At 42.5% G+C, this 144,179-nt stretch overlaps 8 protein-coding genes across 11 annotated transcripts; 6 read left to right on the top strand and 2 right to left on the bottom strand.

Annotated features, from left to right (window-relative positions):
• Positions 1-11,497: 11,497 nt before the first annotated feature.
• Positions 11,498-16,619, top strand: LOC134333754 (ALK and LTK ligand 2a-like). The gene is made up of 5 exons (XM_063015896.1): positions 11,498-11,756; positions 13,185-13,235; positions 14,810-14,890; positions 14,996-15,070; positions 16,020-16,619. The coding sequence occupies exons 1-4, from the start codon at positions 11,498-11,500 to the stop codon at positions 15,058-15,060; spliced, it is 456 nt and encodes a 151-aa protein (XP_062871966.1). The 3' UTR covers positions 15,061-15,070; positions 16,020-16,619.
• A 1,391-nt stretch (positions 16,620-18,010) lies between these two features.
• acp1 (acid phosphatase 1) lies at positions 18,011-26,945 on the bottom strand. Of its 2 annotated transcripts, none has more exons than XM_063015070.1 (6): positions 26,892-26,945; positions 25,120-25,193; positions 24,583-24,696; positions 22,029-22,090; positions 18,620-18,725; positions 18,011-18,356 (listed from the first exon to the last, which is right to left on the bottom strand). In XM_063015070.1, the coding sequence occupies exons 1-6, from the start codon at positions 26,932-26,934 to the stop codon at positions 18,279-18,281; spliced, it is 477 nt and encodes a 158-aa protein (XP_062871140.1). In that variant the 5' UTR covers positions 26,935-26,945; the 3' UTR covers positions 18,011-18,278. The 2 variants fall into 2 exon arrangements, with proteins under 2 accessions (XP_062871140.1, XP_062871141.1); XM_063015071.1 differs by lacking the exon at positions 24,583-24,696 and adding an exon at positions 24,756-24,869.
• An 8,700-nt stretch (positions 26,946-35,645) lies between these two features.
• fam110c (family with sequence similarity 110 member C) lies at positions 35,646-38,916 on the top strand. Its single transcript, XM_063015986.1, has 4 exons — positions 35,646-35,800; positions 36,272-36,480; positions 36,622-36,918; positions 38,587-38,916. The coding sequence occupies exons 1-4, from the start codon at positions 35,646-35,648 to the stop codon at positions 38,790-38,792; spliced, it is 867 nt and encodes a 288-aa protein (XP_062872056.1). The 3' UTR covers positions 38,793-38,916.
• Positions 38,917-41,950: 3,034 nt separating this feature from the next.
• On the top strand, positions 41,951-55,805 carry fbxo25 (F-box protein 25). The gene is made up of 10 exons (XM_063015330.1): positions 41,951-42,044; positions 43,579-43,697; positions 45,992-46,095; positions 47,679-47,728; positions 47,831-47,923; positions 48,021-48,114; positions 49,030-49,214; positions 49,844-50,026; positions 51,510-51,653; positions 53,099-55,805. The coding sequence occupies exons 2-10, from the start codon at positions 43,582-43,584 to the stop codon at positions 53,186-53,188; spliced, it is 1,059 nt and encodes a 352-aa protein (XP_062871400.1). The 5' UTR covers positions 41,951-42,044; positions 43,579-43,581; the 3' UTR covers positions 53,189-55,805.
• Positions 55,806-60,118: 4,313 nt separating this feature from the next.
• On the bottom strand, positions 60,119-72,346 carry si:ch211-225h24.2 (uncharacterized protein LOC564539 homolog). The gene is made up of 4 exons (XM_063015785.1): positions 72,204-72,346; positions 64,096-64,143; positions 61,656-61,768; positions 60,119-60,562 (listed from the first exon to the last, which is right to left on the bottom strand). The coding sequence occupies exons 1-4, from the start codon at positions 72,291-72,293 to the stop codon at positions 60,142-60,144; spliced, it is 672 nt and encodes a 223-aa protein (XP_062871855.1). The 5' UTR covers positions 72,294-72,346; the 3' UTR covers positions 60,119-60,141.
• A 13,075-nt stretch (positions 72,347-85,421) lies between these two features.
• Positions 85,422-101,521, top strand: cmtr1 (cap methyltransferase 1). Of its 3 annotated transcripts, none has more exons than XM_063014964.1 (25): positions 85,422-85,459; positions 86,972-87,076; positions 87,955-88,085; positions 88,388-88,533; positions 88,650-88,808; positions 89,710-89,802; positions 89,950-90,021; positions 91,026-91,120; positions 91,223-91,295; positions 91,389-91,587; positions 92,718-92,836; positions 92,952-93,048; positions 93,141-93,273; positions 93,661-93,840; positions 94,064-94,120; positions 94,213-94,270; positions 96,232-96,300; positions 96,421-96,552; positions 96,656-96,781; positions 97,538-97,629; positions 97,804-97,872; positions 98,661-98,708; positions 98,796-98,908; positions 98,998-99,106; positions 100,727-101,521. In XM_063014964.1, the coding sequence occupies exons 3-25, from the start codon at positions 87,971-87,973 to the stop codon at positions 100,869-100,871; spliced, it is 2,499 nt and encodes an 832-aa protein (XP_062871034.1). In that variant the 5' UTR covers positions 85,422-85,459; positions 86,972-87,076; positions 87,955-87,970; the 3' UTR covers positions 100,872-101,521. The 3 variants fall into 3 exon arrangements, with proteins under 3 accessions (XP_062871034.1, XP_062871033.1, XP_062871035.1); XM_063014963.1 differs by lacking the exon at positions 85,422-85,459 and adding an exon at positions 85,896-86,282; XM_063014965.1 differs by lacking the exons at positions 85,422-85,459; positions 86,972-87,076 and adding an exon at positions 85,896-86,282.
• A 3,567-nt stretch (positions 101,522-105,088) lies between these two features.
• cpne9 (copine family member IX) lies at positions 105,089-120,023 on the top strand. Its single transcript, XM_063014966.1, has 21 exons — positions 105,089-105,165; positions 106,067-106,107; positions 107,111-107,157; positions 108,014-108,117; positions 109,149-109,188; positions 109,640-109,642; positions 110,338-110,414; positions 111,888-111,951; positions 113,047-113,150; positions 113,388-113,492; positions 114,375-114,416; positions 114,546-114,621; positions 114,757-114,810; positions 114,904-114,965; positions 115,545-115,591; positions 117,044-117,225; positions 117,348-117,475; positions 117,789-117,891; positions 118,719-118,776; positions 118,868-118,941; positions 119,749-120,023. The coding sequence occupies exons 1-21, from the start codon at positions 105,089-105,091 to the stop codon at positions 119,929-119,931; spliced, it is 1,671 nt and encodes a 556-aa protein (XP_062871036.1). The 3' UTR covers positions 119,932-120,023.
• Positions 120,024-124,002: 3,979 nt separating this feature from the next.
• ankrd52a (ankyrin repeat domain 52a) lies at positions 124,003-142,574 on the top strand. The gene is made up of 28 exons (XM_063015137.1): positions 124,003-124,165; positions 125,614-125,697; positions 125,870-125,948; positions 126,087-126,157; positions 126,306-126,506; positions 128,095-128,182; positions 128,278-128,420; positions 128,815-129,027; positions 129,111-129,189; positions 129,283-129,397; positions 130,422-130,504; positions 131,270-131,387; positions 131,510-131,578; positions 131,669-131,809; positions 131,943-131,993; positions 133,260-133,371; positions 133,462-133,533; positions 134,433-134,634; positions 135,540-135,627; positions 135,772-135,889; positions 135,981-136,200; positions 137,452-137,539; positions 137,692-137,778; positions 137,865-138,010; positions 138,098-138,180; positions 138,364-138,446; positions 139,397-139,488; positions 139,772-142,574. The coding sequence occupies exons 1-28, from the start codon at positions 124,139-124,141 to the stop codon at positions 140,020-140,022; spliced, it is 3,204 nt and encodes a 1,067-aa protein (XP_062871207.1). The 5' UTR covers positions 124,003-124,138; the 3' UTR covers positions 140,023-142,574.
• The last annotated feature ends 1,605 nt before the right edge of the window (positions 142,575-144,179 follow it).

Consider the following 144,179-nt stretch of genomic DNA (forward strand, 5'->3'; position numbering starts at 1 on the left):
AACAGCTTACTGTAAGTAGGGTGTGGAAGATGAATTCTGTGGAAGAATTAGACGGAGACATGGCGAGGCCAGAACAGAATTATCTTTTCCTGATTGATATTAATGGACGAGCCGGCAGGGACTGCGGATGAATCCGCTCATGGGCTTTAATACTGACACGGACCGGGCGCCTGTGTACACAAGGCCTGTATACGTGTACACCCTGTCAGATTTATGATTCTGACATAAATAAAAGCAAACTGAACGACTTTTATTACAAGCAGGATATCGCTGACATGTTTACTGTGAGTTTTACAGTTGATCTAGTTACTGGCCTAACACAGTGATTTTTTTTAAAACATGGTATGTTAGCATAGCATGTGTCTTTGGCCCTACTTTGAAGGCCAGAGGGTTTGGAAAAGAACATGTGGGAAGGAGACGCCACTCCACTCTGTGCACACGCAATAAAGTGTGTAACCAATTTGAATTCACGTATAATAGAAAAAATACATTTTATTTTAAAAAGTATGATTGTAAAGTAGCGTGGATCAATTTGCAGAACGTAACTTCTTAGAAAAACACTTTGAACAGGGCGCCAGTCAACCACAGCCTTACTCATTCACACCTACTGACAATTTAGAGCCTCCAGTTCACCTTCTGCATGGTGGGAACCTAACCGGACAGGCAAGGAGTGCAGAAAAATCCATACAGTAAGATCCAAACCCGGGAGCTTGGACACTATGTTCCACACATCACCCTCTCTATCCATGCCACACTGAATATGTATTTTGAACAACGCTCGATCCTGCCCGTACACACTCACGTACGTCACGCTCTTCTTGTATTTCTTCTGTTTTTGGTTTGTGTTGTTCTTTGCAGAAAGCTGATCAGCGTTTGTTTATTTCTGACGTAAATCTAAACGTGCATGAATCCGGAACAGTCGATTGAACGAGTTGCTTCAGCTGGATTCCCATAAATTCAATAAATAAAATCCCTAGCGAGGTCTGAGTGAAGACAATGCAAAGTGCTGACCATCGAATACCTTAGTACTTTTATATTGTTCAATCCTAAATCAGGAAAAGATGGGACGGTATGAAAAATGCTTTTCAAACTTTTTTTTAATGCCTCGAAGGCCTGAAATTCAGGAATGAAAGAATTATAACAAACGAAACAAAAGAATGAAATATTAAAAGTATGTATAAATATTAAAAGACGCACAGAGAGTCACGCTATGCTCTATGTGTTTCTCCGTCAAACCAGGACCACCACAGAGCAGGTATTATTTAACTTAAAGTCTTTTGTACTCAGGGTTCATGTTTCTGGCCCTGGTTTATTCATTTTTAACAATAAGCCCTGCAGGACATATGAACATTTTAGCTGTTTATCCTTTAAAACAAATCTGTTTCAGGTTATCATCTGATTATCCCTCCTGTTAGACATTAATACTGCAATAAAATCATCGTGCAACAATGGTCATCCATCCCCAGGTGGGCAGGTCCTTTCTGTGTGGAGTTTGCATGTTCTCCCCGTGTCGGCGTGGGTTTCCTCCCACAGTCCAAAGACGTGCAAGTGAGGTGAACTGGAGATATAAAACTGTCCATGACAGTTGTTTGATATTAAACTTGTGAACTGATGAATCTTAAAACATGACGTTAAAATCCTAATAAACAAACAAACAAACAGCAGCGATGGTCGGCTTGTCTGACAGGTCACAATCTGACTGAGGAATCACATTTGACTGAAATGTCAGGGATTATTTTCTTGCTCCGAGCCCTCACAGCACACGGTCATGACTCTGCGCCAGTGCATGTCAAATCACCAGCGCCATTCAGGTGACTGTCATATACATAACCAGCATATCCCTCATGATCCTGCTTCAGGCCTGTACCTGGTGTCATACCCCAGTACAGAGAAACATAAAGCAAACAGGTCAAACTGGTACCAGAATGCAGAGACAAACAGCAAAACATCCTAAAATCCCAAAACAGGACTGCACAAATAAACACTGCAGACTTAATGCACTGAGGTAAAAAATGGTGCAAAATACACTTTGATCCACCTGTGATCTCAGTTCAATATATGAAAATGTGAAACTAATGTCTAATTTACTGATCCAAACACGAGGGAAAATAAAAGATCTGGCAACGGTTTACAGCACCGCGTCAGCTCATGATTTACACCTGAGTTTGAGTTTGGAAGTGTGTGTGCGCACAACTGGCTCTCTCCAACACTTTAATAAAACTAATATTTAATAACAATCACTTCAGAGCATTCTTACTCTTTAATATCTCGGAGGAAAAGATTACTTTGTAGTTCTACAATTACTGACTGTAGTCCATCTGTTTCTCTGCATGCTTTCATGCTGTTCTTCAATGGTCAGGACCCCCACAGGACCACCACAGAACAGGTATTATTTAGGTGGTGGATCATTCTCAGCAGTGTGTGTTGTGCTGGTATGAGTGGATCAGACACAGCAGCGCTGCTGAAGTTTTTAAACACCTCACTGTCACTGCTGGACTGAGAATAGTCCACCAACCAAAAATATCCAGCCAACAGCTCCCCGTGTGCAGCGTCCTGTGCCCACTGATGAAGGTCTAGAAGATGAGCGACTCAAACAGCAGCAATAGATGAGCGATCGTCTCTGACTTTACATCTACAAGGTGGACCAACTAGGTAGGAGTGTCTAATAGAGTGGACAGTGAGTGGACACGGTATTTAAAAACTCCAGCAGTACTGCTGTGTCTGATCCACTCATAAGCACAACACACACACATACACACACCCATTTACCTATAGGGCAATTCAGTGTCTCCAATTAACCTGACTGCATGTTTTTTGGACTGTGGGAGGAAACTCCACACAGACCGGCCCCGTCTGGGGATCGAACCCAGGACCTTCTTGCCGTGAGGTGACAGTGCTACCCACCGAGCCACCGTGCCGCCCCAAATTAGGAAATAAAAAAGAAAATACAGATAAAAATAAGAACAGAAAAACACAAAGAGGAGCAGAGAGAAGAGACAAACAGAATGGAAGAGGAAACACAAACCAAGAAAAAGAGAAACAGAGAAATGGGACAGAATTGTGGTGAGAAACACTTGGAAGAATAGAAAAAAAATACAAAGAAAAACAGCAAACAGTGAAACGTGGTAAGTATAGAAATCTGGCAAAGAACTGAATAGAAAAACATCGAGGGGAAAGTAAGAAGTCATGGGAAGAAACAGAAATAAATACAAAAAGAGAAATGCAGAAATAAAATAATTAAAGAAAGAGAAATGCACAAAGTAAACAAAGACATAAACTGAGAAATATAGAAAGAATACGAAGGGGAAACGCCAAACAGAACAAACAATGCTGAGAGAAAATAGAAAGAAAAAACGAGAGAAACTGAGACGGTGCAGAAAGAAAAACTGAAGTAATAAAGATCCAGAGAGAAGCTGATGGAGAAGAAACGGAACCCCTTTTCCACAGCTGGATTCAGCTAACAACAACAGCTCTGTGAGTGCATGTAAACACCCACTTCATATCAACTGTTTTCTTTCTGCTGGGGGACGTGTTTAACCTGTAGCCCCCGAAGACTCCTCTTTACACAGGAATATAAGTGCTTCCACCCTGATATTTTGCAATCTGGGAGGACAAACTTGTTTTTTTAATCGGTCGTGGTACATCAGCAGCGTCAGGCGAGAGATGAATGGATGAGGATTTAGTCTTCAGATTGAGAACTGAAGGATCTGGTTGGTGCTGAATAAACACACTCGTGTTGAGACGTTTCCACAAGCTTCTACGTTCAGCTATTACAAACAAACCCAACGTCAGAAATCAATCAAACACAAGAGCTCAGACCACAGAACAGGGAGACGTGATATCAGCTGAAGTATGTGGACACATGATCACAAGTACGTTCCAAAATCATAGGCTTAATATGGCTTTTTTCTCCCCATCACTTTTGTGGCTATATTTTGTGCCTCCACTCTTCTGTCAAGGCCTTTTATGCTTTACAATAATGTAGACTTATGCTAAACTCATTGTGTGTGTGTGTGTGTGTGTGTGTGTGTGTGTGTGCGTGCGTGCGTGCGTGCGTGCGTACGTGTGTGTGTGTGTATTTGAACAAGGTTTTGAAGGATACAATCTGTCACAAGCAGCAGTATAACACTACTACCACTTCTACTTTTATTATTATTATTATTATTATTATTTGTATTGTTTTTTTAATGTTATAATTATTATTATTATTACTTTTAATATTATTATTACTATTATTATTGTTGTTATAATTATTAATATTATTGTTGGTATTATTTGTATTATTAGTATTATCACTATTATTATTATTATAATCATCATTATTTGTGTTAGTTGTATTATTATTATTGTTATTTTTATTATTGTTATTATTATTATTACTGTTTTGTTATTATTATTATTATTTTTATTATTATTACTGTTTTGCTATTATTATTATTATTATTATTATTATTATTATTGTTATTATTATTGTTGTTGTTATTATTATTATTATTACTGTTCTTATTATTATTATTATTATTATTATTATTGTTATTATTATTGTTATTATTATTACTATTTTGTTATTATTATTGTTATTATTATTACTATTTTGTTATTATTATTGTTATTATTATTATTATTATTACTGTTCTTCTTCTTATTATTATTATTATTATTGTTATTATTATTATTATTATTATTATTGTTATTATTATTGTTGTTATTATTATTACTATTTTGTTATTATTATTTACATTTACATTTTCAGTATTTAGCAGATGCCTTTATCCAAAGCAACTTACAGTACTGTTACAGTATACAGTCTAAGCAACTGAGGGTTAAGGGCCTTCCTCAAGGGCCCAACAGCAGCAACCTGGTAGTGGTGGGGCTTGAACCAGCAACCTACTGATTACTAGTCCAGTATCTTAACCACTAGGCTATGGCTTGCCCTATTATTATTATTGTTCTTCTTATTATTATTATTTTTATTATTTTTATTATTACTGTTTTGTTATTATTGTTCTTATTATTATTATTATTATTATTTTTATATATTATTATTATTACTGTTTTGTTATTATTATTATTTTTATTTTTATTATTATTAATTCTTATTCTTATTAATTCTTATTCTTATTCTTCTTGTTTTTCTTCTTCTTATTATTATTATTATTGTTATTATTATTATTATTATTATTATTATTATTATTATATGATTTTAAGAAGCCAGGACAGAGTCTGCACGTTTTTGGTAGGTGAAAGGAAACCCACAAAGACACAAGAAGACCACGATACACTCAGGTCATCTGGTTTACATGACCCTTGTGCTGTCTGACACATCTGTATCTGTGTGACCTTTAATTCTATTCTCCAGAAAAGCTTCAATATAAAGACCTGATTTATTTTTAGATGGACTGTCAGAGACTTGATGAAGTTTCAGAATGTAAATCTGTTGAATTTATCACTGCAGTCTAAACATTTTTAAATGATCCCTGAACTGTCCTGACACGCCACAGAACTTCTCTCCTGTTCTGTTCACCTGGGAGTCGCTCCCACAGACCAACTAAAGTTTACAGAAGCACAGTCAAGGAATGAGAGTAATCTGTAAGCAAATATCGATTTCACAACAGAATCTATTATAAAGGTTCACAGAAGGATTAGGGGAGGTTTAATGGGTGCCTGATGATCTGATAGTGGATTTAGGTTTGTGTTTGCATGTCTGTGTGAGGTGCATGTTGGGTTTTGTCCTGCACATTTTCAGCTCCCTGTATTCACTCATCAGACAGAAGCAGCTATGATCTCTATTGAGATATAAAAAAATCATTTGTTCATTTGAATTTTATGAGCCAATGAAGATTCCTGAAAGCAGAGCTCAAATAAACAGCGGTAACAACAGGCTGTGTTCCAAACCACACACTACTGTTTTAAATAGTTTGTCTAAATAGCTCACTACCAATATTATGCATTATTGGGACGCAGCAAGAATAAGCTCCTATATGGCAAAAAATATGACTAAGATGTCAGTTTAGTGTGAATTAGTGTCTAACGAGTGTGTAGGACACATTAAATACAGTAAATTAGTTATACATTGTTATGAATAGTAATATTTTATATAATAAAATCTGTTTAGCTGCTTTAGCATTATGCAAAATGATTGGACAGGAGGGGGCGGCATGGTGATACAGTGGGTAGCGTTTGATTCCCTGACCAGGGTCCTTTCTGTGTAAAGTTTGCATGTTCTCCCTGTGTGCACATGGGTTTCCTTTGGGTACTCTGGTTTTCTTCCCACAAGTCCAAAGACTTGCAGTCAGGACAATTGGAGGTACTAAAAATTGTCGTGTGTGTGTGTGTGTGTGTGTGTGTGTGTGTGTGTGTGTGTGCGCGTGTCTCCTGTGATGGACTGGCAGTGAATCAGACCCACCACAACCCTGACCAGGATAAGATGGTGGTAAAACATACAATAAATGAATGAATAAAGGAATTAATTGTACAAGAGGTACAATTGAATGATGGGTGTAATGCAAGTAATTGCTAATCTAATATATGACCATATATGACCACTATATGGCCAAAAGTGTATGGACACCTGATGAGCTTGTTGAATATCACATTTTAAAGCCATAAACAGTCAAAAAAGTTGCAATCTCTCCCTCTCACTACCACACGTATAACAGTAAAGGCTTGTCACAAGATCTTGGAGTGTGTCCATGGGAATTTAAGCACATTCGGTCAAAAGAGCATTTGATGTTGGACGAGAAGGCCTGGCTCAAATCATCAGGGCAGAGAGAGGTCATTAAAGCAAAGTCAGATCACGACGTGCTCTGAGAACAAATAATAATACGTTTCAGGATGCTATAAAATACCCGTTACAAGTTTATGAGAGGTGATGCGGATTATGCTGATAAGTGAGCACACATCTCAGTTAAGGCTGGAAAACATTATTATAGAGGGAGAGATTAATGTGAAGTCTAATCAACAAAAAGGATAAATTTATAGCACGTCTACAATACTTTGGAGAGAAGTGAGAGCAGGCGTGAGAGACAAATTTCTAAATAAGAAATAATAAATAATAAACTTTTCCTTGTGTAAATATTAAAATAGATAATTAATTGAATTTATTTACAAAGAAGCCAAAGGAATAGATCCACGACCAAATCAAACCTAAACGCCCTGATAACCGGACTAAAGCTCTCTCAGTTCTGACCCATTACGAGAAGAACCAGATCATTGGAGATAACAGCTGTGCTTGGAAGAGTCAAAGGTAAAAGAGGAAGAGGACGACCAGCAAGAAGATGGAGAGATACAGTTACAGAAACCATGATTGAGCCATCAAGAACAGAAGACACAGTTTTCTGGAGAAACACTAATCCATGTGGTCACCAGGACGTGGAATCGACTTGAGGTCACTTAATGTATAAAAATTATATATAAAAATAATAATAGTAAAAATAGACATATTGAAAAATAATAATAATAATAATATTAATAACAACAGAAATATTGAAATATAATATTAATAATAAATAATTCTTTTTTACTGTGTACACTTATAGATGTGGGCAGTGGTAGCTCACCGGTTAAGGTACTGGACTAGTAATCATAAGGTTGCTGGTTCAAGCCCCACCATTGCCAAATTGCCACTGTTGGGCCCCTTAGCAGGGACCTAAACCCTTAACTGTGACTAGGCAGTCATAGCCTAGTGATTAAGGTACTGGACTAATCATAAGGTTGCTGGTTCAAGCCCCACTAATGCAAATTGCACTGTTGGGCCCCTGAGCAAGGCCCTCAACCCTCAACTGCTTGAATTGTATTCAGTGATAACTGTAAGTTGTTTTGGATAAAAGCATCTGCTAAATGCCGCAAAGGTAATGATAATAAAATTATAATAATAATGTTGATGATAATAATGATGATAAAAAGATAATAATAGCAATAATAGTAATAATAACTTTAAGCAGAGTAAATAATAATATAATAATAATAATTATAGAAATGTTGATGATAATAATAACAATAATAATAATAATAATAATTTACTTTCACAACACACTATTTTACCACACTACACTATTTTATTAGTCACTGGTGTTCCTATAAGACATTTAAGCTACAGTTTTAAAAAACATGTAACGTGTTCTAAATACTGTATTATTTATTTTATTAGTAGTCATGATGCAGTTATATGGGGGGATTAATTCTATAAAAAAACTTTATGGATTTTAGGTTAAATATGTGACACTTTAAGAGGTTGAAAGAGATGGAAAAAATTTTATTAATCAAGCAAAACCTCGAGCACTACTCGACTCTGTAGGCAGGAATCATGTTGTCATTATCACTCACCCTCAGTCTATCAAGTGATTTTAAGAAGGTGGTGATGGGGGGCAGATCAGAATTCATCAGTACTCGTCTCTCCCGCTCTTCTGTGAGCCTCTCTGACCTCATCATTAATTACATCACTAATTAATTACATCAGCTACACCAGCCACATCACTTCCAGGCACTGGTGATGGGGATGTAACGGGATACCTAAGTGAGGAGGATGGCTGGCCTGAGGCCGGTGCTGTGGAACTGGACGGTCGGAGAGTAGACAGTCTGGTGCAGGACACTTCCTAGTAAACTGCATTTACTATAACAGCGACAGGAACACACACACACACACACACACACACACACACACACACACACACACTGCATGGCATGGTACAGACGGGAACGTGAACGTGTTTCTGTTGAATTTACACGCGCGCTTATAATAACACCGCAGCGCGCATGGGACGCACCAGAACTCCTCCGGTGCGCATCACAGACACAGCAGCTCGGAACAAGTTACTCCGCACTCACCGAGTACCTGACCGGACTTTATCTAGACTGTCTGTGTAAATCAGCTCCAACACCAAGTCGTCAACTTTTCGGCGCACAAAACCAACCTCAGCTACAGACTGAACCAGCGCACTTTCTGCACACATACCAAACATAACCATCACCACTGCTGAAATGCTGGAAGGAAAACTCTCTGCGCAACCAGACAAGACCATCTAACCATCCCTCACGGATACAAGCCAAACACAGTCACCGAGAACTCACCGACCAACCAGTGAGGACCATCACCAACCACCTCTATCCATATCCAGGCGAGAGGAGATCCAGCTCACAGAGCTGTGAGCATCAACGCTGAAACACCTTCGGAGCAACTTTGTGCGCATTCGACCAGCTTACTTACCAGGATCATTTCCAGTCATCTCCAACCTTTTTCAGCCACCTTTAACTTTCTCCAGCACTGAAGAACCAATCTGTGCCAAGTTTCTGCGCACACACCTAACACGGTAAGTTTATAGAAATTGTAGATAGTGCATTACTTTTTACATTTTATCAAAACACCTAGAAAGTTTGCATTCGCATTTTACACTATTAATGTAACACCAGTAAGTTAATTCATCTCTGGGAATTTTGCTCTTCCTACTGGGAAGCATGGCTGAGAAGTTTCGGAATTAGTTTCTTTCAACAAGTCGTTATGAGGTGCAGCACATGAATTCATAACCTTTATACATGTTTCATTTTCATAACTGGTCATTTGTGGAGGGAAATATTATTCAGTTCATCGAGGCACAAACAAAACTAGGGGCATTTTTAAATAAAACAGCGTTTTTGGAGAACCAGGGGTCACATGTGGACAACTGAGGGACCTAAGAGTAATACGTGCTGATATTTTTTTATATATATTATATATATTTAATTATGCTATGTTTAGTCACTAAATACACTAAAGGGCAGGTGTAGCCTAGTGGTTAAGGTACTGAACTAGTAATGGAAAGGTTGCTGGTTGAAGCCCCACCACTGCCAGGTTGCCACTGTTGAGCCCTTGAGCAAGGCCCTTAACCTTCAATTGCTTAAAATATATACTGTTACAGTACTGTAAGTCGCCTTGGATAAAAGCATCTGCTAAATGACAAAAATGTAAATGTAAAGACAGGCTATTGCATAACAAACCATTAAGGATTATAAAATGTAAGTATAAAGAATTAAGAACTCGAACTGTTTAACAAAATCTTCATTCTTATCCTTACCCTAGGTCGTTTCCTTTCAAAATCCAGATTTACAGATTTATCTGTCTGTTTATTATTCATCTTTAAGTTTAAAGTGTTAAATCATATTAAAAAAAAACAACAAGTTATCAAGGGTTAAAATTGTTCCACTAAAGATTTTTTGTTTTGATTTTTAATAATCACAAATCAGATACAAATAAACTCCTCTTTCAGATAAGGAGGTGTAAACAAAAACAGTTGATCTAACACCAGTATGTGACACGTGTAGAGAAAATAGATACATGGATGTCTATTCAATTTTATCTTAGATCTATTTTAAAAGGCGGGTAGAACAGAGTGTTTGAGATGAAGATAGATAAATAGACAGACAGACAGAACTTTATTAATCCCGAGGGTAATGGTTAAAGAATCAGCTCCAAGTTGTGCAATGTGGAAACAGACCTCATGCACGTGTTCTCACACCCAAGTTCTCATCATCAACATTATAAATCACCTTCCTGATCTCTAAGCTGAAGCTTCTCTATGACAGTTCACTTTGCAGTTGGTGCCGTTTTCTATTTATCTGATTAGAAAACATACAATTTCAGATGATACAAATGTTAAGATCAAATAAAAACTTCAAGAGGTTAAGAAACCAGAAAATATTTTCCTGTGAGGAAATAATGTGAGGAATGTTTCTGGATTTTAAACAGCTAAAATAAAGTTATATAAATATAAAATATTCTATAATATAATCTGCAGTACCAATCCAGTTGTTTCCATTTACCCAGTCGTAATTCGCCTCTACTTCTGACCGAGGAGAGCCGTGACTAACACACACCTCCTCCAACACACATCCAGTAGCCCACCGCTTCTTTTTACCTGTACAATGCAGGTTCATATTATGATCCGTATCGCGCACGGAGAGTTAGGCACTGCTCTCGATTATCCCCGGTCTCTGTGCGCAGGGGCCATCGAACAGCCTGCAGCAGTTATGAGGAATCCTCTCCGGCATTCTCACCCTCGGACGAGACAATCACGAGACATACGTGTAGTGCTATTAAGAAATCACATATTTGGGTCAGTAGGAGGTTTCCCGGCTTTACAGGCCAGTTTGTAAAGATTAAAATATGAATTCAGAAGTGTCCGGTCAGATATAGGGAAATTGTTTAGATGATACATCATCACATGTTGATGCCACAGCGTCTGGAACTATTTTATGGATGAATTTTAATTCAGCATGTATTATGGCATCATTGTGGTGCAGCTGTGGGAATTTTCTGTAGCCACTACATGCAGAAGGTGAATTGGCTTCTTTAAATCGCTGCTAGGTGCGAGTGACTGAATGGCGAGGGGCTTTTACGCATCCTGGAATGATTTGATCCATTTATTTGTTTATAATTCCAATCTTCTGATCTCTCTCTCAGCACGGAGCTATTCTCACTTGGACCTGAGCACCGGTTTGGTCCCTCTGTCCAGTTCCCTCAGCGATGCGTGCACTCCGGATTGTGTTGGTGATCATGGGCCTCGTGTTGCTAACATGCCCCGCTGCTCGTGGTGTTACCAACATGAGCACCAAGACCGACACGGACATGGACGCTGGCGACTCGTGGAACCATAAAAGCCTGTTCGCTCAGCTGATGGAGATGATAAAGCTTTCTAAGGACGACAATGAGCTTAACCAGTCCATCACAGAGAAAGAAAGCAAGAAACATCGACTCAGAACTGAGAGAGGAGAGCAGATACGAGGTGAGACTGGATTTATCTTATGATACACTGTATGGCCAAAAGTATTTAGACACCTGACCATGAGCTTGTTGGACATACCATTTCAGAAATGACAATGGTATTAAATCAGAGTGAATTTTATGTGATCTTTTTGGGAATAACATGCTGTTGACTGGGGCTGAGGTCAGGGCTCTATGCAGGACACTGGAGCTTTTCTTTATAAGCTTGCTTTGTGCACAGAGGCACAGTCATGCTGGAGCAGGAAAGAGCCTTCCCTAAGCTGATGCTGCAAATTTAGAATCATATAATTTCCTTTCCCTTATATAATTAATTTATTACACCTGAGTGAGTGCAACTGCTTTGATTGAAACACGTGTCTCCCTAATAGTAGTAATAATAATAATAATAATAATGATAGTAATAATAATGATAATAATAATAATAAAATGATTAATAATACTACTACTACTACTAATAATAATAATAATAAATACATCATAATAAGGTTAATAGTAAAATAGTAAAAAAAAATATGTTAATAATAATGTTAATAATAATAATAATAATAAATACATCATAATAAGGAAAATAGTAAGAAAATATAAAATAATATTATATAAAAATAATAATAATAATAGAAGTAATAATATAGAAAATACAAATATAAAATATAATAAAATATTAGTATTAGTATCAGTGTTACCAGTAATATTATTATTATTATTATTATTATTATTAAATTATAAAACATTAAATATAATAATAAATACAAAAATAATAATATTAATAATAAAACATAATAATTTTAATAAAAGGATTAATACTACTACTACTACTACTACTAATAAATAGAAATATTAAATACAATAATAAATATAACATAATAATGTTAATAATAAAAACAATATTATAAAATAATATATTAATAATAATAATAAAATTAATTAAAAAAAATATATAATAATACAAATATAAAATATAATAATAAATACAAAATATTAATAACGACAACAACAACAACAACAACAACAACAACAACAATAATAATAATAATAATAATAATAGTAAAATGATGTGCCACCAAAACTGTTTTGTTGTTATTGAGTTTGTTTTGGGTAAAAAAGACTTTCACTGATAGTTATCATTAACCTTGTAGTTTCATTACAATACAACTGACATTTTAGCTGACTGATTTGTTTTAAGTACGTAAAAGCGATTTATTTTGTTCTGCTGATTTCTGTAATCGTGGACGTTTGACGTGTAGAATAATCACATGCTTAACTTAAATTATAAAGAATAAAAACTAGCTGTTCTCTAGCCTTAAGCTACGTTTTTGCCCGGGAATGCTAGGTACAGAGCGGTGAACTGAACTTCAGGGTCACTGCTCCCTGGTGGAGGTCAGCGGATTTAGTATTTGACCTTTGACCGACTCTTTGTGTGTCGTTACAGAAATCTTTCCCAGGGACCTCAGGAAGAAGAAGATTTTAGAACACTTGACAGGTGAGTGGAGAGATGATGTGGTCTGGACAGGGAGAGGAAAGGCTGATGAGTGAACTAATGACATGAGGAACAGGATTAGAAAAAGAAACAATAGAAATACGGCCTGGTTCTGACCTTTGACATTCTTTCTGGTAATAAGGTATTAGTGTAAAGTCACGGTCACTCTAGATCATCGCAGTTTGATTCTTCTAGCAAAAAGGCATGAGCAAAAGTGATAGGGATTAGAAATCTGCAGTATTTTTGAAAAATTAGCGGTGATTTCTCAAGCTATGATTAAGGCATTTTACAGAAAACCCACAATTAAGTATTAAGATAATTAAGTACTGAGCCACCGTGGGCAGCATCCTGTGACCACTGATGAAGGTCTAGAAGATGACCGACTCAAACAGCAGCAATAGATGAGCGATCGTCTCTGACTTTACATCTACAAGGTGGACCAAGTAGGTAGGAGTGTCTAATAGAGTGGACAGTGAGTGGACACGGTATTTAAAAACTCCAGCAGCGCTGCTGTGTCTGATCCACTCATACCAGCACAACACACACTAACACACCACCACCATGTCAGTGTCACTGCAGTGCTGAGAATCATCCACCACCTAAATAATACCTGCTCTGTGGGGGTCCTGTGGGGGTCCTGACCACTGAAGAACAGGGTGAAAGCAAGTAAAAAAGTATGTAGAGAAACAGATGGACTATAGTCAGTAATTGTGGAACTACAGCAGAAGTGCTTCTATATGGTATAACAATGTATATTAGGCAATGTATATTATTGGTCATATTGTCTATAAATATAACCATAACCAATATAATGTATGTATATATTTATAACTATATGTACAGTATCTTTTGGCCTGTGTGTTACTGTGTGGCACTCAATCAGTTAACAGCACCACCATGGCCACCCAGTATTTAAACAAGCATGCCACTGGTATTTGGGATTTTAATAATTCAGCTTTATTTTCATAAAGCAGAAATACTGGACGTTGGTAATTAAATGGCCCGCGTGTCCCGTTAATACAGTAGAAAATAAATCAGTGATAGTGATAATAAATCTATCAGTATTTTATCTAGCTTATCTAATACTGATACTCAGGACTCCGGTTCAAATGCAAATTCAAAACTTTTCAAATACATCAGGCACATTACTGGACGGGGTTGCCAGGTTTCCTTTTATCCTGCTGTGTTTTTTAAATTAGGTTGATGTTTTTTTTTTCCCTCAGATTAAATTGTGGAATGTTTTAATACATTCCATTTGTAATTTATTAATCACACACTGTAAGAAATATTAAGAAAAATACAGGGATTTTAAAGCAGCTTAGTGATTGATCTGTTTTTAGGCAGGTTTTGTCTTGTATATCTGGCAACCTTGATTGTTGTGGAATGCACAGGCTTTGAAGTCTGACGTCTGGCTCAGTCTATCAGTCGTAATGCATTTGCAGAATTAGTTACTGCATTAAGTTGAATGAATTCTTTATTGAATGAAGAATGTAGACATTAATATTTATTTCCGTTTTACACGGAAGAAAGTATAAAGTATTAAAATGACCAGGTTTTTGTTATCTGTTGACCTGCAGGTCCGTTATACTTCAGTCCCAAGTGCAGGAAGCACGTGTACAGGCTCTACCACAACACCAGGGACTGCACCATTCCTGCATGTAAGTACATCACACTGCACACACCCACTGATATAAAGACATGAAGAAAAGCTCAGTTTAAAAAAACTCCAATTAATTATTAAATAATTTGTTTTTTTTTTACAGATTATAAAAGATGTGCGCGGCTTCTCGTGCGACTGGCTGGGACTCCGACGTGCCTGGAGAGCTAACTTTAACCAGGTAACACTTAAACCATTAATATAATCAAATTCAAAAGGTTTTAGTAAGGTCACAGGTCACCACAAGCAGCCAGAACAGTTTCAATGTCTGATATATGGACAAAAGTATTGGGACAGCCCTTCTGCAGTTGTAATAAATCAGTTCTTTAAAGGAAATGATATGCTTCCAACTTGCAGCAACAGTTTAGGGAAGGTTGTTTCCTGTTCCAGCATGGCTGTACCACTGTGCACAAATCAAGCTTCATAAAGACACTCCAGTGTCCTGACCTCAACCCCACTCAACAGCTCTGGAATGAACCAGAACCAGTGCCCAGCCACAAAATACTCTTTTGGTTATGAATGGGCACAAATTCCCACAGACATGTTTCAAAGTCTGGTGAGAAGCCTTCTCAAAAGATCGGCTGTTGTTATAACTGAAAGGATCACACAGAGGTCACTATTATAATACAGTTTGTTTTTGTCCAAATACTTTTGGCCCTGTAGTGAACCCTGGTATTGGTTCTGGAATCTGGAATCTCTAGAACTGTACTAGAAGAACAAGAACCAGTTCAGTGGCGCCCAGGTGAAACTCGGCGTTGCCACCGGGGTATAATTGGCAGTGCCTGCAGCAGATGCGTTTCTGCTAGGGTGGGATGTGTGGTGTTTCCTCCCACAGTCCAAAAAACATTCAGTCAGGTTAATTGGAGACAATGAATTCCCCTATAGGTGAATGTGTGTGTGTTGTGCTGGTATGAGTGGATCAGACACAGCAGCGCTGCTGGAGTTTTTAAATACCATGTCCACTCACTGTCCACTCTATTAAACACTCCCACCTAGTCGGTCCACCTTGTAGATGTAAAGTCAGAGACGATCGCTCATCTATTGCTGCTGTTTGAGTCGGTCATCTTCTAGACCTTCATCAGTGGACACACCTTACGTTGATGATTTAACATTTTATTTTCTCCATCCAGCAGGTTCAGGCCAAACCAGAGCGACATGGAGGAAAGAAAAAAGTCAAGTGCCTTGTGGACGAGAGCAGGAATCCGACCAAACCCTCATCATTCCATCCTATCAGCCGAACACGTCCAGAACGTGACTCTTCTTCTCCAGAGGAGAGATGGGCGGTCATAATGCGGACGAGACGAAGTGACGGAGAAAAACAAACCAACCCGTGTGGGAACTCAAGGGATGTACACAAACGCAGAGACAGAACTGAAACGGAAAGGGAACGCCTTGAATACGACAGAATACGAGAGCCTCGGAGAGTCCGTGCTTCACACCGTGGCAAAACGAGAGCTTCCTGCTTCACGTGTCGAATTATTTACGTTTTATTTTGCTTTGCTGTTTACCAGCAGGGGTCTGAAACAGCCAGACGTTTGCAGACGAAGTAACTGTGAGTGAAATAACACATAATACTTCATATATTTTCATGTACGTGATGTTGGCGGGTGCAAACCAGAGGTCAGCGTGTCAATACTGTAAAAACAACAACAACAAAAATATATGTACGATACCGTTCGAGAGAAGTAAATATTAATGTATATACGTATTTAAAGAAATTATATTTAAATAAAATATATGATTGTTACACCCAGTGAATCTGAATCTTTCATGTCTAGACGACAAATGAATATCCAACCTCATAAAAATATAGACTGGGCGGCACAGTGGGTGGCACAGTGGGTAGCACTGTCGCCTCACAGCAAGAAGGTCCTGGGTTCGATTCCTAGTTGAAGCTGTCCGGGTCCTTTCTGTGTGGAGTTTGCATGTTTTCCCCATGTTTGCGTGGGTTTCCTCCCACACAGACACAAGGAGAACATGCAAACTCCACACAGAAAGGACCCGGACCGTCCCGCCTGGGAATCGAACCCAGTTCCTGGGTTAGAGAGGTTGTATCCATCCCGAGATGCTTTTGCTTCAGCTCAGACCAGTCTGGTCATTCTAATCTCATACCTCGCTAAACTGAAAGACGTTTTCGCTTGTAAAACTGCCGCTCACTGGATGTTTCTTCCCCGACCATTCAGTATAAAACCCAGAGACTGCTAATATATAACTGAACTTGAGAGACTGTTAAAATGTAACTGTTTATGACAAGGGACACTATGTTAAAATGTATATATTCACTAGGTCATATTATATATATATATATATATATATATATATAGATGGAGAGAGAGAGAGAGAGAGAGAGAGAGAGAGAGAAAACAGTGTATATATACCGGTTTCACCGGTTTCATCAGTTAACAAGTATTAAACACAGTCTTGGACAATTTTGTATCTCCAGTTCACCTCACTTGCACGTCTTTGCACTGTGGGAGGAAACCGGAGCTCCCAGAGTAAACCCACGCAGAAAGGACCCGGGCCGCCCCACCTGGTGATCGAACCCAGGACCTTATTGCTATAAGGCGACAGTGCTACCCACCGAGCCACCCAATATTTAATATAGTGTCTAAATACACTAAATTAGGGTATACAGTATATAGGGCAGCGGTATCTCAGCTTTTAGGGTACAGGACTATTAATGAGAAGGTCGCCGGTTCAAACCACACATGTGCCAGATGTGCCACTGTCGTAAACAATTAGGTTTTTAAGCTTTAAACATGTTTCTTTATGCTTATGAATAAAGACGTGTGTGAATCTGAAATGGATTTACGGACTGCAAGCACAGTCAACAAAACAAAACGTAATTGAAGACTCGTTTCCTCTGAACGTAAGAGGGAAAAGGCACCGGGGATAACAGGAGAGCAATTAGGACTTGCTTTCCCATCTTCCTCTTTTCCACTGCAGATCTGATTTACACCAGTTCCCGCTTATCCTCCTTCCGACTAAATGACAGCAGCTCGGCCGCAGCCGCCTTCACCAGAAACGGGAACGATTATTGTTAATTATTTATAGCGGCGAATATAAAAAACAGTCTGAAAGTGAGAGGACGGGCAGGACGGAGAGAAAGAGTCTGACAGGCTTCAGATCTGGTTGTTTATTACTAGCTGCACATTGATTTACAGTTTAGAGCAGTGTAACGTAAAGGAAAGCGCTGGATATATTTATATTTATGTCCTAGTTTTGGTTTCTTGTTTTTTAATCTCCTCCAGCTCTGGAGAGGTAAATAATAATCGATTTTTAGAATAAACAATTATATCTTACAATTAGGACCTAGTTATTACACAGCAGACGTCTGTGCACGTGACGGGTTAAAACAGCCGGACGGGGCTCGTACGAGCAAGTGACGGTTAAGAATTTCTCTCCAGGAAAACTTTGCAGCATCGTACGCACTGCTCATACACCGTCTCGAAGTCCCTCTCGCTTCCCTGCAACAGAAAACAAACAATAAGAAAAATAGAAACGATTTTATGCACGGCTTAAAGACACGACCTGCATTCCGAACCCCACGTGTGGGAGCTGATCCAAGCATCTGATCCAAGTTTGTTTGTTTTCACGAACCGTTCAATCCTGATCGGGGTCACGCTGGGTACAGCGCCCCCCAGAATTAGAAATTATATTATTCAGACTGCTTGTGTGTCGAGTGTTAATCATCGTTCGTCAGTCATGAAGAGGGAAGATTTAAACTTACATAATACGGGTCTTGAATGATCAGCTGTTTTTCTGGATCGTACGAGCCGAGCAGCTCAATCTTCGCTTTGCAGTTCTTCACTCCATTTGCCTTCCTGTTCAGATCTCTGCAAGACGCACAAAACCAAAACATTATTTAACATTTGCATTTAAACTTGAAGTCACGTACAAGTCTCGGTTTTCCTAACCTGGATACAATCCAGCGGTTGTAGCAGAGCGCCGGTGGTGTGGATGTGCTAGTCTTTAGTTTCCTATGAGAGAACGCCGGCATTCCTGCGCCGCTGTTTTGTATTTTTTATATTTATTTATATATATTTTCTATTATACATTTACTTGTGCAACATTAAATGAACCACATTTGCAAAGTCGAACACAAATTAAAGACAGAAAATACTGAGTGCTACTACAGTACTGTGGGAAAAGTGTTTAATACATAATGTATTCTTAAATAATACACAATGATTTCAGATGAATAAAACAATATTTTATTCAGGATTTTACGGGATTAATAACAGGTAAAATCGGTGCTTATTTGACATGTAGAAGGAAAAAAAACAATGATTCAATGATTCACTAAGCTCTTGGAGGAAACCCACACAGGAATTGGAAAATGTAAAACTCGCTAGGACCCAAATGGCTGTGAGACACTCACTGTATCAGCTGTGCACTTATATATAAGGATATGGTTCTCTTTATCAAATGATTAGGGTGCTTTCTTCATCTGCCCCTTGTGGAGAAGTTCAAGTGATGGATCTGTTTATCTCACATCAAAGATCATGGGTACAAGCAGGGGAAATGTGGTTCCTATGCAGGGTTACTGGGTTTACTCTCCATGACAAAGTAAGCAATCTGGGGGAAACTTGGAGGAGCCAGTTAAGGGTCGACTCCCACCAGAGCTGGTCCAGGCACATCCCTCCAAACAGAGACCCCAGGGCAGAGCCAGGAAATCTCACAAGGAATGACCAGTGATTCCCTAAAAAGAGCTGGAATCTGTGGCTAGGAATGAAGGACCCTCAGAAGGAAGGCAGACAATCATTTCATCCATTCTTAGTACTCACTAACTATAAAGCTCACATTTCTGAGCCAGAACAGGTTCCTCGGTACCACTGTAGAACACAAAGATTATCACATTCCTTTCAATAATAATTCACACTGAGCCTAATTACAGACGTCTGCTGGCGGCCCCCTGCAACACACCCAGAGCCCATCAGACGAGACGAATAGTGGGAGGACGTTAGGTTCGCGTCCCCAATGAATCTCATCGTCCTGACATCACCATGAGCATAAAAAGAGGAAAGAGAAGAGCTCCGAGCCGAGCGGCAGAAACGGACTGAAGGAGGAAAGTCACATCTAGACAAGAATCTGAGGAACTCGATAAGCTGCTTATAGAGCAGCGGATCTACTGGGAACATGTGATTTAGACATTCTCCATCCCAAACCCCTTATATTCCACTCTGATCTGCCTCTTATGAAAGTGTGCACGGTCAGTGCTCGATCCCACAGTTAGGAGCCGCTTCCATCGCCAAGTGACCCGTACTGTACCCAAGTACCCATGCTGAATTTGCTTAGCGGGCTGTATAAGTGAAGCGAGAACATTGCAGAGCGTTGACAGGTTGAATACAAACGTCACTCAGCGATGAAGGATTGGAGCGGCTTATTTAATACTAAACCGCAATACATTTTTCAACCAGACCTCAAGTCTAGTGGTCGAAATGAAATGTTTTCCAAACAGTTATCATCACATATTCACTCATTAATGTTTTCTGATTTATTTATGCACTTTCTCCCGATTTGTAGCTTAGTAAATTAGTCTTCCGCTGCCGGGGATCCCAATCGCGTCCGAGGAGGGTATATTCGCCTGCCCCACGCCCCCTCTGACGCACATGCAGTCACTCGACCCCTTCTTATTCGCCCATACTTCGGTGGACTTGCATACGAGGCACCTTGGTCTGCTACCCAGGGTCATTGGACAGCGCTTGAAGACCTCGCCCACTTATTAGTCCGGTCTTGCCCACCCAGCAGACTGATGGCCAATTTTGTCTGTCAATTGTGCCCGTTAGAGGCCACCCAGCCGACCGGTAGCAGAGCCGAGATTCGAACTGAGAAAATTTATATTTACTTTTGTTTTATTTCCCCTCAAATTTCTCTTCTCTTTTCTTTATCTAGTCATATCCAATTACCCACCTCTACTGCTGCTGACCTCCATGAAGGTTCTTAGTTTAAACCATGGAGAAACAGTAAGTTTGAATAATATGAATAATCTAATATACTGAAGTATACTGAAGGTTTCTAGTTTAAACCAACTGGTGTCTGCAGTAGGTCACAAGTTCAAGTCGACTGGAGGTCCTGGGTTCAAATCATCAGAAAGTGGTGAGACTTAATTACTGCAGAATCTTGAATGGATCATGGGAGAGCATAAACTTTACATTTTTAATTTCATGCATTGTTGAAAGTGACTGAACGTTTATATCACTGATCGTTCAACCTGACGAAATATAACGAGTCCAACTTATATTTCAATACAGCAATGCAGCTAGTTTTAGAAGATCCTTTACTCCATATTTGGGTTCTGTCAGCGGAACGGTGAAGATTGCGTGTCTGAACAGGAGTGCACACCCGAACCTTTCTCTGCCCTTTGTATGAAGTTTTGGAAACTACAAAGCTCTTCAGACGGGATCAGTCACATTGAGTTTTCCTAAGCCCTTATTTCTTAACATCACCATTCAGGCTTTAAAAAAATCTAACTGTCAAAGCTGCTACAGGTTCATCCAGAGAACCTCGGCTACATCTCAGCTTCTGTACTACAGCTGTGTTTCCAAGCATGAAGATTTAGCAGACGCTTTCATCCAAAGCAACTTACAGTATACACTGATCAGCCATAACATTAAAACCACCTCCTGGTTCTACACTCACTGTCCATTTTATCAGCTCCACTTACCATATAGAAGCACTTTGTAGTTCTACAATTACTGACTGTAGTCCATCTGTTTAAATACCGTGTCCACTCACTGTCCACTCTATTAGACACTCCTACCTAGTTGGTCCACCTTGTAGATGTAAAGTCAGAGACGATCGCTCATCTATTGCTGCTGTTTGAGTTGCTCATCTTCTAGACCTTCATCAGGGGTCACAGGACGCTGCCCATGGGGCGCTGTTGGCTGGATATTTTTGTTTGGTGGACTATTCTCAGTCCAGCAGTGACAGTGAGGTGTTTAAAAACTCCAGCAGCGCTAGAAATGAAAGGATCTGACATGAACAATGGGATAAAGCGCCCAAATCCAGATGTGCCAAGCTTAAAAATGGAAATAAAATCCATTGTCAAGAGTTAAGGGGCCTGAATATTTCCTGAATCCACTGTAGGTTGTAGGACAAGACCCAATAATTTAAAAAGTACATCCTTGAAAACGTACCTCAGGTTACTCTCGTCCATACAAAGGATGTAATCGAACGTCGCAAAGTCCTCCTTCGTCACCTAAAAGAAAAAAATAGAATGAAAAATGTCAGAATAAAAGAGAAATAAAAGAAAACAAGCATCAGTTTCCTGTCTGACAAGCACTGGCTGTATAATTATAGGTGGACACTCAGTTTCAGACACTCGAGGTGGACGGTGCACGCTGGCTTTGTTTCAGAGGACTTCGAGTGGACAGACTGTCTTTAAACTTTGGACTCAGAGTTATAAAGCAGATCAAAGCACATCTGTAGCCGAGCTGGTGTTTTCACACGTGTTGAGCAGGAGCCGACATTATTTACACCGGACAGTAAAGCAAAGGGTTGTGGGAATATTTCAGTCTGCTAAAGATGGGATGACATAAGTAGTGATAAAATGAAGCACAGAACGAGCCGACAGACACGGTTCATGCAAATGTTCGGGTTTCTTACATCTCTAGAGAAAGCTCGGCTAATGAACCTAACGTTCAGTACTGAAAGTACAGCTGACTTTAATATAACGATGAAAACGCTATGCAAAATAATAACAAGAATGAAAAACGACCTGGGAACATTTCTACACTGTTACATGGTGAATTAACAACCAGGACCTATTCATATACGGTAGGTGAATACTGTACGTAAACACACCATGTTACAAGAGGGGGGTTTAGTATCTGATTCTACATTTACAAACTCACAGCGGCTCAGTCGCCTCACAGCGAGAAGGTCCTGGGTTCGATCCCCAGGTGGGGCGGTCCGGGTCCTTTCTGTGTGGAGTTTGCATGTTCTCCCCGTGTCTGTGTGGGTTTCCTCCGGGTGCTCCGGTTTCCTCCCACAATCCAAAGACGTGCAAGTGAGGTGAATTGGAGATACAACATTGTCCATGACTGTGTTTGGTATTAAACTTGTGAACTGATGAATCTTGTGTGATGAGTGGCTACCGATTCTGTCATGAATGTAACCAAAGTGTAAAACATGACTTTAAAATCCTAATAAACAAACAACCTCATTGTCAAATATCTAACAATATTCATTTACTCTAATATATGTTGACCTTGTAACCTACATTTACATTTACGGCACTTTGCAGACGCTTTTATCCAAAGCGACTTACAGTACTGTGACAGTATATTGTCTAAGCAATTGAGGGTTAAGGGCCTTGCTAAAGGGCCCAACAGTGGCAGCCTGGCAAGTGGTGGGGCTTGAACCAGTGACTTTTCAATTACTAGTCCAGTACCTTACCCGCTAGGCTACAACGGCTTTGGATAAAAAAGCGTCTGCTAAATGCCAAAAATGTAAATGTAATTCTGATACACCTATAAAGTATAAAGTATACAAATGTCCCCTTTATTTAGGAACAGATTAAAATGGCACATAGTTTTAGCCTTATCTAATATTACTTTTACTGACAGCTGAAGTCACACAGATGATTGATGACAAATCTAAAACACTATGTGAAAACCCTTTTTAAACAAGACCCTTAACTACTTTAAGTAAATCCTAACAGTGTGCACCAGCGGCAAAAAAAACCCTAACTAAAATGAATAACTAAAATTATGCCATATTACTTTATCAAACACTAGTTAGAACAATAAACCAGATGCTAACATTAGCCATTCACTTATATTTATAGTATTGGAAAACACTCAACAATAAATGAAGTGATTCACATAAAAGCTTGGGATTTAGTACTACGTAGCATCGACGTACTTGAACCAACACTTAAACGTGTAGTATTACCACACCGTACAGGTCGAGAGCTCGCAAACGGGAGCGCAGATTTCATCACAGCATTGAGGACCGTACACAACGTACAAACATGCTCAATTGGCCTGAGCACTGAGCGTATCTGGATTCTAAACAATGCTGTTTACATCATGAGGGAAGTTTTGGAGTGTAGAATTACGCATATGCATTCAAATCAACAGCATTTTATGAGCCACCATTTACCAATACGGTCAAAAGTATGTGAACACCTGATGATGAGCTTGTTTCCAGAGGCATGGGAGTTAATCTGAAGTAACACACCCTTCTCTTCCCCATTCGGTCAAATAAACAGCATTTGTGAGATCAAGCATGGATGCTGATGACGGTAAAGCCCAGCTCACAACTGGCGTTCCATTTCATCCCAAAGGTTTTCAGTGGGATTCTATTAATCTGACCCAAAAGAATTGTTTACACATTGATAATTAGCGTGGATGTCCACATATTTTTGCTCATATAGTGCACCTGTAAAGCTGTGGCTCAGTTTTCTAACTAATTTAGACATAATTTAGTCTGATTTCACCATTGCACCCTCAGACTCTGCCTTATGGACATCCATACTGGCTGAGTAGGAGTACAGACCAGCAGGCTTTTCTTTTCACCAGCTAGCAGTGGCATATTTCTTTTAAGTGGGCGTGAACTGATCCAATTTTTAATCTCACAAAATGAGACACTGATTTTTTCCACCCTTGTGTGAAACTGAATATCCTGATAGTGCACAGAGCATAACATTTCCTAATAAACACACACACACACACACAGAGCAGGTACCTGTCGTGCCCTGTGATCTGTTTCAATGCCATGTTTCCTGAGGCAGGCCAGACCACGGGCATCCGGGGAGCTGCCTATATTCCAGTCCGACGTGGCACCCGAATCTATAACCCACTGCAACACACACACACACACACAGGATGGAACTAGCAGCGCATTCAAGTCCACTGTACCTGGCGAGCCACGTGGCGCATGGACACGCCATGTCCCTTCATGCAGGCCAATCCGCGATGGTCAGGTGGGTTCCCGATCTCATAGGTGGACGTGGCTGCGCTGTCTATCCTCCACTGCAAGCACACACACACACAGAAAGGAAACGGCAGCACATATGACATACACAATAGAGCACGAGTTGTGTATTATTTATCGTAACACACAACCATACTGTTGAACTGTTCAACACCTTTAGTACTGCCAAAGATCTTTAAAGCCATTAATGGTTTAGATCCTGCATATCTTGCTGATTGCCTGAAGCAATATAGCCCATCCAAGCTACGTCCATTCTGTGTGGCACAAATGTGAAGTGCAGCTTGTTACCTTGTCCACCACACCGCTGTCTGTGGCCATCTTCCTAAAAACAGCCTCAGCAATGGGTGACCTACAGATGTTCCCTACGAAACATGAAATATACAAATATTAAACTTTGTAGTGTACAAATGACTCAGAGCACTACAAATATTCCAACACTAAAATCAGTTTCTGTACCAATAATTTCATTTATGGAGTATAGTAGTGTACTATACATCTTGAATAGCTTTATATAATTATATAAAGTTTGCATACGCCTGTAAGGGAATTTTAGTCCCCAAGTTCTTCTTTTTAGTTCTTATATTGAAGTTTTTGGGGGGTTATTGTGAGATATGTTGAATAAAAATATACACTGATAATAATTTGATGCCATAGTCACTTAAATACTAGATACTTATACTAATACTAATAATTATAACTGACCACAGCTTGGGACTTCTTGGTGGCCACATGAACAGGGCCAGTTTAACTGCACCAGCTACAAGGACTATAAAACTTGAGCATCTGGGTCACCACTGCAGAAAGATTGCTACTTTTGGGCCCCTGATCAAGTCCCTTTACTCTTAATTGATGGGACTGTATTTGAATAAGAGCGCCTGCTGAATAGGGTGTCCATACGTCTGGTTTCAGGGCGAACTGCCTGTTCGCAGTCTGGTTCCAAGCCTGGACGAAGATGTATTCATCTTTCTTTGTAAAGACCCCCACAGGACCACCACAGAGCAGGTATTATTTAGGTGGTGGATGATTCTCAGCACTGCAGTGACACCGACATGGTGGTGGTGTGTTAGTGTGTGTTGTGCTGGTATGAGTGGATCAGACACAGCAGCGCTGATGGAGTTTTTAAACACCTGACTGTCACTGCTGGACTGAGAAGAGTCCACCAACCAAAAATATATCCAGCCAACAGCGCCCCGTGGGCAGCGTCCTGTGCCCACTGATGAAGGTCTAGAAGATGACCGACTCAAACAGCAGCAATCGATGAGCGATCGTCTCTGACTTTACATCTACAAGGTGGACCAACTAGGTAGAAGTGTCTAATAGAGTGGACGGTGAGTGGACACGGTATTTAAAAACTCCAGCAGCGCTGCTGTGTCTGATCCACTCATACCAGCACAACACACACTAACACACCACCACCATGTCAGTGTCACTGCAGTGCTGAGAATCATCCACCACCTAAATAATACCTGCTCTGTGGTGGTCCTGACCATTGTAGAACAAAGCATGCAGAGAAACAGATGGACTACAGTCAGTAATTGTAGAACTACAAAGTGCTTCTATATGGTAAGTGGAGCTGATAAAATGGACAGCGAGTGTAGAAACAAGGAGGTGGTTATAAATGCTGTAAACATTCAGGGTGGCTGGTTGTTGCTTGTTATTACTGCTTCAATGAAGAGAAAACGTTTAATAATTAGAATATAAATAACCTGCTGTTATTTGTACATTAACATAAACGGACGCCATGGCGGCCACTGAGAGACTCTTCACCACCTGTCATCACACATTCGCGCCAAAACTAATCACGTGAACACCCCGACATCACGTGGGTGCCCGGGCTCTTCAGGCCTCAGTGCGCGCGCTGCAGGTCTGGTCTAGCAGGTTAACGTCACGGGAGCTATCGAATTAGCATGTAGCATAAACCTCATGTAATAAATGACTACTCATACCGAGCTCGTTTTAGGTTCTACATCAAAGCTGATGTATTTTGTTTATTCTCAGTCTTATAATCCATCACACCTGAATGATAAAACGTTTCACCAGTGACATTAAACTCCACTTACCCAGACACACGAACAACACCGATTTACCACCGGTAGCAGCCATGTTTGCTTCAAGTCTGTCCTCTGATGTGCCTGAATAAAATACTCATTACACTTTATTACAGGCACAGAGCGGACACGCTCCTCACAGCTCCTGTTAAACATGTTAAAGGACACGAGGTTTCAAAAATATAAATATACTAAAATAGAAATGTAGTAATCTGTAAAAAAAAAACACCTACATTTCAACTATGAAGTTGCAATCTTTTATAGGTAAAATGTGACAAAAATGTAAGTTTATGAATAAAATTTATTTATATTTATTTATTTAATATATATTTAATATTTAGAGATTAATATAATATCTGAGCTTATTGTTTTACTATTTTTAAGAGCAAAGTTGTGAAATCTTAAGATAAGACGAGACATGCATGTCACCTGCAAGTGTATGTAAGCTTCAGCTGTATGTATCATTATTATAACACGTTTATAATATATTCATGCTACACCTATTTAGTCTTTTGCATACTGGCTCTAGTAATTTGTGTGTGGTGTTTTGTATCATGGTTGGTTTATATATAAATGTCATATACAGTAGACCCTTGAGTTACGAACGGTTTACCATACGAACATTTCGGGTTACGAGCGATCTCTATCAACTTAATGTACGAACAAATTTTGGATTACGAACCGAAATGCACGAAACACGTGACGTCACAAACAAGTTGACTCCGACCGTCTCTCTCTCTCTCTCTCTCTCTCTCTCTCTCTCTCTCTCTCTCTCTCTCTATATATATATATATATATATATATACATATACAGTGAGTGAACATTCGGACATTGGACGGTGTTTTTTCGGTGTTTTCTTTATATTTTGTAACATTTTATATTAAAATGTCCTCAAATAAGGTGCAGAGGAAGCTTAATGGTGAGAAAATGAACAAATATATTACATTTGTTGTTGTATAATTACTCCTGCCAGTAGCTGTCACTGTGTATCAGACAGCGGGGACAGTGAGTGAGAGCGAAGAAGGAATTCGGCTCAGTAAAGTATTCTTTCTTTCGAGCAATTACACCTACAAAATACAACACTACTGAAATAAAGAAGGAAATAATAGAGAAATATGAGAGTTATTGTTGTTTCTGATACTTTTTATATAAAAAAGAAGGAAATTGTGTATGGTGTATGGTACTGCACACGTACTGTACTGAAATGTGATGTGTGTTTATGTAGAGTACTACTGTGTATTGTTGTTTATTACAGGAATGTTTATTCTATAATTTCAGATTTAAGGGAAAATATACCTGTATTTATAACAAAAAAGAGAATTTAAGACATTAGAGAGGTTAGGGGTAAGGGGGGGTTTGGGAGGTCTGGCACGGATTAATTCTATTTACATTATTTCTTATGGGAAAAATAGGTTTAACTAACAAACATTTTGACTTAAGAACAGCCCTTCGGAACCAATTAAAGTCGTAAGTCAAGGGTCCACTGTATTGCTAAAACAGGTGGATCAGATTTAAGAGCTGTTAGAATATCTTTCTTTCTTTACTTAACAGATTTATATATGAGTTTACATTTTTAAGTTCAAACAGGCTGTGGATTTTGACTGAATTTGATATTAAGTTCACACACTGTATTATGAATAGCACAAATTAAATTTCATATAATTTTTTTTGCAAATATTTTGTGAATAAATGAATGTATTAATATTAATTTATATTCCAAAGCTCTGGGCTCTGTGAAAACCCTTAACAGAGATAAATCTTTCCTGAACTGTGGTATCCTCCCAATTTCCAAAACATGTAAAACATGGATTGGCTGCTTTGATAATTAATTTATTAACTCCCAAGGCATGAGGGAGTGAGTGCAAGTGAGTGTATCTCAACTGGTGCCCAGTGTTACCAGGTAGTTGCTGAACCCACTGTGACTTATTATTACAATTAATTGAAGATGTACAATTGAAAAATAGTCTGTCATCATTCAGACGCCCATTTGATGGTGGCACATCTGGTATGCGTGTGCTGCACGATTACAGGATTTCATGTACCAAGCTAAGATCATCACCCTAGTCACTGTTTTTGAAAAATCCAATAGTTGATTCATGCCCATGGTTTTGGCATAAGAGACCTCATAGTCCGATGTCCATATACTTTTGGCCATGTTGTGCGTTACAGTGAGTTTGACGAGCACAGGCAGCAAGTCGGTCTACTCAGGGTTTTTAATAATCCTGCTCGTGCCATGTGCACCTCCGTTAGCACCCACACTGGTACAGTTCATGCACCTGAGTCATCCTCTCTGATGAATATAATTGATCGTTGCCATGGTGATGGTGGACGCTGGCGCATTTGGCTGCCGCTACCGTTACCGTATTTTACCGTATTTTACCGTATTTTACCGTATTTTATTGTATTTTTATCGTTTTTCGTTTTCATCTTTTTACACACCTTGTGGATCTATTTCTTTTATGTTACTTTTGATACTTTTATTTGTGCTTTTGATACTTTTTGTTCTTTCTACTGTACATCGCGTCTGCGGCCGGTGGTGAACGGTGGATGAGTTTTCCTGGGATCGGCACGATGTTGAACTATTCCGTTGACCAGCTGAGGAAGTTCAACAACTGCACTACTCCATCGTGTATTTCAGTCATCAAACAGCTTGGACTCCTTCGCCGGCCTCGTTATATTCACAGGGGCTCCCGGAGAAAGCTTGTTTATCTTCGAAACGGTAACGCTATTCCATCCTTCTGGTCAGCCGTGCGCACTGTCGCTCCGCAAACACGTCATCAGAGCGCTGCTGCCTTGCACACCAGTAGCGGTGTAGTCTCCATGACAACGCTGTCCACGGAGTGGGATGGGAAACGCGGAGTGGACTTAGCAAATCTCCGTTCTCTTCCTCGTTCCTCACAGCCAACTACACAACAATACCACTTGAAAATGGCATTGCTTAATGTTCGTTCACTCAACACAAAAAGTACTGTACTCAGTGAATTTATATCTGACAGTGAACTAGACTTTTTCTGTCTCACTGAAACTTGGCATAAACCCTTGGATTATTTTACGTTAAATCAGACCACGCCAATGGGATACTCGTATATTGATGAACCTCGTATGGAAGGGCGAGGTGGTGGTGTTGCTGCAGTCTATAGGGATGATATTAAAATAACCACTTTGTCTTTTCCTGCTGCTCTTTCTTTTGAACACCTGGCTTTCAAGTTGTCAGGGCCTACTCCTCTGGTCACTGCTGTAGTTTATCGTCCGCCAAAGCCAAACGCTTCCTTTCTCTCTGATTTTTCAGATTTTTTAACCCAGCTTAGTGCCCTCTCATCCTCTGTACTGCTTATGGGTGATTTTAACATCCATATTGATGACAACAACTGTAAATTTGCCAGGGAATTTTTGGAATTGTTACAGTGTTTTAATTTCACACAACATATACATTTTCCAACTCATAAAAAAGGTCATACTCTTGACCTTGTCTGCTCTACTGGTGTCCTAGTTCATCAGCCGTCCAGCCATGACCTTACTGTCTCTGATCATTTGACAATCATCATGGACATTGAGGTCACTAGGCCCATCACTAGAGCTAAACGTAAAATATCCTTCAGGAATCTTCAATATATCTCTCCCTCTGCTTTCTCAGATTCTCTTGTTAAAAAGATGTCTGTCTGTCCTGTACTGTCTAGTAATTCATCTGACCTTGTCGATTACTATAATGACATACTCGCCTCATGTCTTGATGAGCTGGCTCCTTTGAGAACCAAATTTGTTTCATTTAGTCATTCCGCACCATGGTACACAATTGAGCTTCACCAAATGAAATCCCGTAAACGCCAGCTTGAAAGACTTTATAAGAAAACCGGTCTAACAGTACATTATCAGATTTATTCTGATTATCTTCAACATTACAAAGACGCTCTTACGGCAGCCCGATCCACTTACTATTCCGAACTCATACATGCTGGATCAACAAATCCTAAGACTCTCTTTTCCACAATAAATAAACTTCTCAAACCAGTTGACAATACTACCAATTCCTTTACAGTTGACAAGTGTAACTCTTACCTCTCATTTTTTCAAACAAAAGTTGAGAATATCCACAATTTTCTGACAGTTTCCCCTGTCATCTCTGTTTCTCCGCCTATCTCATCTCAATTTATTACCCAGCCTCTGTCTCAGTTCTCACCTGTGTCTCTTTTGGACCTATCTGAGATCTTAACAGGGATGCGAAGCTCCACTTGTGTTTTGGATCCTGCTCCATCAAAACTTGTTAAGGGTTGTTTTCCAGTTATCTCATCACTTATCACAGAGATAATCAATTCCTCTCTTAGTTCTGGCTCAGTCCCTCAATCACTCAAATTGGCTGCTGTTACTCCCATACTTAAAAAACCTGGACTTGACTCTAACATTATGAGTAACTTTCGGCCCATTTCCAATCTTCCATTTCTGTCGAAAATACTGGAACGTGTTGTTGCCTCACAGCTCAAAGATCACCTAAATTCCAATAATCTATTTGAATCATTTCAGTCTGGTTTCCGCCCCCAGCACAGCACTGAGTCAGCCCTCCTCAAAGTCACAAATGACCTTCTTCTTTCCTCAGACTCTGGACAAATTAATATTCTCGTCCTCCTTGATCTTACTGCAGCTTTTGACACCATTAATCACTCCATTCTTCTGTCCCGCCTTGAATCCTCTGTCAACATCACTGGTACTGCCCTTTTGTGGTTAAGGTCATATCTCATAAACAGACAACAGTTTGTTAATATCAACAATTGTAGTTCTGCCATTGCTCCACTGTCCCAAGGCGTTCCCCAAGGCTCAGTGTTAGGTCCCCTTTTGTTTATTCTTTATATGCTCCCCCTTGGTGACATCATACGTCGGCATGGTTTACATTTCCACTGCTATGCTGATGATATTCAGCTTTACATCTCCTCCAAATCCATTAATACTGAACTTCACTCCACTCTGACAAATTGCATCACTGAAATGAAATTGTGGATGAAAGCTAATTTCCTCAAATTAAACTGTGAAAAATCAGATATGATCATCGTAGGTCCTACAACCCTGGCAAAAACCACAAAAAATTTTCAAATTACCATTGATAATGACACTTTGTCTCCGTCTTCTAACATCCGAAATCTTGGTGTAATTTTTGATAGCAACCTCTCTTTTGACCGCCATGTAAATCACATCACCAAAACTGCTTTCTTTCATCTAAAAAACATAGCACGTCTACGTCCATCACTCTCCTTTTCTGCCGCCGAAACCTTGATTCATGCTTTTATTACATCCAGAATTGATTATTGCAATAGCATCCTTTATGGTACATCTAACAAAATCCTAAAAAAACTTCAGTATATCCAGAATTCAGCTGCTCGCCTCCTTACTCATACTCGCTCCCGTGATCATATTACACCTGTTCTACAAAAACTTCATTGGCTTCCCGTTGCTCAACGCATTCAATTCAAAATTCTTCTATTCACTCACAAAGCTCTCCATAATCAGGCCCCATCCTACCTCACCGACCTGCTCCATCAGCACATTCCCTCCCGTAGCCTTCGCTCTTCTGAGGCTAACCTACTGTCCATACCCTCTAGGACCAAGCACCGGACCTGGGGTGACAGGGCCTTTTCCATAGCTGCTCCATCTTTATGGAATGCTCTCCCCAAACACCTACGAGATTGTCCTGACCTGTCCAAATTCAAGTCACTTCTCAAAACTCATCTATTCAGAGTGGCATTTAACTTGTAACAACACAAAATAAATGCTTTTATTTTTGCTATTCTTTTTAATAGTTTTTATACTTAGATCACGACAGAAATGTGAAGTCCTAGATCCTAAAACTTGTAAAGTTTTCAGTTTCCTGATTGCATGTAAATCTGTCCTGCTTCTGTCTAATTTTAAGAAATTGTTCTATATTTGTTGTTCTCTCTCATAATTTAGCTAATTTTTAATGAACTGTCTTATGCTGCTCTCTTTGTTTTTATCTTAATTATTCTTGATGTTGATGTACTATTTTGATTTTGTACTATGATTTGTATGGTGTATGTACGTATTTGTTTTGATTATTTGTCTTATGTAAAGCGTCTTTGAGTATCTTGAAAAGCGCTATATAAATAAAATGTATTATTATTATTATTATTATTATTATTAATTAGTGCAATCTTTGAATGTGTGATGATCAAAGCTGTGTTTGTGGGAGGGAATCAATTCAGGTGATAAAAGAACACGTTAAGGGAACATACTTAACTTCAAATACGTCCGTGGTACTTACAGCGAGGGGCAATTATCTTTTGCGTCATGAAAACAAGGCACTTAAACAAAGGCTTAACCCCACATTAGAATACACGCCTGTACCAACACCAAGCGCGCACACACACACACACACACACACACATACATACATACATACATAGCAGCTTAGGAAACTGGCTGCATGTGTCGTTCCCTAATGTGGCACAGCTTATAGAGTGGGTGCCACATGTTTTTCTCATGTCTGCATGGGTTTCATCATGGGTTTCAGTTTCCTTCCACCTTTCCAACTTTCCCAACATGCAGCAGGTGGAATTGTCAGTATTAGTCAATGTGAGAGTTCATAGGCCCTGCGATGGGACTTATTTTGGGATTATTTGCCACACTTTTTCTCCTCCAAACGTACTTCTGGTGACTGTGGCCAAATGATTTGAATGGTTATTTACTACCAACAAAAAAGATTTGGGGTTTTTTTTGTCCATGTAAATCAGCAACAAATATTTAAGATTGAGTTTTTGTGGGGGGTCTGATTGGGGTCTTTTTGTGATTCTTTGTTACTTCAAATCTTCTAAACATGTTTCCTCTTAATAGATGGTAAGCATTTGTCTTTTGTGCCTGACCTCAACAGTGACCACTGTTTTATGCCCTTTATACTTACGGGCACCCATTTGTGCAGATGATCTTGGGGCCTGAAGTAAAAGTGAATTTGTACACACACACACACACACACACACACACACAAATACACACATACTCAACCTCAAGCACTTATACACAAACACACATATACCGATCAGCCATAACATTAAAACCACGTCGTTGTTTCTACACTCACTGTCCATTTTATCAGCTCCACTTACCATATAGAAGCACTTTGTAGTTCTACAATTACTGACTGTAGTCCATCTGTTTCTCTACATACCTTTTAGCCTGCTTTCACCCCCACAAGACTACCACAGTATATTTTTGGTTGGTGGACTATTCTCAGCCCAGCAGTGACAGTGAGGTGTTTAAATCTCCAGCAGCGCTGCTGTGTCTGATCCTCTCATACCAGCACAACACACACTAACACACCACCACCATGTCAGTGTCACTGCACTACCTAAATAATACCTGCTCTGTGGGGGTCCTGACCATTGAAGAACAGCATGAAAGAGGGCTAACAAAGCATGTAGAGAAACAGATGGACTACAGTCAGTAATTGTAGAACTACAAAGTGCTTCTATATGGTAAGTGGAGCTGACAAAATGGACAGTGAGTGTAGAAACAAGGAGGTGGTTTTAATGTTATGGCTGATCTGTGTATACACACACACACACACACACACACACACACACACACACACACACACACATATACACTCAGCAATATCGTACCGCCATCTGCTGGTCCATTTAGCATCTCAATAAATTGATAGCCGATTGATTCGACTCTAGACTCTTAAATAGCTTAAATAGCCTTTTTTTATTTTTACTTTTTTTTTTTTTGTGGACTTCTTATCTCAGACAATTAGTCAATTATTTTTGTTTTTTAGTCATACTGCTGCCGTTTGTTGTCCCTATAGGTTTTGTGAATATTAGCATGATTAGCACATAAAAAACGTGATATAAAACAACATTAACATGGATAAAAGCACATTTTGGGAAATATTACTTGATTTATTTAGAAATAAAGGGTCAAAGATTTACTACAAACATGATGTCAAATTAGTGTGATAAATATGAAACAACAGAAGCAAACAAACAAGGGGGCAATTACTTTTGAACAGCACTGTTGTTGGGTACTATTAATGACTAGTACTATAAGTACTATAAATGACTAATCTGTGCCTGTATTTGTCTTGCTGGTCAAATAGAATCCAAGAATCATCCAAAACACTGTTATAAATAATACCCTACTGGAGTAAGGTGACACTTTTCAGCCTAAATGCCCCAAAAATTGGGGATCATGACTCAAATAATTAAATAAACCATACATTTTGATGTAATATCTTCTGATACGGTACTTAATCAAGTCCATTATGCCGTGTATCCTAACAATGTTCCTGAGGAACAGGCTTTAGTTTCATTTTTTGCATTTATCAGGGTGTAAATACACAAGATCCAATGACAGTAGTGTAAAACTAACCTAATAAACAAATAAATTGTTCTTTTTTCATTGGATGCCAAGAGTTCAGGCAATAACTCTGAAACTAAGAGCATGAGCACATGGTGTGTGTGTAAATTGTGTGTAGGAGTGGTAGGAATGTGTAAGGTCAATGTGTGTAGGGGGGCATTAATGTGTAAGGTAAGTGTGTGTAATGTAGGAGGGGTTAAGGTGTGAATTCAGTAAGCACAGGTATAGGTGTGTACTGGAGCAGCGCTTGCTCAGTGCAGGACTTTACATGTTTAAACAGGACTGACTCTCCCAGTACAAATTCCACATGGGCTCCGGTTTCCTCTGCTAGACTTAAACTTGAGCTTTTTAATGTTCCTATTTTAGTCGTAGCTTCTGTGTGTTAGTGTGTGTCTACAAAAGGGAAAATGTTGGGCACATCTCGGATTTTGGAGAAGGGACCCGAATACCTGAGGAAACAGATGGAGCGGGAGCGGGAGGCCACGGGGCGAGTGAGTGCAGCGGAAAGGCTCGCGGCCACCAAAATTAACTACGTTAGGAGCCCGCAGGTGAGCTCACCTTCGTCCCATAATCCATGTACAGGACCCGGTTCTGCCAGCAGTCCACAGGTAAGCTCACCCCCAGTCCAGAATCCACCTACTAGACTTATTTCCACCAGGAGTCTGCAAGTGAGCTCACCTCCAGTCCAGAATCCACCTACTAGACTTATTTCCACCAGGAGTCCGCAAGTGAGCTCACCTTCAGTCCAAAATCCACCTACTAGACTTATTTCCACCAGGAGTCTGCAAGTGAGCTCACCTCCAGTCCAGAATCCACCTACTAGACTTATTTCCACCAGGAGTCCGCAAGTGAGCTCACCTTCAGTCCAGGACCCACTTTCAGGACCCAGTTCTGTAGGGTGCCAGCAGAAGTTGAATTCGCGGATACCACAGGAAATACCTACCAGTACCAGTCCAGTCAGGAGCATGCGGACGGTGAGGCCTCCAGCAGGAAAAGAGCCTGGAACCACACCTGGTAAAGCCAGTGAATTCAGCCGGAGTGAACCAGCTTCCAGTAAAACTGCTGATGGCAATGCAGAAAATGAACAGGAACAGGTGACTGAAGGAAATATTGTGAAGCGAAACAGCTCCAAGAAACGACCAGACTCAATTTTACTGTACAGACAGAAGTGTGAGCTGCAGAGAGGCTCGGGGAACACGGTCAGACGGACGTTTCTAAGCTCTCTAAAAGAAAAAAGCAGAGGTGAGTAATCACATAACCAGCTGGATTATCTAAAATACTCAAGTAGTGTTACTCAGTGATGCTTAGTATTCTATGGGTAAAATTTACCCAATCAAAACTACTTTCACAAGTCCAGTGTACTTTTTAAACCCATCCATGCAGGTACGAAGAGTGAAAACAAGATGCAGCTGGTGCAGATCAGAGTGTTCGACGAGGATGGAGCTGATACCGGGGCAGATGAGGACGATCCACCCCGGATTGATTTTGAAGGAGGGCTGGAACCTGAACGTGCAAGGAAAGCAGTGGGACGCTCTCACTCGGACATCAGCTCACGCTACTCCAAAAACTTTGGTGACTTCGATGCATTTTTCACTTACTGTGGACTGGAGGAGAATGTGGTGCAGAGTCTGGGCAGAGAAAACTTCTCCTCACGCTCGGATGAACTCAACCTCTCATACGGTAGGGATTTGTTTGTTTTTTAGGATTTTAACGTCATGTTTTACACTTTGGTTACATTCATGACAGGAACGTTAGTCACTCATTACACAAGATTCATCAGTTCACAAGGTTACATCGAACACAGTCATGAACAATTTAGTATCTCCAATTCACCTCACGTGCACGTCTTTGGACTGTGGGAGGAAACCGGAGCATCCGGAGGAAACCCACGCAGACACGGGGAGAACATGTAAGCTCCACGCAGAAAGGACCGCTGTGAGGCGACAGTGCTACCCACCTAGCCACTGAGCCGCCCCGGGAGGGATTTGTGTCAATTGTTATTCAAGTCTGACTTCATTTTTAGTCATCTTATTAGTAGGATGTGTTTAATACAGACAATATCAAACACATTTTCCTGTGTTGGAACATTAAATAATGGAATTTTAAGGCTAGTTTAGAAAGCGGTTGTTTGAGGTAGCTGTCTGTAAGCTGAAAATTAATCGACCCTTACCTAATGCTTCTGTTATTGCATATTTGTTGAACTAAATAATTTCTGGCTCATTAAACCAGAGATAATTTCACACAAATGGAACTTGAATGAAATTTCATTTAATTTATTCAAGGACTTATTGAACCCCTATATCACCCTTAATAACTTGTCACACCTCAGTTAGCAGCAATTACTGCAATAAAACACCTTCTGTGATTTGGAATTATCCTTCACATCTCTCTGTGTGTTCAAATCCTTTGCTGGGCTCCCAAAAACAAAAGGTGCATCATGTTACATGAACTTAGTTATTAAAAAGACTCCTTAAGCAGCCAAAAGGGGATCAATAAAGGGGATTAATAAAAGGGTTCCCCAAGGGGATCAATAAAATCTTATCTTATCTCAAAAGAAATCAATTAATCTTTTACATCTTTGTGATAGTATTTTAGCTCCATTTTTCTTCGCAGATCTGCTTAAAATCAGATGCTGCAGGTTTTCTGGCAAAACATTTAGACCCTGCTACAGCATCTCAACTGGGTTTAAGCTAGGACTTAAACTTGGCTATTTCAAAATTGTACCTTATTTTTAGCGGATCAGATGTTTTTGTCCTGTTGTAGAACCAAATTATGCCTCAGCCCAGCACATCTTTCCCTCAGTAACAGAACATTTGCAGGTCCTGGTGTAGCAAAGACTTAATTTATCATGCTACCGCCACCATATTTCACTATTTTCTTTCGCCCGACATGACGAGACCTTTCAGAATAAATAATCTGTCCATAAAACATTATTCCAAAAGATTTGAGCACAGTTTATGTGGAAATGTTGCAAATGTCAGACCAACACTAATGTTTCTCACAGTTTTCAGTCATTTCCTCATTGCTACCCTGTTATGAATCCTATTTCCCTGTTTGTTCTTAGTTATTCATTAGTCATTTTGACTTCCTGGAGAATATGAAGAATATGATTCTCAGAGCTGGATTAAATCAAGCCTGTCTGTTCCAGCCTGACTTGTTTGAGTAACAATGGGAATAAATACCCTTTTTTTTTAGGATAATACACATTTGTCACGTCACACAATCTATTGTGACAAGCATACAGTAACAAAAGCAAACTGAATGAGAGCAATTCATTGTTTCCAGCACTGTAGATGTTTAGTTCTTGTATGCTAATATATTGTAACCTTTTATTGTGTTGCTACACAGCAAAGATTCGGAGTGTAAGTGTGGCCACGTCGGACGGTGAACATTCGCATACCAGTGGTGACATCGATGGGCTTCATGAAGAAGAAGTGAAAGAGACTCGGCAACAAGGTTCATCTGTTATAGAGCGAAACGCCCGAGTTATTAAGTGGCTGTACAGCTGCAAAAATGCCAGCCAATCAGGAAAAACACTGCGGGATCTGGATTAGGTTTATCACCGCAAGATCTACCTTGTACAGACCGGGAAATGAATTCTCACAGGCAGTATAGAGCCTTCACATGTCAGCACTCTATTTTGTATAATTTTTATAACATTTTAATAAATACCTCATGCAGACAGTTTGGTGAATTAATTAGTGCTTAATAAGCTACGTTTATGCTCTTTAATTTACGTTTACTGCATTTAGTAGATGCTTGTCAGATGTTTTGACAGAAAATTACAGAAGCGTGTTGTAAATCTCTGTATACATTTAACTTTTCAAGTACTATCAGACAGCAATGTCAGAACACAAATCTGCCAAAACCAATAAACATCATAGAACAGCCTCCACTGTTCTCTAAATGCTGGAAGTCCATGATACCATGATAATGGTTTGTCTGTTTACTACACTAGAGCCAGACAGGTAGCAGACTTGTAGACAGAACTATTTCTGCATGAGCTTTGTGAGGCAAAAGGTCATGTAAACCCGTGAGCTATGGAATAAATACGAACCTTTATGAATGTCATGTGCTGCATGTTGCGTAATGACTGACTAGGAAGTGAAGGAGTCAAACCTATGTGTTCACACCTACGCATTATTCATAGGTGGTACAACGGTCACTTTCTGGGTACGTAACTATTAAACTGACAGCTTGACTCACAGTACTTTAATGCAAACACAACAAGTATTGTGTTGCTGAGTTGTTCTTGACTGAAAATGATAAACATGTGTGATCTATATATCTATACACGGATTCACCTGTCTTTACAGATCAGCAGCTTTTGAAGTTCTCTACACATTCATTTTGAATCTTTGTCACTTAGCCTGGCGCTGCATCAAGAAATACAACCTGAATCCATATTATACAAAGAGAAAGCCATACATCACGCTCTTGGGGCCCAAGGTCATCTCACATGAACCGAAAGACAGTGGAAATATACATCAAGTTTACATCTATATATAACCAGGTGTATCAGTCATAGCATGGGGGTGTATCAGTGCCCACAGCATGGGTGACTTGCAAACACGTGTTAAGGTGCTATTGATGTGGAGGTGTATATTGGGACTTTATGGTTATTTTAGCAAAAACAATGCCAGGCTCATTTTGCCTGTGCTTCAAAACATGGCTTCATAGTCAGAGAATGCTTGATTCTTATTCTATGTCTATATATATAATATACAATTTCTATTTTATACTTAGGTCTGTCAGTGTACTATACTTTACATCTCCATTGCACAGTGCCTGTTGCTGTTCATGTCACAGCCACATTTCTTTATTTTATTCTATGCTTATATATAGTATTCCTTTTGTATTATTTCTATTTTATGATTTTATGTATGTTTGTTGACACCTGCATCAAGAGAAATTCCTTGTACATCTGGTACTTGGCGAACAATAAAGATTCTGATTCTGACTGGCCTGTCTGCAGTCTAGATTTGTCTCTTATTAAAATAATATGGTGCATCATGAGGAGGCGAATCAGACAACATCGACTACATATGGTTAAGCAGCCGAAGTCTTGTAATAATTAGGAACAGACAAAAGGTTCGCTTGCAGAGCTGTACCAGTTAGAATATTCTGTTCCCAAACAATAAAACAATGTAATTAATGGGTAAAAAGATGTAACACAGTGATAAACATGCCTCTAAGTGTTTTTGAGTGTGTTATCTGTACGATTTAATGAACACTATTACTGGCTGATCGGGAAAATGCCCCGGTGTTCCTAATAAATTGCTCGCTTTATTTGCCCCTCCATCACAACACTGGAAACACGTGCTGTTCTTAGTCACGTGCAGAGCGGTAGAGAGAACAGAGTGGCGACACTCCCATAGGGAACCGTTGGAAAGGGGGCGGGACATATTTTCTGCGCAGCTTCCGGGTTGTGGAGCTCTGTATAGTTCCAAACAACCCATAGAGCCCCATTCATTTCCACTACTTATCAAACATTTTTAGCTGTATGTTGCTTTGTTTTAAAAAAATTATGAATTTAATGTCATTAATATACTTAATACTGTTATTGTTTAGCATTTGCTCAGCACTAAATGTTACATGTTTATCTTAATTAATAGGTATAACCCAATTTAGCTTAGTCAGTTAAGCTTAATTAATGACACACGAGTCTTTTCACCTAAAATGAGTTGATTAATCAAGAGTCTTGTTACAGAAATGATCATAAAACATTAGAACCACAATAAATCATTATACTTTTACTTTCATACTTAAGTACATTTGAAGGTAAATTTAGTTTAGTACTTTAGTGGAGGTAAAGAGTATTTTTACTTTTACTACTACTTTTACTGGAGTAATATGTTACCTTGGATATCTCTACTTTAACTCAACTAAATGGTTTGTGTACCTTGTCCACCACTTACATTAGACAAAATGAACTAGTGCATATTCATAATGAATTCATTAATGTATTACATGTAGGAATCAATTATTAATCACTCATGAAATAAGAGATGAATGAATGCTTTTTCATGTACCTGCACTATAATGTTTTTGGTACGGTAATGTGTTTATCAATCTGTTCATTCAGTGCAGGTAAACCTTATGAATCCAGCACATGACTTAGTGTTTAGCAAAAATGATTATTATTATGAATCCTCAGGAAAGTGAAGGGAGATTAGTTTATGCAAAAAACAAAACATAAAAAACTTTAATGTCTATACTGTATATTGTCTCTACTACTTAATGATATCGCATTATGTAATGTATGCTATTATAATGTACTGTGTGTTAACAAGAACGACCTATTAACAAGTCATTATAAACATCAATCTTCCACTTTATATACCAAATTGACATTAAAGCAGATGCAGTAAATGTAAACGCAGTTGAAAATACCCAGAAATTGTACAAATGTTTATTATTTGCCGTTTAATATTTCATTTACTGCTGCCTGTCCCATTTGAGAACATGACAGCGCCGGGTTTGTTTGGAACTATTGAGGGTTACATGAACCACGTGACCGCGTAGCGGCGAGATCAAGGAGTGTCGCAACTCTCTCTATCTACGGCTCTGGTCACGTGTATCTGAGCCGCTTAAACAAAACACACCGCTGGAAAATCGCAGTGATTGGCAGACGCAGGAGCCAATCAGCGCTCGGTATTCCGGGTAGCAACAAAAACAAATACAATCACGTCGACCAATCACAGGGCGCGGAGAGGCGCATTGGATTCCGACTCTACGGACTGTTTACTTCCGTCAATATCACAGAGCAGAGAGGGACTTTCACCCGAACAACACAGAACACCGCGGTGAGTTCATATTATTTACTCATATTTAATTACATATGATGCTTCTGTGTGCTGATAAAACACTGTCAGCCGTAAATACTAAAGGGTTACTGCTAAACGAAAGCGTTTTGTTTCCTCCGCTCATACACACATCAACAACACAATGCAACAAACACACAATGTAACACACACACAAACAGTGTAACACACACAAACAGTGTAACACACACATCAACATCACAATGCAACAAACACACAATGTAATACACACACACACATGATCACAATGCAACACACAATGTAACACACACACAAACAGTGTAACACACACACACATCACAATGCAACAAACACACACAACCAGTGTAACACACACACATCATCACAATGCAACAAACACACAATGTAACACACACAAACAGTGTAACACACACACACCATCACAATGCAACAAACACACAATGTAAAACACACAAACAGTGTAACACACACATCAACATCACAATGCAACACACACAACCAGTGTAACACACACATCATCACAATGCAACACACACAAACAGTGTAACACACAAACAGTGTAACACACACATCAACAATGCAACAAACACACAATGTAACACACACACATCAACAATGCAACAAACACACACAACCAGTGTAACACACACACACAAACAGTGTAACACACACATCAACATCACAATGCAACAAACACACAATGTAACACACACACACAAACAGTGTAACACACACACACTGTAACACACACATCAACATCACAATGCAACAAACACACAATGTAACACACACACACAAACAGTGTAACACACACACACTGTAACACACACAACATCACAATGCAACAAACACACAATGTAACACACACACAAACAGTGTAACACACACACACTGTAACACACACACAAACAGTGTAACACATCATCATCATCACAATGCAACAAACACACAAACAGTGTAACACACACATCTTATACACATAGTGTAACATAAACATACATTATACACAGTGTAACACATCTTATACACACAGTGTAACACACACACATTTTATACACACAGTGTAACACATAAACATACATTATACACAGTGTAACACATCTTATACACACAGTGTAACACACACACATTTTATACACACAGTGTAACACATAAACATACATTATACACAGTGTAACACATCTTATACACACATACACACACAATGTAATACTAATCACACAAACAGTGTAACAAAAACATCACATACACACAAATACACCTAACTAATTATTATATACAGTGGTGTGGTGTAAAAAGTAATTGCACTCTTTAAGATAGTTTATCTTACTGCATATATAACATGAAACAATTTTCCTTAAATAAATGTTCTTTCCTAAAAAAAATCTTTGTTTAGTTTAATGATCTGAAATCGTTCATAGAGCCAATTTGCTCTATTAATGTAATTAAGACTGATACTTTTGCTTTTTATTTGTATACTGAATGGAATCAGAGATGATGAAACCCTTGTGGCTGTGTTGTGTTGTTTTTGTAGAACATGCCATTCTTGGGCCAAGACTGGAGGTCTCCTGGCTGGAGCTGGATCAAAACCGACGACGGATGGAAACCCTTCGAGTTTTTCGGGACCTACAATAAGGAATTTAGTCTGGAAGAGTAAGCGTTCCTCTTTTAGTAAACATCTGACCGGTTGAGAGTTTAGTAGTTTGTGGACAGATCTGTACTGCATTTCTACTCCCTGTTTTAACAAATGAATCGCTGGCTTCTGATACCATACACGACTTTAATCAGAACAGAAGCAGTTACTAAAAACAAGTAAATGATTAAGAATCCTGTCGTATTTTTGTTGTAGGATTGAGCCATAACTTTTATATCCTCCTATACCAAATGTACCAATAATTTTAGGGTGTACTTAGTGTCTTCTTAAACTGTAGTTTATTGTAAGTCACAGTATAATGCAGTGTGTGTATACAGTGGTGTTTTTATGGTGTGTCTATGTAGCAGTAAACTAGTTTTGTGTGCGTTTAGACAGGGTGGACTTTGCCACAACAGCTCGTAATTACAGCTCATTTCAGCCTGACAGGCATAAAAATAGATGTAAAGTTGGTGAGAGCTAGAACAACGGCGGTACACAAACACACAGAGGAAGTGAGTAGGTTCTGACACATGGACGTTTCTATATTAACTCGACTGATGCGTGTTCTGTTTTTTTTCCGTTTGTACCACAAGCACAATCACACCCACCCACACGATCGGCCAGTGTAACGCCGCAGGCTTCGTGTAACAGGTCAGATTAATGGTTAGCTGGAGTGAAGATGAGTCTGAGCACTTTGGGGTTTCACGTCGTGCACAAGTCGAAACGAGTCCGTGTTATTGTGTTGTGCTTCGTACAGAAGTCAGTAGGGCTCGGGTTAGGATTCCTTAATGACCTGTCTCGCAAATGACGTGTGTATGGATGTGCAGTCCCTGTCATTAGAGAGCATTTAATTCTCACTGCATACACGCCTGAAATGGCATCATGATGTTTTCTTTCTTTCAGGCCAAGTTCAGGTTTTTCAGTTCTAATCCTGATCTAATCCTAGATCCAACTTTGCCTGGTGCTCTGTATGAGGCAAAACATTGCACACAATTCCAGAGTGAAGGCATCGTTTGTCAGAAGCTGTTCAGTGTGCAGGATAATTCATTTTAGAGTAAATAAAGAAGCTCAGCCGCTCAGGTGGCGCAGCGGTAAAATACACTAGCGCACCAGAGCTGGGATTTCAAATACATCATATCAAATCTCAGCTCTGCCATACGGATGGGCTGGGCAGCCACATGGACAACGATTGGCTGTTGTTTATCCAGAGTGGGAGCCGGAGCAGGAACCTCATAACTGATGCAGTTACGACCTCTGCTGGCTGAACTCGCCTCGTGCAGGTGAAACGATGCAGTCTGCTACTGCGCACGTGTCGGAGAGAGCGTGTGTCAGTTCGCTGTTCTCAATCGGGAGGAAGAGGAAGCACAGCGTAACGCGATTGGGTAAAAATTGGACAGGAAGATTGGAAAGGAAGGAAATGCATAAAAAAAGCTCAGCGTGTCTAAAATGAACAAAGCCGAATGTCTCACACACCTACCATGTAACACTGTGTCCTGACAAAATGTAAAAACAAATGTGGTAGTTTTTAAAATGACGTACTAGGCTGTTTGGTGTCATTTTCCGGTGCAGTTTAATTACATTCTCGGTAAAAACTAAATTCTGCATGTTATGCATGAAACTGCTGGTGCCAGGTCTGCAATCTGGAGCCACAGGGGCAGCCGAAAAAAATGCGTAAAACTGGTGCTCATTCTTTAACATGGAGCTCACATGCTGTGTCTAGAGCACGATGCATATAGATTGTGCCTCCTTTCTTTATACATTTGCAAATAAGGGAGGTTCTATAATAATAATAATAATAATAATAATAATAATAATATTGGAATTTTTATAAATTATAGCAGATTAAATACATCAAGAGTAGAAATAAACAAAAAGTAGAAAGTCTGCATTAAATAAAGTGCAGTTCATTACATAATCTAACTGATATACTCAGAATGTGGTAACTAGGGGAGGCCGATTTTCTTACCTCCTAAAACAAGATATAAACCAGCAGTAAGACTCCAGGGTCTCATGTGTGGAATCTTTTTGCCAAATTTGGGTGTCAACATTCCATCTTTGGCGTTCACTTATTTTTTTTGCTATGTTTGCTTTGTATTTGGTTGGGATTGCACATCAGATATGAGTCTGTCAGGCTCAGACAGTGTTTACACCCATGACCATGTAAAGAATGGTTGTGGATGGTGACACCAGCCAGTGTTCTGGCATCTTCTAATTCACATTTTTTTTTGGTTTTTGGATGGATTTAGCACATGGTATGAGTATGATCCGACTCATTATTTACATTTCTAATAACCGCTTCACCTTTTTGTTACAGACTCGATAACGAAAACAAGGAGAACCTGTACGCCGACAACGTGTGTAAAGTCGCTGCCAAGAAAAGGAAAAAAGACCACGTCAACAACAACACACGATCGCAGTGTAAGTACGGTCGGTGCGGCCGATGAGAAGCGCGGGCTCGTAATCGTCGTTCTGGCGTGACCATTTATGGGAGGTCGGATAGCAAATGAGTGATGGAGCTCGAGAGCTTTCATCTGGGCCGCGTTAACTCGAGGGATGAACTAACACACACAAAACTAATAGCTTCCAGATATGATCCGAGTCAGAACTTAGACCTGGTCCACTGTCAAAACAAACCGAACCACTGAAGAAACACTTGATACGTTTTATTGCTTTCAATCTATTTCTGTTACAGTCACAGTCTTGGAGTTTTAGTTACTTCTGCAACTGTTCATTTCTGTGACTGAACTATTAGAAAGCTTCTTTCATTAAATGGCCAAATCGAAAAGTTATTTCATGACTTTTTTTTTCTCCTGCTGCTGCTGGGGATCCCGATTGCATTTGAGGGGGGTATATTTGCCTGCTCCACGCCCCCTCAACCCCTTCCTTTTCACCCCTGCTTTGGTGGATTCACACATGTGCACAGGTGGCTCGGTCTGCTAACCAGGGTCCTTGCACACACACAGCGTTTTGAAGACCCCACCCACTTTATCCGGTCTTTTCCCACACAGCAGACTCGATGGCAAATTTTGTCTGCCAAATCTGCCCACTAGACGACGCCCAGAGCCAATGGCATACTGTCCAAGGTGTTTTAATGCATCATACACTGATCAGCCATAACATTAAAACCACTTCCTTGTTTCTCCATTTTATCAGCTCCACTTACCATATAGAAGCACTTTGTAGTTCTACAATTACTGACTGTAGTCCATCTGTTTCTCTGCATGCTTTGTTACCCCCTTTCACCCTGTTCTTCAATAATCAGGACCACCACAGAGCAGGTATTATTTAGGTGGTGGATCATTCTCAGCACTGCAGTGACACTGACATGGTGGTGGTGTGTTAGTGTGTGTTGTGCTGGTACGAGTGGATCAGACACAGCAGCGCTGCTGGAGTTTTTAAACACCTCACTGTCACTGCTGCAGCGTCCTGTGACCACTGATGAAGGTCTAGAAGATGAGCGACTCAAACAGCAGCAATAGATGAGCGATCGTCTCTGACTTTACATCTACAAGGTGGACCAACTAGGTAGGAGTGTCTAACAGAGTGGACGGTGAGTGGACACGGTGTTTAAAAACTCCAGCAGCGCTGCTGTGTCTAACACACACTAACAAACCACCACCATGTCAGTGTCACTGCAGTGCTGAGAATGATCCACCACCTAAATAATACCTGCTCTGTGAAAGCAGGTTAAAAAGGCATGTAGAGAAACAGATGGACTACAGTCAGTAATTGTAGAACTACAAAGTGCTTCTATATGGTAAGTGGAGCTGATAAAAGTTGCAGAAAGGATAAAATCCCATCACAAGTGCATGTAAACCATCAGCTTCAGTGGTTCACGAATGCCAAGTCAAATCAACTATTCAGTAAATATCCTCCAGCGATAGATGTCTCGGATAGAAAAGTTCATCTGGCCTGATACGTCTATCAGAATAACGCAGCTCTAGCTTTCATCATCCAACACACACCGATTAACTTCATCTCAATGTCATGTTTGTGTTTAGTTCTGTACCAGGAGCGCTGGATCTACGTGCAGAAGGAAAGCACACGAGAGGTGAGCATCAGTTCCACACACCATCATCCTTCCTAAAGGTCCGTACGGAGCTTAAACACGTCGGACTTGTTTTACATTCCGTGTATGTGTGCTGTCCTCCAGAGACACGGCTACTGCACCCTGGGGGAAGCGTTCAACAGGTTAGACTTCTCCAGCGCCATCCAGGACATGCGCAGGTTCAACTACGTGGTCAAAGTACGATGTTCTGTGTTATTTATGAGACGTCCTTCCACTGTTTTGAGGACGGCCGGTCCGTGACTCACTCCCTGCGTCTGTCTCTCTCTTCCTGTAGCTGTTGCATCTGATCGCCAAGTCTCAGCTGACGTCTCTGAGCGGAGCCGCTCAGAAAAACTACTTCAACGTGCTGGAGAAGATCGTCAGGAAGGGTGAGGTTCCAGTACCCCTCAGACTGGGATTGGGTTGGGTTTTGAAGTGCACAGTGCAGAGCATACACTGATCAGCCATAACATTAAAACCACCTCCTCGTTTCTACACTCACTGTCCATTTTATCAGCTCCACTTACCATATAGAAGCACTTTGTAGTTCTACAATTACTGACTGTGGTCCATCTGTTTCTCTACATGCTTTGTTAGCCCCCTTTCATGCTGTTCTTCAATGGTCAGGACCCCCACAGGGCAGGTATTATTTAGGTGGTGGATGATTCTCAGCACTGCAGTGACACTGACATGGTGGTGGTGTGTTAGTGTGTGTTGTGCTGGTATGAGTGGATCAGACACAGCAGCGCTGCTGGAGTTTTTAAATACCGTGTCCACTCACCGTCCACTCTATTAGACACTCCTACCTAGTCGGTCCACCTTGTAGATGTAAAGTCAGAGACGATCGCTCATCTATTGCTGCTGTTTGAGTCGCTCATCTTCTAGACCTTCATCAGTGGTCAAAGGATGCTGCCCATGGGGCGCTGTTGGCTGGATATTTTTGGTTGTTGGACTATTCTCAGTCCAGCAGTGACAGTGAGGTGCTTAAAAACTCCAGGAGCGCTGCTGTGTCTGATCCACTCATACCAGCACAACACACACTAACACACCACCACCATGTCAGTGTCACTGCAGTGCTGAGAATGATCCACCACCTAAATGATACCTGCTCTGTGGGGGTCCTGTGGGGTCCTGACCATTGAAGAACAGCATGAAAGGTGGTAACAAAGCATGCAGAGAAACAGATGGACTACAGTCAGTAATTGTAGAACTACAAAGTGCTTCTATATAATGGACAGTGTGTGAAGTATACTTCAAAACACTAAATATATTTAAAGTGTCGTGTTCTTGCGCGTGTTCTGCAGCCCTGGACGATCATCAGAATCCGGGGCTGATTAAGGCCTTACTGCAGGACCTGAGCGCCGTACTCGGCACCCTCATCCGTGAAGTGGGCAAGTCCGTACTCGTGGGCAACATTAACATCTGGATCTGTCGGCTGGAGACCATTCTCAGTTGGCAACAGCAGCTCGGCAACTTACAGATCCCTAAGGTATGTAGTGTAAACCAGTGCGTAGAAGCAGTGAGTCCAGGGGCATAACATGTAAACGTACCAGGACATTCACAAATTTGGGATATTTCGACAAGACACAGCCCCCAAATATTATGCCAAAAAAAAACTCAAGAAGGTCCCACTTGGCATGGAGGTCAGCAGTTGGGTACGGTTACAGAATCATGTCCTTCTACCTTGCCATGTATAGCCGGCAGAGGGGGCACGGAGGCTCAGATGATTGACATGTTGGTTCCTCTTAACTAACATTCACCTGCGCCTCCTAAAACCAAGATGTTACGCTCGATCTGGTCCAGTTTCCTGCCCACTCAGATGCCGACACCTTTTACCTTTTTCTGGGATCCCATTCTGCGTCACAGATTTATCTGTCACGACGGAACCATTTTCACCGAAGCAGATCCTGCGTTTGGACCCACAATAAGCGCAGCCTGTTCCAGTTGGTGGGGTGTTTAAATAACTGTTCCTCTCATTAATGTATTAATTAATTTGTAAAATTTGTCATTTATTAATCTATTTGTATGCGTATAACTCACTGGTTTGATTATGATGTGATTATTTTGCACCTCTATCGTATCGTGTTTTAATGCTAAAAACAATCATTCACATTCCAGCAAATCTCCAACGGTGCGACGCTGAGCGACCTTCCGCTGCACATGCAGAGCAACATCCTGTACAAATTTAGCGACGCCTGTGACATTATTAACCTGGGACAGGCCACGCCCACACTGCACATGCTCAGTGAGGACGGGCAGCTGTGGAAGAAGCTGTGTCAGTTCCACTTTGCTGAGAAACAGGTAAGATACTGTTTTTTGGAGCATTATTAATAATAATAACTGTATTTTGCAGTAGTGATGTCAAATCCATAAGCCAACAGGTCTGATGTGAGGTTTATTTGTCCCTGAGTGGTTCCTTGAACCACTTTTGGTGGGTACTTATCACAGAATGCCTGGAACACCTCATAAGACCTGCCAAGTTAGAGACTTGACCCTTGTTAAAGTCACTTAGATCCTTCGGCCTGCCCATTTTCCTGCTTTCAGCTTATTGACTTTAAAGAGCAGGCGTGTAGAAAGCGAAATCAAAGCCACTTGAATAGAATTATAGGTCCAACAGTGCAAGAACGTATTTACCTGAATGGAATGAAGTACAACCAACATGGTGCAGCAGTTACATTTACATTTTTGGCACTGAGCAGACACTTTTTATCCAAAATGACTTACATTACTGTGACAATATACCGTACACGCTAAGCAATTGAGGGTTAAGGCCTGTGCTTAAGGGCCCAACAGTCGCAACCTGGCTGTACCAGTACCTTAACCACTAGGCTACATACTTAATGCAAACTTATGCTACTGGCAGCTACTAAATTGTTTTATTAGCATAGTACACCGACCAGGCATAACATTACAACCACTGACAGGTGAAGTGAATAACACTGATTATCTCTTCATCATGGCACCTGTTAGTGGGGGGGATATATTAAGCAGCAAGTGAACATTTTATCATCAAAGTTGATGTTAGAGGCCGTTCAGGTGGCGCAGCGGTAAAAAGACCAGGGCTGCAACCAGGGCTGGATTCTGAGTACGTGGTGTCGAATCCAGCTCTGCTTCACCGGTTCGAGGCTGAGCGGCTGTATGAGCAACGATTGGCCGGTTGCTCAGTTGGGGGGTGGGACAAAGAACCGGATGTGGGTCTCTCTTTGTCAGAATGCGATCACGACCTCTGCCGGCTGATTGAACAATCAGTGATTAAGGTTTATATATATGGAGCACTTTATTATAGTCAGAATTTCTTTTGAGATTATTAAGAAGAAGAAGATATACTTTATTTGTCATATATACATATACAGATGTACAGTACAATGAAATTCTTTCTTTGCATATCCCAGCTTGTTTGGAAGCCGGGGTCAGAGCGCAGGGTCAGCCATCGTACGGCGCCCCTGGAGCAGATAGGTTTAAGGGCCTTGCTCAAGGACCCAACAGTGGCTGCATAGCAGAGCCTGGATTTGAACCCCCAATCTTCCGGTTGATAGCCCAAAGCTCTACCCACTAGGCTACCACTGTCCCAATATTATAATACATGTATAGGAATTTAAATGCCTTGTTTAGGATTTGGTTTGTACGAAAGGTCTGTGAGTGAGTGAGTTTAGGTTTAGTTTGGAATCTCTTCGTCAACCACAAGGTGGCAGCACAGCTAATCTGTAAACCTGACCTGTTTATGTGAACTACGTTCCTCAGAAATGCGGTAACTGTGTGTGTGTGTGTGTGTGTGTGTGTGCAGTTCTGCCGGCACTTGGTTCTATCAGAGAAGGGTCACGTGGACTGGAAGCTGATGTTCTTCACACTACAGAAGCACTATCCAAAGAAGGAGCAGTACGGAGACACACTACACTTCTGCAGACACTGTAGCACCGTCTTCTGGAGGGTAAACATTCATTCATTCATTCATGGTCAGGGTCACGGTGGGTCTGATTCAGTGGGCGAAAGGCTGGAAACACCCCAGACAGGTCGCCAGTACATCACAGAGCAAAGTAGTACCTCCGTTTAACCTGACTGCACGTCTGTGGACTGTGTGACATGGGGAGAACATGCAAACTCCACACAAATAGAACACAGACCGCTCCACCTGGGAATCGAACCCAGGACCTTCTTGCTGCGAGGTGACAGTGCTACCTACCGAACGTCATTTTCAAAACCAACACAGCGCTTTGACAAGTACAGTCACACAGTAGATATGATGGAGCGGCACGGTGGGTAGAAGGTCCTGGGTTCGATTCCCAGGTGGAACGGACCGGGTCCTTTCTATGTGGAGTTTGCATGTTCTGCAGTACAGCGGTACCATGAAACTCGACGTAAATCGGTTCTGGGAGTTTAAAAGACGTCGAGTTCCCATAAGGATGTATTTTAGGGGACGTCGAGTTACAGGGTATAACTGTACTTTAAAATCATGGTCTTTCTCGTGGCTCTTCAGGCTCCCATTAATACAGAATGAATCCTGTTAACTTGTATTTGAACTTTTTAACCTCAGTGCTTTTTATTCTCTGCATTTTTTAACCACTTTGCTCTTTTTGCTCTGCGGTTTCCTTTACTCCTCCATCCTGATTCCTTCCCTGGTAAAGGATCAACAGCTGGCTTTACTCTTTAAGGTACAAGCTGAGTCTTTACTATCTGTATACGTCTCTTCTTTGTTTTACTGTGTTTCTGTTCTTCTATTTTGATTATTTCTGCTCTGCTTATCCTGTCGTCTGTACGTAACACTTGATTTGAACCCTGTGCTCCCTCATTGTTAACGTGGAGCTGCATCTCTTTAGTCGTCTTGTGTTTTTATTTCATTTGGTCTTCATCCTCCTCATCTGTGGTTATTAGGTTATTTGCACAATTTAGACACATGAGCCTGTATAGAAATACAGAAGCCCTGTTGATTTATAACACTGGGATGTTATAGGTAGCACCAAGCACCTCTATTATGTAAAATTTTGTATTTTATAGTATAAATGCGGTGGGTAGAACCTTTATCCATGGCACAGAGTAGCAAAAAGTCCAGTAAATGAAACCATTTTACTTAGTAATGACGTTTAGTTGCTCCTGTTTCGGGCGTAGCCACAGCCAATCATTCTGGTCTGCATACTTCATTCATTTTAGGCCCTTCTTAAAGCAACCCTCTTTATTTTGTCCAGGTTTGGGGGCAGCAGGGAAAATAGAAAATAAAAAAAAAACATTTAAGAACTAAACAAATAGTAAAAAAAATATCACTATATCAAAAATGTTGTTTGCACTTCAAAACGACAAGGTTAAATGCTTAGATATAACTAACACCCATCACTCCTGAAGAGAATCTGAGACTGGTTTCTTTCTGTTTTGCTTCCCCAGGATTCAGGCCACCCCTGCACAGCCAACGATCCCGACAGCTGCCTCACGCCCGTCTCACCCCAGCACTTCATCGACCTCTTCAAGTTCTGAACTCTTTAATAACAAATACCTATCGTCCAGCTCCAGCTCCTCTCTAACACCGCCTCGGTTCTGCCTCGGACTTTCTATCCTCTATCTCTAACTGTGTCGGAGAGCTGACGTTCCCTCCCTCGCTGTTCTCTCTCTGCTACCTAACGACTGACCTTTATTATTTCTGTAAACTTCAAGGGCTTATTGATTAGAAAGATGCCACGGTGTTCGCATTTACTCACTTCTCTGTGATGCTGGAATATTTGGGTAAAATGGGTTGCATTAAAAAAAACAAGTCTATCATAGGATTCAATTGCTCGTAAATAACTGTGTAATAACTTCTGGTGCCCTGATGCTCCATCATTTCCCCACATTTTCCACCATAATGAATGCAGGTGTAGGTTACAGGGTAAAATAAAACAGGAATATCATCATGAAGCATTTACAGATGGGAAATGACGACCAGGTTTACTGTTTAGATGCATCTTAGCACTCAGGTGGCCCAGCCTGACGTCTCAGCTCTGCTATTATCATTATTTGACCCCAGAATTTTGTCCATGTGATCGGCAACCAGCTAATCGATCCTTAAGGTCCTAATTTTGAACATCAGCTTCCAGACGTATGGTAATCTAATCTAGTTTGAATTGTCCCTTGGTGTAAGTGTTCGTGAACGATTGTTGGATGTTTTGCAATAGACCTGAGCCTCTCGGGTTCATGTTTCTTAAAAAATAAGCTTTAGATTTAACTTCACCCTAATTATCATGATTATTATCGACATGTTGTAGTATTTATTATTATGTATGATTGTAATAATAATAGAAATCCGTGTAGCTGCTCCCGTATTTGGGCGTCGCCACAGCGGATCTGGTCGTCATACCAGACACGGCACAGGTTATATGCCGGACGCCCGTCCTCACGAAACCCTCCTATTTCTATCCGGGCTTGGGACCTGCACTGTAAGCGCACTGTCCATGTGATCAGCAACCAGCTAATCGAGCAGCTTCTAGTCTTAATCGTCCCTTGGTCTAAGTGACCGTGAATGATTGTTGGATGCCCTGCAATAGACCTGAGCCTCCAGGGTTCATGTTTCTAAAAAAAAAAAGCTTTTTATTTAACTTAACCTTAATTATCATGATTATTATTATTATGTTGAATCATAATAATAATACATTTAAGCTGCATGTCAAGCATTATTCAGGCTGTTAGATTCTTACTCTTAAATTTACATACATTCAGATACTCACTTTCTTAACCGCTTATCCAATCAGGGTCGTGGGGGGGTGCTGGAGCCTATCCCAGCTTTTCAATGGGCGCAAGGCACACAGTAACACCCTGGACGGGGTGCCAGTCCATCACAGGGCACACACACACACTCATACACCTATAGTGTTAGAACGTATTTCTAATATTACCCCTTGCAGTGCTATCAGCTGCTCAGACATTTAAAATACAGACACGGTTGGCTGTGGGTGGGTCCGGGGTCAGGGATGCTTTAACGTTCCTTGATCAGACGTATGAGCTGTGTGGGGTGTTTAAAGTTGTAGTTGTAGCCTAGTGGTGTAAGGTACTGGACCAGTAATCAGAAGGTTGCCGGTTCAAACCCCACCACCGCCAGGTTGCCACTGTTGGGCCCTTGAGCAAGGCCCTCAATTACTTACAATTCAGTGTCCCCTGTTAACCTGACTGCATGTTTTTGGAATGTGGGAGGAAACCGGAGCACCCGGAGGAAACCCACACAGGCACGGGGAGAACATGCAAACTCCACACAGAAAGGACCCGGACAGCCCCGCCTGGGGATCGAACCCAGGACCTTCTTGCTCTGAGGCGACAGTGCTACCCACCGTGCCGCCCTCATTCAGACACCCGACAGTTTATAATCCAGTTTCAACAAACACAGCTTTAATATTCTCTTCTTTTGGTTGATCCTGTATTTCGGGGTCACCACAGCGGATCAGGTCCTCATACCAGACTTGGCACAGTTTTTTGCCGGGTGCCCCCCCCGACACACCCCTTCTATTTCTATCCGGGCTTGGGACCTGCACTGTAAGCGCACTGACAAATATCGGCCACCCTTTCCAGACATTAGCCAATCACGTCCAGCAGTAGCGGGCTAGCGGACTTCCGCTGCCCCACCCGAGCACCACAGCTTTAATAAATAAGGGCCAGTACGTGTTTCAGGGAGGATATTAGGAACCGTGCTGCATGATACAGGGTAGAATGTGTCAATAATTACAGTAAATGAAATGAAATGAATGAAAAGAACGAAGGCTGTTCCTTTTGTCCGTGTTTTCTTCGTAACGATGCATGTTGCAGTAACAGTGGTTTCGTGCTTCGGTCATGTTTATCCTTGTGTTATTTCTCGGTGCAGTGTGTGTATGTGATGTTTCGACACTAAAGTGGACGTTTGCTTCGATGTAATCTACCAGAAAACCTTTTTACGATTCACAGAAGGGAAAACGAAATTGTAATGGTCGATATTTATAAGCGGACGTTTTATATCCTCTTCTTTGCACTTTGTAATATTTCTTGATTATTCCAGGACCGGATGTATGGATGTATGTGTAGATGTAAGAAAAAGGCCCCTGAGAAGTGTGGCCCTTGATGGTACTGTGTTAAGTAAAGCTTTATGGGGAATGAACTGCTTGTGAATGTGCTCTGTGTGGTTTGGGGTGTTAATACAGATATCACAACACACACACACACACACACACACTTAGGGCAGTTTAGTAGCTCCAGTAGACCTGACTGCAGGTCTTTGGATATACACAGACACAAGGAGATCATGCAAACTCGCTCACTTTCTTAACCGCTTATCCAATCAGGGTCGCGTGGGGTGGGGAGGGTTGCTGGAGCCTATCCCAGCTTTCCAATGGGTGCAAGGCACACAGTAGCATACTCATACATACACCCCACTCACCTATAGGGCAATTCACTGTCTCCAATGAACCTGACTGCATGTTTTTGGACTGTGGGAGGCTGAAAACCCACACAGACCTGGGGAGAACATGCAAACTCCACACAGAACGGACCTGGACCGCTCCACCTGGGGATTGAATCTCCCCGAGTCTGATTGGAGACACTAAATTGCCCCTAGATGTGTCTGTGTGTGTTCACCCTGTAATGAACTGGCAACCTGTCCAGTGTGTTTCCCACCTTTTGACCAGTGAGTTGTATGGTGGTAAAACAGACAACGGATGAACAACCTTGATGCAGAAGATCTTTATTAGGAATTAAATAATCAGTAATCAGATGGTAGATTCAAACGATCGTGACAGAAATATTCAGAACAACAAAAATCAAACAAAACTTTTATATTTAATTCATGTAAGAATCTAAAATTAAAGCTGTAAATACTAGTTTATTGGTATAAATCAATACACACTGATTCAAAACAGGATTGTCATTTTTCTTGTCACTAATGGTCAAGATTTGGTCAAATAATGAACATCTTAAGGGACAGATTAAGGGAAAACTCAACATTCTGACCTAAACTCTATCCACCACATCTTTAGTGTAACCAAATTCAACAAGATTCTGGGTACCAAGACATCTTATGTACTCAGTTACAGTAAGGGTGAGGGTGTGGTCAGTTGCGCAATCACACGCACAATGTGGCCAGAAGTATGCGGCCGTGAGCTTGTGGGTCATACTGGTCCAAAACAATGTGATGTGCACCCACTGAGCTAAAAGAGCATTTGTAGGATCAGGTACTGGTGTGGATGAATAATTTACATTTATGGCATTTAGCGGATGCTTTTATTCTCATGACCGGAAACAATTTGAGCAATTGAGGGTTGAGGGCCATACTCAGGGGCCCAACAGTGGCAACTTGTCAGCAGTACAGCTTGAACTGGCAACCTTCCGATAACCAGTCCAGTACCTTAACCGCTGAGCTCCCGTTAACCGCCCTATAATCCAGGCTCACCCATCACCTCATCAAAGTTCCAAATTGATACCAAAAGTGGTCACTGAGGTCGAGGTCAGCGGTCTGGTCAGGGCATCATAAGTTCCTCCGTGCCAAACTCGACAGATCAGGACGTTCTTGACTTTGCTAAGCGCCAAAACAGGTTGGGAGCATAACTGTACACTGTACAGGGCAGTTAAGGTACTGGACCAATCAGAAGGTTACTAGTTCAAGCCAGGAACTGCCAGCTTGCTGCTGTTGGGCCCTTGAGCAAGGCCCTAAACCCTCAGATGCTCAGACTGTATACCGTTTGGACAAAGGCGTGTGCTAAATGCTGGAAATGTACATGTGCACCTCTATTAGCAATTCATACCGCCAAGACACCTAACCTTAATATTCATGAGGGTGTCCACATACTTTTGGTCGTGTAGTGTGTACGTGGTGGACAGAGCTTAGATCTCAAATTAGAGATGCGCCACGTTTAAATTAGAATCCGAACACGCCCCCTCCTACACGTGTGCAAAAGCCGACCGCTTATTCGTTCACGAGGCGGGTTCATACGGAGATCCGCACAGCGCACGGAGAGTCACGCATCATTAAGTCATCGTGCGGGCGGCGTCGATCAGCCAGCAGAGGTCAGCAGAGCGCACGGGGAAATTCAGTGTCTTCACTACAAAATAAAAATGACGTACGTCACCCAGCTTGTGTGACGGTGACAGCATGCAGCGTCGGCAGCAGTGCAGCAGTTTCACTCGCTTAAGGCTGTTAATGAGGAAGATCCAGGTGTTTACAGCAGTTATTAACTATTAAGGCAGCTGTGCACTGTGTGTTTCCTCAAGCTTAATGTACAAACGCAGATATCAAAAACAAAACTACAGTGCCAACATTTAAACCTACACCTGCTTAGTTCACTTCTGGATTGCCTGAGTTTGGAAGCTAGGATTTACACTATATGTCCAAAAGTATTTGAACACCTGACCATGAGCTTGTGAACTTGTGAATTTCTTTAAGAAATATACCAGTAGTTGGATTGACTGGTGGAATCTGTAATGCCCTGTGATAAACCTGGGCCATGCTTTGGATAGGCTCCAGGCTTATGTGACCGAAAGGGCCTTCCTTAAACTGTTGCACCAAAATCGTTAGACTGTTATTCATTTTATATCATGGATTTCATGCACCTACTAGCTATGGATGTGACAAAACCCCTGAACTGAACTCAATAATAAGCAGAGGTGTCCACATACTTTTGGCCATGCAGTTACAGTATATCCAGGCTGTTAGCTGTCTTGTGCTGCGCCCTCTGCTGTTTAAACCATGTAAAATTGCATATAAACGCTTTTTATATAAATAATAAAGTCAAACGTGTACATATATTTGTGGACATGCACGTCATGTCAGTTTCTGCAACTGTTCTTTAGGACTAAATTATTGGAAAACTCAACAGAAGTTGACTGTGGCCTTGCAAATCCTGAGAAAATCCACAAATACACATACAGTGTTAATTTGGTGATTAACACAGGGGACTTGCTGGGGACTAGCATGACTGGGGACTAGTGTGACTTTGGACCAGTGTGACTGGGGACCAGTGTGATTGGAGACCTGTGTGATTGGGGACCACTGTGACTTGAGACCAGTGTGACTGGGGACTAGAGTGATTATGGACCAGTGTGATTGGGGACCAGTGTGACTGGGGACTAGAGTGATTATGGACCAGTGTGATTGGGGACCAGTGTGACTTGAGACCAGTGTGACTGGGGACTAGCGTGACTGGGGCCTAGTGTGACTGGGGACTAGTGTGATTATGGACCAGTGTGATTGGGGACCAGTGTGACTTGAGACCAGTGTGACTGGGGACTAGAGTGACTGGGGACTAGTGTGACTGGAGACTAGTGTGATTATGGACCAGTGTGACCGGGGACCAGTGTGACCAGGGACCAGTCTGACTTTGGACCAGTGTGACTGGGGTCTAGTGTGACTGGGGACCAGTGTGATTGGGGACTAGTGTGACTGGGGTCTAGTGTGATTGGGGACCAGTGTGATTGGGGACTAGTGTGACTGGGGTCTAGTGTGACTGGGGACCAGTGTGATTGGGGACCAGTGTGATTGGGGACTAGTGTGACTGGGGTCTAGTGTGACTGGGGACCAGTGTGATTGGGGACCAGTGTGACTGTCAGATGAAAAGATGAAGCGTTGGATAATGCGGTAGTTCAGTGGTCAAGGTAATCGGAAGGTTGCTGGTTCAAGCCTCACCACCACCACCAAGATTGCTTAAAATTGTATTCAATAATAACTGGAAGTCGCTTCGGATAAAAGCGTCTGCATAAATGCTGAAAAAATGTAAATGAAAATGGATAAAATGTGATGATCCGACTCTCCTCGATTAGGAGAATTGGGAATTGGAAATGACTAAATTGGCATTTAAGTGGGATGGGGGTCTAGGAGGAAAATATCCTTTAGAAAACTGTTCCAATCATTCAGTCACAGAAAACAAACAGTTACAGAAATGACCGAGATCCCAAAACTGTGCAATATATTACCAAAAGTATGTGGACGCCAAACAATTCCTTCAATTAGCTGGACAATCCCCTCAACCTCACCCTGTAAAAATAAAGCTGGGTGTCTACATACTTTTGGCTGTATTGTGTGTATTGTAACATCCTACTTTATTAATGATAAGGCACAGTAGCAGCCCCTGTCTGTGACTGTAGGAACTGCAGGAAGCGTCGGGGCTGACCAGACTTCTGGTCGAACGATCGTAGAATTAAGGCTAACAGCATTTCATTCATTAGCTTAAGGACTAATCTGTTTGGTCCAACGTTAGCAGGCAGTGCCCCGTTCCAAAAGACAGTAGGTACAGTGTAGTGAAGTCTCTCAGTGTTTAACAGTCAATCGTTTCATCTTCATTAATCGCTAAATAAAATTAGCTTTAAAAGCGACGGCGGACGTGTCGCGCGTTCCTAGACTTTGGAGTCGTCCAGTGAGCGCCGCACCATCCCGTTCATCTCCACCTGCTAGCCGTGTGCATGCTAACCAATCAGAACAAGAAGTGACTACATAGGTTTACTGTTTCTCACTTAAGCCCCTCCCACGCGCTTTCCGATTGGCTGCCGGGGCTGCGGCGCCTCACGGCGGCCAATTTGTCCCTGGCCCGGGCCGCCCACTGCGCGGGTCCTGCCGCCTGGGGCTCGCTCAGACTGGCGTAGCGTGAAGAGTCGTCCTCCGAGCTCATGCCCGTCCAGGACGGTAAGGTCAGGGAGCCGGGCAGAGACAGCGAGAGGCCGGTGGACAGCGGAGACGAGTCGCTTCTCTTCCCCTCGCCGTCGCTCTTCTTCACCTCCGCGTCCTCGGTCAGCTGCGGCGGCTCCCAGCCCTCCATGCGGTCCATCTTGCGGCTGGGCGTGATCTGGCGCATGGTCATGGTGATGCTGTCCCACAGGCAGTGAACCCGATCCTTCTCCGCGTGCACCTTCACCTTTTCCTCCTTAGCACCCCTGCGAGGGAGAAAACGATTCAATCTGTAGCACAAATTCCCACAGACACACTTCAAAGTCTGTTGTTCTAGCTGAAAAGATCACATTTAGCTCACTGTATTAGTACAACAAGCTCATGCTCAGGTGTCCAAATACTTTTGGCCATATATCATATAAGTGTATTTACAACAATTCGGTTTTTATCCTGGTTTCACCAGGAAACTATGGACAGGGTGCGAATCCATCGTAGGGCTTCGATCACCCCCATACAGACACAGTCAGCAGTGTCCGTTTAGATAGACAGACAAACAGGCAGACAGAACAGATAGACATATAGATAGACAGACAGACATACATACAGATAGACAGACAGATAAATAGACAGATAAATAGATAGACAGACAGACAGATAGATATACAGACAGACAGACAGCGAAATAGATAGGCAGATAAAGACAGGCAGATAGACAGACAGAGACACAAAGAGACAGACAGGCAGCTAGACAGACAGACCGACAGATAGACCGACAGACAGAGACACATAGAAAGAGACAGATAGACAGACAGACATACAGCTAGACAGACAGACCGACAGACAGACCGACAGACCGACAGACAGACAGACAGACAGAAAGCTAAATAGATAGACAGATAAATAGACAGGCAATCAGACAGATACATAAATAGACAGAAAGACAGACAGCAAAATAGACAGATAGACAGACAGACACAAAGAGACAGACAGACAGGCAGATAGATAGATAGATAGATAGATAGATAGATAGATAGATAGATAGATAGACAGACTGACAGACACTGAGTATAATAGTAATAATATACGACTATATAATAATAATAATAATAATAATAACAATAATAATATAGATAATATAGATTATAACTGATATATACATGTAGGTGTAAGTATAAGAATGAGTTTAGACGCCCGGCTGGCCGATAGCACAGCTGAGATCCATCATTACCATGTGAGAAACCACAGCCAGACTACAGGAGACCAGCAGGGTCAGGATCGGTCAGGATCGGTCAGGATCCAGTACAGAGTGATAAATCGTGCTCTAAACCTAAACGTACTGACGTGTTTTTACACTCGTACCCTTTCCTCTGAGAAACGGCGACTCCCGTGAGCAGGAAGTGCTCGTCGTCCTGTGAGGGAAGCTTCTTGTCTCCGCGCTCCTTCTTGGCTTTGACCTTCTTGGTTTTTCTGTCCTGTGGGAAACGACAGAGTTGTACAACTTTGTTTACTCGATATAAAACGTTCACATAAATCAGAGAGCCTGTATCAACTGTATAAACAGTTCACAGGAGAACATTACGCTCACTGGGTCAGCTCTACTGGGAAATATTCCTATCATTTATCATATTAATAATCATAATAATAATAATAATCATAATAATCATAATAATTATCATAATAATAATAATAAGTTAGTTATTTATTTATATTATGGTTATATAATATTTGATTGTTACTATGCACTATAATAATTCTCATTATATCAAGTATATTATTATTTGTATTATTAACTTTTCTATAATTATAATTATTATAATTAACTACATTATTATTTTTGTTATTATTCAATTATTATTATTATGAAATACTGTATTTTCTTATTATTACTGTTATTATTCTTTAATTATAATTATTATTAACTATATTAGTAGTATTATTAATGCTATTATTATATAATTATAATAATATTTAACTACATTATTATTATTATTATTAACTATATTAGTTATTATTTTTTACTATTATTATTATAAACTATATTATTTTTTTAACTATATTATTATTATTAATAACTATATTATTATTATATTATTATTATTAACTATATTACTTAGATTATTATGAACTATATTATTTATATTATTATTAACTATATTATTTATATTATTATTATTAACTATATTATTTATATTATAGCTGTTATTATTTAAATGTATATCCTTGATAAATACTGTTTATTTAATTTCATTTTCATCAAACGCTTTATGCTGGTCAGGGTTGCAGACCGGATGCCAGTCCATGTCAGGGCTTCAACACCCCCCAGTCCCTCCAATTCCCAAATAAGGGGTGCTTGGCTGGCGTGCACATTCTTTCAGACACCCTCCTGGTTAATCCCATTAGAAGTTTGGGGATTTGAAATAGCAGTTAAGGGCTTTAACCAGCAAACTTCTGATCAACAGTCCAGTTCCTAATTAGTCTGACATCAATTTCCCTCATTTATTTACTTAAAACATAATAGTTTTAGTTTATATTTACACGCATTAAGCTTAGTGTGTCAAGTTACAGTTTCTAAATACAAACACAGCAAGACACCAGTCTGTTCACACCGTATTTCTGAGCAAATCTAAACTCACAGTTTAAATTAAGGTGCCCTTAAACTCAGTATGTACACAATCGTGTGTGTGTGTGTGTGTGTGTGTGTGTGTGTGTGTGTGTGTGTGTGTGTGTGTGTTGTAGGGTGCTTGGCTGGCGTGCACATTCCTTCAGACACCCTCCTGGTTAAGCCCATCAGAAATTTGGGGGATTTTAAATACCAGGTGGGATTTACAGCTTATTGGAGTAAAAGCTTCAGCACGCTGTTCCTCTTTACTACAAAAAATCCACAGCTCACCATACAGCACAGGGTAACTGGATATATCTAAATTGGGATCATGCAAAACAAATCAGTTTATCCATTTTACTTTTCATCTCCAGATCGAGTCGTATCCCATTACCCTCCGAGACGTGTGCAGTAGCCAACCGCTTCTTTTTACCTGCATGAGACGGGTTTACACAGAGATCAGTATCGCGTACGGAGAGTCACGCACTGCTCTCCATTGTTCACCGTGACCAGCCAGCAGAGGGCACAAGTGCTGCTGTAATTAGGAATCCCCACATGTATTCCCACAGTCATACTTCAAGGTCTGTATTTGTATAACCAGCTCATGGTCAGGTGTCCAAATACTTTTGGCCAGTTAGCGTACGAGTTATCCTGGCCAAGGTCGCAGCGAGTCCAGTTTCACCAGGAAACTATGGACAGGGCGCTAATCCAACGCAGGACTTCGACCACCCCCATACACACATGTGTAGATGGATAGTTGGATGGATGGATGGATGTGCAGTAGCCAAGCACTTCTTTTCATCTGCACGAGGAGGGTTCACACAGAGATCAGTATCGCGTACAGAGAGTCACGCACTGCTCTCCATTATTCGACCAGCCAGCAGAGGGCGCAAGTGCTGCAATAATTAAGACGCTCCCACCCTCAGACACAGCCCGATCGTGTCTGTGTAGGCGCCCGGATGGCCGCTAGCACAGCTGAGATTCGAACTTAGAAGCTCGAGATGTTTTGATCGTCTATGTTTGTAAAAAATAAAAACTAGAACAAGTAAAACGTCAAGCTTTTCAGTAGCCCAGTAGGAACATGTTGTCTGGGAGAACGTGTAACTATTGTTCTGTGTGTGTGTGTGTGTGTGTGTGTGTGTGTGTGTGTGTGTGTGTGTGTGTGTGTGTGTGTGTGTGTGTGTGTGTGTGTGTGTGTACCTTGGTCGCGGGGCCCGGCACTTCCTCTGTTCCTGCCGATTCTTTATCCTGAAAGGCAGAAGCGGGTGAAAAACACAATAAGGAAACACACACACACACACACACACACACACACACACAGATGCTAAGAGGGTTAAATATTTTTAGCCGGGTAACAAACAAAGCCGCGCGGTGTTAAGGAGGGGTCCGTCAACACCGCCGATCGCTCGGTGCCAGACTTCGGCGAGCTATTTCAGACGCACTACAGTGAACAGATGATTTGTTTCCCTGGACGCTGTGCAGAGGAAACTGGTACAATGAGACTCCATTAACAATGAAGCTGCAATCTGAAGCTGCACTGCAACAGATCCAGTGACCTATAACCTGCTGAGCTCTGGGATCGATACTGGCCACTCCGATTAGCGGCTTCCTGAACGCAGTTTGGCTGCTCGGCTGATATCCTGTCTCCTATGCAATAATGCTGACCAGTAGGAGGACAGAGGTGGCTCAGACCTGGATTATGAACCCAACTGTTCCATGTTTGTTTGTTTATTAGGATTTTCCACTTACCATATAGAAGCACTTTGTAGCTCTACAATTACTGACTGTAGTACATCTGTTTCTCTGCATGCTTTGTTACCCCCTTTCACCCTGTTCTTCAATGGTCAGGACCCCCACAGGACCACCACAGAGCAGGTATTATTTAGGTGGTGGATGATTCTCAGCACTGCAGTGACACTGACATGGTGGTGGTGTGTTAGTGTGTGTTGTGCTGGTATGAGTGGATCAGACACAGCAGCGCTGCTGGAGTTTATAAATACCGTGTCCACTCACTGTCCACTCTATTAGACACTCCTACCTAGTCGGTCCACCTTGTAGATGTAAAGTCAGAGACGATCGCTCATTTATTGCTGCAGTCGGTCATCTTCTAGACCTTCATCAGTGGTCACAGGACGCTGCCCACGGGGCACTGTCGGCTGGATATTTTTGGTTGGTGGACTATTCTCACTCCAGCAGCGCTGCTGTGTCTGATCGACTCATATTAGCACAACACACACTAACACACCAGCACCATGTCAGTGTTACTGCAGTGCTGAGAATGATCCACCACCTAAATAATACCTGCTCTGTGGTGGTCCTGTGGGGGTCCTGACCATTGAGGAACAACATGAAAGGGGGTAACAAAGCATGCAGAGAAAAAGATGTACTACAGTCAGTAATTGTAGAACTACAAAGTGCTTCTATATGGTAAGTGGAGCTGATAAAAAGGACAGTGAGTGTAGAAACAGAGAGAGAGAGAGAGAGAGAGGTACATAGTTCTCTTCTGACTCTCCCACTCTGTTTGGAGGAGGAAGATGGTAGCAGGATGCAGTGCAGATAAAAATATTTGGATCACTCCCTGAAGAAAAGCACACTCCCTCCCTCCCTCCCTCCCTCCCTCCCTCCCAGCTCCGTTTACTCACTATCAAGGCAGCAGACGAGGGTAAAATATGAGATGCTTAAAATGTTTGAAATATTTTACCCTCTGAACTTCGAAACGCTTAATCATGGTGGTACAACTGTGTACGTGTGACGGGCAGTTTCCTGCCATTATTGTGCCTACACATGCTCTTACTAAAATAAAGATCATTAACGTTAATAAAATAGTACCTTAAAATATGCTTTACTGGATGCTGCTCCGTTAGCTCAGTATGAGGGTAAGATTATGACCACTGTGCCTGGTAAAGGGAATTAAAGGCGAAACCCTTGATCTGATCTTCTGGCCTTGTAAGTCAGATCTCACTGAAAAGTTGAAATGCCTCCAATAGTTAGAACCCTTTGCAGCAGATTGCTTAATAAACACACGGGCTTCATACCAATTTTAACACCTGTTTTACTTCTTTAAATCATCAGGGAGTGGTAAAATGCATAAATCATACAGACACGGGTCAAGAATTGTAAGAACTTATCTGAGTGACTGTGGTGTCAGATGGGCTGGATTGAATGTCTTTAGATTTCCACATTTACACAGAATCATAGGAAACAACTAATGCCTGGTTCACACTACACGACTCTTGTCCTGATTTTCGCTCGGCGACTGGTCGACGCTAGATTTGCCGGCTCGGGAGAAACTCGGCGTTCGCTCGGCGATCGAAACTCGGCTCTCCATCGCTATGTGTGATCTGTTCAACGACTCGATCCGAGCGGCTCACCGAGACTGAAGAAATATATCTAGCTTGTCAAATATCTGGATCCGAGTCGGCCGACTGCCAATGAGTGCAATGTCGAACAGCCAATGAGAACGCAAGATACGGTGTGAGGGGAAACGCAGGGGAGGAGAGTTAAAAGGTGAAACGGGTATAATAAAGTTTATATCAGAATACATCAGCACACACACACGTTTTACAGTATTTCTGACCTGATCGTTCTCTACAAAACATCAAATCAACACTGCATTGCAAAAAAAATATTTATTAACTTCCAACTCACTACAGAACAGTCCCTGCTGGTCGTGTTGCCAAATCCACTCAGATTCATTTATTTTTTCTACTTCATTTTACACTGCACATCAGCGCACAAACTTTGATCGCTCGCTACTTGTTGACGTGTATTTTTGGACGTGGTATCATTAAACCCCTCGTCACTTCTCGCGTTTGTTTTCATGACAGAATGTAGTTTGGGAGACCAGAGAAGCTCGCCTGTGATTCCAGTTGGTGATTGATGGTGAAGTGTGAGACCCCCTATCACCGATCAGCCGTGTAGTGTGAAATACACACCGACCTGAAAGACTCCCGATTACAAGAGATCCAGTCGTGTAGTGTGAACTGTACAGCGACCTGACCACTTGGAAAGTCGTGTAGTGTGAACTTGGCATAAAATTGGCGAGAGGAAACATCACAGGAGAATGGCCAGGCTGGTTCAATTTGCCAAACAGTTTGCAGTAACTCAATTTAAACCCCTTACAACTGTGGTAAACCAACAAGAAGCCCATCAGAATGCACAACAAACATTTAGCTTTAGAATTGCAAAGAACCGTCAGCTGGTTCTCGGACACTTGTGCAAACACAACAACCCAAAAAACTAAACTCCTCCAAACAGCCTATTAACAACATGACAATTAAGCGAATTCACTCCCTAACAGCAAGAACAGGCAATTTAAAGATGTAAAAGTGCTTCCAGCTCAATTTCCACTGTCCAAAAAGTCAATAAAATGGTAAAGGGAAAAGTTCTGAGCTAAAACTGCTCCTATACTGGCCAAAAATGAGAAGCAAAACTCTTATATAATGGCAAAGAACCTACAAGAGGGTTTAGAAGAAGTGCTGCACCATTCTGCTGGGAAAAGTCATTAGAAATTAACCTTACTCATAACCCCATGACAAATTCTAAGGTCTATGTTGGACAGAGTCGAAGAAAAAATGAGCAGCATTTGAGGACAAAAACACTCTTGTCGGCTGTTAAGCGTGTGGGTGGCTCTCTTACGGTTGTGTCTCAGCCGCTGGCACAGGAAACACCACACAGGTAAATAAAAGATTCCAGTAAATACTAGCAAATTCTCTATCAAATATGAACACAGTCAGTCAGGGCATTCTTGTGTGGCCATGAATTTTCCCATGGTCCACTAGTTCAACAGCCCTCTACAGAGTCCACATACTTCTGCTAAGACTCTACAAAGTCCCTGCAGATTCTACAGAGATGCCACCTTCCTATTTATCCAGGGTTGGGAAGCAGCACTAAGGGCGCGTAATGGCTCATTTAAGGTTCACACACAGGGCATTGCCATGCACTTTCTGTATTTGTGAGCCCGGCCCAGGATTCGAACCCCTGGAACTGTTACCAGCATCGTGGCTCAGAGTCAGACCACACCAGCTCACACGTGCTTAAATGTGTGCATTTCTGTAGACCCTTGAAGAAAAGTGTGTGTGTGTACTATCAATAAGTAGTTTAAGCTAAACTCTAAACAAACGTCTGGTGCTGTACAAGGCCTGTCGTGAATAAAAGTGCGTTCAGGACACCGGCGTGCACTTTCGATTAATGCATCTAAAAAGAGCTGACTGAATCATCTGACTGCATCAAAGCACGACGTTACTGCTGCACTGTCCACTACACAGGCTGCTGCCCTCTTTAAATATGTATAAAGCTCTACACTCGGTCAGGACTGAACGATCTGTCCATGATATCAAACATTATCTGAAGAGTTTTAAGTGGGGGGGATGAGCAGAACCTTAAACCGGTCACTAAATCCATTGTTAGGAGTCACTTAAAGGAGTCAGAGTCACAACCAAAGCCAGAGATTTGGCCAGACACAATTAGTCTAGTCTGACATCAAAATGCAAAATATGGTGGTGGTAGCATCATGCAATAGATACTGTATATACTTTGGCAGTAGGGATTGGCAATCTGGTCCGGATTAAAGGCTCATAATACAGAGGTCTTGGGTAAAAAGCTTCCTTTGGCAGAAATGTTTTTCAGGCTCAGTGTTTAAGGTACTGGACCCAGTTGCCACTGTTAGGCCCTTGACTCTAATTTGATCCATTAGTATACAGTCCTAATTTTAGGTATCTGCTAAATGCTGTAAATGTAAATAAAGCAACACTGGAGTAACTTGTAATGAAGTTTCTCCAGTTTGTTACCCCAGTAAACGTTTGTGGTGAGACCTGGCAGCAGACGTTCACGCCGCACGTTCACTCTCCCTTGCAGATGTGTGTCTGCTTTGTGTCACAGCTGCATCTCGGACATTCAGTACATGTTTACAGAGGAGACGCTGCTAGCAAACACGAAGACGAATCTCCTCCATAACCTGCCTGAATGGGACTGATCCCCAACACTGCGGGGTTCTACCACCCCACTGATGAACCAGGTCAAGTTCAAAACCAAGTGCAGCTGGAAAACTGGAGATTATAAATAAACTATAAAGACGGAGAACGAGCCGACCCCCTTCTCTGTACTCTCGCAGTGATGCTAAGACATTTGGATGCATTAGGATGCCTGAGTATAACTCCCCTAAATGGCTGGCAGGCACAGATGACGGCTGTGGTGGCTTAGTGGTAAAAAAACTTGACCAATACATTTCAGCATTTAGCAGTTGTGACCAAATACAATCCAAGCAATTACTGACAGAAGCCCCAACACCAATGTTTCACCCATCAGCTGCTCAGCAGTCCAAGGCTTTGGTGTCAGATTTTCATTTTATTTCATTTTCATGTTTTTGCCACCTTTATCCTGGTCAGTATCACGGTGGATACTGGGCGCAATGCAGTGTCCATATAGCAGAGATGGGGACTCGCACACACAGCGACTTCAGACTCGACTCGGACTCGACTCGTGACTCGCAAAAAATGACTCGTGGACAACAAAAGTCAGCAACATTAGTTACGTGTGACAATTATATATATATATGATCCGACATCATTCTAATTGTGTCATTTTCTGCTCTCTAATAATAATAATAATAATAATAACGCTCCGGCCGTCTTAACCCGCAACGCACGCAATGGCTAAGTGTTCCAGCCAGCTTCCGGCGAAGTGATGAAGCGTCGCTCCCTACTTAAAATGGTGGAATACCCTACGTAGTGCACTTCACAGTAACAGATAATGTGAATGGAACGCTCCTACAGAATTGGCGCTAATGATTGTAAGAACCGCTTTCTGAACCAATCAGACCTTCTGATTGTAATTGTTAGTAAGAAATGCTGTAATTTGAATGTATTTAGTTTGCAGCGTCACACAGATGACGCGGTAATGAAACGCTTGATCGGCTTTCTAACGAGTTCATGTTTTAGTTCACAACCGGCAAAAGTTTGGAGGTTTTTAATTATAAGCACATTTACAAAATAACGGATTCTATTCCTAATGGGACACACGGTTATAAATTTAATAGCATCTGGAAGAACAGAAGCTAAGGTAAGCAGCGGTTATGGATTTTTTGCGTTTTTGTGTGTTTGGGATTTTGGCCGCTGTGCCGTGATTTGCAATGAAAACAAAACGTATCAGTTTAAGCTTTTAACTGGAACCTAGGAAAGTAAAGGCACAAAGTAAAACAGCTAAATACACTCGCTAATCTGTTGTTGTTTTTTATCTGAACTTACAGATTATTTGTTTATTTCTACGCTACATTTCCAATATATGTTTTGTGTAGATTATATTGACTCGTGACTCGACTCTGACTCGTATTTTGTGACTTGTGAACATCTCTGCCATATAATGTTTATATCTTTATCTTTTAATTAATGGTAGCTTGTTGAATATTAAGGCAACTGGTCGTCCACTTGCTCATCACACTGGACTCTTTGTTCATTAGAGGTCGGAAAATCTGTAGGAACCAGAACTCACAGAGCCATTTAAAATCCTCTGGCCTACACGGTGCAATATAAACTAATTTGTGGTACATAATTGGACCTTAAGGATTACTGGTACTATTCGAGACTACGTTAATGCTGACACTGTTTGATTCTTGGGGAATAAATACTAGTTTTAAGGAGAGCACAAGTAAAGCTTCATAGTTATTTCAAGTTGTGTCAACAATTAATGATTCATCTACTTTGGTACAGAACAGCTCAGAGCGATTAAACCTATTAAACATGAATGGCCCAGTGTACACATGTTCCAGTCCTACAGTACAAAAACACCCAGTGCATCCCATTTAAGTCTGCACTAGTCTACCCTTAATTCTCAGAAATAGGTACACAAGTGGTCTCCATCTTACAGCCTGTGGCCCAACGCTACAGTTCTTAAGGTTCTGGATGTTACTACAGTTCTCAAAAATACAGTTACAGACTTTAATACTTACAGGGTGATCAGAAGTTGTTTTGGTATTTATTTATTTATTTAAAATATAAAATGTAATGTTATGTAATTGTGTTTCACATCGATTCATTGTCTGTTTTACCACCGCTGTATCCTGGTCAGGGTCGCGGTGGGTCTGATTCATTGGGCGAAAGATAGGAAACACCCCAGACAGGTCGCCAGTCCATCACAATGTACACACAGACACACATTTACTCATTAACATTCACACTTGTGGGAGGAAGGAAATTCGCACGAACACAGGAAGAACATGCAAACTCTACAAAGAAAAGACCGTCCGGCCTTGGAATGGAACCCATCCCCTTTTAGCTGTGAGGCAACAGCGCTACCCACTGCACTCAGAACTCGGTCAGTAGTCAAGCTGGCTTTATGGCACCATGGGTTTTGAAGATACTCCTCAAGAAAGTTCCTATTTTTCCATTGCTTACGTTATCATGAACCTCGACAAGCTTCGAGGTGCCAACTTTGGAGCATGAACCTATGCAGATGAGAATCTATGCCGGTGTAAAGCTGGCGTCACTGTGGACAGAGGCACCTAGTTTCCAGTTGCATTTGAACATTCTGAGCATTTGTGTGGTGACCGTTTGGGTCATCTTCTCAGCCCTGGTAAAAAGACCACTGTTCCAGGTACTTTTTAATGGGTGCAGTCCAAACCCATCCTGGTTTGAAGGGCACAGACAAGTCACTAGATGTAGTCAGCCAATCATGATCAGTATCAAGGACATAGTAGGCTAGTTAGATGACATTATTTTTGTGGGCACAGAGAAGTCACCAGCTATTCAAACGTGGAATTAAACTGTCACAGCTGAACTTTAATAATAAAGGGAATTGCTGTATGTACAATTGCGACAAAATAGATTCAGAAGAGTCACTAAAAGGACCATCCGGTAGTAGGGATTGTCAATCTGGTCAGGATTAAAGGCTCATAATCCCACATAGACTATGACTAGCTAGTCAATAATAATGACAAGGGAATATAGATTCAAAATAGATTCAGAAACATATATATACATTTATATATAACGAACAGAATATTTATTTATGTATTTTTTAAAAGTGCTATGCTAACCAGTAAGCATACAACTGGCTCTGAAGTACCGGCGTTGCCAGGGGGCGTGGCCACGTCGACAACGATAGCAACATAGCAAACCGCCGATTAACAATTTGGACTAAAGTGTGCGGGTTTAATGTTCGAATTAAGCCGGTTTTAAACGCGAAACGTTGAAATAAATCGTAAAACTGAGTAAAATCGGGTGTAAAGAGAACAATGCAGCGGCGGGTATCCCGTTACATTCATCAAACGATGAGAAATCGGGCTTTTGTTTCATTCCGCCTGAGACGCTCACCTTGTCTGCGCGCTCCCGACGCCAGGGCGCGTCCTCCTCCTCGGACGCGTCTTCATCCACCAAAACTTCGCTTTTGCTCCTCTTAAACATGATCCCGCTACAAGCAGGAGTTAAATACTGGTTTAAAAAGGACCGAATTAAGATTACCCTCCGCACTGATGTAGGCAGTTAGACCGAGATGTCAGAATTCAGCGAGGCACCGGGTTAAATCCACATTCCGTGAAATAGAACAAAGCTCTCTATCCCCGGAGGTCGGGAGTGGTGATGTCGGACAGTGCAGTGCGCACACAAACACACGCTCTTTATCCAGCCTGTCCCGTCGTCTCACGCCTCCCCTCGGTCTGATCCGAGTGGATTGGATCACCTGAATCCCCCCACACACACCCGCTCCTCCTACCATCGCTCCCCCGTCTAGATCAGATGGTCCGTTATGCGCACTAACTAGTGCACTTGCACCGCCATCACTAGTGCACTAGTACAAGTGACCCACATTTTGTCCATGGTTTTAACCACAACCCAGGCAACACAAACGATGCATCAAAACGAAATATCCTTCATTAATAAAAATTATAGGAATCTGGTCCCACTGTGGTTTACAAGGTGTAACGTAAAGCTTCCACAAGCTCTTTGTTTGTTTGTTTATTAGGATTTTAACGTCACGTTTTACACTTTCGGTTACATTCATGACAGGAACTAGTAGTTACTCATTACACAAGATTCATCAGTTCACACGAGGTTATATCGAACACAGTCATGGACAATTTAGTATCTCCAATTCACCTCACTTTCACGTCTTTGGACTGTGGACGGAAACCGGAGCACCCGGAGGAAACCCACACAGACACGGGGCGAACATGCAAACTCCACACAGAAAAGACCCAGGGATCAAACTCAGGACCCTCTTGCTGTGAGGCATCAGTGCTACCCGTTGAGCCATTGTGCCGCCCACATTGCAGCGACTACTCATTCACATACACATAGAGGTAAATTTGGAGTAGCAAGTACATTTATTACCATGTTTTTGGATAATAGAAGGAAATAATACAGTTACTGCACTCAGTCAGCCCAGTTGCACCTCTGAGACTCAAACTTTGACTCAAAACTTCCAGCAGTGAAGGTGTACGATGCCTCTGGCGCACCCCAACCCAGCAATCATACGTGGAAGAAGCTAAACAGTTTGACATCCAACCACCATACTAATTCTGCCCATTTGTATGGTGTTCACTCAAAGCCAAAGCCCTAAACACACATCCATGCAAACTGGATTGGCAGGCTCCCATTCACTACATTTCCCTCTAATATAAATTGTGCCAAGATATTACTGCCTGATAATACTTGGGACATCTGCAGAATTTCTGCTTTGTGCAGGATTTGCATGTCAAAAGGCTTTTTCTGGTGGCACAGCATGATGATCATGATAGCAGGACTGTACCGCTGACTGAAGATCTGAAATTTGAATGCTGATTCTAGCATTGACAACGTGAAGAATGACAGTAAGGTCACCCATGTTACCCATGTCCTGTTCATGTTTTGTGTAAACAGATGGTACTGTTAGTGATTCAGTGAGTAGAAATGTGATAAGAATCTGAAATGATCCTATATACACAATAGTGGGTTTGTGTGTGCTCACGTATGACCTTTAGAAGATTATCTTTATGAACATTTCTTGGTACACAGTGGCACAGTTTCACTGGAGCAGAAAAGGTTCTTCTCAGAACAGTCGCCAAAAAGTTGGAAGCATGTAATTTATTTAATAGAGTTCATTTTATGTAGCTTAACTCATTTGGTTGATCTTGCTTTAAGTGTAAGTACTAAGCTGTATGTAAATAATCTTGTTTGGTGCACATCTATTCCTTGGTTGACGTGTTAAACTTAAAAATATTGGTAGATGGTTTCAAGAAAACAGCCTGTCTAGCACTGTTGTTGGTTTAGTCCCAATAAACAAAGAAATACAAATTTATATTATTTCCTTGGTGGGACCATTGAAGGGTTAAAGGATTAGGTGTGGCTCAAGCATCCGAACTGTCATTAGGACGTCTGTCCACATAATTTTGGGCATGTAGTGCTTTTGGAGAACACAATAAAGCATTACTGGTGAAACAATTCAATCACAGTAAGTGTTTTATAAGACAGACTGGTTTCATCTGGATTCGTAGTGTTAGTCTTTAATGGACATGCTCAGAAGCCCAGTCTGTACTGCTGCTTAGTTACAAATGAAAACATGGCAGGTTTAGGGTGAAAAACACACTCTGCTGCTGTACTTCACCTTGTAACCACCTTGTAATCTACTGCCACTTATCCAATCAGGGTCGCGGGGTGGGGGGTGGGGGGGGGTGGGATGGGTTGTTCTGGAGCCTAGATAGGGCGCCAGTCCATCACAGGGCAAACACACATACACACACACACACCCATTCACCTGTAGGGCAATATAGTGTCTCTGGAGCTCCCGGAGGAAACCCACACAGACGCGGGGAGAACATGCAAACTCCACACAGAAAGGACCCAGACCTCCCCGCCTGGGGATCGAACTCAGGACCTTCTTGCTGTGAGGTGAGCCACCAAGATGCCAAGTTAAGTTTCCCAAATAAGTTTGGGAGCCACTATGGGTTTCACATTAAAAATATATATTTTTTAAGTTAAATCAAACAATTTGACAGTGTAATTAGAAAGTACAGCGATTCTAGGCGACCCTGACTAGCATAAACTGTGGTAAAACATTAAAATTAAATAAAATTGGAAAATTGTGCATTATTTCATCTGAAGTAGTATCATCTAGAGTAACTACAACACAATTCGGTGCGTTCTTCACAACAGCAGCATCATTATCATAAACACACGAAGGAGCAGTTGTAGTTTCCTTGGCTTTTGTTCAAATTCTCTGTTCAGCAGGTCACAGGTTTGTGGAAATTTCCAGACAGTTCTCAGCTCTGAGGAGGGTAATCAAGCTGAGACCGAGCGAGGGGAAGAATTTAAATTACCATCAAAAAGAGCAGAAGATGAATTTCAGCTCCTGGAGGGCAAACAAGGTAAGTGTTCCACTCAGTAGTGAAGTGTGCCGCCCGAAGCTGGGATTTAAAGCGGTAAATTGAATTTTTTAAGTATGTTCTCCACTGGATTACGCTTATATTAAACATTCCTGAATTGTATGGGTCTGTGTCACAAGTTCTTTTTTACAGTCACAATCCACAGACATGTGAAAGACTAATACGAAATTATATAAAGTCATTACATTTTAAAAAAGTACTTTAGGGCAGTGGTCTCCAACCACCGGGCCGCGGACCAGTACCGGTCCGTGGGTCATTTATTACCGGGCCGCACAGAAAGAATAAATAATTAGAGAACGCTACAAGAGCAATTAAATTTCCAATACTCTTCGGGTGTTATTGTCCCCAATCACCACTAGGTGGGAGCAGCATCTCGTCACACTGATTTTTCCTTTTTCCATTTTCCCCCCCACCCTCACCGGTCAGTGAAATTATATCTTATATGAAACCGGTCCATGGTGCAAAAAAGGTTGGGGACCGCTGCTTTAGGGAACCTTTAGCCAATAGCAAAATACAGTAAATTAATTGTTGTGAGATTTCAAAACTAGTGGGTAGCGCTGTCGCCTCACAACGTACTTCTATGTGGAGTTTGCATGTTTTCCCCGTGTCCATGTGGGTTTCCTCCCATAAGTCCGACAACTGTGTTTACTGCCTTTCGCCCAATGAATCGGACCCACCGTGACCCTGCCCAGAATAAAGAGGTGTATTACTCCCGACAGTCTCACAGAGCTGCTAAGCCTCTCAGATCTCGGGTATTGATTACACACGGAGAACAGCAGAATATTCTCATAAAAGCTTAACACAATTTACTCAACATCTTCCAGACTTCACGCACTGAAGTTATGAGGAATGACACGGGGCAAAGCAGGTGAACGTACAGGAGGCCAGAGAGAAGATATTCAACTGTAGGTTTTAAGGTAAAAACACTTGTCCCTGGGGCGGTTCCTTCAAAAATATGACTTCTTTCACAATGTCTTTTGACTTTCTATGTATAAATATTAAAATAAACTGTATATTAAACAGCTTAATAAAAGATATTCCTGACTGGGGGAGAGGTACTAACTCACCATTTTGAAATGTATATATGTAAAGCATATAAGACCTAATACGTAGATGAACTTTGTGGGTAAACATATACTGACTGTTGCATATCTGTTGCTGTGTCTACTTAGTCACCCTCCTGTACCCCGTTTATCACAGATACACATATTGTTTCTTGGACGTCATGGTTTTTGTTCTGACAATGCAGTGAAAATTGGGCCCTTGTAGATACTCTAGTTTGCCTTTCCAAAATACACAGACGAGGCATAACATTATGAGCACTGACAGGTGAAGTGAATAACACTGATTATCTCTTCATCACATGTTAGTAGGTGGGCTATATTAGGCAGCAAGTGAACATTTTATCCTCAAAGTTGATGTTAGAAGCAGGAAAAATGGGCGAGCGTGAGGATCTGAGCGAGTCTGACGAGGGCCAAATTGTGATGGCTAGACGACTGGGTCAGAGCGTCTCCAAAACTGCAGCTCTTGTGGGGTGTGTCCCGGTCTGCAGTGGTCAGTATCTATCAAAAGTGGTCCAAGGAAGGCACAGTGGTAAACCGGCGACAGGGTCATGGGCGGCCAAGGCTCACTGATGCACGTGGGGAGCGAAGGCTGGTCCGTGTGGTCCGATCCAACAGACGAGCTCCTGTAGCTCAAATTGCTGCAGAGCTGTTTTGGCAGCAAAAATGGGGACCAACACAATATTAGGAAGGTGGTCATAATGTTATGCCTTATCAGTGTATGTTCAAATAATTTAGTTCTAGGCACAACTAAAGGACAATTGCAGCAAAGTGGGTGCACTTGACCGGAATTTTAGGTTTTAATTTGGAAGAAGTGAAGGGCGCAGGACCAACAGACAATGTGGTGTTGACCAGTAAACAGTACTGAGTAAATGTAAAGTGAGGAAAAGAATAAACATACTTATATCTAAGTAACAGTGTATGATATGCATAGCAATCCTTGTATATTATGGTTGATTTGTAAATAAAAAAGCAATTAAATCCACTCAAAATCAAATCCGCAACATAATAAAGTGCCCAACAGGTCTAAACACTTTCTGAATCCACTGTATATGTTATAGTTCTTGAAAACTGTTGAGTTTACGATTAAGTAAGATTGATATGGGGGCACATACTTTTGGAGCTGACTGTACGCTTTATTGTAAGATTTATTCAAATAAAATAAACCAATATGGACTGTAAATCATAAAACGGTTTCCTTGCTCTCCACGCTGCATGCTGCATAATCACTGTCGAGCTGACTCATTCTGACAGAGGCCTACACACACACACACACACACCCACACACACACACACACACACACTCACACACACACACACACACAACAATGAAAGGATGAATGTAATAGATAAGCATTATTCTGAGGGCATCAGCGTATCACCTTTCATGAAATGGAATTTAGTGTGGACGGCTCTCATCTCACCGTGTGCTCTGGTGAGTGATGTACAAGAAACACACACAGCATGTGGTGAAGAAATATTCAGAATATTTATAAAAGTTTATACGTGCTTATAAGGGACGTGTGTGTGTTGTTATGTGTTGTGAATTTTCTGAACATGTGACTCAATCTACTGGCTCAAAATAATCTACACACTGCTAAATTATATTTTATTATACACCGATCAGCCATAACATTAAAACCACCTCCTTGTTTCTACACTCACGGTCCATTTTATCAGCTCCACTTACCACATAGAAGCACTTTGTAGTTCTACAATTACTGACTGTAGTCCATCTGTTTCTCGACATACATTTGTAACCTGCTTTCACCCTGTTCTTCAATGATCAGGACCCCCACGGGACCACCACAGAGGAGGTATTATTTAGGTGGTGGATAATTCTCAGCACTGCAGTGACACTGACATGGTGGTGGTGTGTTAGTGTGTGTTGTGCTGGTATGAGTGGATCAGACACAGCAGTGCTGCTGGAGTTTTTAAACACCGTGTCCACTCACTGTCCACTCTATTAGACAACCCTACCTAGTTGGTCCACCTCGTAGATGTAAAGTCAGAGACGATCGCTCATCTATTGCTGCTGTTTGAGTCGGTCATCTTCTAGACCTTCATCAGTGGTCACAGGACGCTGCCCATGGGACGCTGTTGGCTGGATATATTTGGTTGGTGGACTATTATCAGTCCAGCAGGGACAGTGAGGTGTTTAAAAACTCCAGCAGCGCTGCTGTGTCTGATCCACTCATACCAGCACAACACACACTAACACACCACCACCATGTCAGTGTCACTGCAGTGCTGAGAATGATCCACCACCTAAATAATACCTGCTCTGTGGTGGTCCCGACCATTGAAGAACAACATGAAAGGGGGTAATAAAGCATGCAGAGGAACAGATGGACTACAGTCAGTAATTGTAGAACTACAAAGTGCTTCTATATGGTAAGTGGAGCTGATAAAATGGGAAGTGAGTGTAGAAACAAGGAGGTGGTTTTAATGTTATGGCTGATTGGTGTATGTCTTTATGTCAACAGTTTTCAGTGCAGTCCACATAATTTCAATAGGCTTGAGGTCAGGACTTGACAGTGATGAGAAACGTAGGGCGGCTTCACATGTCGACGGAGGTGTGTGCTAGTTTGCGGCCCTTCTTGACCAGTGAGTGATTCATGGCTGTGGTTGCAGGAAGATTTTGTAAGTGGAGGTAACCAGAGTGCACAGGGAAACGGAGATAAAATCCACAAAAAGGGTGGGAGGTTTGGATATTTTTGAGTGTGTGTGTGTGTGTGTGTGTGTGTGTGTGTGAGACATTTTGTCTGTCTGTCTGCATACAGACTGGTTAAATCTGGTTGGGATTTGTACAGCTTACAGAACTGGGTCACTCAGTCCATAACACCACTAAAGACTGAAGGTAAACGTCTACACACACACACACACACACACACACACATACACACACAAAACCACTTACACTGATCAGCCATAACATTAAAACCACCTCCTTGTTTCTACACTCACTGTCCATTTTATCAGCTCCACTTACCATATAGAAGCACTTTGTAGTTCTACAATTACTGACTGTAGTTTATCTGTTTCTCTACATACTGTTTTGACCTGCTTTCACCCTGTTCTTCAATGGCCAGGACCCCCACAGGACCACCACAGAGCAGGTATTATTTAGGTGGTGGATCATTCTCAGCACTGCAGTGACACTGACATGGTGGTGGTGTGTTAGTGTGTGTTGTGCTGGTATGAGTGGATCAGACACAGCAGCGCTGTCTGAGTTTTTAAACACCTCACCATCACTGCTGGACTGATAATAGTCCACCAACCAAAAGTATCCAGCCAACAGCGCCCCGTGGGCAGCATCCTGTGACCACTGATGAAGGTCTAGAAGATGAGCGACTCAAACAGCAGCAATAGATGAGCAATCGTCTCTGACTTTACATCTACAAGGTGGACCAACTAGGTAGGAGTGTCTAATAGAGTGGACAGTGAGTAGACACGGTATTTAAAAACTCCAGGAGCGCTGCTGTGTCTGATCCACTCATACCAGCACAACACACACTAACACACCACCACCATGTCAGTGTCACTGCAGTGCTGAGAATTATCCACCACCTAAATAATACCTGCTCTGTGGTGGTCCCGTGGGGGTCCTGACCATTGAAGAACAGGGTGAAAGCAGGTTAAAAAGGTATGTAGAGAAACAGATGGACTACAGTCAGTAATTGTAGAACTACAAAGTGCTTCTATATGGTAAGTGGAGCTGATAAAATGGACAGTGAGTGTAGAAACAAGGAGGTGGTTTTAATGTTATGGCTGAACGATGTATGTTGTTATTTACTATACTTTTAGTCCAAATTCACTTTGTACTTATAAATATGAGCAAAAATGCATTAAAAATTGATGAAATTAAAGAATACATCAGGGCGGCACTGTGGCGAAGTGGGACGCTCTGTTGCTTCACAGCAAGAAGTGCCTGGGTTCGATTTCCTGGCTGGGCAGCCAGGGTCCTCTCTGTGTCTGCATGGGTTTCCCCGGGTGGTCTAGTTTCCTCCCACAGTTCCAAAGACATTATTTTCTCCTCACTGGTTTAAATTCTTTTAATAAATACATCACAAAGGTGCTTGATTAATGTGTTTATTGCTCGTAAGGTGCAATACATTCCAACACAAATATTACATCAGTGAAACTGTGCTCACAAAACAATCTCAGATCTTAATGCAACCTAATAAATTAAACATGCAGATCAGAAGCTCTAGAAGCTCAACAGACTCTAAGCTCTGCACAGTCACGTTTCTCGAAGGTCTATTTAAAACTTCCTAATATGATCCTGTCCTAACAAGAGTCAGACACAATACACACACACACACACACACACACATTTCTGTTTTTAGGACTTTGACCTGCCGCTGATGCTCGTCGCTAATCGGATAAGAAAGAGGAGCAGATTGAGCTTCTTTAAGCTCCTGTTTTCCTGCTTAATGCCGACTCACTGCATTATTGTTACGTGACTCAGCGGTTATTTCTGCCACAGGATTGAACAGCATCAATCAATATGATTATACTAGTCTATCAAAACACCCACAAGACATTAAAATCTGCACAGAAAAGGGTTCTGGATGCTAAAATTGGTCAGAATGCACAAACACAATAAAAACAAATGTGGCTTTTTAAATACAAATGATTGATATATTCTCAATAACTAATACATAAACAAACAAGTAAACAAGACTAAGTTAAGATTAATTGATATTTATGTACACTATATGATAAGAAACATGCGGACCCGTCCTTGGACTGGGATGGTTATTGACCTCCAGTTCCATGAGTCTGAGTCTGCGTTAATTGGAGTTGCTCCCCACCTTTGTGACTATAACAGCCTCATCAACTCTGGTAAGACTGCATAAGACTGTGACGTGGTGTGGGAATTTGTGCCCATTCAGTCAAAAGAGCATTTATGTATAAGGTAAATTATATGGAACAAGAACTCCAGCCTTTCAAGCAACGTTGCAATTTATCCAAACGCTGTTTAATGGGGTTTAAGTCAGGGCTCTGTGTAGGCCACTGGAGTTCCTTCATACCAGACTCATTGCACAATAGCACAATCATGCTGAAAGAAAAAAAGACCTTCCCTAATGTGTTGCCACATGTTATGCTATTATTTATGTTAAATAATTGGTTTTATAGATGTGTCAGCAATTGGTGTGGCTATGCCATCTGAAGTAAACACATTAGGAGGAGTGTCCACATACTTTTGGACATATAGTGCACCTGTAACTAAAGAATGAACCATTATTATAAAAATCAAACTAAATTATTTACATGTTTTTATTCAATATGATCCAGATATTTTGGATTTGGTCTGTCTGATTTATGTGAGTGTACTCGGTGGGGTGGGAGGTGAAGATATACAACATTAATCACTGAACTATCGTCTCTGTAACACTGATATGGCTGACTTAGCGCTGCCATCTCTCATTTTCCTTTTCCTCTTCCGTCCCACCGCAGATGAGGCGATGGCGAGTAGTTCAGTGCGAGCTGGTGCGAGCTGTACCCGGACATTCCGGTACCCATGAGCCCGAGCAGCACGGCATAGCACGACACCAGAGACCTCTCGCTATCCTGACGGCTCTGAGCTGCCTGAGTCTGCGGAGCCAAAAACAAAAGTGGAGTATTAAAACCATCTGAACGAACTGAACTCTGAGCACCATAAACGTCTTGGCTTAACTTCTTGGGACATGGTTTTAGTTCGGAACAAATGTTAATATATTATTTATTTTGTATATGCTTATTCTATCAACCTTGTGTCCTAAGATTATTTGTACAAAACAATTATTCAATTGCAGTTTTACAAAATACATACCCCATTTCCAGAAAATTTGGGACATCTGGTAAAATGCAATCTATGATTTATTTGTCGATTTTGTAGAATCTTTATTTAACTGACAAAAGTGGAAAAGAAATGAACAAATTCAGAATCTGATGCCTGCCACACACTCCAAAAAAGTTGGGACAGGGGCATGTTTAGAAATTTAAGAGGGTTTTGTACATGGAAAAGTAAAAAAAACAACTCAAATGACCACCTTAAAACTCAACTCAAGTAAGGAACAAACTAAGTGAAGAGAATAAGTACAAAGAAGGATACAGCTTGTTGTGCTGGGAGTTCAGTAAGCCCAAACACACATTGAACTGGTTTTAAATGGTTAAATGGGGCAGTTTAAAGACTTCCTCCCATCTCATCTGAATTAAAATTATGTGGACTGTGCTGAAACTGGGGGAATCCGAAAATAGACAAATTTGGTTGAGCTTTACCAAGTCTGTGGAGCAGAGCACAGATTCAACCGGAAGTAAATCTGGTAATGCTGAGACTAATTGCACCATAGGATCCCATAGAATTGCACCAATTGCATCCCATCACTTCTTACATCAAAACATGCAGAAGGTGAATTGACTGCTCAGAATTGCTCCGAGTTTTACTGAGTGATGTGGAAAATATGCCACCCTAGCCGGGTTGTATTTCTGGACCCTTCAAGACCCTGATCGGAACAAAGTGGCTTATTAAAATAAATGAATAATTAAATGCTGTAACTTAATTTTAAGCGGCTCACCTGCAGGTATCGAATGTATCCGGGTGTCAGACGAAGAATGCGGGAAAACATTTTTGTCTTCTCGGATGAGTTTACAGTTCAGAGTTTCTTCACTGTTAACTTACACACACACACACACACACTGATCCTGTCAGACAAATACACAATACACACTCAAGCACCCTCAAACAGCTCTGTGCTACAAGACAGATCTATCAGCTGTACTCAGATACTTTATCTGCACAGGCATTTAAAGCCCTTGCTCCTTGTGTGTGTGTGTGTGTGTGTGTGTGCGCTTGTAATGTCTTTGCAGACCTTAATGGACAGTATGCCTGGTTTTAAGCACTCTTCACTGTTTATTTATGCAGTTCATACAGTTAATAAACAGTAATTTATCGATTTCTGGATTTGTGACTAAATGAATGGAAAACACTTCTTTTTCATAAAGACTTACCAATTTGACTTCTTTCCTAATAGGGATACTTCTAAAGATATGATATTTAATGGATCAAAATACACACACAATGATCTTAATTTGGTAGAATGTTTTATGCAGCACCTTAGAGGACATGGGCACAGCTTCAACCTGATGCAACCCACACACACACACACACAGTGTGTATTACAACTGACCTGCACACCTTGTATGGATATGCACTTTATTTTGGCATTAAAATTCATATAAATATGGCTAATATGCACAAATCACATGCATCACAATAGACAATAGTCAGGAATGTCACCAGAAGCGACATTTAGCAACATCAAGGGACAAGATTATCTGTACAGTGTACTAAAGCACATGGAACACTGGTCGTTTGCCAAGGAACACAAACACCTCTATTGATTAAAAGCTGCTGGAACACAATCATCTGTCCACAGTCAAGAGAGCTTTACAGTGCTATGTGTAAGAAAGAAGACCCTACTGTGTCAGCACCTTCAATGTAGATGGAAGTCAAGCTTGGGAAGTGGTGCACTGCACAAAACAGTGGACAGAATAATGAAGAAGAAAGATTACGTTGAAGTTTTAGGAATTGTAGGGTCTTAAGTATGTAAACTCAGACAAATGTAAGTGTTTTCTTGGTCCTACTAATGTCCTGACCAAAACCCTTATAAAGAATATGTGAACTGTACTGAAACGTTACTAGTACACTAAAAGTATTAGTCAGAACATCAACAAATTTGGTTGAAGCTGTGCCCATGTCCTCTAAGGTGCTGCATAAAACATTGGTTGAAGCTGAAGTTGAAGCTGATCTACAAAATAGATTGACCCTCGTGATGCCAAAACTGTCGCCCACCGACCCACCGCAGAGTACTGGCTCCGAGATCGCCCTTGCCCAGGATCTAAGAAGAAGAAGAATCTTTTATGTTTGTGTTTATAATAAACTACAGTTGCTGCTTCCAAGTTTTTTTCCATTTCAGAATTATTCAGGCCTGTGAACATTAAAGTCTCAGATATTACTTTATATCCTTGCCCAGATCTACGCCTTGCCACAATTTGATTGTAGAGATGCATAAACACTTCCTTGGACTTTATTGCTTAGTTTTTTGTCCTGACAATGCAAATTGTGTAAATTGTAAACTCTTATTGACCATGGTGTGTTTTTTGTTTACCAATTCATGTCCAAATAATTCAAATTACAGATGGAATAAGGATGATTTAAGCAAACAGGATGCAGCTGACCACAATTTGAGGTGCCACAGCAAAGGGTCTGAATACCTTTATTAATAGAAGTGGTCAGTTGTTGATTTAAAATTCAGTTCCCAAGGATTCTATCTTTTACTTCATCATTGTGGGAGGTTAGGAGTTGACTAATGGGTAAAAATAGCAACTATCTTCATTTAAAATCAAATCCAAAACACAATGAAGTGGTCAGACAGTCAAGGGGTCTGAATAGTTTCTAAATGCACTGTAAACACTGTATGTTAGGCCATGTTATTAAAGGTTCACACTGATGTTCCCTTTGACCAGATTTCAGTGTACACAACTTTAATGGAAGGTGTCTCAATGGCACTTCTGGAAGAGTGAACCTGTTTTCTAAGGTGCTAGGTTTAATCCTCGCATCTGATTACTGTGTGTTCGGAGTTTTGCACGTTCTTCTCCTGTATTTTCATGCAGATCTCATCTGGGATCCCAATTTCTCCCAAAAACATGCAGAAGGTGAACTGGCAGAAGTACGGTACATCGCCTCTTGCTGTGAGTAACCACAAAATGTATTTATTTATTAGGATTTTTAATGTTTTACACACTCTGGTTACATTCATGACAGGAACGGTAGTTACTCGTTACACAAGATTCATCAGTTCACAAGTGTAATGTTAAACACAGTCATGGACAATTTGGTATCTTCAGTTCACCTCACTTGCACGTCTTTGGACTGTGGGAGGAAACCGGAGCTCCCGGAGGAAACCCACACAGACACAGGGAGAACATGCAAACTCCACACAGAAAGGATCCACGCTGCGACACCTGGAGATCGAACCCAGGACCTTCTTGCTGTGAGGTGACAGTGCTACCCACCGAGCCACCGTGCCGCCCTAACTGTTCAGGGTGTGTTTCTGACTTGTGACACCTGACCCACCACAACTCTGACCAGGATTTGACCAGTGTGAGTGAAAAATGAGTGAAAGAATGTTCAATATTAAAGTGGACACGGACATGAGTTGCTATCTGAGAAAGGGGGTGGCGTAGGGGGTATTCCTGCCTCACGACAAGTGTTTCGCGGGGTGGGAATTGACCCACCACGACCCTGACCAGTATAAGGAAGCTAATGTAGTTCACCTTGTTACCACTGGAGCCAAAATACTGCTTTGCGCGTGACGTTAGCAACACGCGCCGCTTACGCTGTGCTAAAAGTTTAGCGCGCGGGTTTAGCATTTAAACAAACTGACGCTTTCAATAATGTGCTTATTTCCCCACAAAATCACTTCACTTTTTATATCGTAGTTTAAAAATCACTGTTTATAACGCGGTGTGTATTTTTTAGCTGCACTCGCTTTTGAGTTTTCGGTAAAAGTACAGCGCATTATGTTTGTTGACATTTAGCTTAGCTTAGCTTAGCTTAGCATGCTAACTCTTAGCTTGAGTGAGAGTAGCAGAGTGCTGTTATTCATTTGCATGTGGTCACATCTGTATTACAGCACAGTTTCTCTATTTCTTTATTTTTATGCATTTAATACGCATTAAATTCGACAGAGAAATTAAAATGTAATAATAGTGTTTATTTAAAAGCGTAGTAGTCAGTGTGTTGAATCAAGTGTAGCTGGAATAGAAAGTGAAAGTGAAGCAGTGAGTTTTCCTTTGAGAAGAAACGATCAGAAAGTCTTTATCAGGAATAACACTCAATTAACAAGCAGAAAATTCACTTGTGGCATGATTTACATCACATAACCAGGATAATTCACCTCTCACTTTATCGTTAGCTGAAAAAGGTGAGTTTACATTCGGATTGTTGTTGTGTGCAGTTTAAAATGACTTCAGGAACAAAACCTGGTCAGAAAAAGTTAGAAATACCTCTGAGTTTGTGGGATGGAGATGTTCTGATACCAAAAACAAATACCTAACATTCCTGATTGGTATAAAGTTTGGTGATTATGTAGTAAATGTGACAGACACCTGTCCTCTCATTTAGTACTAGTTTAGAATGTGCTGTTCTGCATGTAATGCTTGAATACCTGCTGTTTTATTTCATTTTCCCAAAGCTGAATCACTTTCCAAAAGAATCCATAATACTGATGTACTCAGCACTTAGTTTGATTTGCAGTGCTTGACCAGAAAGTCTTATCAGGAATAAAACACTAAATCAAGAAGCAGAAAACCCACTTGTGGCATGATTTACATCACCTGACCTGTTTAAGATGTCTTCAGGAACAAAACAATCATAAAAAGTTAGAAATACCTCTAGGATGGAGATGTTCTGATACCAAAAACAAATACCTAACATTCCTGATTGGTATAAAGTTTGATTTAGTAACTTAGTTTGGGTGATTATGTAGTAAATCTGACAGACACACGTCCTTTCACTTAGTACCAGTTTAGAATGTACTTCTAATCCAAAGCTGAATCACTCTGTAGAAGAATCTGTAATACTAATGTACTCAGTACTTGGTTTGTTTTGCAGTGATTGATCAGAAAGTCAATCAAGAAGCAGAAAACTCACTTGTGGCATGATTTACATCACCTAACCAGGACAATTCAACCCTCACTTTATCGTTAGCTGAAAAAGGTGAATTTCCAAAACATTTTCTGCAGTTTAATTGAAAAATATTACTTATTTACATTCTGATTGTTGTTGTGTGCTGTTTTAAATGTCTTCAGGAACAAAACCAGCTCAGAAAATGTCAGAAATATCTCTGAGTTTGTAGGTTCTGATACCAAAAATGAACTCGGATGTATTTCTGACATTTTCTGACCTGGTTTTGTTCCTGAAGACATTTAAAACAGCACACAACAACAATCCGAATGTAAAAATGTAATATTTGGTATAAAGTTTGATTTAGTAACTTAGTTTGGGTGATTATGTAGTAAATGGGACAGACACACATCCTATCACTTGGTGCCACTAGACTGCTGCGGCGTGTAGCTCACGAAGGAAGTCACGTTTCGTGAGCTGGCTTGGTGGGTATATAAGGTGTGGAAGGCACTCCCACCCCTACATGTCGATTGTCTTCCCTGGGGCGATTCATAGCAAGACGATGCAAGAAAAGTCCCACATTGGTTGGAAGAGGACGACCAAGACTTCCTAGTACTACCCTGCCCTTCTAATTCCCCAGACATGAACCCAACTCTGTCAGACCACCTTGATTGTCGTGTTGGCTCTATGGATCTTTCCCCACGCCCCCTCCAGCAGTCAGCATGGCTCCAGATACCTGTGACGACCTACCAGGATTTTACTGAGTCACTCCCAGCCCAGCAGTCTAGCTGCTGCCCATGCTGCACACGCCGGTTACTCTGGATATTAGCTGGTGGTCATAATAATGTGACTCGACAGTCATACTTCCAGACTCAATGTTTGTTTGTGCTTGTTTACTTACATTTGGTGTGAATTGTTGATGTCGGAGTAATGGCAGTTTATCTGTTGAATGGAATGTTTGTCTACTGTAGGTGTTCACCTGCAGCCATGAGTAAGAGGAGCGCAGATAAAGCAGATGAGCCAACAAAGTGGAAGAAGTTCAAACGTGAGGATGCCAGCTCTGATGAAGATGAGGAGTCATCACAAAGAACCACTAGCCAGGGTGAGAGAAATCAAACAATGAATTGTCTATGTTGTGTTTCTCCATTATATACGTTGTATATACGTTAAATAATGATTATGGGTTTGTCAAGTACTGACCCATAGTGTTCTGCAATGTTAGTGATATTGGAGTGATAGTTATAGGAAGTTTGGTGGTTTAAGGGTTAGGTTGATGGACTAGTGATTAGAAGGTTCCTGATTCAAGCCCCATTATCTTCAAGTTGCACATGTTAGGCCCCTAAACAAGGCCCAGCTATTAAATAATTAATGTTCTGCTGTTGCATGTTTGTGTCTTTCTGCCAGACTCCAGTCAAAGTGAGTCTCACAGTGATGCTGAAGATCACAGACCCAGCTTCTCCAACCCGGCAGCGTCCCAGAATGCCTCAGGCAACGATGATCCAAACTCTTCTAAATTCTCCATGTACAACAGCGTCTCACAGAAACTCATGGTAATAAAGTCCTGCTCGAACATAAACTTACTTAAAATATCGATCAGTGTTTTTCATGAATATCTATGAATATATGCAGACTCATTATAAAACCCGGTGTCTTTTCTTGTTCCCAGGCCAAAATGGGGTTTAAATTGGGTGAGGGTTTGGGGAAGTTCGGTCAGGGTCGGAAGGACATCGTGGAGGCGTCGACCCAGCACGGGAGGAGAGGTCTGGGCCTCACACTGCAGGGCTTTGAGGGCGAGCTCAACGTGGAGTGGAAGGACGAATCAGAGGTACTACGGCTTTTCACTTCATTTCTGATCCATCCTTTATTACACAGAGCCTTTCAGATTTCTGTGTTGGTTTTAAACAGGTTGTTGTGTTTAGATTACACAGTTTAACGTTCAAACTTTAAAAATAGAGATGGGACCAAAAGTCTGCGATCGCTGCTGAACATGCTTCGGATTTGCGTTTATTTAATCAGAATAAGTCAAGTTAAGGATAAATTTATTTATATAGTGCTTTTTACAACAGACATTGTCTCAAAGCAACTTTACAGAATCCAGGACCAACAGACCAAAAACCCCTGTTGAGCAAGCCGAGGGCGACGGTGGCGAGGAAAAACTCCCTTAAAATTACAGGAAGAAACCTTGAGAGGAACCAGACTCAGCAGGGACCCCCATCCTCCTTGGGTGGCCTGGAGGATACTTTAAATAAATAGGATTTACACAAATCATACAAACACAAAATTAAATTGAACTGAAAGTTATAACTAGCTAAAGTTCTTCATTATTTAGTCCAGTCTGTAATAAGGTCCGTTGTAAGTTCTGGACATTTTTGGTCCCAACAGGCCAGGTTTGCAGTCTTGACTTGCAGTCTTTAACCTTGAGAGAATAAACAGGTTTCAATCAGAACCACCTCTGGGTAAAACAACAGAAAATGTAGTTAAAATGTGAAATCATTAAGAGTAAAATGTCAGTTTTACAGAGAATAGCTTTAGACTCCAGCACCCCTAACAAAGTTGAATGGTGAAAAGTCAAATATATGAAAAAAGACAAGAATTTCTGGTATTTGGGATGAATGAGCATGTTAAGAGCCTCTGAGCAACTCTCTCTCTCTCTCTCTGTTTCTCTCTCTCTCTTTCTGTTTCTCTCTCTCTCTCTCTCTCTCTCGCTCTCTCTCTCGCTCTCTCAGCCCAGTGCTTTTGAGGAGGTGTCATGGTTCCCTGAATGTACCACAGAGATCCCAGACTCTGATGAGCTGGGGGACTGGATGACCACTGGCCAGGTACAATAGCAAAATCTGTGTACACACACACACACACACCATGGGAGTACAGATTGACCATTGTTGACCTATAAGAAGTGGCCTAAAGTTCACATGCTCTAGTTGTGTGTGTTAGTGAAGGTTGTTGTTTAATGTGTGTGTGTGCAGAAAAAGCTGAAGATTGAAGATGAGACGGAGTTCTGCTCGGAGGATTTTCTGCACCTGCTTATACGCTGCAAGGTATCTGATAAACATAAAACATAGTCGTTGTGGCATGTGCAAAAGTTTTGACAAAAACATAGTGACTGACTGATAGCACCCGGATCTGCAGCGTGATAGACCTCTGCACCACCCGAGCACTAAGAACAATCTTATTATTAATACATAATCAATTACTGCTTAGAACGTGCAGATATACACTGATCAGCCATGTACCGTGTCCACTCACTGTCCACTCTATTAGACACTCCTACCTAGTCGGTCCACCTTGTAGATGTAAAGTCAGAGACGATCGCTCATCTATTGCTGCTGTTTGAGTCGGTCATCTTCTAGACCTTCATCAGTGGCCACAGGACGCTGCCCACGGGGCGCTGTTGGCTGGATATTTTTGTTTGGTGGACTATTCTCAGTCCAGCAGTGACAATGAGGTGTTTAAAAACTCCAGCAGCGCTGCTGTGTCTTATCTACTCATACCAGCACAACACACACTAACACACCACCACCATGTCAGTGTCACTGCAGTGCTGAGAATGATCCACCACCCAAATAATACCTGCTCTGTGGGGGTCCTGACCATTGAAGAACAGCGTGAAAGGGGGTAACAAAGCATGCAGAGAAACAGATGGACTCCAGTCAGTAATTGTAGCACTACAAAGTGCTTCTATATGGTAAGTGGAGCTGATAAAATGGACAGTGAGTGTAGAAACAATGTTATGGCTGATCAGTGTATTTAGGGCATGATTGCCAGTAGTCATATTCCAATATTCTAAGAATACTGCTACAGTGGAATGTTACCGGATGTGTATGTGACAAGAAGCACATCAATTCCATTGTATGACCTCCAAAACCCAGTTCTAGCTGGTTTAGACCAGTTCCTGTTCTAACTAAGAAAAACGCTGTCCTACAAGGTCAGTATGGGTGGATAAAGGGTGAAATGATTTATTTCCCCTTGATTGCATTGAGTCCTCATGTGAGACTCTCCAGCTCGTTTTATAAACCGTACGCGTATCTGTGTGGTCCTGCAGTCTGTGTTCGATGACCTCGAGGGTGAAGAAATGAGGCGAGCTCGGACACGTTCGAACCCCTATGAAACAATACGAGGCGGTTTCTTTCTCAACAGGTAACACACACACACGGGACGTCTTCTTATCCTGGCATTTAAATCAGATACACACGTTATAGACGTTACAGTATTGTAGACATCACTTTGTCTTCTTCTCAGAGCTGCTATGAAGATGGCAAACATGGACCACGTGTTCGACTACATGTTCACCAACCCAAAGGATGCCCAAGGGGTAAAATCTTGATTCGCAGTTCGTAATAAGCCTACATTCATTCAGGATCTTCTTTCTTTCTTTTTAATGTATTTCATGCGTTCGTATGTTCAGAGACCCACCGTCCGTGATAAGGACAGCGAGCTGCTTTATTTTGGAGACGTGTGTGCCGGGCCGGGAGGGTTTTCCGAGTACGTCCTGTGGCGGAAGCGCTGGAACGCCAAAGGCTTCGGCATGACTCTGAAAGGATCCAACGATTTCAAACTGGAAGACTTCTACGCTGCACCCAGTGAACTCTTTGAGCCGTACTATGGTAACATATTCACTGTTTACTGTAGCGTAGCTCGTTTAGACTCGCGTTTAAAGTATATAGTCTGTGAATATCTTTAACGCACTGTACATTTCTTCTGAAGAAGAGTGAAACGGTGTATTAGTAATACATTTTTAAGTTACTTATTATTCGTATTCTAAAATCTTAAAGCTTTTTTGTTGACTAAATATTAGTATTAATCTTATGTATACAGCGCCTTTCTTAAACTGTAGGGTGCTTTATAAAAAGGCAAGCTTGTAACACAAACAAATCAACTTTTTTCCTCCTTATTTTGGCTGCTCCTGTATTTAGGAGTTGATGCAGTGGATCCTTCTGGTCCACATACCTGATGTGGCATAGTTTTTACACCGATTGCCCTTCCTGATGCATCCTTGGTACCAGCACTAACAATGCACTGACAAGTGCACATCCCAGTGGCCACCCCTTTCTTTTTTTATGCATTCAAGTTGTCCTCCGCTGCTGAGAGATACCCGATTGCATCCGAGGAGAGCACGTCGCTGTACACGCCTTTTCCCCACATGTGTACAGCCCCCACCTCTCGCCCCTGCATTCTGCACGGGCGTCTCTTCCACCAATCAGGGTCCTTATACAGCGTATGAAGACCAACTCACCCCACCCTGCAGATACGGTGGCCAGTTAGTATCTGCTGCAGGCACTGCCGATTATTACGCCCAGCCGACCGGTGGCAATGGCGAGTTTCGAACCGAGGAGTTCAGAATCCTGGTGCTGGTGTGCTAGCGGAATTTCCCGCTGCGCCACCTGGGCGCCAAAGTGGCCACCCCTTTCCTGACCGACTGGTCATTAGCCCTGCTGAGATTTAAATCCCGGATCTCAGCAGAAGTGGGCGAGTGTATCGCATTTGAATGGGCTTCAGCAAACTTTTAGGAGAGTCACATACTTCTCTCTTACAGGCGCTTTGACCAACCAGCAGAGGTGCCTGTGTGGGCGCCCAGCACTGCAGCATTCAACAAAACTCTATTTTCATGACATTTTAACCGCTTTCATGTGTTCTGTCATGTCGTTTAGCTGATAGAACTTTAATCAGTGCAAGAAAGAGCGGTGTCAGTTTTTTTGTCCTAAGATTTATGTATTTATTTATTTATTTCTTACAGGCGAGGGTGGGATTGAGGGCGACGGCGACATAACACGACCCGAGAACATAAGTGCGTTTCGCAACTTCGTTCTAGAGAGCACGGAGAAGCGAGGCCTGCACTTCCTCATGGCCGATGGGGTGAGCGAGCTGAACCGGGATCAGAAAGCAGTTGGCTTTATTTCACTGAAATTAAGGTGCATTCACGCTGCATTCTGATCGATTAGTGAAGGTAGTGATGTGTTTAATAATGCAGGGCTTTTCAGTGGAGGGGCAGGAGAACATCCAGGAGATCCTCAGCAAGCAGCTTCTTCTCTGCCAGTTCCTCACAGCCTTGTCCGCCGTCCGACCGGGTAACACAAATAACTCCATAATAAATCGATACCTTTTAACTCCAGTGTATTATAGTGTATGTAATACAGTTCTCACCTGTTTGTGTGTCTAGGAGGGCACTTTGTGTGTAAGACGTTTGACCTCTTCACACCGTTCAGCGTGGGTCTAATCTACCTGCTGTACCTGTGCTTCGACAGAGTGTCACTATTCAAACCTGTCACCAGCAGGCCTGCCAACTCTGAGAGGTTTGTGTGTGAGCAGATGTAATCAAAATAGGCTCTTCTGCCGCTCAGGTGGCGCAGCGGTAAAAGCACACGCTGGAACCAGAGAAGTGCTGTCGGGGTGTGTCTCTCCGTACACAGTGCTGATCTGCATTGCACTTGTCGAAGTGTAGGTAATAAAATGCATACGGCTGCTGCCCACGTGTCGGAGGGGGCGTGGGTTAGCTTCGTTCTTCTCAATCGGAGCGGCGATCGACGTTGGTGGAGAGGAAGCATGACGCAATTGGACGTGCCTAAAGGGGAGAAAATGCATAAACGATAGCCTTTTATTTTTGTGCCGATGTCAAATTTGACCCACAAGAGCACTTGGGTGGCACAGCGGTCAAAGTGTGTGTGTGTGTGTGTGTGTAGGTACATTGTGTGTAAGGGTCTGAAGCCGGGCTCCGAAGCGGTTCGAGAATACCTATTCACAGTGAACCTGAAGTTAAATCAGTTCAGAAACTCTGAGAGAGACGTCACAGAAGTGGTGCCTCTGGACATCATCAAAGGAGACACAGAATTCTACCAGTACATGATGGAGTCCAACGAGAGGTACGGGTTCCTCTCACTTTTACTTCTGTTGTTTAAAGTAATTATGTTGATTATCGCTGCCATTCTGGTACAGTCGGGGCAAAACTACATATCAGTTTCATAATAGAAAGAACACCAGCTTAGTGTGTGTATGTGTTTCTAATGTAATGATAATTATAAGGTGGTAATTGGGGGTTTGGGTTTGATAAGGGGGTCTGACCTGTTGTTCCTTTGCTTCTTGCAGTCATTGCTCGGTACAGATCAAAGCCCTCTCTAAAATCCATTCCTTCGTCAGAGACGCGTGAGTTCCTGTTTGTTAGTACACGTTGTACTTTTTGGTTTTGAGAATATTGATTTATAGATGTTTATTTGTGCTTCTCTGTCTGTCTCTAGGACGTTGTCCGAGCCCAGACAGGCTGATGTCCGTAAGGAATGTCTCAGAATGTGGGGGGTGGGTAAAAACAAACACACAATAAAACTGAATATTTGATCCTCGGGCATGTTGGACGTCTGTGGTTTCTCATTTCTTCAGAAGATGCAGGAGGGCTAAACGTGAGCTCTGTGATCGGCTTCAAAGTATTTTGATTTTAATGTACTGTAATTGTATCTTTTCTTTGCATTAACGGCTTCGTCTTGATCAGGGTTGTGGCAGTTCCGGTTCCAGACAGGCAGTCTGTCGTTGGCAGGGCTTCACCAGTGGGACAGTGGTAGCCTAGTGGGTAGAGCTTCGGGCTATTAACTTAAAAAAAAAAAGGTTGAGAGTTTGAATCCCAGCTCTGCAATGCAGCCACTGCTGGGTCCTTAAGCAAGGCCCTTAACCCTGTCTGCTCCAGGGGCGCCGTACGATGTACTGTACTGTACTGTACGTCTGTATATGTATAAATGACATATAAATGCATTCCATTCTATTCTACCATACCCTGTCTCTCAGATATAGCTACTCATGTCTGTGTAGATGAATGGCGGGCCAGTACCACCGCTGTGATTTGAACCTGGATCTCAGCAATACTGGTTTAGCATAACAGACCGCTGTGTCACCCAAGCACAGCCAAATCATGCCCTAAAATGTTGCAGGTACATTATATGGCCCAAAGTTTGTGGACAACAAAATAAAAACACACTCAAATACACAAATCCAGACTTCCCTTTTGGGTCATTATAAGCCTTCACATTTGTGAGAAGATCGCTGTCTTAGAAGAGGGCAGTATCACGTACGGAGAGTCACTCACTCATCTCTCTTTCGAAACCTCAAATTCCAGAGTCCTTAACCCTTTGATGCACAAGCTAAGCAAACCCCTTTTAATGCACAACATGGGTCAAAAATGACCCATATTCATCCATTCAAGAATATTTTCATATGCACATTTGTCAGTTATTCATGTATTTGCTGTCTTAGCTAATAAAAGCTATCTGTACTAGAATATGTAAACAGCTAGCAAGCAAATAGTATTGGACATATTCAAGATTCAAGAGCCTAATCTTTGGTTGTCTTTCAAAAGATCAGTAAATATGTTTTTGACTACAAACACTTACAAATGTCAGTAGTTTCTGTCAAATTCCATAGTAAATACATAAGGGTCATTTTTGACCCACGTTGTGCATTAGAAGGGTAGTGATACAAAAATGATTTTTATTAAAAAAGCAAAAAATATAAAACTGAAATAAGGATGTGTGATGATCAAAAACAATTCATGGAAGCTTGAATGACGAAATTAATTTATTGCAAAGATGTAGAAAATAAAAACTCAGTTGGGTCACTTTTTACCCAGGTTGTGCATCAAAGGGTTAAATCTTCTTCATCACTCCCATCCTGGACCAGCTGCATTGGCTTCCAACAGCTGCTCATATCAAATACGAAATAGTTCAGCCCTTCATGGCCTCGCCCCTATCGTCCTTCACACTTACCATCCCAGCCGCGGGGCACAGGCCTTCTAGTGGTTCCCCGATTTAGACCGGTGTTGGTTTGTGGCTAGTTTTTTAGTTCCTCAGCCCCCAAACTTTTGAAGTCCCTTCCACAATTGCTTTGTGACTGTTCTCTTCTCCTCCTTCAAAGGTCAACTAAAAACCTTTTTTATATGTTTTAAACCATTATATGCTCTTTCTCTTATTATTTACATTGTCCTTGGATATGTGAATTGAATGGCGCTATATAAATTGAACTTGATTTTTGCAACTCAGTTTTTTTTTTACCTCTCTTTTACCAATCCTTATGACTTGCCTTTCCTGAAAGTTGGGCTTTTTTCATAAGCTAGATACGTTCATACAGATCTGGACATATTTACGGTGTTTATTTTGGGGCGCAAACTTCAAATACCTGACAGATAAAGAAGCAACCGTTAGACACAGATATGTTTCGTCATATCATGGATATGAGCTACATTTAAGTGTTCTGATATGTTCTTGTGTCTCTAGATTCCAGATCAAGCCAGAGTGGCACCTTCTTCATCAGACCCCAAATCCAAGTTCTGTGAGCTCATAAACGTCAGTATGGACTGTACTTGTATATGTGTTTGATATAGCCAATCATGTTTGTGTACACACCTGGCTGGGTGCTAGTGTAATGATCTCACACAGTACCTGAGTGGTTCACTTGTTTTTCAGGTTTCAGACACTGAACACTTCACATCTAAGCCCACTCCGTTAAGCTCCAGCACTCTGGACAAGCTGCAGCATGTATTGGACCATCGGTGCATCGTTGGAGGGGGAGAGCAGATCTTCCTCCTGGGGCTCGGGGTGAGCTTTGATGTGTCATTGAGACTGAGAAACACGTTGACGTTCCATAGACCAGCGAAAATGGAATAACAGCTTATAAATTTGTGTGTGTGTGTGTGTGTAGAAATCTCAGATCCACATGTGGGATGGAAAAACTCCTGTGCGCTGGAGAAAACTGGAGAACTTTAAGCTAGAACTGCCTCGAGACACCTTGCTAAGCGCCGAGATTGTGCAGGAGCTGAAGGGAGAGGTGAGCACGCAGGGGTTTACCCTATTTTTACCCTTATTTCCAGTCACTGGCTCATTTTTTTTGGAAGGTGCCTGAGGTAAACCTCTAATTGCACCTTCAAACAGCATCATCTGCCTTTGTTTATGCTTTAGTAGCGCTGCATCAATGCCATATGAATATCAGATCTGCTTCTGATACCATGACATTAATCCCCCCAATGTTTCTCCCAACTGAGTCATATCCAATCACCCGATCATCTATACTGCGTCAGACCTCCACTTCTGATCAAGAAGGGCCGCTTCTTTTCACCTGCATGAAGCGGGTTCATACAGAGATCTGTATAGCGCACAGAGAGTCACACACTGATCTCCATTATCCCCTGTCTCTGTGCAGGGGCCATCGATCAGCCAGCAGAGGTCGTAATGTAAGCAGCTAAGAGGAACCCCTCCTAGCTGCCCCACCTGTGGATGAGCCAGTCATTGTTCATATGGGCGCCTGCCTGGCCACTTCCACAGTGTGGTGTTTACATTCAGTCGGTTCTCTCAGTATTGCTCACACAAAACAACATCCAGACTAAATAAACAGTCAAATTGTATAGAAACAATCAGATTTTTGATTGGAAATATCACCAAATTATGTAAACACTGGTACTGCTATTAGGTGTGGGCTGATACTTGACGTATAGGCGTCGATATCGGCTAAACCGATTTAGCTGGACTAAAAAGGAGGTTAAGGTGCATAGACATAATGCAATGAGGGATCGTTTTGTGTTTCCAGGGTAAAGCCCAGCGCAGGATCAATGCGGTTCATATTCTGGATGCTCTGGTTCTCAATGGCACAGACGTACGACAACAGCACTTCAACCAGAGGTTTGTCTGCACATCGTATTTGTAATAAAAAGCACTTTTTTTTGTTTTAGGAGATCAGTAATAAAACGCGCACCTGAATTGAGCTTGTGTTTGACCTTATAAGAGCACGGCGTGATGCTTTTTCAGGCTGTTCTTGTCCCTGGCTTTGTCTGATCTGTATTTGCGTCCCTGCAGGATTCAGATGGCTGAGAAGTTTGTGAAGGCGGTGTCCAAACCCAGCCGACCGGACATGAACCCCATACGGTAATTCCTTTCTTCCACTCGCGTGTTCCTCTTGTGCTTAGGACCAAGTGCTAAGTGGGTAGCACTGTCGACTCACAGCAAGAAGGTCCGATCCACAGGCGTGGCGGTCCGGGTCCTTTCTGTGTGGAGTTTGCTTGTTCTCTCCGTGTCTGCGTTGCTCTTCTCCGGGAGCTCTGGTTTCCTCCCACAGTCCAAAGACGTGCAAGTGAGGTGAATTGGAACAATGACCAGAGCTGACCTCTTAAACTAGCATACTGCCTATACCTTGCGCGCCTGTATGGGTGATATTGGGCTTGTCCGAGGGAGGGAGGGCCATCAGGGTTCTTCATACCTGCTGCAGTTACGACCTCTGCTGGCTGATCGATGGTGCTGCACAATGAGATGGGGGATAATAGAGATCGGTGCATGGCTGTCCGTGCGCGATACGGATCTTCAAGTCGGCTACTGCTCCATGTTGGAGGGGGCGTGTGTTAGTCACGACCCTCCTCCGTCAGGAATGGAGGTCTGCAGCACATGTGCAATGAAAAGGTTGCTGGTTCGAGCCCCTCCAACGCCAGGCTGCCACTGTTGGGCCCTTGAGGAAGGCCCTTAACCCTCAATTGCTCAGACTGTATACTGTCACGGTACTGTAAGTCGCTTTGTATGAAAGATGTGAATGCAGCAGTAGATAGAAGCGGAAATTCGAATCATAAGTGGATACGAGTCGATTGGGAAGAAAATGTGTAAATAAGAAAAAATAAACAGTGTTTGTCTCTAATGGTGTGTGTGTGGTTGTGTGTGTTTTCCAGAGTAAAGGAGGTGTACAGATTAGAGGAGATGGATAAGATTTTTGTAAGGTGAGTACCTGCACTGCTTGCGTGCTCGACACCCCTGTGATCAATAGTGCATGATTCAGGTCTCATCGTCCATACACTCTTCCTCAGACTGGAGATGAAAGTGACCAAGAGCTCAGGCGGAATGCCCCGGCTGTCCTACACGGGCCGAGACGATCGCCACTTTCTACCCACCGGCCTCTACATCATCAAAACAGTCAATGGTGAGGGAGCAGCACAAAATGTGTGCACGAGTGTGAGGTCTGAGAGCTGCTGTTCTTCTAGCTTCTGTTTGTCTTTGTGTGTCTCCCAGATCCCTGGACGATGGCTTTCAGTAAGAGTTCGAAGAGGAAATTCTTTTTTAACAAACAGACCAAACAGTCGTCGTACGTCATGGATCCCGGTGCTGTCGCTCCATTCCAGTACGTCCCAAAGCACTTCACAAACGACTGTATTTTTACTATACACACCACTGACAGGTGAAGGGAATAACACTGAGTATCTCTTCATCACGGCACCTGTTAGTGGGGGGGATCTATCAGGCAGCGAGTGACATTTTATCCTCAAAGTTGATGTTAGAAGCAGGAAAAATGGGCGAGCGTGAGGATTGTGACGGCTAGACGACTGGGTAAGAGCATCTCCAAAACTGCAGCTCTTGTGGGGTGTTCCCAGTCTGCAGTGGTCAGTATCTATAAAAGGTGGTCCAAGGAAGGAACAGTGGTAAACCGGCGACAGGGTCAGGGGCAACCGAGGCTCATCGATACACACGAGCTACTGCAGCTTAAACTGCTGAAGAAGTTCATGCAGGTTCTGATAGAAAGGTGTCAGAATACACAGAGCATCACAGTGTGTTGCGTATGGGGCAGCAAAAGGGGGACCAACACAATTTTAGGAAGGTGGTCATAATGTTATGCCTGATCAGTGTATATGTGTTTAATTTGTGTTTATATTATTAAGAAAAAAACATACCGAACGTAATACCAAACAGGAAACACGTTTTTTGAATATTAAACTACATACATGTCTTACAGTAGGGGTGTGACGGTTCACTGTATATATACCAAATGTCCAGAAGTATGTGGACACCCCTTCTAATGATTATTTTAAATATTTTGGCTACAGCCATTGCTGCATAACAGGTTTATAAAATTAGATAGATAGATAGATAGATAGATAGATAGATAGATAGATAGATAGATAGATAGATAGATAGATAGATAGATAGACAGACAGACAGCCAGACAGACAGACGGACGGACTGATGCATGGATGGATGGATGGATGGACGGGCGGGCGGATAGATAGATCGATGGACGGACGGACGGATGGATGGGCGGGCGGGCAGATAGATGGATGGATGGATGGACGGACGGACGGACAGATAGATAGATTGATAGATAGATAGATAATTATGTTTTTTAGGCTTTCCACTCATCCTATTCCAAACTCATGGGCATAAATTAATAATAGTTGCATGTAAACTTCACTTTTGTGGCAAGCTTTCCACAGGACTTGTGGTAAACCGGCGACAGGGTCATGGGTGGCCAAGGCTCATTGATCCACAGTCCAAAGACGTGCAAGTGAGATAAACTGGAGATACAAAATTGTCCATGACTGTGTTTGATATTAAACTTGTGAACTGATGAATCTTGTGTAAGCAGTAACTACCCAAAGAGTGTAAAACATGACGTTAAAATCCTAATAAACAAACAAATAGTGTTTAAAATACGGTTTTATTTGTTGGATGTCAAGGAGCTAAAGTAACCTGAACAGCCCTGGACCTCAAACACAGTGAACATCTTGAAGTGAATTACGAAGGTCAGTTGCAAGTCAGGCCACACAAACGTACTTTTAAATGAATGAGCAAAAAGTCCCACAGACACACTCCAAAATCTTGTGGAAAGGCAATTAGTAAAGGTGTCCAGATACTTTCATGTCCAGATACTTTATATGTGACTGTGTGTACGGATGCTGTGAAATGTGGAAGCGAATCTTTACCATTAAAGTAAACCACTCTTTTTTTCCCCTCTCTCTCTTTCCAGTGTGTGTCACCATGAAAGGCTTTTCTGGGCCTGGGAGGAAGGGGTCAGAGTTCACGACTCACAGACTCGTGTCGACCCCCAGAAACTATCCAAGGATCAAGTCTTGGGTTTCGTCCGCAAACACTGTGAGCAGTGGGAGGCCTGAAGCTCAGGGTGAAGCTTCTCTTCACCAGCAGAGGACGCTGTAGCTTGAAGGAAGGGTTGTGTGATTAAAAGACTGAAACTCTGATCTGATTTAACAAGCTGCACTTGTGTAACTGCTTCGAGAGCAGCTTTCAGCCTCGAGTCCTTAACAGGCCTGGTTTATCCGCACTGCAACGATACCATTCTTAGGAGAATTTAAGGCCGTAATCACGATACGTCTTTCCAATTTTCAGATATGCTTAAAATGCCTTTTTCCTAATATACTGATGTATTCCACTCACTAGCTTTGCATTATGGATATATTAGGATCTCTGATCTCTGATCTCTTTGCTGTTTATATGGCAGGAATAGTTTAGATTAGCAGGTACCCCCCCCCCCCCCCCCCCCCCTCCATTTCGTCTGTGTGTCGGGGACGTACAGCGCCCGTGCGTGGTTCTCTGCCTTGATTCAGGACCACGCTGCTCGGGTTTATCTTCATTAACACACTGCATGATGACAGCTCCTCATTTCCTCTCCTGCGTGCTGGTTTTGGCTCCTCGTGTTTTTGTGTTGATTGTAAATGTTGTATAAATGAGGCGAGACTCTCAGCGACGCCGCTCGGTTACCTTGTTGTTGTTGTAAAAATAATTAAACAACCTGGATGCCAGTGTCCTTGACTGGAGTGTTTGTGTCTGTTAGATGTTAGAACGCAGCGAGAGCCGTTCCTACGTGAGGTGTGTTCCGTATTCCAGTCATTCCAGTGTCTGGTTCTGCTGATGAGCATCGTTTCAAACAAAATAATCTAATTAAGGTACAGGACTAGTTATCAGAACGTCGCTGGTTCAAGCCCGGCATCTACCAGGTTACTGTTGGGCCCTTATAAGCCATAACATTAAAACCACCTCCTTGTTTCTACAGTCCATTTTATCAGCTCCACTTACCATGTAGAAGCACTTTGTAGTTCTACAATTACTGACTGTAGTCCATCTGTTTCTCTGCATGCTTTGTTACCCCCTTTCACCCTGTTCTTCAAAGGTCAGGACCACCACAGAGCAGGTATTATTTAGGTGGTGGATGATTCTCAGCACTGCAGTGACACTGATTTGGTGGTGGTGTGTTAGTGTGTGTTGTTGCTGGTATGAGTGGATCAAATACCGTGTCCACTCACTGTCCACTCTAGACACTCCTACCTAGTCGGTCCACCTTGTAGATGTAAAGTCAGAGACGATGGCTCATCTATTGCTGCTGTTTGAGTCGGTCATCTTCTAGACCTTCATCAGTGGTCACAGGTCGCTGCCGGCTGGATATTTTTGGTTGGTGGACTATTCTCAGTCCGACAGTGAGGTGTTTAAAAACTCCAGCAGCGCCGCTGTGTCTGATCCAAACACCTCACTGTCACTGCTGGACTGAGAATAGTCCACCAACCAAATATATCCAGCCAACAGCGCCCCGTGTGCAGCGTCCTGTGACCACTGATGAAGGTCTAGAAGATGACCGACTCAAACAGCAGCAATAGATGAGCGATCATCTCTGACTTTACATCTACAAGGAATAGCACGTCCATCAAGTTTACGCTCGGGTGTCCACATACTTTTGGCCACATAGGGTTCTTGTAAACAGGTTGTGCAGGGTGCTGCTCTCCATGCAGGATGCACAGACATTCCAAGGACGAGAGGACGTCCACGGTCTTTTGTATTCGGGTGTAATGAGTCCTCAAATTCCTTCATTCACTCTCATCCTCCTCCCGAAGCTGTGTGACGGGAAAGAGAAAGAGGCTCTGCCAAAAATCCCCCCCGACCCCCCCGATGCGACTGAAGGTGCCCGGAGGAGAGCTTCAGTCAGAATTAAAGCTGAGTTTATAACCACCTCGGCGCCCCAGCACATTCAACACCATGCTAAAGTGATCTGCCAAATGGAATTGCATGTCTTGTTCCTCTCCCCCGGTCCTCTATTCGGCGCTCCCACCGGTGCGAGATTTCAATTTCTGCCTGTAGTGAGAGGGGAATTGAGTGTCTGTGGAACACTTTAGCGTTTTAGAGTGGGGATGGAAATGAAATCCTGATGGGAATCCTAATGAAAACAAAATCATGTAGTTCTGACAAATGTGAGATGGCTCTGCGAGAGACAACGCAGGGTCTTAGCTATAAATTAAACATTGTGTGTGTGTGTGTGTGTGTGTCCTGAAGTACAACCCCAAATCAGAAAAAGTTGTTGTGTGTCCTGAAGTACAACCCCAAATCAGAAAAAGTTGTTGTGTGTCCTGAAGTACAACCCCAAATCAGAAAAAGTTGTGACAGCATGTCAAATGCAAATAAAATAAAAAACACAGAGTTTCTTACATTGACTTTGACTTTTATTTGATGTCACACAGGATGAACCCGAGATATTTCATGTTTTATCTGCTCAACTTCATTTCATTTATTAATAAACATCCATTCCTGCATTTCAGACCTGCAACACATTCCAAAAAATCACTCGCTCGTTTAGACCTTGTGCCACTTAGAGCAGCCAATTTTAGTAAATGGACGGCTAAGTGGGTTGCACTGTCGCCTCACAGCGAGAAGGTCCTGGGTTCGATCCCCAGGCAGGGCGGTCCGGGTCCTTTCTGTGTAGAGTTTGCATGTTCTCCCCGTGTCTGCGTGGGTTTCCTCCGGGGGCTCCGGTTTCCTCCCACAGTCCAAAGACGTGCAGTCCGGTTAATTGGAGACACTGAATTGCCCTATAGGTGAATGGGTGTGTGTGTACGTGTGTCTGCACTGCGATGGACTGGTGCTCCGTCCAGGGTGATACTGTGTGCCTTGCACCCATTGAAAAGCTGGGATAGGCTCCAGCACCCCCCTCGCAACCTTAATTGGATAAGCGGTTAAGACGGTGAGTGAGTGAGTGAAATCCGCATTCATTTTCACTTAACGCTTTATTCTGGTCAGGGTCTCCACCTTAAACAGTCACTCACTCATTTAGACCTCGTGTCATTTATAGCAGCCAATTTATTTTTAGTATGTCCTTTAAAGAGAGGTAGGAGAACATGCTAAACTGTACAGACAATGACTGAAGGCGGGCGCATATTAAACCTGGGTTCTCATTCTACTGGAAAGACTATCCACAATATTTTGGAGTGTTTTGGCCCTTTTAGTAAATGAATCACTAAATCCGTGACCTGATTATTGAATTCTGAAAAGCTTTTCCACTGAACTGCTTTGGAACGAACTGGAACATCAGTGGAGGCTTTCTTGACTATATGGAGTCTCACTTTATGGTAACAGTTCTGCCTTCTGTTTGAGTCTCCAGGCTTCTTATTGGCTGGTTCAGGCGAGCCGTAGCATAGAGGTTAAGGTACTGGACTAGTAATCAGAAGGTTGCTGGTTTAAGCTCCACCACTGCCAGGTTGCTGCTGTTGGGCCCTTGAGCAAGGCCCTTAACCATCAATTGTTCAGACTGTATACTGTAACTGTAATGTAAGTTGCTTTGGATAAAGGCGTCTGATTAATGCATCTTATTGCTGGCCGTCCTCTTCCTCTTTTACCTTCAACTCCTCCAGCCATCATTGTCTTTTCCAATGAATTAAATCTTCTAATAATGTTACCGAACTAAGAGAGCTTCTTCAGTTTGCTCACCTGTGCAGGTCCATCATTTCCAGCTAGGCTTAAGGCAAACGTTCAATTCATGCAGGATGAGATTTAACCAACTCTGTGTTGACACTGGTGGGCTTTGACCCCTCAACCTTTCAATAAATAACTGCTAAGCTGCTACTGTCTTGTCAAATTGACATGTTTGAGTTTAGCTTAATGGAGCTCCAATAGCCTGAACCGAGCCTGACCTCACAAATGCTCTTTTGACTGAACAGGGCACAAATTTTCACTGACACACTCCAAAATCTTGCTGAAAGTCTTTACAGAAGAGTGGATGGCCACCATGGATGGATGGATTGGATTGGCGCCCTGTCCACGGTATTCCTGCCTTGCGCCCAGATGTGCACCGCGACCCTGACCATATCAAAGCGGCTGATGAACATGAAATGGGCGTGTCCGGGTGGGCGTGGTTTCTGCAGTGCGCGTCTCAGTGTGTTGTTAGTGTTAGTGCTGGAGCGACCGGGTCCGCAGTTACCTGCATCGCTTCAGTCCTGCGATGAAGACGCGGAGTGTCTCTCAGGTCCTGGTGCACTTCTCACCTGGGTTCGGTTCCGAATAAAAAACCCCTGACACTTCCACCAGGAACCAGTGAGGAACTTTGAGGAGCGACATGGCTTCTATAGGAGAGTTTGATCCGCTCCAGAGCTGCGTTCCTGCCACCAAGATAGAAGTGACCGTGTCCTGCAGGTGAGCACAACTACCGTTTATATAGTACTGGGACTACTGGAACCTTCGCCACATACCAGCACTTTTATACCAGTAACATGCAGGCTGATGCTACATGCTTACATGTTAACGCTGTTCATGCATTCACTGTCTGTTTTACCACTGCTCCATCCTGGTCAGGGTCGCCGTAGGTCTGATTCGTTTATCTGATTCTGATTCAAACGAATCTTATAAATGTATGTAAACGTTTGACATTGTGGATCGAGATTCTTCGTTTCAGCACAGGGAGGTAGAATAAAAATTCGGGATTTATTAACCAGCAGTAAAAAAAGTCTCTCTGGTTTCTGTTGTGGGTTTTATTTGCATATTAAAAGATGCATTTCACGCATCACCCACCTTCTTCTTTATTGTGGACAGCGTTATGATGCACTTCTTGCACATCTTGGTAGCTGCATCATGTATGATTTTGCAGAGAGTCATTGTTACTGTTAGTATTTGTTAAATATCACTCTTAATCACTAAACCTTCACAAATGGTGGTATAATAAAAGCTTAACCCATCTTTAGGGTGGCACGGTGGCTCGGTGGGTAGCACTGGGGGTTCGATGCCCAGGTGGGGCGTACTGGGTCCTTTCTGTGTGGAGTTTGCATGTTCTCCCCGTGTCTGCGTGGGTTTCCTCCGGGAGCTCCGGTTTCCTCCCATGGTCCAAAGACGTGCAAGTGAGGTGAACTGAAGATACAAAATTGTCCATGACTGTGTTTGATATTAAACTTGTGACCTGATGAATCTTGTGTAAGCAATAACTACCTGTGCTGACATGAATGAACCAAAGTGTAAAACATGACGTTAAAATCCTGATAAATAATAAATAAGCCTTCTTTTTTTTTATTTTGTTTATACATTTTCATCTATCCTTTTATAGGAATCTACTGGATGTGGATACATTCTCCAAGTCAGATCCGGGTAAGTGCACCTTATTCCTAATGGCCAAAAGTATGTGGACGCCCCTTCTGATTACTGAGTTAACAAATGGTAACAAATGTGCACCACAGCTTTGGGATATGTTGAAACATCGTACCATGACAGACCCTGGCTTTTGGACTTGTAGCTGAAAACAGTCTGGATGATCCTTTTCGTCTTTGGTCTGGAGCACACGGCGTCCATTTTTTCCAAAAAATGCTGTATCATCTGACCACAATACACGTTTCCACTGTGTGATGGTCCATCCTAGATGCCTTCGAGCCCAGAGAAGTCGACGCCGCTTCTGGACATGATTAACATAAGGCTTCTTTTTTGCACAGTAAAGTTTTAAGTATCATTTGTGCAGTAACTCTGTATTGTAGAGCTTGATAAAGGTTTGATAAACTAATCCCTCACCCATGTGGTTATATCAGCTAGTGTTGAGTGGTGGTACTTGATGCGGCGCCGTCTGAGGCCCTTGGCCTTCACGCACTGAAAATCCTCCCGATTCCTTGAATGGTTTAATGATATTATGCACTGTAGAGGGAGAAATAAGCAAATCTCTTTCGATCTTTCTTTGAGGTAGTGGTTGTACATTTGACCACAAAGCATATTAGATATTTGTAGGGCAGTTTCAATTATGTTATAATTAAAATAATTAGAGATAATTAGCAATTCCTAATTGTTTATAATACATTTTTAAAAAAGTTGGGACAGATTGATTGACTGATTGCTTCTGTGTTACTCGAGGTAATCCTAGTAAGTTTTCTGCATGGACAGAAATAAACATTAATAATTAAAATCTGTATTTGTTCTCTATACATTAATGCATGAGAATTGTGCCTGATCTTTACTGATATATAATATAACTATATTTACTGTAAAACTGAAAATGTGTTTATTTTATTATGAACACATTCTAAATGTGTTTGGTTTCTTGTTCTTGACATTGTGTAAAGAGCATAAAAGCCTAAAAATAATCGTTTTCCTCTCTCACTGTCTGCAGTCGTGGTTCTGTATGGGCAGGGAATTGGAACCAAGGAGTGGAGAGAGGTGAGTCCACACTATTATCACATTCCTGAAGGGGTGATGTGTGTGTGTGTGTGTGTGTGTGTGTGTGTGTGTGTGTGTGTGTGTGTGTTTCCCGTTTTCTGCCCCCAATTAGAACCCGGCAATTTTCATAAAATCCCACAGGTATGAGGGGCTTTGATCGAGGTATGTGGACACCTCACTATGAGGTTGAACGTCTAATTCCAAAACCATGTCCCTCTCTCCCTTGAGGCTATAACAGTCACTACCCCTCTTTATATATATATACAGTATATATTTTGTTTATGCATTGTCTCCCTTTTTTCGTCATGCTTCCTCTCCACCAATGCCGATCCCGCTCTGACTGAGGAGAACGAAGCTAACCCACGCCCCCTCCGACACGCGGGCAACAGCCGTATGCATTTTGTCACCCACACTTTGACGAGTGCAATGCGGATCAGCACCGTGTACAGAGAGACACACCCTGAGAGCACTTTTTTCCCATCTCTGTGCAGTCGGCATCAATCAGCCATGAGAGAGAGTCCCTATCTGGCTTTAATATCCCGCCCCTATCTGAACAACAGGCCAATCGTCGTCCATGTGGTTGTTCAGCCCAGCCGGGAGGCTGAGCTGAGACTCGATACGATGTATTTGAGATCCCAGCTCTGGTGTTCTAGTGTTTGTGTGTTTTACCGCTGCGCCACCTGAGCGGCTAGTCTCTACTCCTCTTGAAAGGCTTTCCTTAATATTTTGGAACTCAACATTCCAATTCATCCCACTGGGGTTAAAGTTTAGGCTGTGTGTGCAGTTCTGATAATTGATCATTCTGATCGCTGATTTTGTGAAGTCTGGATTATAAGTGTATTGTTTTTTCTTCAAGTTTGGCAGGACAGAGGTGATCGAGAACTCTCTGAACCCAGACTTTGTGAGGAAATTTGTCTTGGATTACTTCTTCGAAGAAAAGCAGAATCTCAGATTTGACGTGTAAGTAACATTTGATCAGATTTTAATACGTGTTGACATCCTACATGGTAAAGATTCATTTCACTCTCTCTGATTCAGAATGGTGTTGTGCTTAAAACGATTCACTACGATTCAATTGGAAGTTTATGCCTAGTTCACACTACACGACTCTTGTCCTGATTTTCGCTCGCCGACTGGTCGGCGCTAGATTTGCCGGCTCAGAAGCAACTCGGCGTTCGCTCGGGGCTTGAAACTCGGCTCTCAATCAACAACTCGATCCGAGCGGATCGCCCAAGCACTCAACTCGAGAAAAATATCTAGCTTGCTAAATATCTGGAGTGCGGTGTCAAACAGCCAATGAGAACGCAAGATTCGGGGTGAGGGTAAACGCGGGGAGGAGTGTAAAAACATGGGACTGGGGCGTAATATAGTTTATATCAGAATACATCGGCACACACACAAGCTTTACAGTATCTGTGACTTATAGTCCACGCCAAACCATAATACCCACGCTGCATTGCAAAAGATATTAACCTCCAGCTCACTGCTGGTCGTGTAGCCAAATCCACTCGGATTAATTTATTTTTCCTACTTGCTTTAATGCTGCACATTAGCGCACAAACAACTCTAATGCCTCGCTTATTGTCACTCATCACTTCTTGTGTGTGTTTTCGTGACAAAACGTAGTTTGGGAGACCAGAGAAGCTCGCCTGCGATTCCTCCTGATGGTAGATGGTGTAGTGTGAGACCCCCTATCACCGATCAGTCGTGTAGTGTGAAATACACACCGACTTAAAAGATCTAAACAACTTTAAAGTCGTGTAGTGTGAACTTGGCATTACTCACCACGTTGCAGGCACGTATACGGGTTGTTTCAAGGCAAGTTTATTAACCAATCAGAGCTTCTGAATTCAGTTTTTGTTGAAATGTGAGTTGTTAATCAAACCAAAAGCCAGAAATTATTTTATTTTTGAATATATTTTTATTTGCCTTTCTTTAGTGTGTGTCAGTCAGATGTGATGGAGATTAAATGCTATGTCTTTTTGTTTCAGGTACAGCGTGGACTCGAGAAGTTCAAACATCTCAAAGCATGTAAGCCTGAATAAATCATTTCTACTGTCTAGTTTCTTTATCGGTGAGACATTAATAACTGTATATTGTAAAACTTAATCAAGGCTGATGACAATCATGGGTGTTGCAAAGCAACATGAGTCTTTGGAATCAGTCCAGGAGCTGTGTGGGTTCCCCTAGGTATTTTAGTCTCCTCCCATCCTCCAATACATCCCAAAAAGTGCACAGGCTACTTCAAGTCCCCCAGGTGCTGCCCTGTAATAGACTGCTGCCTCGTCCTGGGCGTTTTTCCACTTTGCTCCACTTGTTTCTGGGTGGCGCAGGACCCACCATGACCCAAATGAAGTGGTTAATCCATCACTTCTGTGTTAATAAATCAGCATGGTACACTGTACATGTGATAACAGTTCTAAGCTCTCACTGACTGTTTGTGTTGGTTTCTTCATTTCTCTGCTGCATTGCTGGATTCCAGAAAGTAAGTGGACGTGTTTTGGTGCTACTAAATATAGCAGAACTTTTTTTTTTTTGCTTCACATGGCAATTTACGTCTTTCTTTTTGTATTTTTTTTTAAGCATTTTCTCCCATTTTCTTCCAATTTATCGTAGTCAGTTTGTCTTCCGCTGCTGGTGGATCCCTGATTGCAGTCGAGGTGGGTATATTGCTGCTCACGCCTCCTCTGACCCGTGCGCAACCCTTGGCATTCTGCACAGGCGCCTCTCTATCTGCCAATCAGGGTTTACACAGCGTTTGAAGACCCCACTCACATAGTCCGGTCATCCCGCCCTAGCAGAAATGTGTCTGCTTCAAGCACTGCCAATTATGCCTGCTAGATGGTGGTGGCTCCGCCGAGTTTTGAACCGAGGAGTTCAAAATCTCGGTGCTGGTGTGCTAATGGAATATCCAGCTGCGCCACCTGTTTGTTTTAATATCAACCAATCATGTCTATTAGTCCTTAAAGCCACATAAAACAAACTGCTGTGGTTGCTTCTGTGTGATGTCTTACCTGTCGTTGACTCATCACATCCATTGCTTCTCGGTTGCATCAGGTAGGCATCATCAGTTTTAATAGAGTGAGCAGCCAGATCGCTGGCATCATCTAGACAGGGCTGCCACTGTGTATTCTCCAGGCCCACATTCCTGTAACCGATGAGTGTGTTTGTCCCTCTCAGTCCTTCCTGGGCCAGACATTCTGCACGCTGGGGGAGATCATCGGCGCGTCTGGAGCTCGGCTGGAGAGAGCGCTGTTGTAAGTTCTGCCCTGACTTCATTATTCGGCACAGATGTGACATTTCTAGCTTCCTGGAACAGATTATTCATTAAGAAAAGCTCAGTCAGGGTGTGGACAAAATATCAGAAACAGGTAACAATATAATAATTACACGAAGCTAATAAAAAGTACAGACTTTGAAGTATGTATGTGAGAATGTGTGCCCATTCAAAAAAAAAAAAAAGAGCTGATTTGGACGTCTGGGCACTAATGTTAGTTAAGAACGCCTCAGTAGATGTTCCAGTTCATTCCAGATCTGTTCAGTAAGGCTGAGCTCAAGGTTGGTGCAGGCCATTAGAGAGCTTCATTTGTACACAGGGGCTCTGTCCTTGCTCTGTACCATGCAACCTCCGAGCCACTAGTCTCGCTCAACTTGATCCTCCACCCAGGACTCAAGGAAGACGAGCATCAGCATCAAGGTTCTTCTCTGTACCAGCACAAAAGTGGTGGAATGAGCGTCCGCTGTCTGTCCGAACATCTGAGTCTCTCGCTGTCTTTTAACAACGATTAAAAACCTTCATCACCTCTTTACTAAACACTTAAGCTGACATGTACTTACTTACTGATGCTCTTCTAACAGGGTCTCAGCAGATTTGTGTTCTTGGACTGTTGTTTACTTAAACTAGAGTAAGGTAATGTTTACTATGGAAGCTCTTCTGTAAGTCGCTCTGGATAAGAGCATCTGCTAAATGCCGAAGATGTAAATGTAAATGTTGTATAGTATTCTTCACCGTGGTTCTTGCTGCTAACAACAGAAAGTGTTAACATGGTTCAGAGTGAACTTATAAAACTTTACTTAAGTATAATTTATTGCTTATTTTGATCTAAGAATGAATTACTTGCAGTTTTTTTAATGTAGTGTTAACAAAACCTCATACATAAAATGATTTATCACGTCTTACGTCTTCTAAATCAATATATTTTCATATTGGCTGGATTAGAGGTGACGTTCTGCACACAGGTTAGTGCACACACACACACATGCCCACACTCTCATACACACACACACACACACACACAGAGCCTGGCCCAGTTAGATATAGAAAGAAATCCTAAACCTTCTTAATCCAACCCCAGCAGACCATTTATCACGGCCACGTTCCTGTCACTGCTGCATATTAAGATATACGAGCTAGAAACAGGGCCGAACAACCTGCCAAAGTCACTAAGACGCTGCTCCAGCACATCGCTAGTTTATTAGAAGGTTTTTAAGAATGCAGGGTCGTTTCTGGACGTAATGACTGACCACAGGTGAAATAAGATGGTAGGATGGAAGATGGCTTCATATACACTGGTATGCAAAAGTATTTTGAATATTGCGAGTCCAGGTTGTAAAAAGTACTTATTTTTATGTTTGACGTGTCTACACTTGCTGATTAGACGGGCTGCATCAATTTCCTGGCCCTGAACCATGTTCTGTATTTAAGGAACAATACATCTGCTTCCTTTCAGTGGAATTCCAGGCAAGAAATGCGGCAACATTATCTTTACAGCTGAGGAGCTCAGCAACTGCAGGGTTAGTCTCTCTCTCTCTCTCTCTCTCTCTCTCTCTCACACACACACACACACACACACACACACTTGTGTACAACAATTTGCAATTCACAAAATGCAGGCAGAGGCCAAACAATGTACTGCGTAGTTTGGTCTCCTTACAAGAAAGGGTCTCTGTTAATGAATACAGTTACACAGGCTGTCTGAGAGGTTAATAAGTAGTTTAATTAACAAGGAAATAATGTAAATTATATGCTACTGTCTTTACAGACACTAGATTTCAATCAGGTTGTTGGATGGTGCTGTTAACCACCACCGTCAAGCCTCAAACTGGGGAAAAGCCCCTGAGTTCTGTCCTACCGCTGCGATTGTACAATCAGAAACTTGTAGAATCTGAGACAAGGTGCGCTGGAATTGTTCCGGTGGTTCACGGTGGCCCAACACCTTAATAGGTGTTTTTTCCTTTAATCTGTCATCCATCGGATGTCTAGAAATCTTAAAGGACTCGCAGGTCATTGAGGAACTGAAGGTGAAAATTACATCGAGGCGTCTTATACACACAAAAATATGACATGCTTTTTTTGGACAACGTGTCAAGACCACTTGTTCTTAGACCACCAACACTAGCTGTATCAGAATAGAACAAGTATATATACACTGATCAGTCATAACATTAAAACCACCTCCTTGTTTCTACACTCACTGTCCATTTTATCAGCTCCACTCACCATATAGAAGCACTTTGTAGTTCTACAATTACTGACTGTAGTCCATCTGTTTCTCTGCATGCTTTGTTAGCCCCCTTTCACCCTGTTCTTCAATGGTCAGGACCCCACAGGACCACCACAGAGCAGGTATTATTTAGGTGGTGGATCATTCTCAGCACTGCTGGTATGAGTGGATCACTGTCACTGCTGGACTGAGAATAGTCCACCAACCAAAAACATCAGATGGAGAAACAGATGGACTACAGTCCACAGGAGGTGGTTTTAATGTTATGGCTGATCGGTGTATATCTGAATCTTTTCTTCAGTCCTGACATACAGAAGAACACTCTATACTCTTTGTATTCCTCCACCTCTTGACTGTGGTTTCATGCTCTTATTCTTGTAATCAGGATATCGCCACCATGCAGCTGTGCGCTAATAAGCTGGATAAGAAGGATTTCTTCGGGAAATCGGATCCGTTCCTGGTTTTCTACCGCAGCAACGAGGACGGCACGTAAGCAAACCACCAGCTTGAACTATGACGTTGTTTCGTACACATGGGCAAAATCATTCCAGAACAGCAAATGGCCTTCCCTAAATTGTTGCCTCAAAGTAGGAATCATATTTATTTTGTATCACTAATTGTATAAACTTGTTAGCAAAACAAAAGAGGCGTGTCCACAAACTTTTGCGTATTGTACGTGAATCCCTTCTTACCGTTTTTCTGACCCGTCACGGCACTCTGTCGTAGGTTCACCATCTGCCATAAAACAGAGGTGATGAAAAACACTCTGAACCCGGTGTGGCAGCCCTTCAGCATCCCGGTCAGAGCTCTGTGTAACGGTGATTACGACAGGTACGAGCATCGCTGGACCAGTTGTTCACCTACATCAATCCATTCAGCCACCAACCCGCCCATCCATCTAGTGATCCGTCTCTACTGATGTACCCACCCACCCGTCTTTGTACGTGTCCTTACATCTACCAAACAGCCATAACATTAAAACCACCTCACTGTCCATTTTATCAGCTCCACTTACTATATAGAAGCACATTGTAGTTCTACAATTACTGACTGTAGTCCATCTGTTTCTCTGCATGCTTTGTTACCCCCCTTTCACCCTGTTCTTCAATGGTCAGGACCCCCACAGAGCAGGTATTACTTAGGTGGTGGATCATTCTCAGCACTGCAGTGACACTGACATGACATGTTTAAACACCTCACTGTCACTGCTGGACTGAGAATAGTCCACCAACCAAATATATCCAGCCAACAGCGCCCTGTGTGCAGCGTCCTGTGAGCACTGATGAAGGTCTAGAAGATGACCGACTCAAACAGCAGCAATAGATGAGCGATCGTCTCTGACTTTACATCTACAAGGTGGACCGACTAGGTAGGAGTGTCTAATAGAGTGGACAGTGAGTGGACACGGTATTTGATCCACTCATACCAGCAACAACACACACTAACACACCACCACCATGTCAGTGTCACTGCAGTGCTGAGAATGATCCACCACCTAAATAATACCTGCTCTGTGGTGGTCCTGTGGGGGTCCTGACTATTAAAGAACAGGGTGAAATCGGGCTAAAAAAGTATGTAGAGAAACAGATGGACGACAGTTAGTAATTGTAGAACTACAAAGTGCTTCTATATGGTAAGTGGAGCTGATAAAAAGGACAGTGAGTGTAGAAACAAGGAGGTGGTTTGAAGTGTTTTTGTATGTTTATTATTCAGAACCGTTAAGATTGATGTCTTCGATTGGGACAGAGATGGAAGGTACTTGACTGTTTCCTCTATTATTTAGAATCAACTATACTGTTTACAAGGTGCATGCTGGGAATCAGTTATTTTGCTTTCTGCGTCAGATTGTTTAGATGATTTTATTCGTGTGGATCTTCTCTGTAGTCATGACTTTATTGGAGAGTTCACCACCAGCTACAGAGAGCTGTCCCGAGGTCAGAGCCAGTTTAACGTCTATGAGGTGAGAAAAAAGCAGATTATGTTAAGTGCACTGTTTACTGCACGATGAATTCCCTGGACATTATAAATGTGAGAGTAATTCAAAGCTCCGTTGTCCACATCTCGACCTTTAGCCCTTCATCATGTTTCATTCCAGGTTCTCAACCCCAAAAAGAAAGGCAGAAAAAAGAAATACATCAACTCCGGCACTGTGAGTAGAAACGGCTGTCAGAGGGCCCTGGATTAAAATTCAGCTTCATAATTACCTCTATTATTTTCTTCTCCTCTGTCTCTCTCTCTGCAGGTAACGCTTTTGTCCTTCAGAGTGGAGTCGGAGCACACGTTCGTGGACTTCATCCGCGGCGGGTGAGAGCTGAATGTTTTAGCTGAATTGTTATTCATTTGGAGATCATTTGGAGTCGGGAACTGTTCTTCAAACTGTTAGCAAACCAGCATGCACGATTTTTGCAGTTGTTCACGTTTGCTTATAATACACTGATCAGGCATAACATTATGACCACCTTCCTAATATTGTGTTGGTCCCCCTTTTGCTGCCCCATGGATCGGACCCACGTCTGTCGATGAGCCTTGGCCGCCCATGACCCTGTCGCCGGTTTACCACTGTTCCTTCCTTGGAGCACTTTTGATAGATACTGACCAATGCAGACCGGGACACACCCCACAAGAGCTGCAGTTTTGGAGATGATCAGATCCTCGCGCTCGCCCATTTTTCCTGCTTCTAACATCAACTTTGATGATCAAATGTTCACTTGCTGCCTGATATATCCCCCCCACTGACAGGTGCCGTGATGAAGAGATAATCAGTGTTATTCACTTCACCTGTCAGTGCTCAGAATGTTATTCCTGGTCGGTGTACATCATTTATCTGCTGATTTTGATGATCTGATTTTAATAACTGAGAGGTGTGTGTGGATTTTCAACCAGGACGCAGCTGAACTTCACCGTAGCCATCGACTTCACTGCTTCCAACGGTGAGCTTCAGATTAATAACGTTATAATCAACCCAGCATCTGTTCCATCACCTCACTGCTCACAGAGTGTTGCACCGTGCTGAGTTTGTGTGTCTCTGTGTGTTTGTGTGTGTGCCTGTTTGTCTGTCTGTGTGTGTGTGTGTGTGTGTGTGTGTGTGTGTGCCTGTCCATGTGTATGTCTGTGTGTGTGTGTGTGTCTCAGTGTGTGTGTGCATATGTGCTGGTGTGTCTGTGTGTGTGTCTCTTACTGTGTGTGTATATTTGTGTGTCTCAGTGTGTGTCTGTGTGTTTGTGCTTATCTGTGTATGTGCCTGTCCATGTGTATGTCTCTGTGTGTGTGCCTGTGTATGTGTGTGTCTCAGTGTACCTCTGTGTTTGTGTGTGTTTGTGCATATCTGTGTATGTGCTGGTGTGTGTTTGTGTCTCTGTGTCTCTCTGTTTGTGTATCTCTGTGTGTCTCTCTCACTGTGTGTGTGTTTGTGTCTCTCTGTTTGTGTATCTCTGTGTGTCTCTCTCACTGTGTGTGTGTTTGTGTCTCTCTGTTTGTGTATCTCTGTGTGTCTCTCTCACTGTGTGTGTGTGTGTTTGTGTTTGTGTGCCTGTCCATGTGTGTGTGTGTGTGTCTGTGTCTCTCTGTATGTTTGTGTGTCTGTCTATGTGTATGTCTCTGTGTGTGTGCCTGTGTATGTGTATGTGTGTATCTCAGTGTGTGCATTTGTGTGTGTTTGTGTATCTGTTTGTGTCTCTGTTTGTGTCTCTATTTGTGTGCCTGTGTTTTTGTGTGTATCAGTGTGTTTGTGTGTGTATCTGTGTGTGTGTTTGTGTGTATCTGTGTATGTGTATATCTCAGTGGGTGCGTTTGTGTGTTTGTGTCTCTGTTTGTGTCTCTATTTGTGTGCCTGTGTTTTTGTGTGTATCAGTGTGTTTGTGTGTGTATCTGTGTGTGTGTTTGTGTGTATCTGTGTATGTGCTGGTGTGTGTGTGTGTGTGTTTGTGTGTATCTGTGTATGTGCTGGTGTGTGTTTGTATGTGCTTGTGTGTGTGTGTCTTTCTGTCTGTGTGTGTCCCTCCTACTGTGTATGTGCTGGTGTGTGTGTGTGTGTGTGTGTGTGTGTGTGTGTGTTTGTGTGTATCTGTGTATGTGCTGGTGTGTGTTTGTATGTGCTTGTGTGTGTGTGTCTTTCTGTCTGTGTGTGTCCCTCCTACTGTGTATGTGCTGGTGAGTGTTTGTGTGTGTGTTTGTGTGAATCTGTGTATGTGCTGGTGTGTGTTTGTGTGTGTGTGTCTGTGTGTTTGTGTCTTTCTGCCTGCCTGTGTGTGTCTCTCTCTTACTGTGTGTGTATATATGTGCCTGTCCATGTGTATGTCTCTGTGTGTGTGCATGCCTGTGTATGTGTGTGCCTGTTCAAGTATGTGTAACTCTCTGTGTGTGTGTGTGTGTGTGTTTTTCAGGTAACCCCTCCCAGCCCACGTCCCTACACTACATGAGTCCGTACCAGATGAACGCGTATGCGATGGCGCTGAAGGCGGTGGGTGAGATCGTCCAGGATTACGACAGTGACAAACTTTTCCCTGCTTACGGTTTCGGGGCCAAAATCCCCCCTGATGGGAACGTCTCACACACCTTTCCTCTGGTGAGATACAAAAACCACTACGATGCCAAATCACTCCAGATCATGGTTAGTTTATAAGCGTGTATTAAGCCTGGAATGTATTTTTATAAATTACTAACTGTAACCCTCCGCCCCCCGTGTAGAACACAGACTGTGCGAATGCAAACTGTGTAGGAATTGAAGGTGTACTAGAAGCTTATTATGATTGTCTGAGGAACGTCCAGCTCTACGGTCCCACTAACTTTGCTCCGGTCATTAACCTCGTTGCACAGTAAGTGAAACTTTCACTCATTCATTAACTGACTTGAGTCAGATAAAGCCTGTAAAAATGACCTCTATAAGTGACCTTATAATGTAGCCAACACAAAAAGTCCTTCGATATTTCAATGTTTTTACTGTCTTTATAATAAATGTATAGATTTTATTCGATGATAGTGTAAAGAAAACCCAAAAACATGACTTGTACCTGATGGGTGACATTGATTTGTGATCATAGCCACTTTATCTTCCATTGATTCAGCCTGACTCTCACCAGCACTAGCAGTAGGAACTTCGTCCTGTATCATTTTTTCTGCTTTTTCCAGGGCAGCTTCGGCTGTGACGGACGGCTCTCAGTACTTCGTGCTGCTCATGATCACTGATGGAGTCATCTCCGACATGGTCCAGACCAAGGAGGCCGTGGTTAATGTGGGTTTCACCACCATCATCGTCCACCTCATAATTTAATATCGAATCTTTCAGCAAAGTGAGCGATCAGCCACTAGCTGTCCATTTTATCAGCTGCACTTACCATATAGAAGCACTTTGTAGTTCTTCAATTACTGACTGTAGTCCATCTGTTTCTCTGCATGCTTTGTTAGCCTCTTTTCATGCTGTTCTTCAATGGTCAGGACCCCCCACGGGACCACCACAGAGCAGGTATTATTTAGGTGGTGGATCATTCTCAGCACTGCAGTGACACTGACATGGTGGTGGTGTGTTAGTGTGTGTTGTGCTGGTACGAGTGGATCAGACACAGCAGCGCTGCTGGAGTTTTTAAATACCGTGTCCACTCACTGTCCACTCTATTAGACACTCTTCTAGATTTTCATCAGTGGTCACAGGACGCTGCCCACAGGGCGCTGTCGGCTGGATGTTTTTGGTTGGTGGACTATTCTCAGTCTATCCGCTCATACCAGCACAACACACACTAACACACCACCACCATGTCAGTGTCACTGCAGTGCTGAGAATGATCCACCACCTAAATAATACCTGCTCTGTGGGGGTCCTGACCATTGAGGAACAGCTTGAAAGGGGGTAACAAAGCATGCAGAGAAAACAGATGGACTACAGTCAGTAATTGTAGAACTAAAAAGTGATCAAATGGACAGTGAGTGTAGAAACAAGGAGGTGGTTTTAATGTTATGGCTGATCGGTGTGTATGTTTATAAGATAGTAAGATCAATGTTTGGTCTCATCCACCATCATCAATCACACCTTACTGTAATAAAATCTGTTATTTTATTCTCCAGGCTTCATCCCTGCCCATGTCAATCATCATCATTGGTGTGGGACCTGCAGAGTTCGATGGTGAGTCGGTTATTCAGATTGCTGGTGTTTTTGGTAATTTGTGTGTTAAAGAAACATCTCTCTCTCTCTCTCTCTCTGTTTGTCCTGTAAGCGATGGAGGAGCTGGATGGTGATGAGGTGCGGGTGTCCTCCAAAGGCCGAGCTGCTGAGCGGGACATCGTTCAGGTGCTCGTTATGATAAAACTGGTTTCCTTCTACAAAAACAGCCACATCTTTACAAACATCATACAAACAGCTTAAGCATGTCCAGCTACTGCTTCGGTCTGAATGAGATTCTGGCACATGAGGTGAAAGGTCCTCTGTACGTAGTAAGGCTCTCTGCACTGGCCAGGGTAAAGAAGTGACCAACGGCTTCACACGTGTCGGGCGAGATGTGCACTAGCTTTCAGCGCTCCTTGACCATCTTGGGTGCGGTGTAGCCAGCAGAGGTCACCAGAGAGCACAGAGAAACTGAGTACATCCATGAATTGATGAACCGCAGTGGGAGGTACTAGTTTGAAGGTTCTGAACTTTCTAGTTTGAATCTCAGTCATACTATCGACGATTGGCTGTGTCTTAAGGGAGGGACGGTGGAACAGGGTCCTTATTGTGGCTAGTCGAGGCACTTGCATGAGAGATGGTTGATATCACAGATAACAGTGTGTGACTCTCCGTACACAGTGCTGCTCTCTGTGAGATTCCATCTCTGACGGGTGAAAAGGAGCGGCTGGTGACCGCATGTTTGCAGAATGTGCAGCTCAGTAGTCTGTGGCTCCTTAAAATCAGGGTTCTGCAGCCATGGAGAAAGTAAAAAGAATTAAATTAAAATCTCAAGGTCTATTACGATGCATAAAGTCATTTCATAATTACATTTTGGCTCTGTGAATCTAATTAGTATCATGATGTGCTTTGGGATTCCCCTAATTAACCACTCAGCTCAGACTCCTCTGCTCTGACTCGTTTATTTTGAGTCCTCTTTGCTTTGTGTCTCAGTTCGTGCCGTTCAGGGACTACATCGACCGCTCAGGGAACCAAGTGCTCAGCATGGCCCGTCTGGCCAAGGACGTCCTGGCTGAGATCCCCGAGCAGCTGCTTTCCTTCATGAAGAATTGCGGCGTCGAACCCAGACCCGCCGTCTCCCACTCTCCTACACCACACATCCACGTCCATCTCTGATTCCAGACCAGCTCCTGTTCACACTGCAAGTTTAACCAATAACTGTATAGTCATATATATAAATATATGGTCCGAATAATTACCGTAGTAATCTGTGCTAATCGACTCGTGTGTGATTTGAATATTTACAGGTGTAATCACATTCATCACACATAAAGGTGTAACACTTAAGGTCCGAAGTTTCGTCATGACACCTAGTGTTTGGGTGTGTCTATTAGCTCTTTTCACCTTCATCACCAAGCTTCTTGTGTTCCCATGAAACACTGATTGGATCCTGGACCGACCTGCTTGGGAAGACAGAGGCTCGTCTAGCGCTGTGGTCTGTTACGATCTGTATCAGCTCCACTTACCATATAGAAGCACTTTGTAGCTCTACAATTACTGACTGTAGTCCCCCTTTCATGCTGTTCTTCATGGTCAGGACCCCCGCAGAGCAGGTGTTATTTAGGTGGTGGATCATTCTCAGCACTGCAGTGACACTGACATGGTGGTGGTGTGTTAGTGTGTGTTGTGCTGGTATGAGTGGATCAGACACAGCAGCGCTGCTGGAGTTTTTAAACACCTCACTGTCACTGCTGGACTGAGAATAGTCCACCAACCAAAAACATCCAGCCAACAGCGCCCCGTGTGCAGCGCCCTGTGACCACTGACGAAGGTCTTGAAGATGACCGACTCAACCAGCAGCAATAGATGAGCGATCGTCTCTGACTTTACATCTACAAGGTGGACCGACTAGGTAGGAGTGTCTAATAGAGTGGACAGTGAGTGGAACACGGTATTTAAAAACTCCAGCAGTGCTGCTGTGTCTGATCCACTCATACCAGCACAACACACACTAACACACCACCACCATGTTAGTGTCACTGCAGTGCTGAGAATCATCCACCACCTAAATAATACCTGCTCTGTGGGGGTCCTGACCATTGAAGAACAAAGTATGTAAAGAAACAGATGGACTACAGTCAGTAATTGTAGAACTACAAAGTGCTTCTATATGGTAAGTGGAGCTGATAAAATGGACAGTGAGTGTAGAAACAAGGAGGTGGTTCTAATGTTATGGCTGATCGGTGTATCTGTCTGTGCTACAAAATGGCTAAATGTAATAGTCAGATATTAACACACAGCTCATGTTTGTACAGAAGTTAATTGTGCTTGTACGACTTGTGCTGACATTTCTGTACTGAATATGAAATATAAAATTCATACTTTAACAGTGGTGTGTCTGTACATGAAGAATGAGTTTACTTTTTGTATCCGTGTGTTTTTAAATAAAGCATGTAGGTCTGGTGACATGATGTCAAATTTGATTCTTCTATGACTGAATGACAATATGACATCAATTTTGCAATCATAAATATTAACTAATATTAAAGTCATGAAGACGCCGTCTATTCTGCTAGCCCACCACCAATGAGATCTGGGTTTGGATCTCGGTGGTGCTGTTAGCTGGCCGGGACTCTACACAGACATGATTGGATAAGTCTTGGGATTGGCGTCCTCTCCGGGGTGCTCCTGCCTGGTGGAACAGGACCTGCAGCAGCCCTGACCAGAATAAAGTAACTGATGGAAATGAAAAATGAATTTTATTTCATGATATGAAATACTGAATATATTCAGGTGTATCAGTCCATGAAACATTTTGGAAGGGAAATATTGTAAACTACAGGTATTACAGTTCATACACAAGCCCACAAACATAATAACAATAAAAAAAGACAATGAAAAGTAAAATGTCCAAGAATGAACACAATTTTGTATAAGACTACTTAAATGTTTAAAAATAAAGAATTAGTATTTACACTAAAGTACTGTTTTGGGGCAGAGACTTCAACATACCTGGACCAACCACCTTTATTAACTTCTCCATGTCTGGATCCTAAAACCTCAACCAAAGTGGTAGGTCTGCCAGGCTGGTAAAGCTCTGCCCCCTGGTGTAGAAAAAGCTCAGCTCGATCTGTGTTTGTTCCTGTTCCTCACATTTTTACTCCTCAGTAGCTGAAGTTTTGCTGCTCTACAGCCGCACTTTCAATTAGCTTCTATAACACGTTCATCTCCTCTGTACACCAACAGCTCCTGAATGAGTACGATGCTCTGATGGACTGGCACAACGTGACCTTGACCAGGTTTGCCTGGTTAGTAGAATGTGTCAGTAAATGCCAGTAGATTCGCTCACTGATCATTAATGTACAAATGTGGACAAAATAAGGGAAACACCGAATGAAATAGAGCTTTATTGTAAAGGTTAACAGCATGTATGAATCTCAAAAACTCGGTCAGCGTGGTGCAGCTAACAGTGCCAATGATGCCAAATAGTGGGTGTCTGAGTTGCAAGTGCCACGTTTTGACAGCTATAGCTAATTTAATATCATTTCATGATTATTTTTGGGATTGTGGAAGCCTTGTGGTTAGCTTTGGACTGTCAATCCAAAACTTAAGAGTGCAAATCTCAGCTGTTGGGGCTTTCAAATGAGCTAGAAATGACAAATAATTGTGTATTTTTAATTGTGTAAATACTCTTTATATCTTTAGTTCATGATCTCCCAAATGATTCTACGTCTGAATGGATACAAACTCATTCGTTTATTGTCTGTTTTACCACTGCTTTACGCTATTCAGGATCGTGGTGGGTTCACGTCACTAGGTAATAGGCAGGAAACACCCTGGACAGGTTGCCAGTCCATCACAGGGCAAACACTTAGGGGGACTGTGGGAGGAAACCCTGACTGTTCCACCTGGGAATGGAACCACTGACGTTATTTCTGTGAAGCAACAACAGTGCTACCCACTGAGCCACTGTGCCGCCGATTGGATGCTGTTATAGTCCTAATGGGATGGGGTACAACTTCATTTTAATACAAATGGTTTTGGAATGGGCAGCACGGTGGCTTAGTGGGTAGCACTGTCGCCTCACAGCAAGAAGGTCCTGGGTTCGATCCCCAGGCGGGGCGGCCCAGGTCTTTTCTGTGTGGAGTTTACATGTTCTCCCTGTGTCTGCGTGAGTTTCCTCCGGGAGATCCGGTTTCCTCCCACAGTACAAAGATAGATAGATAGATTTAACTTTATTGTCATTGCTCAGTACAGGTACAAGACAACGAAATGTAGTTAGCATCTACCAGAAGTGCAAATAGTAGCATTGTGCACAGAAGAACAGAGAATATCAGTAAACATATATCTATGATTAATATGAATATAAAGTTATAACTATAGCTATTTACATATATGGAATTATATCTATGTACATAGTACTATATACATAATAGCAATAATAACAATACGCATATGAATAAAAAAGGGTATGTATTATAATAACTAATAATAATAAAGATTAGTTAGGTATATATTATAATAGTACTAATAACAGTAATAATGATAAAGATTAGTTAGGTATATATTAGTAATAACAGTAATATTAATAAAGATGTGTAAATAATAACTATACTGCTGTAACTATATAAATGTGTAAAGTGCAGGTTCAAATGATAAATAATTACAACAGTCCAGTGTGCAGTCCGGGGTGTTGGTAAAGTGCAGGTGCAAAAGATAAATAATAATAATACAGTCCAGTGTGTAATCCATAATCAATAATTAATGGTATTAACGGTGCAAATGATAAATGATAGATTATAGGTCCAGTGTGTAGTCCAGGGTGTTGGTGGAGTTAGCGGTGTAGTGTAGTGTTTAGTACAGTAACTGAAGTGGGAAAAAAACTGATGTCAGGTTAATTGGAGACACTGAACTGCACTATAAGTGAATGTGTGTGTGTGTGTGTGGCCTATGATGGACTGGCGTCCCGTCCAGGGTGTTACTGTGTGCCTTGCGCCCATTGAAAAGCTGGAATAGGCTCCAGCACCCCCCGGCGACCCTGATTGGATAAGCGGATAAGAAAATGAATGAATAAATGAATGGTCATAGTCAGGTGTCCACAAACTTTTGGATTATGATGGTTAGTTCTTGTGGGTTCTGCTGTTTTGTGCACGGCTCCGGTCAGTAGGTGGCAGAGTTTCCGCTGTAGCGAGTGACGCTGTTTGTGAGCGTATATAGAGAAGCAGGAGAAGAAGCAGAGCTGGTAGCCATTACAGCCAGTGTTTCTGCTGGATCTGTGCGTTTCTCTGTATTCACTCCTCACTCGTTTATTCTCAGTGTGTGGAGCTCCGCGGTTCATCCTCCATCCTGATGAGGGAGGCTCGTCCCTCACTGGCACTCGGACATGGTGGTGTTAAACATTTCAGACCAGGTGAGAGAATAAAAACGAGCCGAATCATCGGCACAGCTTTTCGGGCAGGACCGTTAGCATGTTGCTAACATGCTAACAAACTGCGATTGTTTACGCTCGGCTGTTCGCGTTAGCGCGTCTGTTAGCACGCTAAGCTAAAACGACTCGCTTATAAATGCGTGTTTTATTTACCCACCACTTTTAGAGAAATTGTAACTGTGTGACTGTGTGTTTTACAACCCGTGTTTAAAACAACTCAATAATTTTATTTAATTAAATAGTGTTATTAGTGTTGAGCGGGATATTAGCCACAGTGCTAACTCTGCTAAGCGGCTAAAGCGGACCCAGCCTACTTAACGTCGGCATTAGTCAAATAAAGCCCGTGGTTTTAACTTTCACTTTCGGATTCTGTTAAAAAGGAAGCACATAATACATCTTTAATAATAATACATTTATTTAATATTAATATAATCCCTAAATCTTGATTAATGCCTGATGTTACCGCTAATATCGACACCATCATTACTAATCATTGTAGCAGGTTTAATCAGTCCTATTATTATTGTTATTATTATGTATGCTGTAATTATTGTAGTATTTTCATTAATTTAATTACTATAATGGTGCTATCTGGATTGCAAAATGTAATAGTTTTATTACTATTTGTGTTATTATAGTAATTATCATTTACATTTTTGACAGTATACAGTCTGAGCAATTGAGGGTTAAGGGCCTGGCAGGGGTGGGGCTTGAACCAGCAACCGTCTGATTACTAGTCCAGTACCCCAACCACTAGGCTACATGGGTTCGATCCCCAGGCGGGGCGGTCCGGGTCCTTTCTGTGTGGAGTTTGCATGCTCTCCCCGTGTCTGCGTGGGTTTCCTCCGGGAGCTCCGGTTTCCTCCCACAGTCCAAAGACGTGCAAGTGAGGGGAACTGGAGATACAAAATTGTCCATGACTGTGTTTGACATTGAACTAAGCCTGTCCTGTCATGAATGTAATCAAGGTGTTTAAAATATGACGTTAAAATCCTAATAAATAAATGAACAAATACTATCTCTATATATGAATTCACTATTCACTATCATGCTAGCCCATTGCTGCTGAGATATAGGGTCAAATCTCAGTCGTGTAAACACAGACACGATTGGCTATGTCTAAGGGAGTTGGGATGGCCGAAGCCCTGATGAAATGACGATAAAATGAACCGAACGTTACAGTTACTGTTAAGCCTAGTACTGTATAATAGAAAATAGAACACCTTTATTTTTCATATACATATACACGTTCTTTGCATATCCCAGCTTGTTTGAAAGCTGTGGTCAGAGCGCAGGGTCAGCCATCGTGCGGCAATGGAGCTCAAGGGCCCAACAGTGGCTGCGTGGCAGAGTGTGTGTGTGATGGTATGCAGTAGGGTTGTGCTGGACCGACTGCATGTTTCTAACCTCTAACTTTCTGCTCCCTGCAGCCACCTTTGGTCCAGGCCGTATTTAACCGGAATACAGAAGAAGTTCAGTTATATTTGCACAAGAAAGATGAAGTCAATGCACTGGTATGTGTGTACTTTCTGTTCATCTGTGTTGTGTGTGTGTGTGTGTGTGTGTGTATTCTGTACATTTTGAAACGAAGAGGAGATCTAATTTAGACTCGAGTGAGATTCAGGACTAAACGCTTCTTATGTGTTTATTTCTTTGCTTATTCTTTTGTGTTTATAATAAATAAAGGACCAGGAGCGACGCACACCTCTCCATGCTGCTGCTTGGCTGGGAGACACTCTTATCATGGACCTTCTTATTACTGCAGGTAAAAAATCTCTTCACTTTCTTACAGATTTTAATACTTGGTGTAAAATCAGAAGTATAATTGATCTCAACATCAAGTCTGTAAGTAAGGTTATACCTGTTTCTGCTTTCTTTCAACCCCCCCACTCTTATAATTTAGGTGCGAATGTCAATGCAAAGGATCACGGGTGGCTGACACCATTACACAGAGCAGCTGCATGCAGGAATGAGGTAACCCAGCTGAAGCGACGCCTTCAGCATGTTAGGAATGAAAAGTTATGAAGAATTTAATGTTCTGAGTGGAATAATAGAAAATGAAACAAGATTAGCAGAGCTGAAGAGTATCAAAGTATCACTCACCCCCCCCTTCTTTTCCCAGAGGGCAGTGGGGCTGCTGCTGAGAAAAGGGGCCGACGTCACGGCGAGGGATAAATTCTGGCAGACGGCGCTGCACATCGCTGCGGCTAACAGGTCCACGCGCTGCGCCGAAGCCCTGCTGGCCCACGTCAGCAGCATGAACATGGCTGACCGCACGGGCAGAACTGCCCTCCACCATGCTGCCCACAGCGGCAGCCACGAGGTCAGAGACATCTACGTTTTTGTTATGTAGCATTTAGCCTTTTATTAAAGCGACTTGCATTACTGTGACCGTATACAGTCTGAACAATTGAGGGTTAAGGGCCTTGCTCAAGGGCCCAACAGCAGCAACCTGGCAGTGACAGGGCGACCTTCTGATTATTAGTCCAGTACCTTAACCACTAGTCTATGGCTTGCCCTACTTTTGCCTTTCAGTCTTTCAGTCATCTGTTCCATGTGAAGGAGTAGAAAATCTGATGCGGAAATCTTTGTTTCCCATGAAGCAATTCCATCTACTGTCTAAATATTCTGGGATGTTTACTTTTTAATTTTTTTTTATACATATCGTATAAAATTGCAATTGCTGCGGCCGCTTCTTTTCACCCTCATGTGGCTGGTTAATATGGGGGATCTGGGATGGCACGATGGCTCGGTGGGTAGCACCGTCATCGCACAGCAAGAAGGTCCTTGGTTCGATTCCCAGCTGGAGTGGTCCGGGTCCTTTCTGTGTGGTGTTTGCATGTTCTCCCGTGTCTGTGTGGGTTTCCTCCAGGTGGTCCGGTTTCCTCCCGAAGCCGATGGATCCTGTGTAATCAGTAACTACCGTTCCAGTCATGAATGTAACCAAAGTGTGTAATAACATGACGTTAAAATCCTAATAAACAAATAATATGGGGATCTGTATTGCGCACTGATCTCCTGATCCCTTTACAATGCAAACATGATGATAAACTTTCCTACAAATACAAACTTAAGGACTTGCTTATAAAACCAATAAGTCACTGAACTAATATAAAGTTTTCATACGAAAAAACGGTCCTGCCTTGAAAATAACTCACCAGAGTAAACAAGGCATTATAAAAAAAACAAACAAACAAACTTGTCAGCCAGCAGAGGTCACCCACCCTCAGACGAGCCTATCGTTGTCCGAATAGGTTCCCAGCCAATCGGTAGCAGAGCCGAAATTCGATCGCAGGGCCTCAGCCAAATCCAACAACCCCTCGCCACGACAGACAATCATTTCTGTAAATAGACGCAAGACCGGCCTATAGCACCGCTGGAAATTACTCAGGATCCCAGTTGTAGTGGGCTAGTGGAATTTACAGTGTCCTAGAAAATTCAAAATAGAAATAAGCAACATTTTGTGCATCTTATGGGACTAAAAATGATATTACATGTAGAATAAAGATGTCAAAACATTAATTAAGAGTCGTGAGAAGTGAAGCCAGGCGCTTAGGTTGTGCATTTACGTTCTCGGCACTTTTTAAAGCGACTTACAGTCCTGTGACGGTGTATAGTCTAAGCAATTGAGGGTTAAGGGCCTTGCTCAAGGGCCCAACAGTTAAAACATGGCAGTGGTGAGGCTTGTACCAGCAACCTTTTGATTACTAGTGCAGTACCTTAATCCCTAGGCTACAACTTCCCTCGTGCAGCAGCCTGTTACGGGTTTGAATCTCGGCTGTGCTATCGGCAGGCATGATGCGATGGATTGGCCGAAAATTTCTCTGTACAGGGAAATCGGTAATCGCTCACATTTAACAGCTTTGCTTCTCTACATCTTGAGTCTGATTGGTTTATTTCGGTTTCTTTAGATGGTCAAACTGCTGCTGACTAGAGGCGCCAACCTGAGTGCCAGCGATAAAAAGGAGAGGCAGCCGATCCACTGGGCGTCCTATCTCGGTGAGTCCTGTGTGAAGACGCCGTCGACGGGAGGCGTGTCATCACCAAGCGTGCTAAATGTGGCGCCTCGGTGTCGCGTGTATTTTTGTTCTCAGGTCACCTGGAGGTGGTGAAGCTGCTGGTGTCTCACGGTGCGGATAAAAGCTGTAAGGATAAACGAGGCTACACTCCTCTCCACGCTGCCGCCGCCAGCGGCCACGTCGACGTGCTCAAGTACCTGTTACGAAACGGAGCAGAGGTCGGCGCACTTCTGCGTTTATTCCTTCATGTTTCTCCCAGTTTAGTCATATCCGATTACCCGATTTGTATTCCGCGTCCTCTACTGCTGCTATGGGCTTCCACTCTTGTCCAAGGAGGGACGTAGCTAACACGCGCCCCCTCCGACATGTGTGCAGTGCCCTACCTGCATGATGTGGGTTCGTATGGAGATCCGTATAGCGCACGGAGAGTCACGTTATCCCCCGTCTCTGTGTAGGCGCCACCGATCAGCCAGCAGAGGTCGTAACTGCAGCAGTTATGACCAATCCCCACCTCAGACAGACCAATCATTGTCCTTATAGACAGTCGTTATCAAAGCTGAGATTCGAACCCCTCAAGCTCAAGATTGATTAATTATTAACTTTATTTTCCAGATCGACGAGCCCAACGCTTTCGGAAACACCGCTCTGCATGTCGCCTGCTATATGGGACAGGAAGCGGTAGCCAACGAGCTGGTAAACCGCGGCGCGAACGTCAACCAGCCCAACCAGAAAGGCTTCAGCCCGCTGCATCTGGCTGCCGTGTCCACCAACGGCGCTCTCTGCTTAGAACTGCTGGTCAACAACGGCGCCGACGTCAACATGCAGGTCTGCATCATAACAGACGGTATATCTTATAGATTATCTGTGATTAATATGATATAAATGCTTCTCCTGCTTCCTCCTAACAGAGCAAGGAAGGAAAGAGCCCCCTCCACATGGCAGCCATCCATGGTCGCTTCACTCGCTCCCAGATCCTCATTCAGAACGGTACAGTTAAAGGCTCTGGTTCTTGGTGTCGCATGTCGATGTGCAGACGTGTGTTTGTGTGTTTAGTCCTCTTACTTATTCTCTTTCTCTCAGGTGGGGAGATTGACTGTGTGGACAGATCTGGCAATACCCCTCTTCACGTTGCTGCTATGTACGGCCACGAGCTGCTCATCAGCACCTTGATGACAAACGGTGCAGATACAGCCAGGTGGGTGTGTCCGTCTATAAATGTTAGTGATTTATGCGTTCAGAATATGATGTTTTATCAAATGAATTGACATTTTAAAAGCTCTGTTCAAAATGTACACACGTGGTCTCACATTTTCGGCCACTTTTATTAAGGAGCATGTTGTTTGTTTCTGTAAAGGAATGTTAGAAACAAAGGTTGCTTTTCTTTTAACAAACTTAGGATAATGAACCAGATTTCACATCATGGGTTTAGTTGCTCTAGTTCATAAAGAATCTGTGTGATTATGCTCATTTTGGGTTTCGTCTGTGTAGCGGCCGGTAAGAGCGTGGCAAAGTTTGCCTGACTGTGGTCAGTGGTACCCACATTTTAACAGCTTTGTGGTTCTTGAATGACGTCCTGATTTCCTCTTAGCCCGAGTGCTTTCTTCTCGACCTTGGCAGGATCCTACAGTTTGTGCACTTTGTGATGCAATGAAACTAGCCCCATTAATTTACAAGCTATACCACAAATTTTCATTATACAGTATTACCACAATAAAAATCTTTATTTTGCACTACTTATTTATTTTTAAACCTTTGTTTTGGATGAAGGACCGTGTACCAATAATTTCCTCACTGAAATCTTAAGGCTTCAATGATTTTCATGTCCAGTATAAGTACTGGTACAGAAAGTGGGTAAACTTTTGACCTTTAGCTTTACTTTGTATATGGATCCTGATTAAGTGCCCAACATATAACAGTACACACAGGCCTGAAATAGTACTAGAGACCTTTAAACAGGAGAATACTAATTTATCCCTAATACAAGACAATAAAAGTCAGATCCTGATAAAAATGCTGTGAATATCAACAATGTGTGAATGTAGTGTGGTACTAAGTGATAACGCTCCTTTAATAAATTGACATGACGCACTTGTTTGCTCGGAATGTGACTTATCCATTGTGTTTGCGATTTGCAAGAACACCTCTGCGAGACGGGTAGTTGTTTTTAATCTTGTGTATGTGACACTCTCACCTGATATGTACCGTCTCCCCTACTAAAGGCAAGGGATCCATGGGATGTTTCCACTGCACTTAGCCGTGCTCTACGGGTTCTCGGACTGTTGTCGCAAGCTGCTTTCCTCAGGTACGTGTCCAAGCGCGTGATGTTTCTGCCCACGTGCTGCACTCGGAGTACGCAGTTGTATCTTCTGTACTGCTGCAGACACCTAAAATGTTTACCTAACACGTTACAATTGCATGAGTAATGAGGAATGCTGTTGCCCCGCCTCCCTTAGACATAGCCGGTCATTCATTACCATGTAGGTGCCCAGATGGCCGATAGCTTTCGGCATTTACGCTTTCATCCAAAGCGTCTTACAATACTGTGACAGTATATTGTCTAAGCAATTGAGGGTTAAGGGCCTTGCTCAAGGGCCCAACAGTGGCAACCTGGCAGTGGTGCGGCTTAAACCAGCGACCTTTCGATTACTAGTACAGTACAGAAATAGAACCTATTTTATTAAGTCAGTCTAAAGTATGACGTACCCCACTAAGTTTACCAATTATTTGCTTTGTTGTATCAGTCAGAAGACGTGTGTAAATGACCTAATGCAGTTTTAATGCTAGGTATTAGATTTGTGCATCACTAATGTCATTAGTTTTTGTCCTAATTCTGCCCGAAAGATAAATATTCTAAACAATACATGTGGTGTTTTCCAATGCATAAAGCAGGTCGTGAGCGAACTCAACCGGAAATGCATTTTCTGATCAACCCAGACAACACGAGAACAGTTTTAACCATAAAAATCTATTTGTAAATGTAAAATGGGCCATTAAGTGACACACAAGTTTAAAACATTACAAAACAAACAGTAAAGAAAGAGAACCGTTTGTGCGTTTGTCCGGGCAGGTCAGCTGTACAGCATCGTGCTGTCGATGAGCAAAGAGCACGTGCTCTCGGCCGGCTTCGACATCAACACTCCGGACGAGTACGGGAGGACCTGCTTACACGCCGCTGCCTCCGGAGGGTCAGTACAAAGCTCCGTTCTTCTCCACCCTGTTACCGACATCGGCGCTTAGCACTGAACGCCATCGTGGTCGCTCCGCTCACTCACCGCTTCCTTTTTTTCCCCCTCTCGTCCCGATTCAGAAACACTGAATGTCTCAACCTGCTGTTGAGCAGTGGTGCTGACATAAGTAAGAAAGACAAGTTTGGAAGGTAAAGATATGTGAAAAGCCGCTCACACACCCGCTCCCGAAGCATTTACTATTATCTGGTGTCGCTGACCGTCGCGTATTGTCTGCGCAGAACCCCTTTGCACTATGCGGCTGCTAACAGGAGGTACCAGTGTGTGGTGATTCTGGTGGGATCGGGAGCCGAGGTCAACGAGCCTGACCGCTCAGGCTCCACACCGTTACACTACTCGGCTGCTTCTACGACGTTCTGCAGGTAACGCACACTTGGACACCTGCAATGGCCGAATAAGCCCTTAACAGCCTTTCAGTACCTGGTGGAGCTTTTTAACTGGTCTTTGTGTTAATAGGTATCACGTGCGCAATATCACGAAGGTTTCTTTTTCCAGGTTGGACAGAGCCCAGCAGAGTCCAGAAGATGGAGAAAAGGAGTCGTTCATGTACGAGTTTTTGTGTCACACTCAACATTGTTTACGTTTTCTGCATTTAGCGGCCGCTTTTATCCAGAACGACTTACAGTAGTGTGACGGTATACTGTCTGAGCAATTGAAGGTTAAGGGCCTTGCTTAAGGGCCCAATAGTGCCAACCTGGCAGTGGTGGGGCTTGATCCAGTGACCTTAACTGTTCATTTACATTTGCTGCATTTAGTAGGTGACTTACGATGGTGTGATGCATGCAGTTGAGCATTCAGGGCCTTGCTTAAGGGCCCAATATTGGCAGCTAGTAGGTGGCAGAGGTGGGATTTGAACCAGTATCCTTTCGATTACTAGTCCAGTACCCTAACCCCTACAGAAATTTCACTGATCTGTAACAGTAACCTCACCATACTAACATCAAAGTCCTGGTGATGAGTTAATGTTCTTAATGGTTTCATCTCTACCTGTTTGGTGTTTGATTTTCCCGTTAGCATATTTGCTTTGACATTAAGTGCAGTTAAAATAAACCCTCTAATGCATATTACTGGCGGTTTGAACAATTCCTAAGACCAGCCACAGTCATGCCATGCATTCCTGTATAGTAAACCAGACAGAACACAAGAAGGCAATGGTTGGTCATGTACACAGACATGATCGGCCTCGTTTTTGGGCACGACGGGTGGCCGAACAGCTCAGCCATTAGGAGTTGCACTTAACGGTGCGCTCCAAGTCCTGGTCCCAAGCCCAGATAGAAATATTAGGGTTGCATCCGGTGTAAAAACCTGTGCCAAGTCTGATTTGTGGACCAGAATCATAAGATAAGATAAGATAATCCTTTATTAGTCCCACAGTGGGGAAATTCACAGTGTTGCAGCAGCGAAGGGACAGTAAAGCACTCAGTACAAAAAATAGACAATAAAAAGTACAGTATATAACAATAATAATAATAAAAACTCTGAAAAAAACTCTGAAAAACTATTGCACATATTGCACATTGTAATAATTACATGGGGGAAAAGTTGCACACTGTTATGAATAATGAATGATTTAAAGTGTGTGTGAGATCTGTCTGGAACAGTGCTGGTTATATAGTCTAACAGCAGCAGGAAGAAAGGACCTGCGATACCGCTCCTTCACACTAAATACTAAATACAGGAGCAACCGGAAGAAATTATTCTAATACTGTATATGGTCACAACTGTAAGTCAGTTTGTATAAAAGCGTCTGCTAGATGACAGAACTAGGGGGCGCTGTTACGTTTGTGCACTTATGATGCTCCGTGTGTTCAGGTGTGTGGAGTACTTACTGGATAACGGCGCTGACCCCTGCCTGTGCAACTCTAAAGGCTACAGCCCCGTCCACTACGCTGCTGCTTACGGCAACAAGCAGAGCCTGGAGCTGGTGAGCACCTCCATACACTCAGCACTCCAGTTAGTTCCTGGTGTTTTGCATAAACGCTGGTAAAAACTAGTTGTTTTTTTCCTTTTGTAGCTCTTGGTGATGTCCTTCAACATATCAGGAGATGCCGAGAGCGGGGGACCGGTCAGCCCCTTGCACTTAGCGGTATGATTGCTTTTTTAAACCATATAATAATACTTAATGCATAGAAGCACATACACCGATCAGCCATAACATTAAAACCACCTCTTTGTTTCTACACTCACTGTCTCTTATCTTATCTTACCATATAGAAGCACTTTGTAGTTCTACAATTACTGACTGATTGAGGTGGTGGATGATTCTCAGCACTGCAGTGACACTGACATGGTGGTGGTGTGTTAGTGTGTGTTGTGCTGGTATGAGTGGATCAGACACAGCAGCGCTGCTGCAGTTTTTAAATACCGTGTCCACTCACTGTCCACTCTATCAGACTCTCCTACCTAGTCGGTCCACCTTGTAGATGTAAAGTCAGAGACGATCGCTCATCTATTGCTGCTGTTTGAGTCGGTCATCTTCTAGACCTTCATCAGTGCTCACAGGACGCTGCCCACGGGGCGCTGTTGGCTGGATGTTTTTGGTTGGTGGACTTTTCTCAGTCCAGCAGTGACAGTGAGGTGTTTAAAAACTCCAGCAGCGCTGCTGTGTCTGATCCACTCGTACCAGCACAACACACACTAACACACCACCACCATGTCAGTGTCACTGCAGTGCTGAGAATCATCCACCACCTAAATAATACCTGCTCTGTGGTGGTCCTGTGGGGGTCCTGACCATTGAAGAACAGGGTGAAAGGGGGCTAACAAAGCATGCAGAGAAACAGATGGACTACAGTCAGTAATTGTAACTACAAAGTGCTTCAATTCCTGGCCACTGTCTGAATGCCTTATTAGAAAAGTTCACAGAATGCCAGGAGTTGAGTAGAGAGGCTGATGAATCGCTGGGTTCTGCTTTATCAGTGTTATTAAAATGCTCGTGTTCATGATTTATAATATCAACAACAACAACGAACTTCATTCTCACAGGCTGACGCCGGGCACTGGGAGTGCGTGAGCGTCCTGATCGAGTCGGGTGTGTGCGTGGACGCGTGTGACTCCGCGGGACGCTCCGTGCTCTACCTGGCCTCTCAGAAGGGACACGCTCGCTGTGTGGAGCTCTTGCTCGGCCAATCGGCATCCTGCCTTCTCACCGAGCATCGCAATAAGTGGAATCCCCTCCACGTCGCAGGTGAGACATTTCCGACACCAGGTAAGGTTTAGCGAGTCAAAATGTGTGTCATGTTTCTACATGATACCAAATAGCGCGCGCGCAGCTTTATACATCAGTTTTCCACGACCAAGCGAGTCGAGTGTGGTGTCGGCTTTAGTTTGAAATTAGTTTAAATAATAATATACAGAATTACATGCTTATCATTTTAAGGTGTTTAATTGGTGCTGGGGTCTCTTACGCTAGCCCACCACAATCGGTTCACGGAGGCTCGGTGGGTAGCACCGTCACCTCACAGCAAGAAGGTCCTGGGTTCGATCCACAGGTTGGGCGGTCCGGGTCCTTTCTGTGTGTAGTTTGCATGTTCTCCCCGTCTGTGTGGGTTTACTCCAGTCCAAAGACGTGCAAGTGAGGTTCGATGTAACCTTGTGATCTGATGAATCTTGTGTAATGAGTAACTACCTGTCCTGTCAGGAATGTACCCAATGTAATCCTAATAAACAATATTTAAAGCAACTGAGGGTTAAGGGCCTTGCTCAAGGCACCCTGGCAGTGGTGGGGCTTGAACCAGCGACTCTTCGATTACCAGTTCGAACCCTTAACCGCTAGGCTACCACCAGACTTCGCTAGAGGGATGACAAGACCGCTTAGCCATTGGAAGGTCCGTGCGCTCCATTTCAAGTCCAGATAGGAATTGGAAGGGTGTCTGGTATAAATACTGTCCCAGTAAGGTATGAGGACCAGGATGATGCGCCGTGGCGACGGTTAAATATACAGAAGCTGCTGAATTGAGGGGGAAACCAGCAGCAGAGAAGCTTAAACGCCGTGATATGGAGCTCATGTAAACTCATTGGTGCATTTAAAGCTTTTGCTTTAGGTTTAGACTCCCTTAAAGGTTTTAATCTTAGTGTGTGTTCGTGTCACAGCTGTCAACGGCCACATCGACTGCCTGCAGATGTTGCTGTCCAGTGAGGAGGATGCCGACCTCCCCAACGTCTCGGACACTGAAGGACAGTGAGTGAACTTCCTCTTTTTGACCTCTTGTGCCCGTTTAGTCAAAAGGTGCACAAACCACCACATCCAATATACGTGTCCATTTACTTTCTGGAGTTAGTATGCATATGTACATAGTCGTCAGCGTGTTTGTTCTCTCTGCAGAACTCCACTCATGCTGGTTGTACTGGGAGGTCACACTGACTGTGTGGTCCTGCTGCTGGAGCGAGGAGCCAGTCCTGATACTAGAGACTGGAAAGGGAGAACAGCACTACACAGAGCGGTCAGTTACACGCCGCATTCGTTTACACGGACTTCTCTAGCCTTTAGGGACGAGCCAGTACGATTTTGGCCTCTCTCCTCTCTCCCTGTAGGCACTGCTGGGCTGGGAGGACTGTCTGGCGGCGCTGCTGTCCCACAACGCCACAGTTCCGATTAAAGATGTCCAGGGCCGCACCACACTCCACCTGGCTGCTTCCAGCGGCCACGCCGACATTCTGTCCAGGCTGCTCTCTGCTGCTGACCCTACCCACCCGCACCATGTGATCACTGACTGCCACGGCTTCACCCCCGCACACTGGTCAGCCTATCACGGTGAGTATCTGACCACACCTTTCGAAAAGTCTTCATTTGGGCACCAGGTCACATGATGCCTTGTTAGACCTTTTAAAGAAAAACCCTCGTGCTGTACGGTGTCCCATTCATTTCATTTTTGTCTTTTACCACCACTCTGTCCCGGTCAGAGTCACAGTGGGTCCGGTTTTCTCGTCATCACTGGATGCAATGCAGTATCACACCAGACAAGGGCCTAGGCCAAAAAGACATAACCAATCATGTTCAGTGCTGCTAAATCCCTCTCAGCCTCTGGGACAGTGGGAGCCTAGTGGGTAGAGCTGAATGGGCCCTTGAGCAAGGCCCTTAACCCTCTCTGCTCCAGGGGCGCTGTATGATGGCTGAGCCTGCTTCCAAACAAGCTGGGATACGCCTTTATGCTTGTATATGTATATAACAAATAAAGGCATTCTATGTTCCATCCATGTCTGTATGTAGACTCCTGACTGACTGGTTGATAGCACCACTGGAGGCTGAAATCCTGTATCCCAGTGATTGTGGGCTACTGTAATTCACCACTGTGCTGTCTAAGCGCCCTGTGTTCATTTTAATATAAATTTTGGCACAGTTTTGTCTTTCTGATGCCACATTGCATCACTATCGACACCAAAACAGCATTCAGAGGCGTTTTTCTGTTCCACGTTTTCTAATATACAGAGGTCGGGATGTAACGATGCACCACAAGGCAGTTAAATATCGGTGCACATGTGCATAACGATTCGAATCGGTAATTCGTGCGAAATGAATCGATATTCACTTTAAACAAGAGAGGGCACTGGCGCTGTTCACCTCGCCTGGTTGACGTCACTACACAGAGTTGAGAGTTGTACGGGATTTTCCAGCCTGTTTTTTAATGTGAGGATACTTTCTTTATTTGTATTATTTATTTATTTATTTAATGTTGGAAGGGAAAATGTGCAGCATTGTTTTGCACAGTTTGTACCTACCTCAGAAATAAAAGGGCATTCATTATTTAAATAAATGAAAGATTTTATTGTATTTAAGAGCAATAATAAAAGGAAACTTTGTCATCATTTGTCTTCAATTTCATTTTGTTAAAAAAATCGTATCGTGAATCGTATCGCATCGTGGTTCGAGTGTATCGTTTCATCCCTATACAGAGGTCACGTGGAACGGCGACACACTTCAACTGTCCGAGGCTTAAAATTCTCAATTTCCGCCTCTCGGAGAAGGTAAGCGGGACTTTAAACTCTACGTCTTGTGTGTTTTCAGGTCATGAAGACTGTTTGGAAGTTTTACTTGAACTTAAACCTTGTAGTATCCAGGAGGGAAGCCCCTTCACCCCACTGCACTGTGCTCTGTGAGTGTAAAGCTTTCTGTATATTATTATTATTATTATTATATGCATATAAATGCGCTACAGATCAGCTTTGGATTGTTTGTGTGCTTCCTGTCCGAGATGAACAGGAATCTTGGTCGTTTTATGTCTGACGGTGTTTTTTTCCTGTTTAGAATTAATGGCCATAGTGGTTCGGCTGAAATGCTTTTGAACTCGAGCTTTGGCCCGTCGCTGGTCAATTCCAGGGATGCAAAAGGAAGGTCAGTATGAGCATTAAGGATTGTTTAACGTCAGTCTATAGCAGTTCAGAGCTGCACAACTGATAAGCTTTGGCTGCTGTGTGCAGGACTCCCCTCCACGCTGCCTCTGTAGCCGAGGACGTCTCCGGGCTGCTCCTGATCCTGCGCACGGCGGCCGACATCAACGCCGTGGACCACTCCGGCTGCTCTGCGCTAATGGTGGCTGCCGACAAGGGCAAGAGCGGCGCCGTCGGTAAGAACCGCTCACGGTCAGGTTTCCCTTTTCCGCTGATCCGTCGCTCTCGGACTCACGGTGCTGAATTGTTTGTCTCGTCTCCAGCTTTGCTGCTGCACAGAGCCAAAGCTGATCTGTCTATTCTGGATATGAACAGGAACACTGCCCTGCATCTCGCCTGCAGCAAGGTACCGCCCGCCTCCGCTCTGATCCTCGTTTAGTCAAATCACAGAGTCGTGTGTGTTTGTTCTGCTCTTCTTTGAGCCGTTTGTGCTTTTTAAATGGCATAAATATATTGATGCGCTTATAACTGGCTCGTAACACTGTGTGTGTGTGTGTGTGTGTGTGTGTGTGTGTGTTTACATTCACAGGCTCATGAGATGTGTGCCATGCTGATCTTGAAGGAGATCCACAGCCCCATTCTCATCAACGCAACCAACAGTATGCTCCAGATGTAAGGATTCTTTCTTCATTATTTACAGTATGAAGTTGTGCCATCACTCCTATCCAGCTTTCTACAGCCTTCTGTACCAAAGTATTAAGTCTATCAAATATACAAGTGTGTATATTGATGGACTGCCCAACACTAAACACAGAAAGTGCTAAATACTAAATTTTTTTGTCACACTTGAATCTTAAACATCGTTTATAATTTGATTAAAATGACATACACTTAAGATACAACCTATGTTCTGCCATATAAATAGCCTAAATGTGCTGATACGGCGTTAATATAACATAAACAAACAAACAAACTATCAGTGTATGTGGTGGGGAGGGGGTGTTATGGCTCCCAAACTCTGGAATTCACTACCACAAACCTACGCACCATCCCTGCATTCTAGTCTTTGGAATTCGAGCTGAAAACACACCTGATTTCTCTCATAGATATGCATTTGTATGTTTTTATAATGTGTTTTCCTCCCAGTCTCGGTCTCCTGACCAAGGAGAGCCGTGAGCCGTAAAACACACGTCCCCCTCCGACACGTGAGCAGTAGCCGACCGCTTATTTTCACTTCCATGAGCCGTGCGCCATCGATCAGCCAGCAGAGGTCGTAATTGCAGCAGTAATGAGGAATCCCCTCCGGCGCTCCCACCCTCGGACCAGCCGATCGTTGTCCGTATGCACCCAGCTGGCTGAGATGTCGGTCTGGTGTGCTTAAGCTGGTTCGATCCCCAGGTGGGGCAGTCCAGGTCCTTTCTGTGTGGAGTTTGCATGTTCTCTCCCTGTCTGCGTGGGTTTCCTCCCACAGTCCAAAGACGTGCAAGTGAGGTGAACTAGAGATACTAAATTGTCCATGACTGTGTTCGATATTACCTTGTGAACTGATTAATCTCGTGTAAGCAGTAACTACCTGTATGTAATGTGACTTGTTCACCTCTTGTCTGTCTTGTATCTTTCAGGCCTCTTCACATCGCAGCCAGGAATGGCCTCGCCACCGTGGTCCAGGCTTTGCTGAGCCGTGGTGCCACCGTGCTGGCAGTGGATGAAGAAGGTGTGTGATCTAGTGTCATTAATTCACTTCATGGTGCTTGTAGGCCTTTCAACACAAAGTGGGCAGTAGCCTAGTGGTTCAATAACGGGACTAGTAATGGAAAGGTCGCTGGTTCAAGCCTCACCACTGCCAGGTTGCCACAGTTGGGCCCTTGAGCAAGGCCCTTAAACCTCAATTGCTCAGACAGTATACTGTCGCAGTACTGTCTGCTAAATGCTGAACATGTTGATGTATTTAATTTGTGAGTGATCTGAAAACGTATCTGCTTTGTGTGGAACTCCAGGTCACACCCCCGCCCTGGCTTGCGCCCCCAACAAGGCCGTGGCCGACTGCCTGGCTCTCATCCTCTCGACCATGAAGCCTTCCTCCTCCGGCACCTCCTCTTCCTCCCCCACGTCGCCTCGCCTGAACCTGCTCAAGCATTGCGGCATCACGGCCGCCTGCCCCCCTCTGCCCAACGGAGGCCTCCGCCACACCTACGGCAAAGATCGGCACGGGGCCGCGTTCGGATTGGACGGCTGCCTGACCGAATGAGGCGGCGTCCGCCACGCGGCGACAAGGTCTCCGTGTGTGTGTGCGCGCGCGCGTGTGTGCATGTGTGTGTGCGCGCGCGCGTGTGTGCATGTGTGTGTGGATGCTCGGTTTGGTCTTCTCTATCCGGAGTGAAAATGATATGCAATTCCAGCCACACGACCCTCCTCCCCCTGCTATGAGTTATTATTTTGTTTGTTTGTTTGTTTGTTTTCACTACTGTTAGAGGACGAACACGTTTATTTATTTTAGTCTTTGAGGAGTCGAATATTCCAAGCCATCTGTCGAGTGCTAGCTAGTCGTTGTGAAATAAGCTGACGTAAATAAGATTAGTATCGTGCAGCTGCGTACGCTCCGGGTCACGGTTCCACACGCGTGGGGTTTCCACGTAGGAATTTGCAGCCTGCCCTGAGGAACAGTTCAAACGGGTTATTGTAATTAGCATGAAGGCGTGGGCCATGTCATAGATGGTCTAAACTGTCTGTGTGTGTGTGTGTGTGTGTGTGTGTGTGTGTGTGTGTGTGTGTGTGTATGTGTGTGTGTGTGTGTGTGTGTGTTTAACAGTCCAACCAGATTTCCATCCCATACTTGATTCTTGCTTTTAAAGCTTGTGCGTTGTACGTCAGGTGCAAATTCAGCACAAAAATGAAAAGAAAAGAGTAAAAAAAATTATTAAAATAACGTTTTTTTTTGGTTTGTTTTTGGACAAGGGAAAACCATACAACCTTAAGCCAAATGACCAACGACCTCTGTGTTTGAAAGGTCAAAAATGGTGCATGTTTACTGTAGGGAGGAAGGAATATGCTGGGGACATTGCAATAGGTTTACATCGAATACGTTTGTTATTGCGGCCCGCTGCGTAAAGAGCGAAGTGTTGACGGCCTATTCACACCGAGCGGAGTCTTTTTATGGACTGCCGCACACCGCGCTCATGCATCAATACGCTTTATTGACCCCATAAGCCCTGTTTGGTCAGGATTCAATTTAAGTGACCGTCGCTTATTCCAGCTTCTGCAGGTCTGTTACTCTGGTCGCTCTTATTTTTCCTTCAGATTGGTCAAGGCTGGGCTTTTTCTCTCCTTCCCTAGACCACGTTTCACCCCGTGTCTGCGTGGGTTTACTCCGGGTGCTCCGGTGTCCTCCCACAGTCCAGAGACGTGCAAGTGAGGTGAACCGGAGGTACAAAATTGTCCATGACTGCGTTCGACATAACCTCGTGTGGTGAGTGACCAACGTTCCTGTCATGAATGGAACCAAAGAGTAAAAACATGACGTTAAAATCCAAACTAACAGACCGTAGTCATCATCAATTCCCCACGTATGGCAGCCGAATGATGATGAAGGCGATGCGGACGTCCACCAGCGGACAATCCAGTGTCTCCGATTAGCCTGGCTGCACGTTTTTTAAACTGTGGGAGGACACCGGAGCTCCCGATGATCACTTTAGTCCTGCCCTGACATCCTGTAAGGGTCTAAAACCTTAAACCCAGAGACACTTGTGCAGTCGGAGTCGAATGTATATAGAAACAGCTCGGCTGTGAAGCACTGAGACATGCATGTACAAGGGAAAACCGGGTAACCAAAGCTGATTAGCACTGTGTAGTGGTGGGAATACTATTGCGTGTTATGGTGCTACATTATTTACATTTTTATAATAACAATAATAAAGTACATGATTAGAAGTAGAAATTCGGCCATACGCTGCATGAGGTTCACTGGTAAACGCCTTATGGACCTGTACAGTATCAGTTTGTTTATTGATGCCTTTTTATTAAAAGAAATGGTTACGCACTCGGTATCACCTTGTACTTTTTACATGCTGACCAACAGCACTCAGTACAGGTGAGCAGAGCGATTAAATCCTACGTGAATATTTTTGCACTTTTCTTTCATCGATCGGCGGCGTGTTCGGCGTGAATAGGCCTCACCTTCGGCGCGTACCATCAGTCGCCTAAAATCGGAAGCACAAGCGTCTGCGGCCGCTTCTGGAAATTCGATATAGCCGCGTACAGCACTTGTTCCTATAGGGACCATCTTTCATCCGGAGAACGGAAATTAGTCGAAGGCTGCTAGCTGGAATCTCCACGTAGTGCTTTCCTGGTGGACCGTATCGAAACGTCTCGCGTCGTGTCGAGCTGCTTTCGCGGTGCCTTTCGACCGATTTATTATTATTTATTTTTGTTTATCTTTAAGGTCCGCTCAGTTCAAATTCCCACCGTCCACAGCTTAAGTGGTGCTTCCTTTACTCTTAACTTTAGCCATATACTGTTCGAGTCGAGCGTCTCGCTGTTTTTTTTTCAGTGTTTTTGTGCATCAGTACTCTGGCGGATCGAGCAGCTTTTTTCTGTCAGGGCGTATGGCTTTAACTTCTTTTAGTCACTAAACTGAGCTTTGTTACTTGTTATATTAAATCCGGCAGATTATATCACGCGACCAAGTGGAATTCATTTCATAAAAAAATATATAAATATATATATATTATACACGTCGAGTGTTTATTATGAAGCGTATTGCGTCGGCCTGTTTCTTTTCCAAATGAAATGCTTCCTTATTGTCAGAGTTGGGTTACGTTTACTATTGTGCTTCCTTTTCATTTTACATCCAAAACACATTTCAGAATAAAAAAAAAAATGAATGAAAAATTGGAACCGAAGTATTTCACACAATGTGGACTTGCAATATTTGCTCAATTAATTAAGAGACAATCAGTCTAAAGGGCTTTTAATTTCCCCAGTTCTTGTTGTTATTAATATTATATGATACTCGTCATCCTTATGACCTGGATGTACAGAATCTCAAGCGTCTGATGCTTCAGTGGCCTCTGTTGTGGTTCATTTCCGACTTTGAGATGGTTTGAACCCTCTATGAAGAAGCGTTTCGGTTCAGACCCGGTGATTACGTAACATATTACTGTGATAATGTTGTCAGCCAGGTTCTCAAACGTTAATGAAGCTCTTGTGTGTTTGAGGAACTTTAAATTCACCCAAAATTCAAAACTCACAGAGGACGAAGCTTTCCTAAATCTGCCTTCCAAAAGAAAAAAGACTTGTGATTTATTTTCTTTATTATCTCAGGAGCGCAACTGTTGATATCCTAACGATCTTCTGAGTATATCGTACCAAATCTGGTGGAGGTTTACTGTCTTTAGGTTTCCGTTCGTCGTCGCCGCCGTCTTTAGGATTAGAATTAAGTTTTATATGATTTAAAAAGTCAAGATTTAGATCGAGTGAACTCGGTGTAGTTACTTGGAAATGAAACACCTTGGTGTTCAGTATAAGGCATTACAATCCATTTGCACTGAAAACACTGAGTGAGTGAGTGGGTGGGGTGGAGGGGGGGGTCTCCACCCTGCCTTGTTATTAAGGGTTACAATTTGGTGTCTTCGTAAACGTGCCATTTAGTGATTACCAAATAACTCGTGTGATCTTGATGTCCCGTTAACCGTGTGCATGATGGGATGTCAGGAAGGCAGAGAACCACGTTTATCTATTGAAAGGATGAATGAAACTGAATGGTGGTGGTGACTCGACCTAAAAGTGGTGCCATAAACGTCCCCCGTCGTTCATTCCCATGAATTTCTACAGTAAAATGTGAATGATTTTTTAATAGTAGTATTTCATATGAACATTCACCGTGACCAGGTTATATATGTAGTGTAGTTAATTTATTTTAAAAGGATATAAAATGCAATTTAAATTAAGATTAAGCGTTATGTAAAGAATTAGATCGAGTATTTAGCATTATTAATCTGTACGGAACAACACCGTGGGGATTTGTGCCGCTCGTAAGAGGCGTTTAAGGTAATTTAATTGTCAGCAGTACAACAGGATGGTTGGTACTTGTGTAAAACTAAAGTTTATGCTTTATGCTCTTGCTTTCCTTAATTTAATGTAATTTAATACGATGCCTTAAATTTATCTATCTGAATAGTAAACACTTATTTAATTCCCGCTCAGCCATTCTTCGACCTAAAGACCGTCCTGAATGCTCAACGAGTGGAGTGCGTTTACATCTACAGACCATCAGATATAAATCAATAAATATCTAAATATCATTTTTTGTGAATGTCTACTCTTAATTAAAGCTTAATGAAATTAAATGAAGCTCGTCTGTGCTTCATATTACACCCGACTATTAAACCTGTGTTCATTTACACACCA

The sequence above is a fragment of the Trichomycterus rosablanca genome, chromosome 19 (assembly GCF_030014385.1).
Source record: "Trichomycterus rosablanca isolate fTriRos1 chromosome 19, fTriRos1.hap1, whole genome shotgun sequence".
NCBI lineage: Eukaryota > Metazoa > Chordata > Actinopteri > Siluriformes > Trichomycteridae > Trichomycterus > Trichomycterus rosablanca.

Coding starts and splice junctions, on each gene's coding strand:
- si:ch211-225h24.2 (XM_063015785.1), bottom strand. CDS start 72,293: ATGTTTAAGAGGAGCAAAAGCGAAGTTTTGGTGGATGAAGACGCGTCC. Junction 64,144..72,203: donor GTCGGGAGCGCGCAGACAAG/GTGAGCGTCTCA, acceptor TCTGCCTTTCAG/GATAAAGAATCGGCAGGAAC. Junction 60,563..61,655: donor GCCGTTTCTCAGAGGAAAGG/GTACGAGTGTAA, acceptor TCTCCCTCGCAG/GGGTGCTAAGGAGGAAAAGG.
- ankrd52a (XM_063015137.1), top strand. CDS start 124,139: ATGGTGGTGTTAAACATTTCAGACCAG. Junction 129,028..129,110: donor GCGCCGACGTCAACATGCAG/GTCTGCATCATA, acceptor TCCTCCTAACAG/AGCAAGGAAGGAAAGAGCCC. Junction 137,779..137,864: donor TCCAGGGATGCAAAAGGAAG/GTCAGTATGAGC, acceptor TGCTGTGTGCAG/GACTCCCCTCCACGCTGCCT.
- fam110c (XM_063015986.1), top strand. CDS start 35,646: ATGTTGGGCACATCTCGGATTTTGGAGAAGGGACCCGAATACCTGAGG. Junction 35,801..36,271: donor CCGCAGGTGAGCTCACCTTC/GTCCCATAATCC, acceptor CAGTGAATTCAG/CCGGAGTGAACCAGCTTCCA. Junction 36,919..38,586: donor TGAACTCAACCTCTCATACG/GTAGGGATTTGT, acceptor GTTGCTACACAG/CAAAGATTCGGAGTGTAAGT.
- cpne9 (XM_063014966.1), top strand. CDS start 105,089: ATGGCTTCTATAGGAGAGTTTGATCCGCTCCAGAGCTGCGTTCCTGCC. Junction 105,166..106,066: donor GAAGTGACCGTGTCCTGCAG/GTGAGCACAACT, acceptor ATCCTTTTATAG/GAATCTACTGGATGTGGATA. Junction 113,151..113,387: donor CGCAGCAACGAGGACGGCAC/GTAAGCAAACCA, acceptor ACTCTGTCGTAG/GTTCACCATCTGCCATAAAA.
- cmtr1 (XM_063014964.1), top strand. CDS start 87,971: ATGAGTAAGAGGAGCGCAGATAAAGCAGATGAGCCAACAAAGTGGAAG. Junction 88,534..88,649: donor GCGTCTCACAGAAACTCATG/GTAATAAAGTCC, acceptor TCTTGTTCCCAG/GCCAAAATGGGGTTTAAATT. Junction 88,809..89,709: donor AGTGGAAGGACGAATCAGAG/GTACTACGGCTT, acceptor TCGCTCTCTCAG/CCCAGTGCTTTTGAGGAGGT.
- LOC134333754 (XM_063015896.1), top strand. CDS start 11,498: ATGCGTGCACTCCGGATTGTGTTGGTGATCATGGGCCTCGTGTTGCTA. Junction 11,757..13,184: donor GAGAGGAGAGCAGATACGAG/GTGAGACTGGAT, acceptor GTGTCGTTACAG/AAATCTTTCCCAGGGACCTC. Junction 14,891..14,995: donor GGACTGCACCATTCCTGCAT/GTAAGTACATCA, acceptor TTTTTTTTACAG/ATTATAAAAGATGTGCGCGG.
- acp1 (XM_063015070.1), bottom strand. CDS start 26,934: ATGGCTGCTACCGGTGGTAAATCGGTGTTGTTCGTGTGTCTGG. Junction 22,091..24,582: donor CAGATCACAGGGCACGACAG/GTACCTGCTCTG, acceptor TTTTTCTTTTAG/GTGACGAAGGAGGACTTTGC. Junction 18,726..22,028: donor ATGGACGAGAGTAACCTGAG/GTACGTTTTCAA, acceptor TGCGTCTTGCAG/AGATCTGAACAGGAAGGCAA.
- fbxo25 (XM_063015330.1), top strand. CDS start 43,582: ATGCCATTCTTGGGCCAAGACTGGAGGTCTCCTGGCTGGAGCTGGATC. Junction 47,729..47,830: donor AGAAGGAAAGCACACGAGAG/GTGAGCATCAGT, acceptor GCTGTCCTCCAG/AGACACGGCTACTGCACCCT. Junction 48,115..49,029: donor GGAGAAGATCGTCAGGAAGG/GTGAGGTTCCAG, acceptor CGTGTTCTGCAG/CCCTGGACGATCATCAGAAT.